We start from the raw sequence: 144,179 nt of genomic DNA on the forward strand, positions 1-144,179 counted from the left end.
AAACAGGTGGTAGAGGACCCGGCCAGAATGAGTGTGTGTATGTGTATGTGTCTGACTCTCTTCTTCCTTCTCTCTGGCTCACAAAGAGTTAACAAACTCCGAGCCTCTCTCCAGACCAGTGAGAGGCCCTTGAGCCAGAAAGAAAAAGCCCAGATAACTAAGCCCTTTTTCTTAATCTCCTGCTGCTATCAGCAGGAGTTAAATTGCCAGAAGCTGGCAGCTATTGGCCTTACAATCACCACTGACTCTGACTTCATACTCCCTTTTTCAATTCCTTCCTGAATGTTAGATAGCCCTTGGCACTCACCCTTCTGAACAGTGCTGGATGCCACTGACCAGGGGCAGCTGCCTTCAAGGACATGCACCTCTCAGAGGGTTCCACTGGACTCCACAGAGTAGAGAAAATGCTGCCAAGTGTGACAAAGCTCTCAAGATTCTCCAGTGACATTCCACCACCTCCAAAGGAGCCCAAGCATCTCCTACAAAGTCATCAGGAAGGACTGCAGAGACCAAGGGCTGAGGGTCAGCACCCACCTCCGAGATTCTGAAGAACAGTACTGCCAGACTTGCCCTTCTGGAATGAAGAAAAGTGTCCTCCAGATCAAAGAGTGGTGTATACGCCTCCACTACATGGTATCAGAAGTCTTCCCTGCTGAAATGGTTTGGTAAACCTGAATTCTTGGCCTGTAGGAATTGAACAGAGAAGACACAAATAGTCCATTAGTCACAGCTGATTCTTAAGAGCCTGTAAAGCAATTAATTCCTGAACAGGGGTAAGTACTCATTTTCTTCTGCTCTGGATAGACCCGAGAATTTACAAAGCATGAGCAGAGCCCTGCTCCGACATCACAGTCACAGATACGGGGAGGCCTTTCTCCTCTTGCTTTTTCTTCTTTTCCAGAGAAGCCTGGAGCCTGCTGAGTAGGAATCTGATGGTGATGCTACCATCTGCCAGGAGGGAGGAGCTGGTGCCTCTGAGGTCTGTGGCTCCAGACACTCTGGTTACCACTTCCCTCCTTCATGGCACGAAGCTCCAAAGGCTCCCCAAATATAGCCACTCCTGCATCCTCACTACCAACTTTCACTGAAACGGGAACAGATTAACTTCAGCCACTGTCTTTTATGGTTGTTGTTTTTCTATTCTATAATCTCACAGCTTTGCATATGTACTGTGGCAATTTATATTTTTCATATCTTTTGTAGAGATGGTCAATTTTTAAATGGTTTAGCATGTTCATCATAGTTGTTCATATTTATTTTAGAGAGTTGAAGTAAGTGTGAGTCAATTCTGGTGTTTAGCTGGTTATTACCTTTATTGGGCCTTATTACTTTGCGTCATGGTCATCTTTGCTAGTCATTGCTTCAGGAATATTATTTGTAGGAGCTCTGTGGAGATAAACACATCACTTCAGCGGAGCCTCTTCTTTGCTTCTGTGGGTATATGAAGGAACCAGCCATTGGGAAACCATATCATGACTGAAAGTTGCATAGGCCCTGCTAAATTTCTAATCTCGAATTGTGACACATAGACTATCAAATTGACATAAGATGAACTTCTTAAAACCCTGAAAGGGCCTAGTTTCCACATTATTTCCCTCTCCTTCAGGGTGTCTCACCTAGCACAGATGGTAGGCTGGGAAGAGACACCATGACCAAGGCAACTCTTATAAAGGAAAGCATTTCATTCAGTTCAGGTGTTTAGTCCATTATTGTCTTGGTGTGAAGCATGGTAGCATACAGGCAGACACAGTGCTGGACGAGCTGAGAGTTCTATATCTGCATCTGCAGGCATCAGGAAGAGAGAGTGACACAGGGCCTGGCTTTAGCTCCTCAAGCCCCAAAGCCCACTCCCAGTGACACACTTTGTCCAGCAAGGCCACACCTACTAATCAAGCCACTCCTGTGAGTCTATGGGGGCCATTTTCATTCAAATTCACAGGCACCAGCAAAGGCTTCCGGGAAAATGGACTCCGCTCTTCTCCCACTGCTCATACGTGTCAGTTCTCTAGGACACTAACAACACTTTGATGCGCTGGGGCAACTCTACCTGTGGGGCATATGCCTGTTACCTTTTCAACTACTTGTTATTGTTCCTTTGTCCTTTTCTTTTGTTTTGAGTGGATTTGTTAGGGATGGGGATTCAAAACTGCAAAACAAATTTCAGCTGATTAACACCACTGTAGATGCAGCTATGTAACTCTGAGCTGGAACAGTGAACCAGCATTCTCAGAGGAAAAGCAGTCAGTGCTCCAAAGAGATCCTCAGGCTCCTTATAACTTAAAGAGTTTTGTTTTTCCTCACTGGTCAGTTACTCTTCAAATTATTTGAAGCAGAGATGATGACCACATACATTTACACCTTTTAGCTTGCCCTACTTAATTTTTTCTTTTAATTAGCTGATTGTCTGTCTGCCTGCCTATCCATCTATCTGTCTGTCTGTCTGTCTGTCTATCTATCCATTTGTCCATCTTCTATTTATTTTTTGACCAGTGTGTTTGGTGTTACCCCAGGACTTTGCACTATATAGTCTCTGGTTCTTGTTTTCCCAAGAAGTGTCACATATGGGTTCCTTCTTATGGAGTGGGTGTCAAGGCAAATCAGACATTGGTTGGCTACTCACACAAGTTCTATGGCACCAACTGTCATTGTCCTGGCATATTTCACATACAGTACAGATTGTAGGTCAAAAGTTTTGTGGCTGAGTTATGTCCTCATTTCTTTTTCAATAGCCTACAGAGTACATTTCCATATGAAAGACACTAGAACTGTGTTCAATGAGTTGTATGGAAGTTGTCCCCCCCCCCCCCTCTGACTTAGCATCAGCCTGAGTTGTTTGAGGATTTCCATGGGACCCCCTTGGAATTCAATAACTAATTGAATGCAACTCAGAGCCACCACTGGAAGCCTTACTTGGCTACAAGAGCTGGCCGGTTGAGACTCTGTATCCTCTTTCACTGGGAGTCCTCCTTAGGATCCCTTTCCTATATTTTAGGATCTCCACTGCACTAGGTTTTGACACCACCCTCCAAATGTTTCCTAGTTCTGTCTCTCCTGAGTTGTCTCCCTCTATCCCATCTCTGTCCATAACTTGATCCTTTCTGCTCCCCTCCCCACACACCCCCCTCCATCCCTAAAATCTATTCTATTTCCCTTTCCCAGAAAGATCTATACATCCTCCCCATAGATCCCTGTTTACCTAGTCTTTCTGGGTCTATATACTGTAGCTTAATTATTATGTACTTATTGGCTAATATCCACTTATAAGTTAACACAAACCATATTTGTCTTTCTGAGTTTGAATTACCTAATTTGGCATGAATGTTTTTCTACTTCCATTCATTTGCCTGTACATTCATGATGCCAGTTTCTAAATAGCTGAGTAACAGTGTGTTGTGTAAGGGTACCACATTTTCTTTATCCATTCTTCTAATGAGAAACATCTAGGTTGTTTCCTAGATTAAAAAAAAAGGTCACAATGAGCATGGCTGAATGGCTGAGCAAGTACTCCACAGTAGGAAGCAGCTTTGGATATATGCCCAAGAGTGGAATAACTGGGTCTTGAAGTCCATTGATTCCCAATTTTCTGAGGAAACCTCATATTGATTTCCATTCTGGCTATACAAATTTGTACTCCCACCAGCAACGGAAGAGTATTCCCCTTGTGTAACATCTTCACCAGCATAAATTATCATTTGTTTTATTGATTTAAGTCATTCTGACAGGGTAGATCTCAGGGTTGTTTTGATTTCCTTGATGGCTGAGGACGTTAAACATTTCTTTAAATGTTTCTCAGCCCTTTGGGATTCCTCTATTGAGAATTCTGTTTAGATCTGCACCCCATGTAGCTTTGTTACATGACCTATTATGGAAATTATCCATTTCTTTTAGATTTTCCAATTTGGTGGAATATAGCTTTTTAAAATATGTCCTTATGATTATTTGGAATTCCTCAGTGTTTGTTATGCACCCCTTTTGTTTCTGATTTTGTTTATTTGGACATTCTCTCTTCCTCCTTTAGGTAGTTTGAATAAAGACTGCCAATCTTGTTGATTTTCTCAATGAACCAACTCTGTGTTTCATGGATTCTTTGTATTGTCCTCTTTGTTTTTCTTTTATCGATTTCAGCCCTCAGTTTCATTATTTCTTGCTATCTACCCCTCTTCAGTGTGTTTACTCCCCCCCCCCCAGCAGTGGTTCTCAGCCTTTCCAATGCTGTGACCCTTTAATACAGTTATGAAATTATTTTGTTGCTACTTTATACCTGTAATTGTGCTAGTGCCATGAGTGGCAATGTGCAGGACATCGGATGTGTGGTCCCTAAAGTGGTCTCAACCCATAAAGAAGTATTTTCTGTATTCACTGATGATGTTAACTCGGAAGCTGGAACCAAACCCAGCACACTCACTGAAGCAGGGGCATTGCTCTAGGGGAAAGTAAGTGGGTTTGCCAAGAATCTTCGGAATAGGGGCTAACAATTCACTTCTCAGGCTAAAAAGATATGCATTTCTTGGGGCTGGAGCAATGGCTCAGCAGTTAGGAGCACTGGCTGCTCTTCCAGAGGACAGCGGTTTGATTCTCACCACCCACTAGGGAGCTCTCCACTGTCTGTAACTTCATTCTTGGGCAATTTGGTGCTCAGTTTTGGAGTCTGAGGGCCTATGGTACACAGACATACATGCAAATAAAATACCCATACATATCAAAACTAAATTAGCAAATGGAGGGATAAATGAAAAATGATACCCACTTATTTACCTTTGCCCCAATTCTGTTTGGTATTGAAATGGCTGTGTGCATAGAAAAAAATACTTTATTACTGATGTAATGCAGTGCACCCATGAGGCAAATTCCAGTCAGGAACTTAGCTTCCTTTCTAAATCATTGGCATCTTCAATTCAGCTTCAAGGGAGGCCATTGATAGGAAGTTTAAGAGCCCTGACTTGGTGAGTCAGACACTTAACCTCTGACCTTACAGCTCAGTGAGCAGAGCTTGACTTCATCCATCTGATCTTCATGTTTCTGTGTCTGGTTTACTCAGTTGAATGCTGCTTTCGGTTTCTAAAGCCCATAGTTAGGAACTAGTAGCTGTGATCCTGAAATAAATACCATGGACCTGTACCTTCCGATCATCCAACTCATCCCTCAGGAAATGAGCCTGTCTTGTCCAGTTCTGTCTTAAGAGAATGGACTCCAGGTGCTTCTCCCCACTCTCCAACAACAGAACCCAGGCCCTTGGGCCCCCACAGCCCTCCCTTTACTTTCCCATATGGTAACATACTTAGCTGGGAATTCATTGGATCAAGGTAACTCCAGGGTGTTGGGCTGTAACTAAGAATACCAACTCTACTCTGACTGAATGGTGATAGCATAAGACAACAGAGTTTTAGCCCAACCTGTCAGAAACCACCAGCTGGAGCACTGACACTCTTTGGGAAATACGTTCTAAGGGTCTTCTCTTTGTGTACCCTCCGTGGATCCCTGAACCACCGAGGTTTTGTGCTTTCTGACTCATGAATCATGTCTGTGCAAGTTCTGTCTTTAAAACTGTAATGCTCTGGGGTCCATCTATTAACACATGTTAATAGGTTCTGGCTAATGAAGCTTGAGGTAAATGAGTCAGTGAACCACAGTCATTTTATGAGTATTTCCAGATACTAGATCACTCAATGCCTGAGGAATACAGAACCCACCCGCTCGTGTGCACGCACCCGTGCATTTACACACACATGCATACATGCACATATACACAATATATATATTCTTTTTGGGGAATAATGATACTTGATGCATATTGCTATCTTAGGGTTACCATTATTGATGTGAAGAAACACAATGACAGAAAGGCAACTTGTGGAGGATGACAGGGGGATTATATATCCTGAGTCACAGTCCACTGAGGGAAGCCAAGACAGAAACTCAAACAGGGAAGGAACTTGGAGGCAGGAGCTGATGCGGAGGCCTTGGGGGGATGCTGATTATTGGCTTGCTCCCCATGGCTTGCTCAGCCTGCTTTCTTATAGAACTCAGGTCCATAGCCCATGGGTGGCACCACCCACAATGGGCTGGACCCTCCCCATCAATCACTAATTAAGAAAATGCCCTACAGGGTTACCTTCAGCCTGATATCAGGAAGGTATTTTCCCAATCAAGGTCCTCTCCTCTCTGATGACTCTAGCACAGTTGCTAAGACTGATTAATGGCTTTCTGTTTGAGATGGCTGCAAAGGTCAGCATCCTACAGCCTTATCTCTTTGTCTTAAGGGGGACTTTTTTGAAAAAAAAAGAATTAAAGTAAAAGTGGTGTGATGATATTTTATTGAAAATTAGTTATATCATCAAAATGTATAACATTTATAGATACAGTTTGCCTATTTTTCCTTATTCCTTGGACCTTTTCTTCTGTGCGTCTGTGTCAAGATGGCTTGATGACAGAGCAGTATACACAGGCTTCCATTTGGGAACTAAGTGGGAGGTTGCTATTTATGGAACTTAAAAATTGTAGGCAGATTTTAGCTTTAAAACTGAAGAAAAATCATAGTGGTGATATCAAATGAATTTGAGCAGAAATGGAGCATTTTAAAAAGACATTTTGCATAGCTGACAAGAAGTACCAAGTTTTCCCTAGCCTTAGCCCCTTAGGGACTTCCAGAGAGTAGTTTTTCTAGACCTTCCTTACTGCCTATGGAGACCAGTAAGGAAATAATTAAAAATTGTAATGGGGGAGGGGGCAGGAAGATGGTTCAGTGGTTAAGAATGCACTTGTGGTACAATCATGAGAACCGGAGTTCAGATCCCAAGACAAGCACATATAGGTCAGGTAGGGGTGGCAACCTATCTATTAGTCTAGTCCAGAAAGGCAGAGACATGGGACTCCCAGGGCAAGCTGAGCTATTGAGACTAGGCATATCCATGAGTTCTGGGTTTGACTGACATACCCTGTCTCAGTGTGTAGGCTTTGATTTTTTAAAACCTAGTTTAATATGGGTTCTTAAATGCTTCTACCCCTGTTCTAGCCCACTGTCCAAAGGTAGGGGAGAAAAGATGGTAAATAGGACAAGGGGATGTGGACTTGTTTAGAAGTAGTTCCTTGGGTTGATTTCAATCTCTGTTTGTCAGGATACCAGTAGTCCAGTCAGAATTCCAACAGTCCAGTTCGAGAATCTCACCAAACATCAGCAACTGGGGGAGGGAGAGAGACGACGATCCAGCAGAAACTGCCAGGCCTCTGTCCAATCTGCAGGAGTCAGCAGGAGCAGGAATGACCAGGACCAGCTGGGATGGCAGGAGGAGTTCTCTGCCATGCCTCTCTCACTGAAGCAAAGATCAGCAAAGATGCAAGACCAGAAGAGCTGCACAGCTAGCTATGCAGGTACCCTGTCCATCGAGTCCTTGTTATCCTTTCTCCAAATATCATGTGTCTTCCCACAGGCCTTGACTCAGCAAAACACCATGTGAGTCTGCATCACATGACACAACCAGAAACTTCCACTTCCTTAGTGAAAAAGAGAGTCATTTAAAGATATTCTTGGCAGCAATTTTGGGTTTCCATACACTTGCACATGCAAACATGAGTACATATACACATACACATACACATCACACATATAAAAATAGGAAAAAATATACAGGATGTATTAAGGAAAACTTACAACTGCATTTTCTTAAGTAGCCTGCTGATTAAAATAAGTGGTATTTTTGACTATAAAGACCTTTTGGGGGGTCATTCACATCTATGTAAACACAGAAAATAAAAGAAATTGATTGTAAAACAGTAGCAGATTTTAACAGTAATTAAGTACGAGGCACTGCAGAGAGAAAGCAGTCTGTAAGCAATGGCTGGAGATAGAAATGGCCAGGAGCATGTGAATGAAAACGCCAACTGTTGTTTACTAAAAATGCCCCCAGCACTCAGGGCCAGAAAAATCACTCAGCAGTTGATAGTACTTGCTGTTCTTCCAGAGGTCCTGGGTTTAGTTCTCAGCACCCAACTTACCCAGCTTGCAACTGTCTGTCACTCCAGATTCAGGACATCTGATGCCTCTTCTAGCCTCTGCAGGTGCCAGGCACAAGAATGGCAAACACACACACACACACACACACACACACACACACACACACACACACACGCATACACTCATATACATAACGTAATATCTTAAGTAAGTGGGTTTAGCTTCAGATAGTCTGAAATTCTTAGCTTACTTATAAAAACTGTAGGTAAAATGTTTTATGACAATTTATGTACTTAGAACAATGTAGAACCTGGTTAGTCCTGTTAGAATCACCTCCCTGTCTCCTCAATTTCTACTTCCCTCATACAGAGCATTCAGCAGACCTGGGCCACCGTTGTAGGGTCTCTGTGATCTCTCTGTCAGCAGTGGTGACTGCTCCGTGGGAGGGGAGAAGGCGGTTCAGTCCAATATGCCCAGTAGCTGGGGTTGATTCAAACTTCTGAGTCTGACCCCGACTGGTTTATTTCAGCCCAGCAAATTTTGATCAAAAATTTTCTAGTGATAATGAATTCAATCCCATGTGCCGAATAAAGCATACATAAATCTCTTTGAGGGACAAAGTAAGCTAAATAAAGATCAGACATGACTACAAGGAAACGCTTCGTAAGGTACATGTGACAGCTTAAAGATAGGATCTGCAGATGGACTACATGTGGCAGCTTCCATAAAGATGGGTTCTATAGACTGAGAAAAACAAGCTTATGATGAGGTTCTGGTGAAGGCTCCGGTGTGGTCTTCCGAGCCACACAACACAAACCACTAGGGTAGAATGCATGTCCACTCCCAGCCCTCTGGTGGATGACAGATATAGAATTCCTTCCCTTGAAGGGACAAGTCTGTGTGCTAACACTCCAGGTTCCCCTAGTGCCTATCTGTGAGCTCAAGTACCTTCATACCTCCTATGGCCTGACATCAGTGAACAGGGGTAAAGGCATGGAAGATTGGACCCGCAGCGCCTCGTACAGGAACATAGCCCAGACAAAATTCCGGGCAGTCAATGGCATAGCCTAACAATGATTCTGTTGGGGGTTAGGGGGGCACGAATAGCCCTGTGTATTTGTCACTGAATCCGGTTAGGAGGCAAGGAGAGAAAAAAAGGACGAATGCCTATTGTACTGGCTTGTTCTATGTCAACTTCACATAGGCTAGAGCCGTCTGAGAGGAGGGAGCCTCAACTGAGAAAAAGCCTCTGTGATATTAGGCTGTAGGTCACCCTGCTGGGTATTTTCTTAATTAGCGATTGATGGCACCCAGCTCATTGTGAGTGGTGTCATATCTGGGCTGGGGATCCTGGGTTCTAACACGGACGCTCTCATAAGCAAGCTATGAGGAGCAAGCGAGCTAGTAAGCAACACCCCTCCATGGCTTCTGCATCAGCTCCTGCTTCCAGGATCCTGCCCTGACTTCCTTTGATGATGAACTGTCATATGGAAGCATAAGCCGAATAAGCCCTTTGCTCCCCAAATTCTTTGCTCATGGTGTTTCATCGCAGCAACAGGAAGCATATCTAAGACAGCCATGTGCAGCCAGCACAGGTGATGGGGCTGCCCTCCTTCAGGGAGGGTCTTCTACCTCAGCTGACCTAAGTGATCCCTCACACGTGTTTCCTAGGAGATCCAGATCCTGTCAGGTCGCCAATGGTAACATCACCCCATGTACTCATTCACAGCAGGAAAGCAATGGCAGACCTCAAGGAGCGGAAGAGGGGGATCCGAGTCGACTCTGCTGGTTGGATAGAGAGAACTGTCATTTTCACGGCTGCTACATCGTTTGCGGTAAGCACCAAACTGACAGGTAGTCTTCCAAGTTTTCTCATTAATGTTTGATGGATGATACAAGCATTGCCATGCCATTGATATTACCTGAAAACTGACGTAACACACATCACTTTAACAGGAACATTCATACTCATTTATCTTGTGTGTGCCTATGGAGGTCAGAGGGCAACCTGAGGGCGTCCACGTGTCAGGGTCCAGGGTACTGAACTAGTATCATTAGGCTTGGTGACAAGTGCCTTTACCTGCCGAGCCATCTCATTAAATATGATATTATTAGCAAAAGTTTTTATTATCTTAGGATTTTGCTTACCGTGTGTGTGTGTGTGTGTGTGTGTGTGTGTGTGTGTGTGTGTGTGTGTTTCCTGAGACAGCGTCCTTCCACATAGACCTGGCTGTCCTGGAACTCACAATATAGACAAGGCCGGTCTTGAGTTCACAGAAACACAAACTGCCTCCCAAATCCTGGGATAAATGGAATGACCCACACTTACTGTGTGCTGTGTACACGTTTTTGAGGTGTATAAACTCATCACATATTGTGATGATTAGTATAGACCAGCAGTTTTGATTTCTTAAGGTCTTTTACTAACAATTCCAAAATAATTTAACATAGTATTTTTCAAAATGCTAATTTAGTAAATATTCAGTAATTTGGTTGATTAAATTAGGGTTGACTAAATTACAGAATATTTTCAAGATATTTTTACTTAGCAGAAATGACAAGAAAAAGAACAAATGCTACAAGCATTTGGAACTGCAGTTCTTGGAGCTCTGCCACCTTAATCTGGTGTCTAAAGCCACTCCATGCACATGGTGCCCCCGGTCACACGCGGGTAACAGCGATACACATAAAATAAAAATATCTTTAAGAAAGGAATTAATGTAGACTCACAGGCGACAAAAGCAAATCTAGTTTAACTAACATGTAAATTATGTTAAAAACGTCCATCCATTGGCTGGAGAGTCGGCTCAAAAGTTAAGAGCACCTGTTGATCTCGCAGAGGACCCGGGTTTGATTTTTGGCACCCAAGTGGCAGCTCACAACCGTCTATAACTCCAGTTCCAGAGAATCCAGTGGCCCTTTCTGACTTCCTCAGGTACCTACATGCAGGCAAAATAGTCATAACACATGAAATAAAAACATCTAAAAAGTTTAAAAAGTTTATCCCCGTCAATGGTTTCAGCTACACCCATTATATTACAGTTACAATTCACATCACTTAATGATCAGTCCACTGCACTCTGTCTGTCTGTCTGTCTGTCTGCAGTGTTCATCAGTTCCCCAAACCCTTTCTTTCTAAGCAATTCACACAGTCAGGGGCCTGAAGGCCACAGAGGACACAGTGAAAAGATGCTTCAGACACACCCAGTGGCTCCAACCCAGTCATGCCATGGGGTAGGAGCCGTTGAGTTATCCAGAAGAACTGAACAGAATCAACCCCCTGCTTTTCTAATTTGATGTCTTTACTAATACACATTTCACTCCGCCCACTCAAATTATCACTATTTTTAACTAACAATACTTTCATGTGAATATATCAAAGCATTTTAATTCAAATATTTCAAATTGCTTTTCTTGACTATTCCCACAGGAGACCTAGTGATGGGAAAACACCTTCAGGGTTCGGAACACAAGGAAAGCCATGTCTTCTGCTCTGCGAAGGGTGCGCACGCCGAAACTGCCCGAGTATACCCATGAGGCTGCCCCGGGAAGGAATTTTTGCTTTTTGGCTGTGTTTGTTCAGTTCCTTTGTTTGTGTGCTTTAAAGGGAGTACGCTCTCACTATCATGTCTGTGTTTTCTTCCATCTCCATACAGGGTCAGTGAGATGGCTCAGTGGCTAAAGGCACTTGCTGCTAAGAGCCCAACGGCCTGAGTTCCATCTCAGGAATCTACGTTGTGGACAAAGAACCTACTCTCCTGTGCTAGTTCTTCATAACCTCTGTGTCTACACTACAGGCACATGCACACGCATACACACACTTACACATGTACACATCAGCTCCCATCTACACAAAAGGATACAGAAGTACCAGGACATTTAGTAGCGTGTTCAGGATTACATAGACATCAAGGGTGGGGCCAGGACCGAATAGTAACTAATTTAGCTCCAAATTATGGATTCTGTATCATTACGGTGGCCTTCATGAACTCTACTGTATTATTTAACCTACATTTTAAGTCACTATCAGGCCTGGGAGGTGGCTTGTTGGGGAAAGGGCTCACTGCATAAGCTTGATGACCTTAGCTCTTCATTCCTGGAACCTATGCTGGAGGGAGAGAACACAATTCTCCTCTGACCTCTGTACATGCACGCATGCACGCACAAACGCACGAGCACACTCACACATGCAGTTCTTAAAAGCTACTGTTCTAGTGTCCTATTTGGTTCCTGTTGCTTTAATAAAAACACTTACTAGAAGCCACTTGGGAAGAAAGGGTTTATTCCATCTCGGAGATTACACAGAGGTAAAACTCCACCACAAAGGGAAATCAAGGCAGAGGTAAAAGCAGTTCCTGGAGGCAGGAACTGAAGCCGAGGAAAGCTGTTTGCTCCCTATGGCTAACTCAACTTGCTTTTGTACACAATGCAGGACCATCGGCCCAATGGGGGTCCTGCCCACAGTATGCTGGGCCCTCCCACATCAGAAGTACAGTTTTCCTTAATCAAGAAAGTACTCCACAGACCTGCCTACAGACCAGTCTGATAGAAATATTTTACTGAGGTTCCCCCTTCCAAGGTGACTCTAGCTTTCGTAAAGTTGACCCAAACTAACCAGCACACCTAGTCAGCCATCATCGTGAAAAAGCCACTTTACTGGGTCTGGGAAGACAACAGCTCTGTGGTTAAGAGTGAGAATGGCTTACAAAGAACCCGAGTTTGGTTCCTGGGGACCCAGTGCAAAAGACTCCCAGCGGCCCCAGAATAATCAGATACCCTCTTCTGGCCTGTAAGGCCAACTGCACTCACACGTGCACACGCACAGACATCATGCATAAACATAGTTAAAAATAACAATGCCACCTCTTGGGGGTGGGAGAGATGGCACAGAGGTTTTGACACTTGTTGCTCTTGCAGAGGTCCTGGGTTCAGTTCCCAGCAACCAGATGGTGGCTCACAACCACCCACAACTCCAGTTCCAGGGGGGTGTCATGTCCTCTTTTGGCCTTAACGGGCTCCAAGCACACATTTACATAAAAAAAATCTACTACTTATAAAAATAGTAAATCTAAAGAAAAATCTTCAAAAGGTATTTATTTACATGTATATTTTATAAGCAACTGATTAAATAAATTAAAGAAAAATCATGGCAAAGGCGTACAGCTCTCCTCACAGGCTTGCTGCCCCTGCACACGATGGTTCAAGTTAATACGCTCATGGAGAAGCGTTTCCACTTTCCTGATCTCTAGCAGCATTGGCCCCCCAAAGCTATCACATGCATTTCAAGACAAATGATGGAAACGACACATTTAATGCAGAGAGAAAACAATGTGACGAACATCATTCAGGAGTCACTCTGCAGTCCTGAGACTCAAAAGTCAATACAGCGGCCTTTCCGTTCCCAGTCTCCATATCGTGTAGGCTCTGGGCCCCTGGGTCCACCTTTTTCTTTGGTAACTGGATTAACATCATCTGGAAACTCTGAGGAAGACAGAAATATGAAGAAGGCAGTCAGCAGAGACAGAAGGAAGTGATGTGGTCAGTTGTGAGGACACACAAGCTGTGTGTGGGTGGCTGGGTCATCAGTCTTTCCAGGAACCGTAATTTGGCTCCTCTCCTCCAGACCTCAGAACTCAGAAATGCAGTTTTCACATTCGGTCCTCGTCTGATCTGAACCTAATTATCTCCAAATACCCTCACACCGGGGCCAGGGCTTTAACACCACTGGGAGAAAGAAGAACAAGTTGAGCTGGGTTTACTGTGTGCTCGTAGCCCTAGCAATTCAGGAAATGAAGATGGGAAATTCCTAAGCCTAGTAATTCCAGGCTAGTCTAGACGATGAGACTCTTGCTACACACACATGTGCGCACGCACACACGCACACACGCACATGTTGTGATGCCTCTCCTCGTAGTTGACCTCTACCACCCACTCACCTGCCCAATGCTTGCCTCTAGTGTGTAACTCAGGCTTTCCTGTCAAGCTCCAAAGATGAATATTGGATTACAGCTGCACCCACCCCCACCCTTTATCATATCAACATTCAAACCAGGGGCCATCACACACTTAGGCAACGGAGGTCCCTAAACCTTCTAAGGACGTTAACATCACGTTGACTGCCACTGAACTTTCTTATCCCCTGAATGTTTCTTCTTCGAGTCTCCCATACTTGAGCTCTCTCCTCTGTGAGCACAACTCTCCCTTTTCTCATCTCTGCATTTGGTTAATTTCTGTGCTTGTTGTACCCAGAAGTTTCCTGAATTTTCCTTCTTCTACAACCACCTGCCTTAAACTCTTAAGGCTGCCGTAATTTGCTAATCCACCTGTTTTCTGCCTCCTACATCTCCAGCTGCACGCACAGAAGCTAAGTATCTTTCTAAAGCAGGCCCTCTTCCGCAGTAGACTGAAGGAGAGACACCAGACAGGAGAGCTTACATAGTCTCTCATTTATCTAAAATCCTACAAGGAGCAAAGTGGCAGGGGTTGGGGACAGATCAATGGGTGAATTAAAAAACACAAAAGATCACTCTGTCATGTTAACTTCATGCTGCTTACATGACTGCCGACATCTGTGAAAACTCACGGACCTGCATACTTAAACCCCACTTTAATAAACATGGTTAAACAATCCCCAGCCCAATGTATTTTTAAAACTGTGACCACACATGGTGGTGTACACCTTTAATCTAAACACTTGGGAGGTAGAGTCAGGAGGATCTCTGAGAGCTGAAGCCAGCCTGGTCTATACAGGGAGCTCCTGGCCAGCTAGCCAGGGCTACATATTGAGACTCTAACCAAAACAAACAAAAAATATTCACTAAAACATCTTTCTTTTCTCCCTGATGTAGGATGTCACTTAGCCCAGGCTGCTTGCCTTCATCTTCCACTTCTATCTTCCTTGTGTTTGTATCACAGGTCAGCACCACCATGTCATGTATGTGCTTGGAAGGAGGCCTGACTGTTCTCCTCTCACAGACTCTCTGACCCGGAGCCCCCAGATCTGTCCACCCGACTCCCTAAATTCCCATGGCAGGTCGCTGCATCCAAATTCACACGGCTAGCTGGTTTACACTTTTCACAAACCCAAGCTTTGCCACCGTGCCTTTCTCTCTCTAGAACCCAGCTGAGTCACCACATGAAGGAAAACCACACAAACTTAGTTTAGAACCAACAGGTAGCACAATCGCTGGGCGCAGCAACTAGCATCCTAATTTTGTAAGCCGTTCTAAGCTCCTCTGGTGCCGAATCCTGGCAGATGCGCCATCTAGACCAGGGGTATCTAGTTAGCTACACTTTTCCTCCAAACTCCCCCGTCCCCCTCCAAGCAAGTCCTCCTTTCCTGCCTCCAGTCTTCCACTCTCTGACCTGGCAGTCCCGCCTACTCCTCGCCCAGTGATTGGTCCCCTGAAAGCTTTATTCATTAGGGGAAGGTTCTGCCACAATACTCTGTGCTTTGGGGCTCTACCTGGAGGGCAAGAGGGAATGAGTCTAAGAGTTAAGGGATAATCAAAGGTACGTGGCTTATAACTGGCTACAGGAAACAGCAGGGCACTAATGAATTACCCTGGACATCAGGCTTCTATAAACTGGAGGATGGAGTCTACTGGAGAGAGAGCAGAAGGAAACAGGTTGATGGAGAAATAAAGGCGGGAGAAAGCAGAGGGCACAGGGTACGTCTAATTTTAGAAGCAGTCATTTTGAGATGTTTGGAACATGCACAGATTAGACAGGACAACTGAGAAGCATATATGAGATATTTAAAGTCATTCGAGGAAGATATGGGATCTGAGAAATGCTTAGGGCAGGTGTGGACAGAGGCCTCGGAAAAACCCACATTTAGCTGTTGGCTTGAGACAAAGGAGTTTGCAAACAGCCCCGGAAGAAATGGGAGAAGCAGTGGAGGAGAAGAAAGGGGAACAGAAGCTGAACTGGAAACTTCTAGAAGCGCTGGTTGGCACTGCTTAAGGTTATGTTGTTGGCTGTTCATGGACGGCTGAAAGGTTGTCTACGGGCACTGGGGGTTTGCCGTTTTCTAAGGAATGGTGGTTTGAATGTGAGCACCAGGCACTAATAAATGAAGGCGCAGACATGCGGATGCACACGGCAGTGTGTCTGCACAGGCCGTTCTGCCTCCCAACCCCTCTCTAACTGCTAAGACCCGAAGCCCGGAAGCCTGCGCTATGCTTTTAAGCATTTCAGCCCCCACAGTTGTACGACGAAAACGAACGTCTTTCCTGCTTTTCATTTGCTCGTATTTCTGTAAGCAGCCTAGTGGGATAGTTAATCTCTACTGTCAACTTGACAAGATGTAAAGTGGCCCAGGGGACAGACACAGTGCCTGGTGTTTCTACTGGGGAATGAGCTTTTGGATAGACGGAAAGATCGACCCCAGATTTGTACCCCATACCACGGCTGGAATCCGGAGGAGAGAACAAACCGAGCACCAGCATTTGCCTCTCTCTGCTTCCAGACAACAGACTCAATATGACTGTCAACTCAAGCTCCTGCCACCGAGTCTTCCATCAAGACTGGCTGCACCCCTTAAAGTGTGTGCCCAAACACAGCCTTACTTCCTTCAGCGGTTTTTGTCAAGAATTCTGTCCTATCGATAAGAGAAAGAAACCACCACACCCCTCTCCCATGCTTCTCCTGGTCATTCCAATCCATTCCTAGACTTGTCACTTAGACAGAAGCATTTCGTTCATCTACTGGTGCCCTATCTGAGGTGAACTGAGTTTTTAAAATGTCTCCCCATGAAAAGTCACCCAACGCAGTCAAAACAAGGACAACAGGGCTGGAGTGATGGCTGGGAGAACCAGAATTTGGTTTCTAGCATCAATGAAGGCGATTGATGACTGCTTTAACTCAAGCTCTGGAGAATCCCAAGGTTCTGGCTACATGCACAAACCCACACAGAAAGAGACATGCATGTACATATGTATAATTAAGATTATAGAATTAAAAAAATAAAAACAACAGTAAATTATGTTTAATATAGTACTACACTTAAAGCTCTATTTATTTATTATTTATTTATTTATTTATTTATTTATTTATTTAGTTGTTGTTGTTGCTTCTGGTTTCTTGTTTTGTTTTTTGATATAGGATTTTTCTGTGTAGCCCTGCCTAGCCTGGAACTTGATCTGTAGACGAGGTGGGCCTTGAATTTAAGAGATTCACCTGCTTCTGCCTCCCAAGTGCTGGGATTAAAGGTGTGCACAAACCCTGCTCAACAGTTATTTACTCTTAAAACTACCCTGCCTCTGTCCTTAGCTTCAGCCTTACAATGAGAACAATTGTGTTCAGGTTTCTTCCATCTGTCTTAGTTAGAGTTTACTGCTGTGAACAGACACCATGACCAAGGCAACTCTTATAAGGACCACATTTAATTGGGGGTGGCTTACCAGGTAGGCATGGAGCTAAGAGTTTTCTACATTTACATCCAAAGGAAGCCAGGAACAGACCAGGCATCCTCAGGCAGCTAGGAGCCTACCCCCACAGTGACACACTACCTCTAACAAGGCCACACTTTCTAAGAGTGTCACTTCCTGGCCAAGCATATGCAAACCATCACATCACCTAAATGGCCACTCTGAGGGTTTCTGCTGTGGATATCTGAGCTGAGCTTGCTTACAGGCTTATGAGCAGAAGTGAGAGTTGAGCCCCAGTGTGGCTATTCTGGACTGACAGAAGCTAAGAGATACTCTTTTCTGTCCAGTGGACATTTCTTCATTGTTCTCGACCTTAGACACTGAAGCAAGGTCTCTCATTTGAGTCCGGAGATCATCGGTTTAGCTAGTCTAGGTAACCATCTTGCCCCAGGGATGATCCCCTGTGTCTTCTGAGTGTGGAATTACAGTGGGCTGCCACAGCCACCAGCACAGAGGTGATGGGATCTGAACCCTGGCTCTCATGTTCTGTAAGTACTTCATGCACGGAGGCATCTCATCAACCCCAAACTTTCTTTTTTAAAGAAGTAACAACCTGTATACATATATATACAGTCACAAGTACACATGCAGATAGTCCATATGGTACTTTTATTCACTATATCCTTTAAAACCGTTAATGACAATTATGAGCGCATTTGACTTCTTTCACCCTTTTCAGTAATGAACATCGTTCTGCTGTGTTAAGCACTGACAGCAGTTTACCAACGACTACTCACTCTGCAGTGGGTCTCTCTCCTCGGGTGAGTCGTCTGGTGAGTCAAAACGACCGACAGGCAGCTTTGATTTCTTAAGGGCTTGCTTCACAGGCTCAGGCTTTCCTTCATGATAACTCATTTTCCTCAAAGAATGATTCAGAAGAGATGATCCTAATGGAGAAAGATGGACAAAGGCATACAGTGAAAATTCTCTGCACACCGACATTCTACATGGATAGGATATTTCCCTTCCTTGGAGATAACCAATGTTACAAGTTTCCAAGAAGAGCTATAAAGTAACAAGACAGGCAAGCATAGGGAATAGTTTAGTAACCTCGGACTCTACCTGGTTTGGACTATGCACATGGTTCTCTTCTAATAATGTACTTGGAAGCTTAGCTTCCTTAGTTGTATATACTATGCACACACAACTCTCTCCAAGAGATATACCAAACAACCTCTTAGCGACCTAAGACTTCCCAAAACACTAGAGGCATGTACATCCCTCTTTGAATAATGGGATTTCTCTCCTCTCTCAAAAACAAACCTAGACAGATTCTATTCTATTGTACTCTCCTCATGTTCCAATACAGGGCCAGAAAGGCCCATCTGGCCTACACTGGGTTTGGGGTGCATATTCAGTAAGGTAAACTGTGCTTTAAAAGTGTATTTTTTTTAAAAGAAAATCTTTTATTTACCATCTTATGCCTATTTTGGCAGGCGTATAATTGAAGTCAGATTTATTCAATCATTATGAAAAGGAACATACACCAAAAATGACAATGCTGCCTAAAATATTAATCAAAATGAAAATCACCCCAAGCTATGCGTTTTGCTGACCACCCCTCTCTTCCATAAAGACCCAAGGCAACGGGCCTTCTTCATTGTGGCCTTTTGACCTCCTGCAGTGCAAGGATTTAAATAAAGTGTCCTTGCTACTTTATAATCAGGGTGGGTTTTTATTTCAATTCCTTGAATAAGGAAGCACCTGGCTTGCCCCAACCCTGTCAGCAGTATCAATAAAACAGTGTCCATTAGGGACTCCTGTCGTATGCTGGGACCTGGGGAAACACACATCAGCAAGTGTAGTAGCCTATTCTGGTGTTTCTAGAACTGTCCAAGAATACATGAGAAGAATAAAAATGTATCAGACACAGGTGAAAGGTCAACAAATACAAACAGCATCAAATCATTACCATGAAGAAAACAGCATACAGATACTTAATGGAAATGGTCTATTACATTGGAAAATGGGTTCATTAAAGTTCCTGTTGTTTAAAAACAGTGGTATGATGGATAAACAGTAATAAGGACTTGGAACAAGCCTTTCAGTTTCTATAATTCTTAATGTACAGATTATTTAAGATTTTTAAGAAACAACAGAGAAACACCAAAAAGTAAAATAAAAATGGGGCCACTTGTTATGAAAGCAGTAATTCTGTCTTCAGTTTACGTAACTTTTCACTCACGATTGTCATCAATTAAACTTGCATTCTGCGTGCTCTTTGGGATGATAACTGAGGTATACATTGAGGAAGCATGCGATAGTTTTGAAAACGTTACTTTCTACAGAAAGCACAACGGCATCTCTTCTTAAAGTTCTTGGCTTTGTGCAATTTTCATTTTATGTTCTTTGCACTACCTTTGCACTTCCCTAACATTTGGACCAGGTTGACCTTGAACTCAGAGATCCTCATGCCTCTGCCAGCCTAGTGCTGGGTCTATAGGCATGCGCCCCCTGCCCCGGTACAAATTATTCTTGATGTAAACAAACAAGTAAACTAATCACAGTAATCGTTTTAGCCGCATCTAAGAGCGAGGTGCTTCTGCTTCTAGAAAACCAACTGCCTCCACACCAAGCACCGCGAATGCTTCCAGCAGCCACCGCGGGCCCGGTCTCTGCGCACTCGCATTTCGGAACTTGGGCTTTCCCCGCGGGCCCCCAACTCTCGGGATCCCGGGTGGATTGCCTTACTTGTTGCTCTCCAGACCAAAGCCATCTGTGATACGGAAAGGATCGTAGAGGCCATAGTGCCGGCTCCCACAGCGTCTGCGCACGCGCACCCGGGTGGGCGGGGTGAGCGCCGTTCCACTCAGGGAACCTGCGCCGTCTGCGCAGGCGTCAGCGAGGAAGGAGTAGGGCGGAGCTTCGCTGTGGCCCCAGCCAACCTCGACTGCCCTTAGGTAATCCTGTAATGCTCAGTCCTCAAACCTTGGTCCTCCATAGTACCTGGACAGCACTCTTACCCATTCCGATGGACTTGAAAGACAAAACCGGAAGTCTGCACGACAGTAATAAATTGTAGAGTTCACACCGCCCTCGTGTGTGGTGCTTGGAGGACTAAAGAAAGGAAGTTCAAAGTTCAATACGGAGATGGAAACTTGAATCACCCTAATTTGATCATTACGGACATGTATTAATACCGTGTGTAAGTTCACTAAATACTAGCGATTTTTAAAAGTTTGGCACATTTCATAGGTATGCCAAAGACTTGCTCCATAAATCTATTTAAAATATAAAACATAAAATATTTAGTTACATTGACGATTCACACATTTTGAAAACAAAGCTTTAGTAAGTTCAAAATATTGACTCATGTGAGTTGATTATTGAGACTGGTCCATAACAGGGTTCTTTCAGAAATTTAAAATAGCGAGGGGCTGGAGAGACGGCTTCTCTTTCAGAGGATCTGGATTCTATTCCCAGCACCCACATAGCAATTAAAAAGTTTCTTACTCCAGTTTCAGAACATCTGACACACTCTTCTGGACTTTGTTGGCACTAGGCATGCACATGACATCCAAGCATGCATACAAACATACAAAGATCATGCCATACATGATAAAACACTCATACAAAATAAAAATAAATCTTTTAAAAACATTGAGCTTAAAACCCCTCAAACATGACAAATAATAAAAAGCCCCCTCTCCCATTATAAGAAAGCAAAACAAACCCATAGCTGGTTAGACAAATAATCCATTAAATCCTCGTCTTGCAGTCAAAAGTGCTGACCACCAAGAACAGCCATCACTGCACTGTCCTCTTAGCAAGGTTGTGTTTCTCAGTGGACCCACTAATACAATAGCCATAGTGATAAGAACCAAGACACCTTTGTACATTTAACTGCCCTCCTCCCAGGACTGACTGGCTAGCACCACTACTTAGCAACCCTAATGACTGACTTGACCTATGCCTTTCTTTCGATAGAGTGGTTTTGTGTTGTGTTGTTTTGGATGCACTGAATGCTGTCTATATGTACACCTGCATGCCAGAAGAGGACATCACTCTTTTACAGATAGCCCCGAGCCTCCATGTGGTTACTAGGAATTGAACTCAGGTCCTCTGGAAGAGCAGACAGTATTTCTAACTCCAGAGCCATCTCACCAGCTCCCAATCTGCACATAGTATTAAGCAGCCTGGGAGACAGGTCTGATTTCAAGAGAATCAATTCTACCATCCAATGATGAAAAAGGTGGCAATTTGTTCTTTTTTTTTTTTTCTCAAACCAAACTATTTATTGTCAGCAAAAGTCTCCATAGCTGCAAACCAAGTGAGGGTAGGCAGGGAGTAGTGTGGGAACCAGCAGAGGGTTCCTTGCAGGGGTGCCGTCACCCTGGGGATGCTGTGAGCTCATGGCCATCACTGGCAAGCAGGGCATAAATAATACTGGTGGGGAAGGGAATCTCATAGGACAGCCACCATGGACAGCTATCAGAGACTAGGGGACACAGGGACACAGGGCCCATGGAGCTACGGAGGCCCGTAGACAGAAAGTAAACCATGGGCAACATAGGACATGTCAAGGTGACAAAGGGGGGCTGAAATTCTGGGACTGCCCAGGCTTCCTCCTCCACCACCGAGGTCCTGGAATTGCAGGCGAGACACACTGAGGCAGGGCTAGGCAACAGGTCACTTCCCCTCAGGGTTAAATAGGGGACCCTGAGGACAGCATCTGCAGGTCTAAGGCTGAACTGTGCCTTCCGGGTCCTTGTCGTAGATATAGCTGCCCACAGCACCAGTGTTTACTCCTTTGGGTCCAAAGAGTATCCCATAGCAAGGCTTGTGGCAGTAGGGCTGGCCATCGTGCTCAGCATGCCCGCCTGGGGTCAGTGTCTTGGAGCAGCGCTCACAGCGCAGGCAGGGCCGGTGCCAGTCCTTTCCCAGGGAGGTCACCTTCTCAGCGAAGTACACTCTCTTGTTACATCGAGGACACATGTTGGGCTCCCCAGTGAATGTCACACTAGAGGCTTTGCTGGGACCCTTGGGGGCCCGCTGGCCTTCCGCTCTTCAGTTCGCACCACAGGGGCCTCGATGGGGCCAGTGACCTGAGGGGTCTCCACCGGAGGCTTCTCATAGATGTAGGAACCAGCACCCCCAATATTCACACCTTTGGGTCCAAACAGTGTGGCATAACAGGGCTTGTGGCAGAAGGGCTTCCCATCATGCTCAGCGTGGCCGCCAGGGGTCAGTGTCTTGTTGCAACGCTCACACTTGAGGCAGAACTTGTGCCAGTCCTTGCCCAGGGAGCTCACCTTCTCGGCGAAGTACAGGGTCTTGTCACACTTGGGACACTTGGAGGCCATGGTCGGTGCGCTCGGTCGGTCTGCGCCCTCCACCCGCGCTCCGGCAATTTGTTCTTAAATAATCCTACCAGGCTTCTTCTCCACCTGCTGCTACCAGGTTCTAGTGGAATGTAAAAATGTAAAAGGACTATTTCCCCACCCCAGCTCTCTGTTCTCACATTACCTGCTGGTCTCTCCCCATTTCTGTTCTTCTCTGTGCCCCCTCCTCTTCTCTTCCCTGGCTCTGCTCCCACAGTCTGTCTGCCTGTCTACATGTCTGCCTCTACCCCGTCTCCAGGTCCTCACTCCCCTCCTTTCGCCCCAAATAAACCCCTTTAATAGGAGATGTTGCATGGTATACATTCTCAGGGGCACACCTTGGCATGTGCCCACCAAGTATCCCCTTACTGGATTATATTTCATAACAAACTTTTCCTGACTTATCTTTCCTCTCATACAATTCATCTGTGGCCTCACTGAATGCTTTGTACTACATAAAGTGTCCCACACAACACGGCTTATCAAAAAACCTTTTTCCTGTGGATGTAAGTCAGGATCCACCAATCTTACCAATTATCCCATCTTCCACATACGGGCCCAACAGGATGATGGACAGGTTGGGTTTTGGAACCAGGTCATGAAATACATTGATGTGCCATTTCTAAAAGATGTCATATACTCCGAAAGACAATCTTGAGATCACTTGTATTGACAAGAGTCCAGACAATAGAAGGGAAGCGCCTAGGTTACTTCTTAGACATTTTCAGTATTTTACTTCCCACCTGAGTTTACAATCTATCATAACCTGTCACTGCCTATCATGACTTACTGTACCGTGTTGCGGCATGCCTGTAATTCTGCCCCAGCTACTCACGACCTTGGGCAATGTTGGAAAACATGGGTAGAGTGATAGCTGGAGGGGAGGAGTCCATCAATGTAGCTATGGGAACATCAGCTATGGAGCTGTCTGAAGGTTACCTACCCATGCTCCTGGTTTCCAATCTAGACAAGAATGGAATCCTTCCTTCGGTCTGTCACTGATGTGTGTGTAATACCTGGCCAGAATTTGTATTTTTAAGTTTCTCATCAAAGAAGATGGCAAACCAGCATGTTTCCCATTTTCCCCACCCTATCTGTGGCATTTGAATGAGAACGCCCTCATAGGCTCCTACACCTGAGGCCCAGTACCAAGTTAATGGACTGATTTGGGAGGGATTAGGAAGTGAGGTTTATTTGAAGGAGGGTGTCACTGGGAGTGGCTTTTGAGGTATCAAAAGTCAGTGCCAGGCTCAGTCACACTTTCCGCCCGTGGAGCAGCATGTAAAGAGAAAAAAAGTTATTTTTGAGTCTGAGGAGCAACAAAGCACCAAGAAATGTCATGGTGGAGCCAAGCTCTGTGCTCATGCAGATAAAAGAGCTTAACGCCTTGATTCAAACTGGAATAGAAGAAACACCTTAGTACTCCACTTAGCAAGCAGCTAACTTGTGCAAAGGAAAAAAACCAAAGTTTAAGAAACAAAGAAAATAATCAATAAAAGTTTATGTAAATATAATTCAAGGAGGAGCCAGGTTCTAGTCCCAGAAAGCAGAACTTGGCAACTTGGGTCCGGTGGTTCTGGCTTTGGCATTCAGGATACAGAAGAGGGATTATGGTATCTTTCTCCACAATTAAAAGGCAAGGCTGTGGCAGGGGAGAGATGATATGGAGCTACCAGAGCTGTGGGATACCTCTCAAGAAAAGCTGTAGATCAGCCCAAGAGTTCATATTGCAGCCAGCAAGGATGGAGGGAAAGAAGAGTCATCTAATCCTTTGCCACAGGACACAGGATATGGAGTGTGCTCTGACTCTTCACACCCGTCTTGTCCACTGGAGAATGGGAATACTTTGTGCCACTGTATGCTGAAGAATGTGATTTGCTTTTTGCTTTTACATGGGGGTCAGTTAAGAGATTACCTTGAGACTCAAGAGACATGGACTGTGAAACAGTATTAAGACTTAAAGACTATGGAGACTTAAAGCTGGACAGTGCACATTTTGCATTATATAAGGATTGATTATATTATATTCAGGGAGTGAAATGTGGTGGTTTAAATGAGAACGGTGACAGCCACAGGCTTGTATGTCTTAATGTTTAGTTCCTAGGTGGAGGAGCTGTTTTTCGAAGGATTAGGATGTGTGGGCTTGCCGGAGAGGTTACTGGGGGTAGGCTCTGAGGTTTCAAAAGCCCATGCCAGATTCAGTACCATGCCCATCTGCTTTCTCCCATGATGATCACAGACTAACCCTCTAAAACTATTAAGCAAGTTCCCAAGTTAAAGCTTTATTTTTTGAGTGATGCTTTGGCCATGGTGTCTTGTCAAAGCAAAAGAACAGTAACTAAGACACTATCATTGTATGTAGAAGCGGTGGTTAAGATCCTAATATTTAAACTAACACTAAAGGAGCATATAATACCCACAGTGGTTGACAGAGATCAAGGGAGGACACACTTTACACGCTTAGTTGATGACAGTGAGTATCTGTCTCTTCCTGAGAGCAGCTGGCAAACTCACTAGCAAGGTCATATTTACAACTGAAAGACAAAAATCTGGGTTTGATGTACAATTGGTAAGAGATGAGGTTTAAAACTATTAAATCAGAAAATTTGTCAGAGATCCTACTGCTACAGAGAATTTTTCCTAGGACTCAGGATGAACCTGTTTTGAAAGCTTAAACATCTCGGCCACAGCACTCCTACAGGACATATAGAACCTTTGGGCGTTGAAAATTGAGACGAGAAGCATGCTTCTTTTTAGATTTGCCCACTTCCCACTTTGCAAACTCAGGGTCAGATACATGTCCTTCATGACCATAGCACATGCCTGGCACAACATGGCCCTGGTCAGCTGGGCATTCTCACTAGACTCTGAATCAGAGGAGTGTTTGAAAGCCAGGCTCCACAGGTTCTCTGCCAGCAAGCACATGCACCTTCCTTCACTCTTCTCAGGGTCAGATGACATTTGAATAGCATTTTCCTTTGGCTGCTGTCCTGTGGTCCTGTTCTCTAGCCTTTTCATCCACTCTTTGACAGACCCGCTATTCCTCCAATAAGTTCTTTTATTCTGTGTAAGACAATCACAACTATTTACTCTTTGCAACCAAGATTTGTTATTGTTATACACTGATGTGGTTCACTCTAAGAACAACTGTACCATGTAAGGTAATTATGTCCCCTCTCTTTCAGAGTGTCACTTTAAGGAGGTAACTGATACATGATGATTTTCCCGATAAATCAGAAATTAAGTATTAGATTTTAAACCACAACCACTTAAAACAAAACCCAACTAACTATGATTCTATGAACTTTCCTTTAAGTATGACTTATATGATTATGAATGAAGCCTCTGTCAAGTCCGAAGGTGTTTAAACTTAGAAGGTCAGCTATCCAACCTATCCAAACATAAAAAATATGTAGCAAAAATATGGTTGACAACGAATGCATTTATGTTTTCCAGCTACAATACCTTTGGGAAATTTATTGCTTAGTTCAGTTCATAAAAATCTTGAATAATTTTAAAAAAATGAGTAATTATCAAAAACCATCTATGAAAAATTTTCAGAACTTGGTATATATAGAAGATTACAGTATCTAGTTATGGATGAGGTCACAGGCATCCATTAATCACTTAATAATGGGAACACACTCTGAGCAGAGATCTGGGTGCTGTGTAGCATCAGGATGTGATCATATAAACTTAGAACACACTAGCCCACACACCCTGAGGACAGATAGATGTACCACTACAGCATGAATCCATCATTGACAGAATGTTATTCAGGCCACTGCTGCATCTCTAGGCATTCTAGGAGTAAGCAAGCATTACAAATGTTACAGCTATCCCTCCAGAAAGGCATTTGCTCATTTATTAACATCAGAGGCAATGAACATAATGCTAAAAATAAACATGCACCAATTATACACAACAGACTCAACAACCTTTTGTCCACAACTGGTGAACGGAAAGAGGCCTTACGCCCACCCTCAGTGCAGGACTGTTTTCACAAGTAGAACAGGAGAAAAAAATAGTGTATTTAATGCTAATCAGCACCTTTTGTAAAGACTCAACATCCCCATACGTCAAAAACATCTGCATCTGTTCCACCAAACATGTAAAGTTAATTGTCTCTCAATTTTAAACTGAATATTTGATTTACACGATTTTTTTAGCCTGATAAATTTTAATAGTATCTAAAAATTATCTAAATTCATAAAAGTATTTCACAAATTTCAATATTTAATTATTATATACAAGGAACTCTATGAAAAGGGTTACAGAGCTACTGTGAGAAAGTTCAAGCAACATTACTAAACTTAAAATTCCAACCAAATCAAGGCAGAGGACATTCAAAAATCTTTATAAGCTCCTAATGAACAAGAAAAGTTCCAGTAATAAAAGTCAATATGAGAATTAACGTTTAAATTACCAGTAAAAATATATTTTAATAAGCATGACACATGTTTAATAGCAACAATATGATTTTATAGAAAACCTTTAAAACATTGGCATGTATGAACCACTTGGTTTGACCAAATGTAAATTTAATATCTTAGGATTATAGAAGCTGATTTCAAAAATACATTTTAGCAGCCATTATTTTACTTCCAGTTAAAACAGAATAAAGTGTTAAAAGTAAAATTTTTTGTCCACTAAAAGCCCCAAACTGGAGAATTTAAAATACCATACTATTCTAGCAATAACAGCCTTTAATGTGATACAGTCTGAAGGATTGTGGAAGCCAATAGTAAATGATCAGACATACACATGGGCACAAGGTTCACTGAAATACTTAGGTAGCAAAATATATGAAAAATAGAAAAGTAAAAAGATAAAATTAAAAAAATATTGCACAGCCACATTACCTAGAAAGTAAAATTGATGTTTAAAAGTCTCTACACATGGATGATATAAATTATCTTCCATATAAAAAGGTATAAATATGTCATAAACTTAGCATCTACACAACTATAATACATTATTTAAACCATTGCTGAATGAGGTAATCGGTAAGTCTCTAATGATGCTTCCTCCTACTGAAAATACTTAAGGGCAGCAACCAGGAAAAACTTCTCTAAAAATATCTCAGAATCAAGAACAGCTATGTGAGCAGCTCTCCCAATGAGTGAATCAGCCGTGTTGGGCAAGGCATTAATGACATTGTATCGAACCAAATTACAGCTTTTGCTTTGGAGAACTGGGCGAAGTAAGTTGTGGATCATTTCAGAATAGATTTGTCCTATGAAATAAACAAAAAAAAAATTATTACTTAAAAAGTCTATGTCAACTTTTCTCTAATTTATAAAAGTTATATTATTCCCACACAAAGCAGAAAAGTATCATTAAATTTGTTTTTCAGCTATTGTCCTGAGAATGTCTAACAGGAGACATTTACAGAGACATCAGGAATAACACCTGGCCTGGCAGTTCAAATCATTATACACTGGTTTTGCCAATTTTGAAACTCAAAACAAATCATTCAACTTCTTTGAATTTAGTCAATTATAATTTGCTAAACAAAGAAAATAAGCCAACCACATAATATTTTCATTAGGTAAAATAAAATACTTTATAGTCTAGGAAGAACTTTTGGACAAAGAATAGCAACTTCCTCTCACCAGCATAAGAGCTGGGTTGCGGAGCTGGCTTTCCTGTGAGAGGTCACTTAGCTCTTTTCCTGCTCTCCACCACGTATTAAGTCTGATGTTTAATTTGAAGTCAGGTTCTTCCACCCATCATTAAAGGAAAGCAAGCAGTTTCTTTTTGAGCCAGGCTCATTTCATTCATACCTGACTGCTTGTCCTTCAGCGCTGTCTTACACATTTCGATGCGGGCAGAATGATAAGGAACATATCGATCCTGCAGAGATCCCACCAGCACAACATTCTTGAAATAATGAAGCCCTAAAAGTGGAAAATAATAAATTACAATACAAAATCTAACCAGGTTTAAAACTTACCAGTATCATAAAAATTAAATTTCCTCAGCAGTATTATGTTTCTGACTTTTAAAATAATTATGAATCTACTCCTCAAACTTCTATATGTTCCTTAGAAAAAGCCTGTGTCATTGTGTGCACTGTGTCCTGGGAGAAATCCGAGTTAGCAGTGACAGTGCAAAGACTCCGACGAGGTGCACTAAGAAACCAGATGTAGGCCTCTAGGGTCCTGCGCATTCTTACCTTCCAGAACACACTTCGAAACATTTATGGATAATCCTAAAGACCCAAAGTCACATGCTTCCATTAAAAACACACCACTCCACTTAAAATTACTTAAAGCTTCTTCTTCAGTTTTCCCTCATGACACTTGCCTATCACCACTCACATGTTCTGCTTATTTGACTTTGTGAAGAGGAAAGATTTTCTTAGTGATAATAGTAATGGATGCTGTGACCCAGTCACTTTTGTCAACACACACACACACACACACACACACACACACACACACACACACACACACTTTTGTTCAATAAGGATAGGTTACTTCATGACTGAATAAACTCATGTAGCACTTGACCTCTTAGCATCAGCAATATTCAAATTTGTTGTTTGCCTTGACTAATGAATAACAATTCTTGTGATTATTAAGTAAGATAGTGGAAATATATTAAAAGCGAAGTAAGTAGACATTGTGTTTTGTTCTAGAATGTTCCACAGTAAAAATTTGGTATTTTATGCTTGGGTCAGAATTTTAGAACAAGTTAATTGTGGGGGTGACTGTTGATTCTAAATGCAGGACTTTGGAGACATCTTTTTTTCTTTTGTAACTCAAGGAGAGTGACTCTTAAAAGGCTGGGCCTATGGAAAGACCAGTAACACTCATGGCCAATATCACACATGGAAAAAAATAAAGGCATTCTGTCCTTTTCCTCATGAAATGCTAACAACGGTTTTGAGCAATAGGCTGAAAACCACAATTCTCAAGCAGTAATAAAAACAATCAAAGATCTATAAAGGAATTAATCAACTGCACACATACATACAGAAACATTTCATAAAAACATGGGGAATAAATGACTGCTTCTCATCGTCACATCTGATGAATCTGAATTCCCCCTTGGGCATCCTATGATGGGGAAGGTACCAACACTCGGGTCTGCACACCAACTAGTCCCTTCTTGAATAACCCAGTCTCTGAGGACAGGGGCATGCAGAGTTCAGTCAACACTTACTTCTCAATGTTTTCTAACGATGATTTGTTGTTAACAAAAAGAATTTGTCCATTTTTATTTTCTCTATAATTCTGTATCTAAAAACTGCAAATAGATTCCGATCTATCATCTTGTGCAAAACTCAACTCTGAAGCTCAGACTTCAGTATAAGAGCAGATACTCTGAATCTAACAGAAGAGAAAGTATCAATAGGCTTGAACCCATTGGCACAGGACAGGATATTTTGAACAGAACACTGATCACAGGTCCTAAGACCAACAATTAATAAATGGGAATCTCATGAAATTGGGAAGCTGCTGTATGGCAAAGAATAATATCTGGACAAAACAGCAAGCTACAGAATAGGAAAAAGATCTTCATCAACTACACTTTGGTAGTATGCTAGTATCTAAAGTGTATTCAGCTCTTAATGAAATTCACAGGTAAATGGATAAAGCTAAAAAAAATAAAATAAAAAATCATCCTGAGTGAGGTAACACAGACCTAAAAAGACAAGTATTGTGTGTTTCCTCTTACATGTGAATCTTAGCATTTAAGCTTCAATGTGCTGTAATCCATATAAACAAGAGGTTAGGTACTTAGTAAGGTACCAGGCAAGAGAAGATCCCCCAAGGAAGTGTCAATAAAATACAGTGTTGTAGAGAGATAAAGGAGAAACTAGAATGCAGGACTAAGGAGAAAGGGGTTAAATGGGATAAATCTTGTTGAGTCATTCACATCACAAGCTGTTGCCTAGGCTACTGGATGCCCTCTATAACCTGATGGTAAGGCCCGATTGCTGGAGACAACACTTATATATGTTATCAAACACAGAGAAGTTGAGCTGGTGCCAACCTAGAAGCTTCACCTCCACTGACTAGCATTCATGGTATTTTAAGGTATTCTGAATGCTGTCAGAAAAAGAAAAGCATCAATATCTCCCAGCTACAAACCCTGCAACCCACAATCACAACCTGTTACAAGATATACTTGTGCAATAATGGCACAAATGTTACGGGAGTAACCACCACTTTCTGTTTGGAGTTAAGGCCCACACCTTGTTAGAACCTATACCTGCCATTGCTAAGGTGGCCAAGAATCTGAGATGAGGTAGGTCATGATACTAAGGGAAGCCCTACATTATTATTCTGCAGACATTTTGCTATATGCATTGATTGGTACCTCACTCAAACCACATCAAAAATCTTCTTGCAGTATAATTAACTTTTCTTCTAACACAGTGACCCACAACAAGACAATGTGCAGACATGTTTGACAGTCAAGAAACAAGAAGAAAAATATGGGAGTTTATAAAAAGGGCTGAAGGCTGTGGTGGGGACAGCCAGAAGGTCACAGAGATGGACAAGCAGAAATCGTGCTAGAAAATACTCAATAATAAATAGAGTCGGTGAGATAGCTGGTTAGGCACAAGTGCTTTCTAATCCAGCCAGAGCACATGAATTCAACCATGTTGTCCTCTGACTTTCAAATGAGTGTTGTGGCATGCATGTGTCCACTCCACCTACACACACCCACCCACCCCACGAAATTTAAAGTTCTATACAGTTTGTAAGAAACACAATCCTATCAAGAAATTAAAAACTACTATAATAGCTTAGAATTAGATGCTATTTCTTTCCAAAATTGTTTTAGAATGACATTATTTCCATCACCAGAAAGACACCTGACAATCTGTTCTTTAACAAGCCTGGCTTCTGAACTGTTGCCACATACTCACCTGCTTTATTACTGAGCTTATATAAAAATGTTTGACGAGGGTCTGAATGATCTCGACATGTCAGCTGTAAAAGAGAGCCTGATTTTTTCCATTTCTGCATAAACCAGAGACCTAGAAAATTGAATGTGATATGTGAGCATGTATGGGAAGGTAGTAATTCATAAAGTTATAAATGTTAATGTATACTCTTAATAATTAACATTTTGCTGGTTAATAAAATTTTATTTGCCAAGTACTTCTACTCTTTCATAAACATATTTACACATATAGTTTAATGGTGTTTCATGGAGGCTTCTGTAGTAACAAAATATATAATAATATACAAAGATCAACCTTGGGATGATTGTATCTTTAGACATCCTACTTGAAAGTATAAACAGAGACAGCACAACTTTAACCACATAGGTCCAAATGTCTATGCGCTGGACTATCAGTGTAAAGGTGGGTACAAGGAAGGCATAAAAGACTAATTTAAACAGAACTTGGAATAAATGACTTATCAATATCTTCTAGTGACAATCTGAAATCACTGGTTGGAGATGGGTACAAAAGAAACTAGAATGATTCATCAGTGAAATTTTAAGTGTATTTTTTTACAGTGTAGATCTGACAAAGCTATCATATTAAAAAAAATCAAAGGAAAAGCTTAAACCAAACCTATAGGCAAACTAAGGACCTGTCATATCTCAATAAACTTTTTATATCACTTTAGCACTATGACACATAACCTTTGATCCTAAAGTTAAGCTTCTTTCATTTTTTTCTGAGTATGAATATTTGCCTGCACATAGGAATGCACACCCCATGCATGTCTGTTGAGAGTCCCTAGACCTGGACTGAGAAACCATGCAGGTGCTGAGAATCACAATGGATTCTCTGCAAGATCAACAAGTACCCTGAAGTGCTGAGCCAACTCTCCAGTCCCTCCGTTATGCTTTTTAAATTAAAGCTCAGAAAAGTGGCCAGGTAAGAGTAAGAAAGACCTGTAAGTAACTGTTACAACAATATTTTTATTAAATTACTTTATACATACAACAAAAATAAAAAATGAACTTTATTTTCTATTTTATGAGACCAGGTACATGACAAATTTGCTCTAATAGCAAAAAATCCTAAAAATTATCTGCCCATGTCACAGTTTTTATACAGAACAATAAACTTTTTTTTACCTGTATTGACCAGAGCACTGCTGTTGTAGAGTGTACCAAGATGAGGTCCAGAAAGAGAGAGAAAGGTATGAAGTTTGCTGAGATAATATTTAAACCTTGGCCTCGTAAGCACTGAACGAATTATTAAATTGCCTAACGAATGCCCAATAAAGCTGTAAGAAAGAAACAGAAAAATTATTTACCACATAATATTCATTTTAAAGAGAGACAAACCAACAAACACCCCACAAAAATCCCTTGAACCTGATACACAAGAAATTATTTTGAAATATTAAGAATTTTGATATTTTTGTTTGTAAATTAGTTTAATACTTGAAATACTTTAAAGAAAAAAATAAAATAATTGGATCTCAATTATGATAAGAGATAGCATTTAATAACACCTTTCATACATAATTAGTAACGGTATAGAAATAAACAAATGTATTTAAAAACACTTGGAGGGGCTGGATAGATCACAGACGGATGGCTCAGCAGTGAAAACTACTTGTTCCTCCTGCAGAGGCCCCTGGTTCAGACCCTAGCAACTTCACTACAGCCTACAAGTGTCTGTACGTTAGTTCTTGGGGATCTGATGCTCTCTTTCAGCCGTTATAGCACACATATGACACACACATTCATGAAGATAAAACATGTATTTATGATGTAAATTATTAAAAATAGTCATAATAACTAGCTCATAATTTTTCCTCTTTAGGTACACATCCAAATTATTTATTTGTTAAGCCCGAGATATAACAATGAAATTGTACATATAAAAGACAAGATAACTTTTAAGAAATTATCTATTTATTCCTCTTATGCTGTTGACAGTTTAAAAGTAACAAAATGAGGAGATAGTGTAGCTGCTAAAATGCTTGCTTAGGAGATGTGAGGACCTGAGCTCAATCACATATCAACACACATTACCTAAATACCAACACTAGGAATATGATCCCTGGAAGCCACATGATGGAAAGGCAAAACTGAATCTGGCTAACTGTCCTGTACGCTATGGCATACCTCCACTCAAAACAAACAAATATCAACAGCAACAAAAAACCCACCACAGAGTAAATACATTTTATTAAAAATAAGAAAGAAAAAGAAAGATGTACACGTGGGTCCTTCCTTGCAATCCCAGCGCTGGAGAGGTAGGACAGACAGGTATGTTAGCCAGCTAACCACACTGGCCTGCTTGGTGAGGTCAAGGCTAGGAAGGAAGCCTGTCTCCAAAACAAGGTAGACAGTGCCTGAGGATTGACACCTGTGACTCTACTCTGGTCTCCATGTGTGTGTGAATATACATGCATGTGCAGGCCCACATACATCCCAAAAACTTTAAGGAAAAATAATCTAAAATGTTAACCAACATGTATTACAATTGTGTACCTGAAGGTTCAAAACAGGTATGTAATATATCATCAGTAAATCAGAGTAGCCAGCATTTGCACCTCCTCAAACAGACATCATTTCAATCTGCTGGAAATTTCTGGCTCTCTTGGTCATTGTATATGAAATTAGACTGTTTTCAAGGCACCGATTGAAACGGTTTTCCACTTTATTTCTTGAGACAGGGTCTTTCGACGAACCCAGATCTCACAAACCAATGAGACAGACTGGCCAGCAAGTTCCCGGATCCACTTACTTGTCTCTGGCCCCCAGCAGGAGACTGACAAATGTGTGCCATCATGCCTAGCCTTTATATGGGGTTGGGGATCTCAACTTAAGATTTTTACTCTTGCATAGCAAAAAACAAAGCAATTTACCAATTGAGCCAATTTTCCTAGATCTAAAATATAGTTAAAGGTTCTTATATTTCACTACACTAAAATAAATTGTGTGTGTGTGTGTGTGTGTGTGTGTGTGTGTGTGTGTGTGGACAACACATGGATGATAGTTCCCTCCACTGTACCACGTGGCTGTAGGTCTTATCAGCTGAGTTATCTTTCTAGCTCTGGTTTCTAGGCTGCAGATTAGGTGAACAGTACTACAGATTATTTTGTTCTTTAAGTCATAGAAATATAAAAATTTAAATATATATAAGTTACCTTATTTTTGAGACTGTTAAACTATATATCTGAATATACTGAATAATTTCATCCAAAAGGCGATCAGTCATGCAGTCAAAATCAGCAAAAGTATCGTTCTAAATGAGAGGAAAACATATTATATACTAAAATATGTATCATAACATGAAAAACTGGATACAATCATATATTTTTTAATTTAGGTGTTATCAATATAGTTGAGTTCATTTTAGGCAAGTGAGTGATCATTATATTAAAATGGACACAGTTGCAAGGAAAGGAGTCTCAGTATCTAACAGCACTTGCTGTTATGCTATGTCTTAGGCTAACAGTATTAAACAATACATGTTTATATTAAACAATATATTAAACAATACTCATACAATGGCGTAGTTAATAAAATTTTTGTATAGAAATGTGAGCTGGAAAATGTTTTATGCGCAAAGAGAACTCTTAAGAAGTGTAGGAACTGGCACAAGCATCTTTGCTGCAACTGAAAATCCTGCCTTACTGTACCTGGTTTCTCTCCGACATAAGAAAATCGACTCTTCCCCCAGGTAGTCCCAGCTCAATGTATGTTTTTACTAGGCGGAGATCTGCACTATTTCCTGAAAAAATGAAAAGCAACGTTTAAAGATGACGAGGATGGAAAGTTGTCATGTACACTATCATGCATTTTCAAGGTTTTTGGAAACAGGCCATTCATGTCTTAATCCACTTGCTGATAGACAATCTGTTGTGTAAAAGAGTTTCCAGCCAATATCCTTAACAGTTCAGTTCTTTTTAAAATTATTTCATTAAATATTCTTTGTATTTACATTTCAAGTGTCATCCCCTTCACCCCCAGTTCCCATCCCTCCTCCCCTTGTTTCCATAAAGGTGCTCCCTCTCCCAATCACCCTTTCCACCTCAGTGCCTTGGCCTTCTCCTACATGGAAAAATGTGCCTTCACTGGTCAAAGGCCTTTTCTCACATTGATGCCAGATAATGCCATCCTCTGCTGCATATGCAACTGGAGTCATGGGCCTCTCAATGTGTGCTCAATGGTTGGCATTTTAGACCATGGGAGTTGTAGAAGGTTTGGTTGGTTGATAATGTTCTTCCCATGAGGTTGCAGACCCTTTCAGCTCCATCAGTCCTTTCTCTAGCACCTTCACTTGGGACCCTGTGTTCAGTCTGATGGTTAGCTGCAATCATCCTCAACTGTATTGGTATGACTCTGGCAAAGCCTCTGAGGAGGCATCTATATCTGGTTCCTGCAAGTAAGCACTTCTTGGCATCAGCAATAGTGCTTGGGTTTGGTGGCTGCATATGTGGTGGTTCCCCAGGTGAAGCTTAAAGTTTTGGTTCACTCTCTTCTAAGCAGCACAGCCCTTAGACACCAACTGGACACAACAGCAGCCAACTTGCGCTCTATCACTGCCCTAGGCGAGCATGTAACAAATCTCAAATGCAATTTAGCTTTAGATTTAGCCTGTTGACTTTCCTGTCATGGCTATAGCTAAATAATTGTTAGCTAAAAATATATCAGTAGGTATATTTAAAGAGATAAAATATTTAGATATAAAATACAGAACATCTTTAAAACTAGTAGATTTTTCTGATTCTTTTGATTTGCTAGGAATATATACATGCTATTATCAGGTGTTCAACTTTATTTTACCCTTCTAATACTTACTGTTTGATATTTCATAATTAATGTATTGAGATGTTATAATTTTTTATTCCTATTTTTAAAATGAACATCTCTGATTTTCACAATAAGTCTTTATATAGCTTAGAAATATATCCAACTAATCACCACTCTGGGCCAGAGAGTAGTTCTACTTAATTCCTAACGCTTGGTTTACAGCTCATATTCTCTGGGAATGGTTCTTGTATCTCATCAATTATGCACATAAATTTATTAGTGTTCTGCACTTTAAATACATTTTTTTTATTTACTGCTCTATTCTGGACACAGAAACTTTGTTATAATAGTTTAATATTGATGCTACAAGCTAGAGTTTTATTTGTTATATCCAATAGTCTGTTTAGGGGAATGTTGGTATGATGTTGTTACCACATTTCGTACCATAGTTGGAATAACCAAAGAACGGGCTGCACTCCATCTTTTTTCTATTATTCTGAACCAATTTATGTGATTTAAGGACAATCTGTGTTGTGAAATTTTCAATTAAGGAAATCTGCCAGAAAATTCTATTGTCAATTATGTCTTGTTTTGCAGATAATTCTTTGACATCACATTATTTGAGGATAGAGTTAAAAGGTTGGTATTGAAGGTATTTTATTTCTTGAAGAGTCTAAAGACCTTTAATATTTTTTATATCCCACAAAATAGTTTGTTGGAGAATTACAGTAATATCCCATACTTATCTAGAAAATACTTTTTTTTCCCCCCTACAGCTCCTCAAACTAGAAAGGAAAGTCTGCTAAGTAAGCACAGCGGATGTGATGGAGATACAGCATGGTTTAAGTGGTGCCTGACATCAGTAAGGGTACCAATTTCCCCATTTGTAAGGTATAAGAAGCAAGGTAAAAGAGAATGGGAAACTATTAAGGGATAGTCCTGAGGTTGTAGTAAATAAAATCACTAAGAATACAAAAAAATTAAAACATTTACATGAGTATCAGATGATCATACAAATCTATATCTAAATATGATTTATAACATATATTTATCAATGGCAAATTTACTTTAAAAAGAACAAAAATCAAAATATAATATTACATTTAGTAAAGCACATTTCTGTTTCAAAATGTAACAATCTTAGCTAATCACATTTTTCAATTTCAAAGATTATAGAAAGCTGTATGTTCTGCTAGGAAAAGCTACTGAGCTGCCATGGCAGGTGTCAATGGCTGCCACGTACCATCCAGACCATGGACACAGACAATGAGATGCACGCCGTCCTCAGAACCGTCCTCTTCTTCCAAGCTGAAGTACGGCGCTGAGGACGCCAGCAGAGGAACGTCACTGTACATGAAACCAGGGAGCTTAAGTTGTTTCAGCTCTTCTTTTGCCTGCAGGAAGCTGAAGTGAAGTATTACAGAAAACAGTCTTTACTAAAGATTGCTCACTCTTTGTTTTCAGAAACAAAAAGAGAACATAATGAATTTAGAGAAGTGCAGAAAAAGAAGATCAGCAATATTTGTAAAGATCAGGAAACAACGTGGGGCCATCTAAATGATTTTATCAAAAGTTAACTGTTTTGGTACTTGTAGTACATATTCTAATTGAATGAAATGAACACTTGAAGCCTGAAGTAACTTTCAAGTAGTCTTTTAAACTTGAACTGACTAGGAAAATTAGAAGTTTATGGTTAGTGCTTTATACTTTCTCCAACATTTAGTAATACATGCACAGAATAACTAGAGTAGTAAAAATATGGCAACTGGTATTTGTCACGTGATCAAACTCTCTGTTCTCTTACAACTTAAAAAAAAGAAAGAAGCTATTCTATCAAGCACAGTTGTGAGCATGGTATTCAAGTAGGGTGGGCTATTAGAACTTTTCTCAACATCCCAATAAGGAGCAGCACCCAGAGAGGTACACAACTCTAACGGGCAGTATATAGTATTTGGCATGATAATAAATCTAATTTGAAGACTATAAACACTTCGACTGTTTATTTAACACGACATCCATTTGGCTGAAATCAAGTGGAATGGAAGAAGGGCGCGGACAGGAGGGGACGGATAGGAAGCTCTGCAGTCCACAATGGACAAAGACACAGAGACTGCTTTCCGATGCCTCAGAGAAACTGACAAGAACCCAAAGGTGCCATCAGTTTTTGTTTGTTCCTGAGACAGGGTCTATCAATGTGGCCATGGTTGTCCCTGGGAGGGCAGGCTGGCCTTGAAGTCATGAAGGTCTGCCTAACTCATTCCTAAGTGTGGGATTAAAGACATATGCTATCATGTCAAGCTACTATATATGTCTTCAAATCAATGACTGTTACTACATTATTGCTTTAGGTTTTATATATAATCCAGAGTAATCTGTTACTTAAAAAAAAAATCTATGGTATACCTGCCTGAGTCCTCACTTCACAGATGCTGATTTGGTCTAGGTTGAAACAGGAGACCTTAGAAACCCATGCACACACACTAATCTGCTCCTGGAAACAACTGACTTAAGCAAGGCGACTGACTAGGGTCCGGCAGGTTTAGGGTTCCTGTAGATGTGTCACTCATTTCCTTAATACTGCTCGTATGGCCCACCTGTACTCATCACAGCCTAGCTCATCTCTGAAGTTATAAGGGAGAAATGATGTGCTGAGAAAAGCAGAGTTTTAATCTTAGCTACTGTACACTTCTTACATAACACTGCTGAAAAAGATCGATACAACAGGACCATCTGGAAGGAGACTTCCAAAGATATTCTGTGTCCATTTTGCCATTTTTAACAATCAAGGAAGCACATTTTGTTAGAGGAAACACCACCAGATTCCACCTTCTGGAACTATATTTGATGTTCCAGATATATGCTCATCACATAATCCTGAGTTCCATTACTTACGCGTGTATTTGAGGTTTTGGTGAATTTTCATACCAGGAGGCTGAAGAAGTGAAGTTGTAAGAAATGCTACGTGGCTGCTTTGTAATGGCATCAACTTTACTTCTAGAATATTTAACACAAGGAGAGTCTCGCGGAGCAGATGGGAAGGACAAACAACCAGACGTACAAACAGCAGGAACAGTTACAGCAGCCCTCAGATAGTCGCTGCTTAGTTTTTCGGACAGTTCATGTCGTTCTTCTCCTAGCTCATCTCCACTTAGACAGTGAACATTTAGTGTTCCATCCATAGCTGAAAACTCTGTTTCTTCATGATACCCATTTTGAACCATTTGTTGATCCTCCTCCTCCTCTTTGCCCTGATCCAGCAGAAGATCACCAATCCCTTTGTCACAGGTTTCCTGAGAGCTAACTGAACTGTGGTAGGTAATAGCACATGCATCAGAAACCTCTCTATTGCTCTGAGATCCAAAATAATCTTCCACAAGCCCTTGCTTTACCACATCAGTACTACTGGGAAGAGAGTCACCTGCACTTAGAGGGTTACTTTCAACAGCAGGAGCCTCTGAACACATTTGTCTGTGATGTAATGGCTCACTGCTTTTTCCTTCCACAGTTCTATCTACACTGAGCTCTGCATCAGTGCAAACAGAACCTGAAAGCACACAAGGAGAACCTAAGCAAATCAGTTTTGAATTTAGTGTTGGCACTGTTTCCGCAGAGTTGTTACTAGATGTACCATGGCTCTGGGAGCCTATTAAGACAGTGTCCAAAAGAGGTTTGGAGCCCCAGCTAATTCTCACACCACTGGAAGCATCTTCCCCCAATAAAATGAGCTCTAAAGGGTCCTCACTGCTTAAATCTAAGGAATGTACTGCTGATGTGTCGTTGTCCAAATGCCCTGAAAAAACAACGCACTGTTGTTGCAAAATAATACTTGACTTCTTAGTATCATCACACTTTGGCAGACCCACTGTTCCTAGACTGAATACAGTTTTACCATCACTTAGATGACAGTCGGGAACAGCACATTTCTTACAGGTATCATCAGGTGACAGCTCATCATCAGAAGGAAGGGAGTTTATTGACGTCAAAGATGACTGTATCTCACTTAAAGCACTTGTGCTCTCAGTGCAATGACTTCCTAGTGAAAATTTTACGTTGTAATCAGGCTTCATCAAAAGCTGAGGAAATAATCTTTCATTAGTGCAAGGACCTGGTCCTTGGAGAGTTTCAAAGGCTACTTCTGGATTGGGATGTGTTGCAAAAGAACTAGGTTCGCTTTCAACACCTGAGTCTGAAAATCTAGAGGAGGCATACGTGGCATTAGTGTCTGGTAATTTAATTGTGTCACTACTCACGACAACATGATATTCTTTTGTAGGAGCAGGTAGATTACTTCTGAATTTAGTTAATGATTCTTCAGTAGAATGACATTTTTCTTCCTGTAAATCATCCTTTTCAAGTGGTGTATCTATAGATTTGGATTTATCATTAGAGTCTAAGGCCTCAAAATCAGGCAGTAAATTATTGACAAATAGTTCATCTTCTCGAAGCTCTGTCCAAGGTCCTATTTTAACAGTTACTTTTCCTTCACTGGAAGACTCTTTACTGCTGGACTCGACTTCAAGTGTCCTAACTTCCGAAGATGGGGTTGTCTGATAGTCATGGCAATCATGTGGTGAACTTCTAGATGCCAGATTGTGCTCCGTATCTGGGATATCACTATCATCTTGGGAAATAGCAAGTTTACCTGAAATGGACAAATTTGCACAAAGATTTAGGCTGTCAGAGTTCAAGAGATCGAACTGGTCTGGTTGCATATTTTCAGTATCTGGAGACTTGTGTTCAGTTCTGTCTGTATTAGTTGACAGAGAGCTAGCTTCCTTTTGACTTGGCTGTCTGATGTAGGTCTTTGGGTCAAAATTATCTCCACACACTGTGGGATCCATACCTTCCTTCTGACTATGTGAAGGATTGCCTTCAAAGTATTTATTGGGATCACTTGATGGCGTATTTTTCAAACATTTGTAGCTTACTAAAACCACAGAATCTTTAGAGTTCTGTTTTATTAACTTTTTTGTGTTTTCTGGTTTCATTGTTTTCATGAGCTTAGTGACCTTAACCTTGGATTTATTTGAGTCTTCATTCTTTCCTTTTAGAGATTTTGTTAGCTGTTTTTCACCTTCTGCATAGCAATTACTGGAGGCAACAGCAGGTCTGACCTTCAACTCTGGGCTAAAAAGTCCTGCTACAGAGCTTTCTTCAGTCTCACGCTTATCCGTTTTACTGGCCTCTGATATCTGACGACTCTGAATTCCCATCCAGGGCGCATCTAATTCTTTTATTCAAAGAAAAAAGATTCAAGTTTGTAAGTGAGAACTCAAAGGATCAAAACTACTTTTTCTAACTATAACTTTCTACTTTCCTCAAAAATAAATGAAACTAGAGGGGGAAAAGATTTACTATTAGGGGAAGGTTTTATGTATATTTAGAAAAATATACTGAAAGTGACATACAGAGCTTATGTATTTTAGTTAGATTATACTTACCTTCAATAACTGAATCTAAATACCTATCTTCAAAGATTATAGGTAATGAATTGAGATCTCCATCTAATTCACTACATTCAATAGGTAGGGGTGGAAGAGAACTGCAGAAGGAAGTATTTTTGATAGCGGTGCACATCTGTAGATGACTCTGAGCACTGAAAAATATTCTTAAGTCAGATGGTAGTGAAAAATAATTACACCCACCTCCACTTTAAACTCTATCCTGTTCTCTTCCCACCAGTTCTAGTCCCTTTCAAGATACTTGGGAACATTTTCTTGGTCAGAGATAAAAAACGATTAAATGAAAATTAGGGTTTATTGATACTAAGTTTATTGACATAAAATTGTAGTTTGTTGACGAACTAATTCCTTATCTACTGTATCATTCCCTATCTTATTTCAAGGTGAATGCTAATGTACACAGTTTCAACTGTCACATTCCCTGTAAATGGTACACAGAAGTAGTATCATAAGTTCAATGCTTACTAATTATACAAAGAGAACACAGGGAAAATGTGCGTTCCACATGGCTACTTTATTAATATATATTAATAAGTACATTAGACAGTTATTTAAAACAAGATATATATATTTCTAATACAAAATAGTGATCAGGAAAATGTTTTGGATGTCTCAGTGATTAAAACCACTTAGTGTTCTAGCAAAAGGCCTGGTTTGAATCCCAGCACCATGAGAGCACCCACATGGGTGGCTCACACCATCTGCAATTATAGTTCTAGGACAGTTGAATTCCCTCTCTGATTGCCAAGAGCACCAGGCAACACATGGCGAACACACACACATTCAGTAAAAAAAAAAAAAAAAAAAAAAAAATCAAACATAAAAAAATGCAAAAAAATTTTAGAGAAAATTCTAATAAAAAATTTAAAAAGTGTATTATACAAATCCCATTTAATTATTTCCCAGTCTGAACAATTAACACTTGCCCTACTTTATTCATCACTGACTACCTTTGATGCCCAGTTATTGTTTATAGGTATTTTTAGGAGGTAAGCTAAGCTACACACACACACACACACACACACACACACACACACTACAATATATCCTAAGATTTGACAAATGAATACACAACCCAGAATGTGTCCATTCACTCAGTGTCCTCCCTAATTTTCAAGCCATGTCAACCCCAAGAGGACCACTGTTTGGACTTTATTTTCCTTAAAGTTTTGCTTGTTCAAAACTTCATAAATATAAAACCATACGGAATTCACTACTTTATGTTTGCTTTCCCTTTTTCAAGTGAAATTACTTCAAACAACTCTTTAAAGACAAAGAAAATAAGATCTAACTGTAGGAAAGACGAAAGGCATTTATTTTGGATTTGTTTGGTTTTTCACGACATCGGTTCCCTATGTAGCCCTGGCTATCCTGGGACTCCTCTATAGACTAGGGTGGCCTCGTACACAGAGATCTACCTGCCTCTGCCCATCACTGCTGGGCTCTAAACCACTGTCCAGCTGCCTTGGCTATCTGAAGTGTGTCACTTATGCCATCCCCACTCGGACTGTGAAGAAACTACGGGAATATGGTGAATGTGAGCTCTTCTGACTGAGAGTAGAAGCAGAGATGGCGTAGGGAAGAGCAGAGGTACAGTGACACCAAAGGTGTGACATAGCTTACGTCAAGGGACATAGTGCAAGTCCATCATGCTTTCAAGAGAAAATTCCTAAGATTAACCCTAATGGGATTAGAGTTCAGAATTTGAAATTCCTTCATTTTCTTCTGCTTTAAACACTATGACACCTGTCATTAATTTTGTCTAAGATGCCGTATGTAAAAGGATATCTGCATTTTCAATTTGTGCTACTTACTGGAGTTCTTGGTATGCAATAGCAGCTTCTCTTGGATGTTCAAAACAAAAGAATGCCTCGGAAAATCTGCGAACCTAAAGAATTTAAGAAAAGGAACAATGATGACGTGGCGGCTCAAGTCAGACTAGCACGGCATAGCAGGCAGCGATGCCGACTCCAGCAGGCAATCACAGCCAGTCCTGGAAGAATTCAACTTCTTCCCTTCAGTGCTGATAAATCACCGCATTTCTAGGTTGTGTAGACTAAAGAAACAAAAAAACAAGTGAGAAAAGTACATTCTGTATCTCATGTCTCCTCCTTGAAGGTAAAGATGCTACTTGTCCTGTTTGCTGGTACTTGTCCTGTTTAGGGGATGATGTCTGCTATGATAGACATTAAAAGGTATGACCACGAACTGAATGACCTATTAGCCCTGGGACTTTGGATATCTGACCTAAACTTCAGGTGACGCACTTTCAAATTCAATACTTGTGCATATGGCATTGTGAAAAGAATACGTATCCCAGGAGTGTCAATATGGACAGTCTAAATAAACACATGTGTTTGTAGCTACTGTTCCAGCATTCACTGCATCCTGTCTTAACATAACTATGCCCAAATCACACTCTTTTCTAGTACTATGGTGTTCTTTAGACAGAACTATGTTTTATTTTACTTTTTAAGATTGGATCCAATTGTTTAGGTCTATTCAGCTTGGATCTTGCAATGTAGACCAGGCTGGCCCTGAATTCACTGAGATCTACTTACCTCTGCTTCTCCAGTGCCTGATTAAAGGTGTGGACCATGATGTCTGAAGAAACTGTGCTTTGATGACTTCTGTACCTGCTAATATATTTTGGCATACTAAAGAAGAATGTACTTGGTAAATATATATTGGATTTGCTATTTCCCCCACTGTGTTTGTACTTTGACATTTATCTTTAATCATAAAAATAGAGCTTTTTCTTTTCTTTTTTATTTTGGTACTAGAGTACTAGTAAGCCAATCAAGAGAGGAAAAGATATCTTCTCTGAGTATATAGAGGGAAGAGAAATATCTACATGTTCATATAATATTATGCTAAGGATTGTGTGTGTGTGTGTGTGTGTGTGTGTGTGTGTATGTGTGTGTGCATTTACTTGGTGACTATAAAGTATAAACATGTATTTTTGTTGTATTTAGTGCACAAAGACAGAAGTTTCATTGTATTTCTTTAATAATATCCACCCTGTCCCTTAACTCCTTTCTCTCTCCTTTGTTACCCAGATGACTCCTTTTTCATTTCGTGCAACCTTCCTTTCCTTTAGCTTCCACTGGCTTCCTAGAGTCGGTGACTGCGTCCTTTCTCTCCTTAGCTACCTGACTCCTACACTAAGCTCTGCTGATACTGGTTTAAACCTTAAATGTGCTATGGAGGAGGTATCTTCTTTAAGTAAGTAAGAAAACTACTGTAAAAGACGCCAAGGGAGTGATAAGCCTGGTGTTTCAAGTTCCCATTTGGGAAACTCAGGATCTTCTGTTTTAAAGGTCTAATCTTTGTGTCTGTCTACATCAAGGCTTTGTAATCAGAAATAATTCCTTGCTTTCTGTACTCAAATGAGGTTCTTTCCCACATTCTCTGAGTGATTAGCACACGGGGATAATATGCAATGAATGAGTCTACTGTGTCACCACAACTGTGGTATGACTGCCACCTGATGGCAACACGTAATATTAAAGTTGTTAGGTTTGCAAGTTTAAATTAAAGGGACACCCCCCCCCCCATCATTGCTTTGTTATAGCTGCTTATCAAAGTGAGTTTGATTGTATACTCTAATTTAAAAATGGTGTTTGGCAATATCACAACTATTCAAACTTGATCAAATAGAAAAAAGTTGAACTTTTGCTTTAAAGAGCTGAATGTTCTTTTCCTGGGCTCACTCTACTATTTTTGTTCCAATTGTTAAGAGTGTTTGTTATATTAATTTTATACGCCTAATGCTGAGTGTGCAGGGTTTCCATCGCATAGATTATAATGTTGATATTAATCTGAAAAATGTAGGCGCTTTACAAATATTCATTTGATTGCATGTTCTTTGCTCTTTGTGTTATAGGAAACCACAATGCCCTTATTTCACAAAACTATCTCACACTTAACATTACATATAACTCTAACTTATTTAAATGAATTATTTCTCTACTCACATCTCTTCCAAAAGAGCAAATTAACAAAGAAAACCTTTATTTTTTATACACATGACAGACCATTTTCTCTTATCTATCTTTATTAATAATTTCTTGGCTTTCTGTTCTTCCTGGTACTGAGATCTGAACCCAGCACACATGTGAGGCAGTGCCTAGCTTAATATTTTCTGCTTCTATGGAGGGACATCTGAGCTATGGCATTACATATTTCAAGTGCAACTTGGTGAATTTATCACTGTACTAACATCAGGAACATACCAGTCAAAGAGAACATGACGATTTGCAGAGACATAACTCTATGTCAGACGACACTGTGAGAACCAGGGCCTGCTTTCTCTTTTGAGACAGGCTCTTACTCTGTAACCTCTTACTCACTCTGTAGTTCATGTTGATCACAAGCTCCTGGCAATCCTGACTGTTATCCAGGTGCAGGAACTGCAGACATGAACTACCGTGCTATAATAAAACCAGCCATAATAACCTAATATAGAAACATCCGGCGTGGACATGGCAGCACACGCCTTTACTCCAGTACTTGGGAAGCAGAACTGGGTCCCTGTGAGTACAAGGTCAGCACGGTCTCCATGCTAAGTTCCAGGACAGCTAGAGAAGCATAGTAAGACTCTGCCTTTAAAAAACAGAAACAAAAAACAAAACAACTAACTGACTAACCTTACTAGTTAACACTTTAAAAAATAATCCCCTTCCAAAAATCCTTGTAAGTAACCAATAAAAAATAATTAAAAAAAACTTGGAACCTTTTAACATAGGACCTAATATTCCAATAATTTTGGTAGAATAGAATGCCTGCATGTTCAGTTTGAGAATAGTATCTAAACTTTGTAATAATTCCATCACTAGGAAGGAGCTCCACTAAAAAAAGGAGAAAACCACAAACCACACAAACTTTCCAACTAAAAGTTAAAATAATTCAAAAGAAAAAAATGGCTTGCAAAGTACATTATTGGCAAATAAAGTTTACTTTGGATAGATATATTGGGAAAATGCTATGTATGTTTTTGAATGCTTGCATATAAAAGTTATTTATAATGACAGCAAAAGTGAAAGTCTGTTCAAACCTTGTTAATAAAACAAAAAACTATTTTGAAATATTCCTTAGTAAATTAGCATTAATATTCAGTAGTTTTAAAAGAATATTAGTTTTAGAGATGAGTATGTATTTAAAAATGCTATGCAAACTTTTACACCACTGTAAACACATAAAAATGGCAACGTGGCTATTTTACACTCCTCCTAGAACACAGCACCTACACTATTAACAAGTTATTTATTTGTTGATTATCCATTCATTCACTTACTCATTCACTTATTCATTCATTCATTCATTCATTCATTCATTCACTTTTGGTGTCTTAGGTCAAGCTCAGACCCTTGTACAAGCTAGGCAAATGATTTACCTTGAGTTGTAACATCAAGCAGCCAATATTAAAAAAAAAAAAAAAAAAAAAAAAAAAACCCTTGAATCTTAGTTAAAGCGTCTCACGGTTGCCAGGCCCACTGATCTTACTGGAAAGCAGTTTCTACACGTAAGAACGAGGGTTGTCTTAAGTGCCAACGCAAAGCTGTGCTTTCTACCCACAGCCAGAACTGTACTTAAAGGGGACATGCCAAAGTTCAGCTTCCACTCTTTCTGCAAGGATGGTGCTAACTCAGACAGCAGTGTAAGTGATAATAACTTCATCAAGTTAAAAACATGAACTAAAAAACATGCCTGGACCTTAATCATTATTTCATGTTTTTTTTTTCCCATGTTTCTTAGCCAAGCTTGAAAAATTCTGTTTTAATTTCTACTTTAATTTCATTACTGAGAAACTAATTCAGAACCCACTATATAATTAAAAATAAACTATAAAACTGGACAAAATACATCAAACAGAATCAAGAATTGAAGACTTCATTAACATTCAAGGAAACAGGAAGATGTAAGGCACTATCAAGAAGTAAATGCAGTTCATAAAGATGATTTCATGATAACATAAATGCTATATAAGTAGCAGTTCTATTTTTAAAATCTTTTAGAGAAATTTTAGCTTTATGAGAGGAAACCATCAAGCAAACAAACCCTCACATACCAGGTCCTGGTTCCATCCCTGGTCAAACAGGCAAATGAACTAATCAGCTTCCACTGAACCACAATGACTACTGACATGGATAACTTATTTAGGTGGATAAAAACAATACAAATACTTCCAAAACAAACTTAATACTACACAAATAAATAGTAGCTACGGCCGCCATGCCCCCCCCCATGTTCATGCACACTGGATACACAAATACACACCCAACAGAGTACAGAGAACAACTGTTAGCAAGGATCTGCAGAAGTCATAGAATCCTGCTGCACTGCTAGTAGGAATTTAAAATTGTTCAAATGCCATGTAAAAGAGCCTGGAAGTTCCTCAGAAAGCTAAACAAGGGAACTGATGCCCTGATTCCATTCCTGGATACATAGGCAACAGAAATGGCAGCAGGTAGTCATCCAAATATTCTCAGATGTGTCATAGCACCCCTACTCAGAGTCGTCAGAGGCAAAAGAATTTTGTTACTTCTCATCAATGTGACAGAAGTAATATAAGGGGCGATGCTTACTTTAACTCACGATTTCAGAGGGTATTATCCAAAATGGCAGGCACAGCATTCTTGCTGCTATGCCTTGATTCAGAACCAGAAAATATGCTTTGAAGGCGTGACCCCATTTTGCCAACTAGGCCAGTCTCAAAGGCTGCATAACCCTCTAAAAGGATGTCACCTGGGGCTCCCACATCCAGGAGTCTGCGATGGGGAATCCCCATTTAAACTATAGTAGCAGTTTATCTGTGCAATGGGAAAGCACTAACATGTGCGATGACAGGACAGGGCTCTGTCCACTGATACCCAACATGCAGAATCTGCAACTGAGACCAGCGGCCACAGAGGAGGGAGGGAGGGAAGAAGGAATGACAGGTTCCCATCCTGGTAAAGGTCCTGGATGAAGGTAAAGGTGACAGTTGCATAACACTGTAAATACAACAAATGCTACATAGTTAGATATAATTTTTAACTTGTCTTATATGTTTTTCTGATTGCAAAAACAAACAAACAAACAAAAAAGGAAGAACAAAGTCTTAGGAAATAGCTACCTGTTACCTATTGTCCTGACTCTAGAAGTCTTATCAATACATATTTTGATTTCCTAGACATTAGGCTATCAGTGGGATGTTTAATGTTTTAGGTCATCAATTCCAGTAAATAAGTGCAAATGAAACATGTTCATATCTGTTCATATTTAAACAAAATGAAAATTCAAATCTATACCCTTTATTTGCACAGTAATCATAGAAAATGTAATTGAGATTGTATGCCACCTTGTGAAACAGATGGCACGGCACAGAGAACCAAAATGAAAGGTAAGCTCAGGCACACTGGACTGTGTTCCTATGTGAACATACTTCATGTGAGCACACCTCCTCTCATACCCTCTCTTCTCCCTCCTGTCAGTTCTCTAGACAGCGTTACTTCATCTTTCCTGTCATGTACACACTGATGATTTTATGTATTCATATCTAGCCCAGGAGTCACAAATGATAAAAACAAACTAACAACAAACACACAATGCTCTCCCACCAGCGGTGTCAGGGTTCCCTCTTATCCACATGAAGTCTGGTGGTGGTGTTGCTGTTAGTAAGACAAAGTCTTACTGTAGTTCAGGCTGCTCTTAAGTTTGTATGTTTCTCATAGCCTCCAGAATGCTGAGGTTAAACATGTTCCAGCGAGTTTAGCTGTTTTCTTACCCCCATCTCTACCCCCAGGTTCTACCGTTTCTCATTCCTTGAGAAAGTTTTGCTGTGATGACCAAACAACCCAGAGCCTGTGCACACTAGGCAATGGCTTTCCCACTGCTAAGTTTGAACAATGAAATCACCATATGACACTGCAGTGTCTTTGTTGGTGGTGAGAACTACAAAATTATAAGGCCAGTAAGACAAAGCATTTGCCTCAGACTCCATATAAAGAAAATGGACTCAAAATTACTTTTTTGAACCAAGGAATTATGTTTTCTGTAGCAGGCATACTTGATTTAAAGATACTAAAAAAAAAAAAAAGATAAGTTCTTTTTTCTTTGATGTTTTAGTATGCAATTACATAGGAATACATTAGAGATGCTTATTTCAATATGGATATTATACTATTATATGCTATTTATTTGAAATCTAAATATAACTAGGCATTCTGACATTACTGTATTGGCATAAATGTCATTATATATAACCTAAGACAATCTGAATTATTTATACAGGTTGGTGGATAATTCATCTCTATATGATTGTCAAAAACTTTGACCATCAGCCCTAAAAAGGGACTGTCCAGTTCCATCGAGGCTGACACAAATCAAAGAGACGGAAATAAGTCAACACTAGTAAGTATATGCAGAAAGTTAAGCATTTCAAGTCTTAGAACTACATGTAGTGATCTTTTTAATACTGAACTTATCCTAGGTACAAGCTAAAATTAACATTAAATATTAATAATTAAATTAAATAATTGATAGGTAACATTAAATATAGTCATCTCTGATCTTACAATATGAACACTGTAATACAAGAGACGTCATTAGGACTGTGGCTGAAAGTCTGAGAGAGAACACTTAGCAGTGCGCTCGAGGCTCTGGGCTCAATACCCAGAAGCAGAGTAAAGCATGAGAACAGGAGTAAGGGAGGGAGAGTGACAGCGAGTGGCCAGAGACGTATGAGAAGTTCACTTCTGTGACCTCGCACACTACTGCTACAATGACTGCATCGTAAAACCACACTTAACTATGCTGTCTCCCTGAACAACACTGCACAACTTTTGGGCTACTTTGGCCTTTCAGGATGTCAAGGTAGTTTAGTAAGTTCATGTTGAATCGAATAAATGGGAGTAGGAAGTGAATCAAAGCTATGAAGGCCACTGTTCTTGTGATACACTACAAAGCAAGGCACCTTTTTCCCCCTTTAGGAGTTAAAATATGTACTATTTTGGTATTAGAAATAGGGCATAGAAAGGGAAGCCTGAGTAAAATGTTAAAATTTATCTCTGTCATTTAATGTGCAAGTGTAAGAAGACAATCTATGTCTTCCTCTATTGGTCCCTTGAGAAATGGTCCCTCACTGAATGAGAAACTCACCATTTTAGCTAGGCTGCCTGACCAAGAAGCCTTCAGGTTCCATCTGATTTCACCCTCTATGGTGATTTGAATATGCTTGGCCCAGGGAGTGGCTCTATTGGGATGTGTGGCCTTGCTGAAGTAGGCATGGCATGGTGGGCGTGGGCTTTAAGACCTTCATTCTAGCTGCCTGCAAGATGTAGAACTCTCAGCTCCTCCTGCACCAGGCCTGCCTGGATGCTGCCATGTTCCTGTTTTGATGATAATGGACTGAACCTCTGAACCTGTAAGTCAGCCCCAGTTAAATGTTGTCTTTTATAAGACTCCCTAACTGAGACAGCCTCCATGCTGGACTGCAGGCGTGTATAGCCACGCCTGACATTTCACGGTGCTGTGCTCTTGAACACAGATCCTCACGCTTGCACAAATGCTCCTACCCATCTCTCTAGCTCCCAGCATTTAATTTTCCACAAATCTGATCTGTCTCCCTTTTTTGTCACTTCTCAAAGTATGCTCACCAGCTTATCTGAGTATCTACAGTGATGCTTTTTGTTTCTATTCAAGGCAGCTCTACCTCCATAGAATGTTATAAAGTTGTCTTCAATTTTTGCTAGTAATTTCTTTCCCCAAGCTACACTAGGGTTCAGAAGGTATTAGCAATAATCTGACAAAACTATAGAACTTTTCTCTATTAAAAAGTTTTGAATATATTTTCAAGAGTATCTTCTTTGTACTAAACTATTTATGAGCTTTATAAGAGTAACATTAAAGTAGACTTATTTCTACCCACTTGTATTAAGAATTACTTATCTTCCTAGCCTTGCCTAGGATTAGAGGACTTTGTCTTGTTTTTCCCCTTAAGTAATAAAATATTAAAGGGTGGCATCCAGAGCACTATCTTTACAGAGCTTTGATGCATGCATGCCACGCCACAGCATCTCCCTCTCCCCTTCTACTACAGTTCCAGCTTATGCTCTCCGTTACCCACACTTTTCCCACTGCTCCTTTTAAAATCTCTTCCCTCTCCTCCTCACCTCTTTCTCCCTGTATCCCCACTCCCATGACTGAAAATCTACATTTTGCATATGAAAGCATCTTCTCAGTCTACATCAACCAATTAATGAACAGCCTAGTGAAGTATATGAAAACAAAGTTCTCAGAGTTGATAGACAGTGTCCAACATCCTCAGTCCCTGGTGACTTTGTGGTTTCATTGCATTCCAGTCAGAATGGCTATCAAGAAAACCATGACAAGGATGCAGTGACTTCCCTAAGGAGGCAGGATGGTACTCAAGTCCTGATTTCCAAAGAGCACAAATTAAAAAAAAGACTTCAGTTCATCAATGTTAGCACCACCCCACCCCGCCCCACCCTACCCCACAAGGAGCTGGCTGCATTTCTACTGAAATTCATCACTGCTCAAAGTCTCAGTGGTGAAAAATGTTAATGAAAACTGCTGGAAAGAAACATACTACATTTGTTGAGCTATTCATTTTAAATTACTCTCCTCAGCTAAAGATCATTAGTAAGGTGACTACTGCAATTATGCTATTTTATCTGCTGTAAAATCTCATATTTGGCCTTTTAGAAGCGACTGATCTTTATTAAAGAACTTCTAAGGAAGAACTCTAAAAAGCTTCCAATATGACAATCCTACTTACTGAAATATAGTAACAAAACAAAACACATCAAAGAGAGAAGTAACAACATGAAAAAACAGTCCATTAAAAATACTAATAAAGGGCTGGAGAGATGGCTCTGCAGTTAAGAGCACGGACTGCCTTTCCAGAGGTCCTGAGTTTAAATCCCAGCAACCCCATGGTTGGCTCACAACCATCTGTAATGGGATCTGATGCCCTCTTCTGGTGTGTCTGAAGACAGCTCCAGTGTACTCATGTACATAAAAATGAATAAATAATTCTTTTAATAACACTAATAAAAGGAGAGACTTTCTGTTTAAGGTAATTCAGAAAAGGGCATAGGACTATGAGTCGTGGGCGGTGGGCAACACTACCGAGGGTGCAGACGCTAAACAGTGGGGCACAATTCTGTTACTCGTAATAGTAAATTTAAAAATACAGACGAAACAGAAAAACTCCTTAAAAAATCTGTCAAACTATAAAAAAAGAAATGAAATACATCCCTACTTACATTGTGTCTGTCATTTTACTCTATTTACTAGGAAGAATAAACCAAACTGAGGGTATTCTATGCAACCACTGGCCAATACTCTGCAAAGCACAATTAGTCACAAAAAGTAAAGACATAAGAATAATTATATACCAAATGAATTTAAAAGACTATTAATAATGAATGTGATGTGTGAATCTGAGTTTGATCCTGAAAATAGAAGCAGGGGTAAGGTTGTCAAGTAGGACATAACAATTGGTTGAAATTAATTTACATATGAACCATGTTGTGGCTTGAATGTGGAATGTCCCCTGTAGCTCATATGCTTGAATATATGGCCACTAGAGGGTGACACTGTTGGAAAGTTTCTGGTCTGGCCTCACTTACTGTTCTCTGTCTCTCTGCATCCAGATTGGCCTCCTGCTCCTGACGCCAGGCTTTCCCAGCCACGGTAGACTGTATCCTCTCTGGAACCCTAAGTCAAAATAAACCCTTTCTTTCCTATGTGGCTTCTCTCTGGATACTTATAATACCAACAAAAATTTAATTAAGACAGGCCATACACTAAACATTATAATGTATCAGTATAAAAATGTCAAAAGTTGGCTATTATGATGGAGTAAGTGTTCACAATCTTGGGAAATACATACTGCAGTATATGAAGAAGGAATAAAGGTCCTCTTCAGGGAATCTTAATGTCTATCAACAAAACAAATTGTGTCTCTGTGTGTCTGTGTATGTGTGTGTGTGTGTGTAAACATTCTGCATATATATGCATAAATGGCATATGCATATTACAAGAGAAAAACAAAGGGTAGCATACAAGAGAATATACACACAGTACATGATCTAATTTACACGAATTTAATAACAAGTATATGCTATAAAATAGTTTTATTAAGTTTCTGAATAAGGGCCACAGTAGATTATAGCAAATATATCTGTATTTTCTTTACTTTGCAAAATTCCTGATACATACTTTCATGAAAGGCTAGGGAAAGAAATATAAAACCAAAGTGAATATAAACAAAAGACCTTCAGAGATGAATTACTGATTTCTATCTCCTTCTTTTGGGTTCCAGGAGCTATCTCATATCACACTTATTCATGTGTGTGTGCGTTTTTTTAAGGTGGTTTTCTTAGTAGTAGAGTTTCTTAGTTGGCTCTAGTATCAAACAATAACATAATAAAGTCTTTCTTCTGAATGATCTACATAAGAAATTCCTAAGCATACTTAGATACTCACTATGAGTTTTGTTAACTTACCCTCAAAGTGTGGTGCTCCTGTGCCAACAGCACTCTTAATTCTTCATGCAATGTTAGAGCTTCCAGAAACTGTGCCCACAAAGCCATAAGAAGGGAGCAAAGCTGTGCAAGGTTCATGTTGATCAGTTCTGCCAGCTCGTCGGGGTTCTCTACTTTCTAAAATGACAAGGACCAACAGCTTCACTGCTTCCTGAGAACAGCACGACTGAGAACAACAGTGTGAAGGGTACGTGTGGGACAACAGCTCAGGGAGAACAGATGAATAATGATTTCTTAATTAACTCATGGATACTGAGGCAAGTTCAGTGAGCTAGCCTTACTGTAATATCATATACGTTAAAATTGTAAAAAGAAAGCACAGGCATTTCCACCATGGAAATGGAGGCTGCTCAGCCAGTATGGAGTGAGTGCAGAGGGAAGGAGACCTCCCAGGAGCCGACTGACAGGGACTGTATGCAGTACATAGGGAAACACAGATGCAGTCTCTGCACCCTGACTCTGCAATAGAGCTAGCTCTACTGCCTGAAGAAGGGACAGCTGTGACAGCACAGTAAAAATCTCACATGTCAGATTTACAGAGAAGTGGGATTTAAAAAGAGGTTCAGCACCACATCCTGCTAGTGCCTGACACTGCGAGGAGAGGTTGGGGAAGATAAGACAGACGGAGGGTCTTGAATGAGATGTGAGGGAAATATAAGGGCAGATATAATATGAATAAAAGTCAGCCAAAAGAATGGAATGTGAGATTTAGATACCAAAAGACCAAAACCTAATGAAACCAAACCCAAAGTAACCCTTCAATCTCTGAAAGACTACATTTTTTTTTAATATTGAGTGCATTTTCTTCCAATTATTTTTAAATAAATATTGTCCTTTGGGTAACTATTTAAGGACAACTGTTATGTATTTTTTGTAACCTAACCCTTTCTTTTATGCAGATGAGTGTTTTGCCTGAACATATATGTACACATGTTCAGTACCCATGGAGGTCAGAAGAGGATGTTGAATCCCCTAGGAATGGAGTCACAGATCAATGAGAAGTGCCATGTAGGTGCTGGAATTAGAACTTCCAGTCCTCGGCAAGAACAGACAGAGGTCTAAACTGCTCAGCTGTCTCTTCAGCCCTACACTGGTAATTTTTTAAAGAAAATGGTCATCTGAATTATAAAGAAACCTTGTGATAGTGTAGAAAATTACACCCTTTTACACCTTGCATAAAAGAGACCATTCTCAAAGAGAGTCTAGTTTTCACTGAAACATAAACATATACTCCAAATCAAACATAAAGTTTCACTTGACTCGTGGCCTTGATTTTTCCCACTGGCACCGCTGGTGAGGAGTGGATTTACAGTGAGCCTGACAGTCAGGGCCCTTAGGTTCCTGACCAAGAATGAAATGTATCCAGTGTAACTGTAAGAATGAGCTAGAAAAGCAGCATGAGGTGTAAGTAGTCTGCTATAGTAAAAGGTGTCATTTTAAAGAACTGCCAGGCAGGAGGGCTGGCAAGAGTGCCCAGATGCAGGGCAGATAGAGCAGTGTGGACGGAGGGCAGATGAGAACCAAGTATGACAACAGAGTTTAAGAGTGTCACAGGAAACCGATTTCTTTGCATACTAACCAAAAGTCATCAGATGGAAAAAATTGTTACAAAACTGTACAAGTATCTTTTTAAAACCTGTCCAGAAATTCCTTAAATAAAATCACAGAGGAAAACATGCATTCAATCAGTTATTTGTTCTTTATGTACAAAATCATAAACTTTCAAAGCAAAAGTTAGCATTACGTTAAGGCTAGATACTTTTTTACCATTTAATCTGTGGTTTTACCACGAATACCCAATTTATCTTTGCATCAAAAAAAAAAAAAAAAAAAAAAAAAAAAAAAGATAAGCAATTGGATTTTCTTAGACAAATATTTAAAATAGAAAATAGAAATCATTCAATGAATGAGTTTTTTAAAAAGCCATAAATACCTTAACTTCTTCACACATTTCAGTAAGACGAGCTTCTACATCCATTTCCTCTGAAAGGGGTAAACACTAATTAGAGGAAAGATCTCAATGTTAGCTCTGAAAACTATTTTTGATGTTATATAAAGGACAAAATCTTTTGTAATAGAAAGTTAATCTGCAATTTAACAGGATATTAGATACTATTACAAGTAAGGTGATTTTTGGTCATATAATTATGATTAACTTAAGTACACTCTAAACAAGTTAAGAAATTTATAATTAAAATGGCAATATTAACAGGAAATAATGAAACTAACCATGTGAAGATTAGTTATTTTTAAAGGAAGAGAATTACATTAAGGTCTCAAATATAAACTTTAAGTATTTTTAACTTTTAACCAGGAAAATATAACTAAAATAAACTTTTTAAAAAAGTCATTCTCACACAAAGGAAAGATACATCCTCTGACATTCTGCAATGAACTCATTAGCGCACTGATTTCACAAATAATTTCACTGTCAGAACATCAGTGGCTTCTAATGTTAAGTTAAGAGCAAAGGCCCAGCAGCAAAGCCTGCATATGCACTTCACATGCCAACATCCACTTCCATGGTGCTCATCATCTCTGCCTGTCACTCAAGAAAAACCACTAAAGTTAGATTTAGGTTATCAATCCCACTGCAGAAAATAAACCTTAACACCCATTACACTAGGAAGCTACTCCATTCTTGTGTAAGACAAAGGTCAATGCTGATGTTTTCCCGATCTTACTTGCCACATTATTCTTTGCAAGTGTCTTACTGAGTCAGAGCTCACTGTTTTAGGAAACTGGCAGCAAACCCAGGAGTTCAGTCTCCATACACACACTGCTCCGGTTAAAAGTACAAGCCGCTGCGCCTGGATTTTACTTCAGTGATGGGAATCTTAACTCGGCTTCTCATACTTTTGTAGCAAGCACGTTAACCACTGAGTCATCTCCTCTGCCCCAAAACTTCTTAAACAAGGACTAAAAGCAAAACTTAGCTGCTAATAAATCACTTACAGAGTTTTATCTCACTTTAAAAATCAGTTTTAATTGTATTTTTCTTTCTAAATGCTATATTATGATATAGCAATGAATAGAAATGTAAAATTATAATCCACTGTCTTATTCAGATATCATGATGACATCTGTTCCTCCTACTGTCCAATGTTACAATCTGGAAAATATTCTTCCACGTTTTTGAAATAATGAATACATGTATATATGAAGTTTAGAGTTAATGATTTATAACAGTAGAATTCTATTTCACAAAATTCTATGAATTTTGGGTTGCTTTTTCAACAGTTATTCAGTGAAATCTGCCACCTAGCTTAAGCACATTAAAGAAAGGTTTTTTTTCTTCATTGATGTAAATAGAACAAAAACGTATACAACAAAAATTTCCCTATTCCAGTCTTTTTCCAAATATTGGTGAAAATAATGTAATAAACTTACTTGTACATGTCTCTTTAAAAACAAAAACAACAACAACAACAACTGAAAAAAAGAACCACACTACCCCCTGCCCTCCCAAAACCCCAAAAGAACCCATGTTATTTTTGTAATCAGAACTTGGGCAATAAATAAAAAAATACATTCAGGTGACAGGTATTTTCTAGATCTGACCATTTATACACTCAAATGTTATTTACAATGGACTTTTAATGCTTTAGGGTTTTATGTTTGTTTCGACTGAGGCAGTGTTTTTCTGTGTATCACTGGCTGTCCTAGAACCTGCTTTCTAGACCAGGCTGGCCTGAAATTCAGAGGCCTGCCAGCCTCTGCCTTCTGAGGGCTGTAATTGAGGTGTGTGGCACCCGCCTCCCACATTCCCCAGTTTGTGCTTTAGTTTTAGATCAAGTCTTTCCCCAACAATAAAAATCCATTTCCTGCCTCCTTTTAAGAAAAACCTTAATTATATTAAGCAGCAATGTATAAAACTAGACTGCTCCCAAGCATACAGCAGGCTGGCTGTACAGTAGTTAAACCAGAATGCATTCTAAACACTGTGCAGCACTAACATGTACCGCAAGTGGCCAGGATTTCATGCTATAAATTGTGTAATTTTAAGTAACTTCATACGAGAATATAACACTATGAATAAAGTTGATTCTTTCCACTGTGATAAACAACTGAACTTCTGGAATAGTTTTAGTGACAATTAAGCATCTTAAATTAAGCCCCAGCCAGAACTCATCTGACAGACACTATCTCTTCATTTATCTGACAAGCTGAAAATACAATTGTATTTTGTATTTCATTCTGAAATCTCAACAGCTATCCATAATTCTAAAGGCTGTAAGCATATTCTAAAGTCAGTACATTAGGCATGACTGCTTCACTAGAACAAGTCTCAATGCCGCATGAAGGCTTACGTGGTGGCTCACACCTCGAATTCCAGCACCTAAAAAGTGAGGCACTTGGATTTCTGTGATGCAAAAACTATACATAAATAATATGAGAAGTACAAGCAAAAACAGATAACCAGACCTCTTCCTTTAGTACCATTTAGATAGCAGATATTTAATATCATTTTCTTATGTCTATGATGATGAAAAACATACAAATTGACTACAGCCATGAAACCAATCCTGAGAGTTTATTCCTCCAACTTACAAAACCTGCTTCAGTCTTTAAACCACATTTCACTAAGCATTAGGCCCATCCAAGATGAAATTACTTTAAGGACTTTAATGGCAATTTTTATTCAGTAAGCACATTCTGGCGACGGAGAGGGCCTTGAAAAAGCTAGATTATATGAGAAGCCAGAGATCTTCACACTATCATTTTCACTTCTAAATAAAAACATCAACATTAAAAGTCAATTAACTTAGTCCAAATTTATCTGCAAACCAAATTGATTATATACATTAACTCTTAAATAAAAGTGCTGGAAATACACTCTGCTGTTTACGAAGTTTGATCAAAAGGAATTATTTAATTAACCTATTTGTAAACATACCTAGACTCGTGTCGTTCTGAGTTCTTGGCTGTGTTCTTCTGAGGAGGCGCTCATATAGGACCTGCATGCTGGCCTTGGCTAGTCATAAGGGTTGCACACAGCACGAGTTACTATACTCCTTTTACAATAAAACTTACTTGAATTTTCCAACTTGTTAATAATAGACTTAGTATTGATAGGGCAATTAGTTATTTAGCTTATTAGAATTACAAATGATGTACATTCAAGTTTAAATTAATTTTTTTAGTGTTTATATTATGCTAACAAATATTGCTTGATTCCATTATTATCCTGATGTTTTAGTTTCATAGATTAAGAACTTTAGTGGGGGCAAGAGTCTCAGAGACCAGCCAGCTCAACTCCCACTTGTGCAAGGGTAGGAGTTAGGTTCACACAGGACACTGACTTGTCACAACCTAGACTCCAGAAGTCCTGACTCTTATTTTATGAGCTTCTTTAGAGTGGAGCTCTTTTAATCCAACCAAAATTTAATGCTACATCCTCACAACACAATGTACATCATTTAGGAGAGAAGAAGAAGACAAAAGAGCGGAAAGGAATCTCCAGTATTATTTTAAAAGAGGGAAGAATTTAAAATTAGTTTTTCAAAGCATGGTGCTTAAGAAATTTAACTCTATGCTTATCTGAAACATTAAAAAATATTAACTAGAAGGAAATATAATATATTCTCTAATCAGATTCTACTTTATATCCCCTTATTAAAACTAGTGATCATAACAATGTCTAATAAATAAATAGTACATTATACACCATAGAAAAATATTAGTGTCTACAATTTAATTTTATTAGAACAAAAACAGTGTTGATAAGCTCAGAATGATAAAACTTTTTTATTTTAATCAGTTCATAGTAATTTTAGATATTCTCGAGAGGATTACTAAAGAGTAAACTAATCTATAATCAAAGATAGTAAAGTTTGAAGCCACACAGACTTGCTAATCTATTAAAAATGAGCCAATTTTTAAAGTCCCTAGGAAACTATTAGAAGCTACGCTGACTGGCTGTGCTTCTCAAGCAACACAATAAAAACCATATTTTCCTATTTTATCAATTAAGTAACTCAAGTTTATTCTCAGTAAGTATAAGTAATATACTATAATCTTATTCTCTAATATTTTTATTTCTAAAACTGAAGTGTAGCTTACATTAGAATTTTGTTTTGTAACATTTTAAAGTAAGTAATTTGGAATAATGCTCATATTTCTTTAATAACTAACTCCCAAATTTAAGTAAGGGCTTTTTTAATGTAAAATTTTATAAAATGTAATTATAAGCCCAGAGTTATACAACACAAGTAAAAACTTTGAGATTATAAATAAATAAATTATTAAGCTAAGTTAGACTAATAAAATAAAAATAATGTTAGTACTGTCTAAACTATCTGACAAAAATTGTTTTTGTTTGAGTTACCATTTAAACACTTGGCCATCAAACATGTTTCTTGGCTTTTGAGAAAAGCTTCTCCTCACTGAAAATGTGGCTTGTGTGTCTTTTCTTTTGTGAATACTGTATGTTAGATCTAACACTGTATGCCTATGGGCATCTTCACGCTGATCCTTTAGATCACTCCACACTGATAAATGACTGTCATCTATCAAAACCAATCACTTAGCACTGCTGTGTGACTCTCCCCTGTCCACCCTAAAAAATGCTGGTGTGTGAGTGCTGCACTGGGAAAGTTCCGTGAGACCTGTCCTTGCTCCTGCACTAGCCTCACACAGAAGCTGCTTTAAAATCCATGGAATTATCCCAGGAACAGTCCGTGCTGCTGCGGCTTTACTCCCTTTTCATCAGAACAGTGACTTCCTTCAGTCTCCTTATCTGGAGAGTGCAAACAAAGTGTAAGATGTGCCTTCAGCTGGAGAGATGCTCAGGGGTTGGGAGCACTGGCTGCTCTTCCAGAGGTCCTGAGTTCACCTCCCAGAAACCACATGGTGGCTCACAGCCATCTGTAATGGGATCTGATGCCCTCTGCTGGTGTGTCTGAATCTTTTTTAAAAGACATGCAAATGTACACTCTAAAGCACAGAAAATGAAAAAAAGTCTTTCTTAATTCTAATACAGTATTTCACATGGACTCCACTTTTTTTCTCGTGAAATGCCATCATCAGACAAAGTTTACTTTTAATTTTATGCTGGTACTGTGGGCTCACACACAGCAGACAAGCACACTAGTGCTGAGTTTTGCACGCAGCCTACCTTTACATTTTGGGTCACTACTCTTCATGAATCCTCCCTTCAGGCACACAGTGCCCTTCAACAACACTGTGGTTTCAGACTTTTGTGGTCTAGTCCATAATTCTAACCAAATATCCTTGCAAACCCTTGCAAAAATATTTTGAGTATCAAGTTACACATTTAGGACATACTTCGTTTATTATCAGAGATAGGAGATGAGCTAAATTAGCTTTACTTTATAAAAGATGCTCTCATTCCTAACAGAAAGCTTCCTTTCTGTATGAGGCAATCTTATACAATCCTATACAATCTTCCTAAGGGAGACAGGTACTCTGCATACTTGAAACAGCTGGAACAAAACGGTGCTCCAGAGAACAATGACCAAAGGTCTTCCTTTCCATACCACCATATTTGCCTAAGGAGGAACGTGTAGCCAGTACAGCTCCCTACTAACTAAGAGAGCAGGCAATTGTGATTGTTATCCCCCGAGGTTCCAGACTCAAATCAACAGTTCCCCTTAGTGATGGCTGTATTCTGTCAGGTGAACAAGGGTGAACTCAACTGACACCCACCACATCCAGCCTTCTAAGGAGCAAACACTTAGTAGGGTTTTCTCAGAACTGGACTGAAGTGAGGTATCAAGGCTTTGAGATTTTTTGGAATGCTTTTAAAAATTTTCTTCCCTTATTTTTTATTTTGTGCACATGGGTGTTTTGCCTGCATGTATGTATTCACACCACATGTCTGCATTGCCTGAATAGGCCAGAAGAGATTGATAGACCTTGTGACTAGAGTTATAGTAGTGAACCACACCATGGGTGCTAGGAATAGAACGTGGAGCCTTAGGAAGAATAGCCAATACTCTTAATCAGCTAGAAATCTCCTGAGCCCCTCGTGCAATGTTTTATAACTTCAGGCACACAATTCAAACAAAAGAAATAAACAAAACTTCACATTGTATCAAATCCAAAAAATATTTAAGATAACAGCTACCATCTTAGAAAATGCATTGGTATTCTTAAAATACTTTCCTTGAGGTACAAAGAAACATATGAAGAATAATAATTAAGTAAAATTTCAAAAATTCTAAACTTAAATAAATAATAATAAAAACAACTCATTCTGTCAAGAATATTAAATGAGGTTTTTATGAGCTAGTATCTGAAAATTGAAGTTTATAAACTGGCCATGAAGTTGGGTGGTGGCAGAAACCTTTAATCCCAGCACTCAGGAGAGAGAGGCAAGGGTTTCAGTGGGCTTGAAGCCAGCCTGGTCTCAGAGTGAGTATCAGAACAACCAGAGCTACACAGAGAACCCTATCTCCAGAAACACAGGAACAATTAGATGAACAGAAGATAAATTAACCATCAAACATCTGAGAAAAACTGAAGCTTAAGTAACTTTTGAAATGTTAAAATACTGAACACTGCTTTTATTTCTTAAATTAATTTCAGAGAAGGAGAGCCCTGGGATCATTACAGCCAGCTATGCATGAAAGTGTCTGAGTGTCTGTACTGTGTAGGCTGCTGACTTGTGTGTTTCACTTACTTCCAAACACTGCAGATAATCATATTTGCTTTCTAGTATACTCTGCAATGAGCACATGACTTGTTATTTTCAAAATCTACTGACTCACTTCAATCTTAGCACCAAGAAATCATTTTCCCACATTCTAAGCAAAAGTTTCAAATTTCAAACAGTGATTATCCAAGGTAGAAAGGTCGGAGTTGAGAGAGAAAAGTGCAGTGTCTAATGCAGGAATGCCGTGGCAAAGCAGGTCATTAGCAAGAGCATGGAGAAAAGGACTAGGAGAGGTCTGGCCGCTTGTAACATACCCAGGTCTAGTTTCTGACAAGAGGGAACCTCTTCTGTTACCGTAAGGAAGTAGCTGTGCAATCCCTTGAAGGCCAGCAGCAAAGTAGCACAGAGTGTATGATGAAAATGATAGGCATGGTGGAGGAAGGGCTCCGCAATGAGGAAGGTACAGCCCTACACAGAACAGATTTGGAATACAACATGTTAGCAAGCAAACATCAAAATGAGTTAATTTGAAACCTTGACAAACTAAGAAAAAAACCAAAAAAACTCCCCAAAAAACAAAAACCCCAAAACAACCACAAGCAATCTATTGGCATTTAGTGAATCTAAAAAGTATAACAAACTCACCAGTGTCTTGCTGCTCCTGAAAATGATTTAAATGTATAAAATGTAATCCCAGCAATCTCAGTTGTGGGGTTGCTATAACCACTGATGAAGTTCTGACTTTGTTGAGATGAGGTTCCTTTGACAGCTGTTTTAGGAACTTTGCTTTTGGTCTTTAGTGGTGTCTCTCCCTTCCTATGCTAATGACTCTGACCTAACGCTCACAGCCAACATTCTTCTTCAAAGGTCTCGGTGTGTTCCTGGCAAGTCTGCTAAAGGAACATCAGGTGACCATAACATGTTTACAAAGGTCACTGGCTGTCAAAGAGCTCTCTAGTCACTAACATTTTCAAGTTAAAGGGTGATGTTCACAATACATAATTGACTAGCCAATTGGTTATGATCTTATTTAACTAGATCTTTAAGTTAGTGAACTCAAATAATTCAAAGAAATTACATTCACTCACAGATAAAATATTCAAAACATTTCTTTTAAAATAAGGGAAAAATAAAATATGACAAAAAAGTTTATACATATATTCAATGCTTACATCTGGTGATAACTGTTTTGTGTAGTTAATACCAAAGACTACACTTTCCAGAGTAGGAATCGCTGAGTCTTTGCTTTGTGCTGGTGCGTTTCTATTTAACCAAGTAGTCTTCACAGGGCGAGGAAAGCTGGGGGAACAGGCAGCACATCATTACTGTCTTATCGGTCTACTGTCATGTAGGATATTTAAAAAAATACTGCAAAGTGAAAAGCAAAGGTTTTACAACATTCTAAGTTCTACATATAGTATTCTTAAATTTTCTTTTAATAATTTGAATTTATGAAAAAACAGTACAAAGAACATTAAGAACTCTAAAGCTATATAGACACTTGAGATTGCTTCTCTCTGTGAGATACAGAGGAATAAGCCAAGGACCTCACACATACCAGGCAAGTGCACCAGCAAATTCTGAGGGCAACTCTACAGTTCACCTACTTAGCTGGTAAGTCAGATTTTTATAATTATGTATAGCCCTCATATATCACCCCTAACAGCTGTTACACCCAGATTTCTGTTAGAAATTATAGAGAGCACAGAAATAAAATCTATGGAGTTTTTTGGCTAAGTTACGATTTGAGAGTGCCAACTGCTGCCTACATTACCAAGGCTTTCTAGTTTACGAACTACAGAGCATGATGGTGTGTTACACTGATGAACATCATTCTCCCCACATGGAAGTATCAGAAAAAATAACTAACCAATGAATGTGTCATCTAAAATATTACATATTTTTAAAGTTTCATTTTCACTTATTGTACTTATGTGCACGTATAGGAAGAGGTACGTGCAAAAGAGTGCAGACACTCCCAGAGGGTCAAATCTCCCCGGTGCTGGAGTCACCTGGTAAAGGGACTGAGAATAAAACACGTGTCTTCTGAAAGGGTATTATGTACTCAAGTCCTGAGCCATCTCTGAACCCGATAGTACACAATTCCAAACTGAAATAGTATTATGGCATACTATAAAATATTAGTACAAATTCATAAAATTGTTCAAAACTTGAAAAAGCAGTAACTTTGGCATAAAATAGATGAACTGGGAAAATGAAAAAAAAAGCTAAGAATACATTCATATCCTTTACACAGAATAAGTACATTACACACATGTACAACCACACAAAACAAAATAAAAATTAAACCAAGGAGATACTAAACAATGTTGCATGATTATTTCTGTATTGCATTCTTTTCCTTAGCTAAGTAACTAAATTATAAAAATCACTCCTTAGTCCATATTTCTGTAATAAAAAATGTTATTGATAATAATGGTCCCATGTTCTTATGTTCTTTTATTATGTTAGCATAAAATGAAAGTATAACAATTATTTTACTACTTCAGTTACTTTTGTCAGAGTATGTTTTCAGCATAAAACAGAAAGCATTACATCAACAAGTAGCAGAATCTTAGCTGAACTCACCTTATTAGTGGCTGGTGTAGTGCAACCAATGATGCATGGACTGTAACGGACACCACAGAAAGGTGGAAGTAATCAAACATCACGTTGGCATGGTGATGAAGTCCTTTACAGATGCTATAGTGCAGCTTCAATGTCCGGCTGCTTATTAGTTGTAAGGCATTCAGATCGTCTGCCCTATAGAAAGCAACATATTTTCATGTAATTATGGGATATTTCACAAAGGCTAATATTTCTAAATCAGTTGTAACTATTCCTTAAAGGCTTTGTGACTTCGGCTTACAATGACAGGGAGTCTGCAAGCATCACTGTGACGCGGCAGCAGTGGGAGAACGGCCAGATCAACTCACAGCTTCCTCACAGTATACAATATGAGCTGCTTTAACTAACATGCCTTCATGTCCTTTTTTATAGCCCAATTATTAATATCAACCTTAAATTTTATTTGAAGAATACTGTTTTTTACAAAGTCAAATAAGTCCCCCAAAGTAAATCAAATTATTTTTACTGCACAAAATTTTCTTAAGTGCTGCTTAGACACTTTGAGCATTTATTAAATGCTTAGTGAGTATCTATCTCATAAGCAAACCTTCTCGTTTGGTAATGATATGGTTATTATGTAGTCTGTCATTACATTTATACACGCACACACACACAAACCCTGAAAAAAAGGTGATAAAGATTGTATCCAGATCACCTGAAAACCACACATCTATCCTAACTACCTACAGCCACTGATCAGCTACTCACGTCAGCTTACTCTACTTATGGAGTGTAAAGAGGAGCAACAGGCACTAAGTCAGGGCTGTCCTGCCATGGCTGTCAGGAGGACACCAAACATAACAGCCTTGTTTTAGATGGATACAAGCACAGTGTGACAAAGCTCAGGAAGTGGCAAGTTCAGGGTATCTGGTGCCTCAGAAATGAACAAACTAGAAACACCTGTTGAGTATCACCAGTCTTGAGCATTCCGAATATTAACAAAGTCCCACCTAAAAAACCTATAACTTATGCCATGAAAAATTCACCAATGACCAATGGAAGTCAGCTAGGTATGTTATGGTCATGTTACTATAGCAACCATACAATTTTAGAGTCTAAGAAACTATTTTATCATTTTTCACCTAATCTGATCTCACTACCCGGCATGTTCCTGGAAGAGTAGTCCCTACCTTCTCAACAGTCTTTCCCAGAAAAATAGACACATACTTTAGAATAGAAAAGAGGTTCTAAAGAGAATATGGGGTATACACAAACAGATGTTTACATGTCTGAACAGCTAGCCTACTTACGAATAGTCTCCATCTGTAAAATGTAGATCCAAGGATAACAAAAAACTTATTTCTTCAAGGGTTTCTTCAATCTAAAGAGAAATTTATAAGATGGTCGATATCTATAAAAACGTTATAAATATGTACTGAACTTTCACAGTAAGTAGATATGAAACGAAGAGATGTTTACCTTTCTTTCATCCAACAACATTTTAACTTTGAAGATCATGACATCATTTAAAACAACTTCTTCATTTTTATATAGGATCTGAAATGTTTTGCTGCAAACCAGAGCATCATGAACGGAAGCCGGAAAGGCTAATGTCATGCCTGTAGCAGATGAGAAATACAGCTGAGAGGTGAACGATGAACAGTACAAAATTTAAATACCATTTTAAAATACTATAATTTGATATCAATGCATTGTTGTTACCATTTTATATGTGTTAAAATATTTCTAAAAGCTTACTAATTTCTGATAAAAAGTGTCTAAGTACACCATAATCATCATGAAAATTTCTGTATAGACTTTTCTTTACTTGAAAGGCAAGTGAGGAAATTAAGTATTCTAGAGTGAAACTGATCTAAGACAGAAAAGGGGCAACTTGGATTTCCATTGCTGGAGTACAAAGAGATGTAGCTGGCTCTTTGCCTGTTACTGGGACAGAAGACTCCAAATCTGTGTACTTAGATTTCTTATGTTAGCTAAGGAGAACCAGACCGGGGCTACCGCTACATGAAGATAAATCATGTGATAAGAGAACTGGCTTTCACCACAAAAAATAAGGTTACTATCTAGAAAGGGGAAAAGACTAGGGATTTGAAATTATATTGAGGACAATCCAATCTTGGGGTGACCATCTCTGGCTTATAAGACTGCAAATTCCTATCTAGATGGCTGGACATGTGAATGATGGCAATGCACCCCAGTTTTATGGGAAGAAAACAACAGAAGCTTACACATGGGGCTTTACACATTCAGTTCTTCATACTTCCTACATTTTTTTCTCATTAAAGTTGTTTTAGTGAGTCTCAAAATTCTGGAACAGATACGTGGTCAAGATGTTTCTATTAAAAAGTACTGATTTTGAAAACTAGTAACTTTAAACTGCCAGCCCACCCCGAACTGGTCCACAAAACACTCTCCTTTTCTTCCGAAGGCTTTACAATGCATTGATCAATCTTTTACTATTAAACTTAAAAGGCCATTCTTCCACCACTGATTAGGACTAGGTAGGAGGTGTTAGGGATAATACTCATTTAGCCTTCTGGGCAGACTCGGTGATGACAGTCTGGGACATGTGAAGGGATGACCAATGATAAAATAAGGTATGAATCACAGGAACAAGATTTCTGCAAGACAAATTATGTGTGTACTCTGACAAGTTCCTCCCCATCGTAGGCTGGCACAGTAGTAATGCTTCATTAAGAAATGGTCATGGGACGGCAAGATGGCTCAGTGGTCAAAGCTTTTGCTTCAGAAGCCTGACCACTTGAGTTCCAATCTTGGGACCTAAGGTAGGAGAGGATTAACATCTGCAAGCTGTCCCCTAACTCCCACACATGTGCTGTGGCATGTGAGGGACTGCATGGAAACACATACTTGCAAATACCATATTATTAAAACTAGTTTTTATGATATATTTACAACTTTTCTTTAAGTTTGAAAAAGTTTAGAATATACAAAACTGAATAACTCAAAAATTCCATTCTGAATGTTTAAGAACTGAGATTTGAGAAGAACTTTCCCTTAATACAATACAGATTCTGTATAAAGCCCTCAGACAATGCAAATTAGAATGTGTTTCCTCACGAAGTAAAGGCTTTTCCTATTGCTCCTCTCATGAATTCTGTTTCTTTCACTAAAGGGCTCTTTCCCTTCCTACATGTTCCTTTGCATGTGTGTATTTGTGGTGACAGTGTGTGTACAAGGGTAAGGACCAGGTGTGTATAAGAGCTCAACTTGCTCAGAGGTGTCTTTCTTTTTTTTCATTTTTATTGGATATTCTCTGCATTTACACTTCAAATGTTATCTCCCCTCTTCCCTTCCTCTTGCTTCCATGAAGGTGCTCCCTCTTCCAACCACCCACTCCCACTTCAGTGTCTTGGCATTCCCCTACACTGGGAAAACGAGCCTTCACTGGACTAAAGGCCTCTTCTCCCATTGATGCCAGACACTGCCATCCTCTCCTGCATATGCACCTGGAGCCATGGGTCTCTCCGTGTGTTCAATGGTTAGGGTTTTAGTCCCTGGGAGCTCTGGAGGGTTTGGTTGATTGATATTGTTGTTCTTCCCCTGGGGTTACAAGCCCTTTCAGCTCCTTCAGTCCTTTCTCTAGCTCCTTCAGTGGGGTCCCTGTGTTCAGTCTGATGGTTAGCTACAAGCATCCTCAGCTGTATCTGTATGGCTCTGGCAGAGCCTGTGAGGAGACATCCATATCAGGCTCCTGTCAGCTAGTACTTCTGGCCTTCCTTCTTTTTGAATTTCATAAGGTCTATGAATTGTTTCTTGAGTGTTCCCAGATTTTTGGCCTAGTATATGCTTATCAGTGAGTGCAAACCATGTGTGTTCTTTTGTGACTGGGTTACCTCACTCAGAAGGATATTTTCTAGTTCCATCCATTTGCCTAAGATTTTCATGAAGTCACTGTTTTTTTTTTTTTTTTTTTTTTTTTTTTTTTTTTTTTTAAATAGCTGAGTAGTACTCCATTGTGTAAATGTACCACACTTTCTGTATCCATTCCTCTGTTGAAGGATATCTCGTAGGTGTCTTTCTCAGTTGCTTTTTACCTTGTTTAGGGACAGGGCCTTTCACTGAATCTAGGATTCAGCTAGACTGCTTGCCAGAAAGCCCTGGGAATTCTTTCTCCCTTGTGCTAAGTTTACAGCAAGGGCTGCCATGCCCACCCTTTTATGTGGATACTGAGATCCAAACTCAAGACTTCATGTTCGAAAGGTTGAGTACTTTTCAAAGTTAGGCCCTTCCTACACAGTGCCACCAGGACTGAGACATCCTTGCTTCTTAGCTTTCAGATAACATCTGCCTTTAAAATCACCACTGTTAATAATGTTGAGTTTCCTGTCAGACTGTATATCCCACTGACCATCTCATTCACTCTTGCAGTCATCAAGCCTCTAATTTCCTTTTTAAATTTAATTAATTTACTTTACATTCCAACTGCAGTTTCCCCTCCCCTTCCTTCTAGTCCTTCCCTCAAGATCCTGATTTCTTAAAGATTTTATTTCTTAATTCAGAATTATTCCTTCAAAACTACCTTCTATTTTTCTGCTGATGAATAGCATAATAAGTTAACCCTGGACCCCCAACTTTCTGGATGCTTTTCCTCTCTGGGTACCCGCCCCATTGCCTCCTTAGCTCCTCCTTCCTGTGGCCATTTCCTAGATTTTTACTTTTGATTGCAATTGCTCTGCACTGTAGGTTTAAAATGACTTCCTATTACAACTACACCTATTTTCCCAGCTTACCGCCTCAGGTAACATGGTGTAACAATCCTTTGGGCCCATACAGGCTCTAGCTCCTCTTCTGGTCTCCCATTTTCTTCCAAGTGCCCATTTTCCTTCTTAGCACATTTTAAATTCTGATTCATCACAATCATACCCTCTTATGTTCATACATCCAACTAAGAGAATCCAGGAACAATACAGGTACCAAGAACACCCATGTCTTTCAAGGCTGACATAAAAAACTGATCATTCCAGTCTAGCTTGGGCAACCCAATGAGATTCTTGTCTTAAAACACAGAAACAAACCAACCATCAAATACCCTATGATATATATATATATATATATATATATATATATATATATATATATATATAGAGAGAGAGAGAGAGAGAGAGAGAGAGAGTGTGTGTGTATGCTTATTATATGTTTGTGTGTTCATGTGTGAATATTTACTAGCTTTGTTTGGTATAATTGCTTGTCTATCTGAATTTTGCTACATTTAACTCTCTGCCTAACCCACATAAGCAAGATATGCCTGGGGAACAATACACAACTCTGGTTATGCTACACAGTGATGACCACGTACCTCAGGTGGGTCCTAAGTGCTGCCTGCCAATCACGCTGACTTCTGAACCCACTTCTAACTCACGTTTCTAGGTGACAATATCATAATGTATTGTCTGTCCCAAGCCTGGCCTTCTATGATAACCTTGGTTCTTACGTAATGACACAGTCATCATTATCTTTGTCGTCATCATCATCTGAGAATTTCTAGAGGCTCCTCTACTATATCTACCTACAGATGATCCTAGACAAAGTTATTGTTTGTTTACTTTCACAGCTCAAGTTCTTGGCGTTTAGTATGTTTATTTAATTCATATCCCTCCTTCTTCTCTCTCCAGTCTATTTTGTTATTGCCAGAATTTTAGATGGTCCATTTATTCTCACTTCCTGGTGTCAATACCTTTATATAATTTCTTCCTACAAAGTAATCAGGATTAATGTTTGTGAATAAAGCAAAAGTAATGGTATAGTATGTGTAAACACAGCCAAAGTAATTGACTTTAACTTGTGAGACTCTAAGCCAGAAGCATGGGGCTAAATTCCTGACACACAGAAACTGTGATAATGTGGTTTTTAAAACTAGGTTGGGTGACAAAGTTACACAGCAAGAATTAAGTCACATTCCATCTAGTCTCTGACCCATGCAAGTGTACATCAAGACCAATGAATTCTGCACCATTAAATCCAATGGGAACTTTTCAAATCTCAGTTACTCGTCAGCATCTGACACAGTTACGGTATGTCTCAGTTCTAGATAACACACTCTTGAGGTGTTCTTCTGAGAAAGTATTCCACTCACAGGCTAAGACAAATCTACTGCAGTTTCGTGGCTGCTCATAGAAGACACAAGACAAGAGAATTTGATTCCCAGCAGACAGTGGCTGCTTACCAGCTATCTCGCTTTCCTAAATCCCATGGAGTGACAGAAGGCAAGCTAAGTCACACATGATCTGAGTGTTTGGTTGCCTCAACCTTTTACCAATACTTATATGTAAACCTGTCCAATCTTGCATCAGCAGGAGACATTATTATATCAGTAAAAAAATTTACCCAGTGACTCAAATTAAGACTTTATAGCTTCCAAAGTTGTCAAAAGTTGTTTAAAGTCTATAATAGGCTTTTCTAGTATTTCTATATTTACTCAAAATATGTACAGAAACATGAAGAAGCATGAAAAGGAATTTTCAACAATACACAAAGTCAGATTATTAAGATTCTTCACAATTCATGACGTTGGGTCTCTGACTAATCCAATAACATACATCTCCAGGGAAGTAGGCAGACAGCCCACGGGCGATGTTTACTATGCAAGCATCCAGACAGCTTCGAATCCCTAGTTTCCACATAAAAGTCAGGCCTGGTAGTAGCTAGCTCTTTGTGGGACAGACAGAGGATACCCAGAACCTGCGGGTTAGCCAGGCGAGATGAATCAGAAAGCTTCTGGTTCACTGAGTGATGCTGTTCTGTTGTTTTTTGGCTTTTTTATTTTTTAAATAGAGGGAGGGAGAGAAAATGAGGAAAACATCCAGTGTCAATCTCTGTCCTACAAAATGTACATTACAGCTACAAATACTATCAAGAATTCCTTAGCACATAGTTTATCAACTTAAAACAAATCTCAAAACACTATTAGTGTTGTTCTTAGAAAAAGAAATGGATGGAACACAAACTTTTCCACCAGTAAAGAGAACATCAGTTAAAGTTTTCATAAACTTTTATTAGATTACAAAGTTCCCTACAATTTAGGGTGGAAAGATTTTTATGACAAATGGACACTAATTTGTTATGTATTTTTTCGTTTCTAAAATTAGATTTTTAAATTAGCATTTTAATCCTACATAGTTGTGGCGTACTGAGCAGCGGCATGTGAACAGTGTAAGCCGCGGTGGAGCCCAGACAGTGCGCGCTAGGAGCCTTCCCCGTCACCCAACCGTACGCCGGCGCCACTCTCTGCACACTACCACACTGCCATCTGCAAACTGGCTTAGGAACAGGTCAAAGCCTGCACATATTCCTTAAACTGTCGCATTTCTCACTCAGAAGGCAGGGACAGGCGGATCTCTGAGTCAGAGGCCAGCCTAGTCTACAGAGTAAGTTCCAGAACAGCCAGAGAAGCACTGTCTTGAAAAATCAAAAGCAAACAATTTTTACATGTAAATATTATATTGATATATAATGTATTAATATAATTATATACCATTGAACAATACATTAATATAAACAATATAGATATGTTATTTACATATATCATATACAATAATTATTCATATCTATTATTATGCTGTAATATTATATCTAATATTACCCTGATATTTTTAGATTACAGTAGTTTTTGAGATTACAAGAACTTTATTTATACCATTTTTATCCTATATACCCACTTTGTCCTGTGTTCTTCTAACTTCCTCTAAATTTCTTAATTTCTTCTTTAATTATTATTGTGATTGATACATTGCATACATACATACAGACAGACAGACAGACAGACACACACACACATACACACAAAATTTGGCCTTAGTTCTCTCCAAATTTCATTACTATAAAGTAACTATTCTATTTAAGAAATTCAATACTAAAAAGCAGTTAGCTTAGTTAGCCCTTTTGAATTTATATAAACTATACTGTCATCTGCAAAAGTATTTCATAAACCAAAGTTTGAGGTTTTTGCAATGGCAACCTTGAGTGGTAACAAACAGCAGAAATATCCACCTGTCAGATTTAGGGAAATTTGGAGAGGAGTACCAAGTCTGTTTTGAAATTGTTGGTGCTTTACTACCTGTTTCTTGACATTTTGGTTGTGAGCCTAGTCTTTAACAGCTGAACCGTCTCTCCAGCCCCCTCCCGTTTCTTGAGGGTGGGCTTACAGAAGGCTTTATCATGACGGCTGGTATATATGTGAGAGACATGCTAGGCAAGAAGTATTTTGTTTTCCCATTTTAAGTAACAAAAGCAATTTTCTATGTGTGTAATCATAATAGGTTCCCTGAATATTTTACTAGTGTTTGAAAGATAAACTCCTATAAAGTATAATTCATCCAATGTAACAGAAACACCATGTTAGTATCTACAGTGTGATTTAAAAGGATAACTCTAACAATTTTAATTTCCAGTAGCTTTTAAATATCAGAAAACGGCCTGTGCTCAGCCTAACGGTAGGTATGGTGTATTATTATTTTTATAATGCTTTGAAAACTATACTACCAGGTTTTTATGATGCTTTAGAATTTCTTACTAACCATCTCAATTCCTTATATTTTTGGTTATGAGCCTAGCTTTAACGGCTGAGCCATTTCTCCAAACCCCTCTCGCTTCCTAACTAATGGAATAAACACACAGACAAGTTGACTACCTTCTAGCTTATACATGGACATAATGATATACTGGGAATGAGACTCAAGACTAAAGGCAAAATTCTGTTTCTTATCCATAAGGATGGAGATCACTGTATACAGCGTTTCAGTGTACCTCTATAGCTCAGCATGGTGACACACAGCTGACATTCCAGTATGCAAGCGGTGGAGTCCCACGAATGCAGAATTCAAAACCACACTGTAAAATTTCATCATGTAGCAAACAGTCCATTAGCTTTAAGTCAAGTATGTGTGGACTTTTATTGCACACCCCTTTAAACCTCAACTTATATGACACATTTTTCATGTGTTTTTAAGAAACCAAGTTAAGCCTGTTCTATTGGTTTCTTAAAAGGGAAATCATTGCAATCCTATTTGCTAACTCATGCTTATAAGAGTCAAGTCTTTATAAAAATGTTATCACTGACCAATATGCTACTAAAAATTCGTAATTTTTACCTTGAAAATATTTCTTGACTTACCTGTTGCGTGTAACAAACTGGCTTCTACTCTGTGAGGAATTCTTGGTGGTATTTTCATTGATGCACGTATTTGGTAAAAACTAAAAACACAATAAATAAGTTATTTTAAAATATATGTTCTCATCTTTACATTTATATCTATTAAAATAAAATTCTGGCCCAATTCTACCTGTTTGTGTAGTTCTAACAGTTGTAACTTTTCCCATGCCCACGTATGAAATATTATCACAGCATGAAATCAAAAGAGAAATCTGGCGCTTGGAAGGATGAATAGAAAACAACACACAAACACAGCAGCAGTGACTGTGATCCTAACCTATGGAATTAGAAAGTCACCTAAGAACTTCATCATGTAATCTATTTTTCTTAAAAAGATAATGAAATTGGGCTGGCAAACTTGCTGCCACTCCTGATTTCAAAAGTTAAGTTCAAGTTACAACCTTCATGGAAGGATAGAACTGACTCACTCATATACAAGATACACACACACACACACACACACACACACACTCAAAGAAAATAAAATGTTCCTGACTGTGAATTTGAGAAAGGCATCAGATTAATTTAAAATATCTTCTTAAACTTGGCTCTACACATGCCTTCAGTTCTAGTGTGAGGAAACCTGGAAGCTGGGGCAGAGAGAGTTTAAGCTTGAGGCCAGCTGGGCTTTGTAAGGCCGTTTCAGAAAAACAAAACAATGGAAACCCTTCCTATGATAAGCTAGTACGGGTACTATGTATTCAGCTGGGGGAGAGAAATCAACAGTCTGATCCGGCTGTGAGCCCTGAAAGCATCGATGGTGACTTACAGACATCTCCTGTAAGTAGCCAGGATCCCATAGTGAACAGGAAGGCACTCGTGGAGATCCACCTCTTGCTAACAGTTACTGGCAACTGATGCTTGTGGAAGAGGGAGAGCATCAGTTTCCCCAGGGGAGGAAACCTGACAGGTTGCCCATGTTCTAATGGAATAGAAGCAAATATACAGTTTGGCCTTAGCAATACACTGCGGGCAAGGAGTGGACTAGTGGATTAAAAAAGCAGATGAAGCTGAGACAAAGTGGTAGTGGGAGAGGCAGAGGAGGAGTTAGAGAGAGAGGAGGGGGACTGATCAAGGCACACTGTTCACATTCATGAAATAAATCAATTTTAAAACTAATTAATTAAAATATGTATTTGTTTCATTGTTCAAGAATTCAACTGTTTTTAAGGTAGGAACTACTTTATACATTTTTACTTTTTTGTTTTAATATATTTTATCAGTCACTGTCATCATTTTAAATTAGATAAAAGCTATAAAATAAAAAAATGTGTACCAACCCAAGATTTCCCCAAGTGAGGCAAACATTACAGCATGAGGATAATCTTGGTATAGTGCCATATACCTTCAATCCCAGAACTCAGGAGGCAGAGAGGCAGAGGCAAGTCTAAGTTCCAGGCTTGGTCTATCTAGTGAGTTTCATGAAAGCCAAGGATGTAAAATGAAACCTTCCCTCTCCCTCCCCTCATAAAAAACAAACAAACAAACAAACAATCAGAAAAAAGAAAAGGGGGTAACACTGGGATCATGCTCTCAGTGACCACAGAAAACGAAAGCTTCGTTCACTTATGAATGTCCTTCTTAAGCAACAGAATCGTTATTGGTCTTTCAGTAGTATTTCAGATGCATTTCCTTATGTATATAAGTGACATGCAGAAGGGAGAGGGCATGTGTTCACATCACTGAGGCAGAATGAATCATAGAAAATGGAAGTGTAAAGCGCCCTGAATGGACACAGGGAAGTCCATGGAGCTAGAGTAGTAGGATTAGTAATATTATAAAGTCTGCAGGCAAGCAGAGGCAGCTGAGAACAAAACCAAACCAGAAGAAACCAAAAAGCAAAGTTTTCAGGAGCTCTTCAACCTCCCATGTAAAGAACATGGATAAATATTAAGTGAAATATTGTATATTTTAAGCATAAGTAAAAAAAGCGTATTAAGACTAAACAAATACTAGGTGGTATTTTATTTTAAACCACTGAAGCAGTACTATTTATTAAGTGTCTAACCATAATCTTGCATTTTACAATTTACACAAAAATGAGCATTTGCTATATTCTGGCTAGGAAACAAATACAAACAAACAAACAAACAAAACCCCACAAGTCTAAAATACATAATCACCCCACCCCCAATCACCACCACAAATGACAAGTATATAAAAAAAACAGGATTGGAAAGGCTGTGTAGCAAAAGGACAATGGCTGCTGGGAATACACACAAGTAGAGCCATCATGAAGAACAAAACAGCAACTACACAAAAACTAGAACAACATGATCATATGATCCAGTGACTGAGATTCCTGTGTGAGCCCATACTGTAGTATTACAACAGTCAAGAAGTAAGCTAGCTGTGTATCCATGAGGGACACAGGAAATTAGAGTGCATAAATGAACTGTATACAGTTTTAAAAGGGAAATGCTGTCTGTCATCTGAAGTAACATAAATGAACCACAAAGGTATTTTGCTATGTGAAATAATCCATGCACAGCAACTTTTACCTCAACTTAGTTACGTGTGAAATCTAAAACCTATGAAAGTGGTGTGTAGAATGCTAGTGAGACCTGAGATGTAGAGAGAGAGTGTGTGTGTGTGTGTGTGTGTGTGTGTGTGTGTGTGTGTGTGTGTGTAGGGGTGATGGGTCAGGGAGGGTTTGGGAAGATGAAGTGTGTTGGTCAAAGAATACAAAACTTCAATTATAAAAGAAAATTAAGTCTCCATGAGATTGTATAGGATGGGAACTACATTTAATAATGTATTGCATATTTCAAAATTTCAAAGGAATCTTAAATATTGTTACCACAGAACTGTATGGTGTAAAATTGTTTAAAACAAGGAGCAGGAGGCAGTAATGACTCAGTGGCTTAAGCTGGCTTGCTATTAAGCCTGATGGCCTGACTTCAAAGCTGGAGACCACAGGAGGGAAGGGAGAACTGAGCCCTGCAGGCTGTCCTCAGGTCTCTGTGTGCACGCTCTAACACGTGTCCCACAGGCAGGCAGATACCACATCATAAAAATACCACCAAATAAAATGACACTAAATAAAGTGTATGTGCCATTAAAAAATGTTAGTACATTTATTTGTGTGTGTGTGTGTGTGTGTGTGTGTGTGTGTGTGTGTGTGAGTTCACGCTCCTGTACACCTCTGGCCAATTCTAAGTGCCAAGAGGTCTCTTTGAATGGCTTCTTTCTCTCTTGGATTCTTGCCTACTCCGTGACAACAACACGTAGGATGAAAATCTGTAAAGAAAGCTGTGTCTGCCAAATTGAGGCCATTCCACATCAGATAGTACTCAGCCCAGCTGTCAGGTGACTGCACTGATGAATGAACCCAGCAAACATTAGTCAAGCTAAAAGAGCTTAACAGATTATTTAGCTAATGCAGCTTTAGGAGCAGAGACACATGTTTGATGCAGTGCTACTGTAAGCTCTGTGCTTGTTATTAGCTGTTTATAGATATATTACCATAACAATAAAAAATACACAAATCAATACCTAGGATCGGTACCCGCTATAACAAAATTTTAAAACACATGACTTTATGAACAATTTAAATGTCAATTATAAGAATTAGAAAAATAATGAAGAAACTACAGATTAGAAAAATTATAACTCTTGTTAATGGGATGCTAAAATATGTTGTTTATAAGAACTTAGAAAGAAATTAGACAATGCCCTTAGAAACTTTTGGAGATGAAAAAGCAATCCTAAATGGTTTCTACTAGCTAAGCACTGTAAGATGGAACAGGAGAGAAAGAGCTGAAGAAAGAATTAGTCACTTTACATCAAGATCCAGGGACTACAGAGGGACTAAGACTTGGGTTTGGAAAATAAAAATGTTTTGTTTCTGATCTCCTAAAAGATATTCAATATAAGATGACTCAAAGATTATATCAAGAATATAATATACATTTTCCTTCAAAATTCACTGAAAGATTTAAGGTAGGCTGCAAGTAGGCATTCTTAGATTGACAAAATGCTTTTTAGGAAGTTTTGAGGCATGACCCCACAGAACTCTGATGCCCAAGTGGTGTAGTGATTACACACAGAGCAAGCTTGTTTCAAAAACAACTACAGCTATGGGCTTTCAAAGTATGGACTAGGCCATGGCTGCATCAGACACAAATGTCTGGCCCATACGGTGAGTCCAAAAGGCCAGCAGCAGCCTGGAGTCCTGGCTATGTTGTGAAACTTTCTTGACCAGAAAACTACAGTGGAAGAAACGGCATGCCAACTCAAGGGGCCTTGTACGGTGGGTAAGTTCTTTTTGGCTTCTGTTGTAAAACCAAGTCAGACTAGCCTGCCGATGCGAGAGGCCACACAGCACACTGGAGAAGTAAAGCATGGCAGCTACTTTCATTAAAAACACAACATGGCGAAATCAAGCCAAATCCTCTGAAAAACAAACTCCTTAAAGCTCGACAATCTCTTTATACTTAGCTAGTTATCAAACACCCACCACTGTGAGGATAGGTGAGACCTAGACTCGGTGCAGAGGATCTAAATTCTATACAAAGACTTGTAGCCTTGACTTCGGTCATGAACCATTCAATACAACTCTGCCACCTTAATTTCACCATCCCTTTGCCCTTGCAAGCAGGCTGATCTTAAATCAAATTTCCAAAGAAAAGATATGAAAGACTTCCTGCCCTATATCCATCCAAAGGGACATAAAAACAAACAACTCTATAACCCTGAAAAAGTGTGGATCTTAAACCTACATTCCACAAAATACAACAGTTCTTCAAAAAATGAGAATCTTTTAAAACATGTGACTTTTTCCTTAAGTCTGAACTTCAATAAAAAATGAACTCCTAAGGAAGTGAAGAAAATCAGAAACCTGCGGCCCAGTATCGTCTTCCCAGGAAAGGATCCACTGGTCAAACTGCCTGACAACTGATCTACACATCTTCTATAAATGGTTAAGCTGCCACAGGAACAGTCTTTTTTCCCTTACTGTTGGGCTAGTTCCTTTTACCTGCTTTGGTTCCTTACTGGTTTTGGAATACAGGAAGTAGGTCAGCAGGTTACGGACCCAGCACTGGACAGCACAGCATCTGTAGATGCCCTGGAAGTGTTTGCTATGCTAATTTCTTTTTGCCTTCTTTTTCCTTTGAGAAGTATTTCCTGTGTAGTGCAGGCTAGCCTGAAACAGTCACATAACCCAGACTAGCCTTTTGTGCTCGCTTCCCAAGTGCTAGGAATTACATATGTGAACACTATTCTAGGCACACTTCTATTTCTTCCACGCAACCATCACTTTTAACTATGTGGTGGTTTGCCTGAGGACAGCCTCCATAGCATCATATTTTTAAAAATCTCAGTCCTCAGTGGTGAACCATTTAGAAAGACTTAGGAGGTATGTTGCTGGGACAGGCTTTGAGGCTTCAAAAGGCAGGGACCAATTTCTACCCTCTCTTTGCTTCAACCCGAGGATCAAGATGTGTGCTCAGCAATTTCCGCTGCCATGCCTTTGCTCTGTCACCACAGACTCTGGGTCTCTGAAACTATAAGACCCAAATTAAATGGTCGCTTTTCTAAGTAGCCAACACACCACATTAACAAGTGCTTGTAGTAATAGTAATAACAGTTCTATTCGCACTGGGCAATGACTCACTGAATCCTAAACCCACACTATCAACTCATCTCCAGACACTAAAGGCTATCAGAAAAAGCTCTGCTTTTCCATGACTTTTCTTCTAGAATTCTAAATACCCTTCAAAATAACACATTCATGTGGTGGTACAGACCCTTAAAAATCCCAGCACTCGGGAGACTGATGAAACAAGAACTGTTATGAATTTAAGGCCAGCCAGGACTACGTAGCAAGATCCTATCTCAAAAATTACAAAATAAATTAACTGAATAAATAATATCTTCATATTTCTAAGACTTGGCTCTTTCATTGTACCCTTTGCCTATTCAAGTCTTATCTGAATTTTAATTCAGTCTCTCACATAGAATAAACAGACAGGAAAAAAGGAAGGGACACAAACAGAGGAAGAAGTCCCTCACCCACCCTCTGCTCTAGTTGGCTTTTCCTGTTCAAAGTCAATAAACTTCAGTATAAAGCCAAAATTGCCATAGAGATAATGCCAGTTTTCCTAAGACCGTTCCAAAAAAAAAAAAAAAAAAAAACCACCAAGCAGGCTAGAGAGACGGCTCCATAGTTGAGGGTGGTAGCGCTCTTGCAGGGAACCCAAATTCAGTGTCAGGCGGCCACAACTACCTGTAACTTCAGTTCCAGGGAATCTGAAGCCATCTTGTGGCCTCTATGGGCCCTGAATGTACATGCACAAACTTACAGACAGACAGCCAGACACACACACACACACACACACACACACACACACACACACACACACACACACACACACCCCTTAAACAACAAAACACCCGTGATTACTCAGGGCAAGGGCAAGGAAACACTGAAGCCTTCCGTCTTAGCACTTCTCTCATACCACTGACCCTAAGCATGGTCCTTGAAAACCACCTGAAATTTTCATTTACAAAAGGAAATTCCTTAAGACAACAAAAACTGAATGAGCTCATATAGTGCTTAAGCTAAATCTGAAGCCTTACTTAGTCTTTAACCATGCTGTCGTTATGTGCTTCCACATGTAACTGAGACAGACGCGGGAACAGCACTGAAATGAGGCCCTGGAGAAGCTCACATCAGGTCTTGGATACGGACTGTGATGCTCCTTAACAGTATATTCTCCCTTGCCTTAGTAAACTTTACCCTGGCTCACCATGACATACTTTTCTGCAAAGCATCAAGGAGCTGGCTTACCCTGAAGGAGCTCTTTAAGTGGGGAAGAAAATTTCTCAGGCTGCACGGTAGTGTTGGGCTGTTTTCCTATTGCTGTTAATATCACTGTAATGACTTTACTAACAGAAAAATGTCCTGCTTGGTTCCTACTGAATCTTTGTTATATGCTTTGTATTTCTACTTAGCTGTTGCTTTGTGCATAACTCTCCTCCACTATATGACACTCCTTTCAACAGTAAAAAAGAGATAACACATTCTCATTAAAGCACCCCCTCAGTGATCAATACAAAGTCTCAAATACATATTAAATATATTCAGCATTATCACTAAATCCATGTGCATAATCTACAAATATCTAGTTATATGAAATTACTTAGACTATAATCACCCGAATATAACTCACTATATATATATATATATATATATATATATATATATATATATATATATATATATATATATATATATATATATGCTGGAATAAAGCCTGTAATTAAATTCTTACTATAAAATGCATACCCTCTTTGGAATAAATCCACATTGTAGAACTTGTTTAGCTCCACGGAAAACTCTACCATTGCTTGAACTTCAGTCATTTTTAATTTATACCCAGAGGACAAATCTGGTAACAGCACCTTTAAGAAGGGGAGAGGTCATGAGAAGCACAACAGAAATGCCAATTTATAAGCCTAGCTTAGCTTAATCCAACTAAACAGGACCAGATGCAGAGATTGCAAAGTAGCAGTGCTGCTTTTACCAAAGACGTGTTGGTCATCAAGCTTTTCTAACATTTGTTTCCCCCATGACATCCATATAACCCATGAGTGGATATTTTTGGTAAAAGAAGAAAATATTTCTTAAAGAACAGGCACTGTAGGTTGATGCCAAGGCGATACATGATTGGACAGTAGAGAGTGAGGCGGGACTTCCATATTTTCTAATCTACTTATTTCAGATCAGCTTCTGAAGAACATTTAAGCCAGTAAGTGTAAATGACATTTTAAATGTAACTATTATCCGGTGGGCATGTTGCAGTTTAAAAAGCCACCCAGTTAGTGGATTGGTGTTTCAGTGGTTTCTATCTTCACTATTCAGAGAGGTAACAAATATCCATACCAAAAGCACTTATTTTGAAGTGCAAGTTAGAGAAGATAAATGTTTGGAGATAATCCTCCACTGATTTGTTACTAAGGCAGGGATACTAATAGGTTTTGTTCCAGGCTATCAATTCATGGACATCTTAAAAGCCAGCAACAGTGTCTCCTTATTCTATACAATAAAGCCTTCCAAAGCAGAAAACAGGTGGGTTGACTGTGCATTATCAAGGTTTCAGGATCCTTTGATGGAGGATTCCTCTTCTATACTATACTTGGTTTCTATGCGATGTTCCATGGCACTCTAGAGGACTGTTGTGAGTATAACCCATCTTTGTGTCTGATTGTTCAGTCCAGTGTCTTCTGCCAACATTATGGCACCATAGCAAGCAAACCCATTAGCAAGCATAGTAAAATCCCCAAGCAGCCACAGCTCTTACTTCCCTTAACCTCAGCAAGTATTCTAACCTATGATGAAGTAGGTGCAAAAGAAATGACACATGCTTACCTCTGCTGATCAAATCTTCATTTTACATTATTAAATAATGAACCTTGTATTTCCAGTTACTGATTCCTGTTGTTAAAAATATGTTGTGCCCCCTATAAGAAAGAAACAATAAAATCTCAAATAAAACCACAGATACAAAATCTATCTTTAAAATACTTATGTTTCATTACTTAACGTTCACAATTTACATGCTCCTCGAGGCTTGGGGATATATTATACCTTCATCATTAACTATTCGGTATTTCTATTAAGGATTCACATATGTAGACTACACAATACAATATAGAGTACTTTCTTAGTTCAGAGGTTCAGAAACACTTCTCAGTGAACACCTAAAACCCTGGAGACCTATCATTAGTTTTAAGAGAGAATTCTTCATTTAAAATAAGTGAGTATCGAAATTTCATGTATCTCATACAGACATGTATGCATAAAATACACTATTTAAAATAATAATAAAACATTACCCAAGTTGCTGTAGTTTTTCTTACAGTTCAAATATTTAGATGAAAAAAAATCTTCTGACTTGAATGTAACTGTGTTAGGTTTCAATGAGGACCATGTTTGTTCTTCACTGTTTTTCTTCTGTCATGATGTAGACTGTGCCAAGTCCTAAGGTTACTACTTTAGTCACCTCATCAATTATAGTAAGGATTAATATAGATAAATCAATGTATCTTTAGATAAGAGACTCCCCTTCTATAGAAATGAGGTCAGTTCTGGGTACCACTGGGCTCAGTAATCACAAGAAAAGCAGGAAACACATACAGTACAGTACAGTACAAAGATACCGTAAGTCTTTAGGACTTCAGTCCCAAAAAGTTGTCTTCCTTTACTCTTCCTCTCCTTCAAGCATAGACAGAACCCATTTCACAGAAAACAGGAATAGGCCTACTACAGGGATAAGAGATAAACTCTGATATCCTTTAAGCTCTTTTCATTTTGGGATCCCTGTTATAGTAAGTGGGCTTTTCTTATGTCAAGAATTGGGAAGTAGGTACAGTTTTAATAGAACCTTAAAACATATCAATCAATAGTTACCAGAAGTAGGGTATATTTGCAACAAAATCTTAAGATACATGACATTACCAGGCAACAAGGACACATACTACAAAATACTGATAAAGTCTCTTACATAGAGCCAACAACTGATAAAAATGTCTATCTCCAGAACTAGTATCCCTTTAAATGCAGAGCCCTAGAAAGGTAGCTGAGAAGATTCACAACACCGGTTCTGTTGGTATCTCTCTTTGGCTGCTTTGCAAGCAAAGATGGAAGGAAACAGAACGGCAGAAACTGGGGACTTGCACTCCAATATACAAAATCAGGATTAGTACCTTTCTCGAGGGAATTCTAAAGATTCTTGACAAAACAAGTTAATATCAGTTAAGGGTGTAGCCATCCTACAAATTGCCTGTTATTGCATATGGTTTAAATACAATGGCCACTTAAATGAGAGATAAAGTTGAATCTCACTAAAATAAGGTTATTAAAATGAAGAAAGTGTATAGAAAGGGCAAGCATATGAGCCACATCCACAAAAGTTTAGTGAGTCACTCTAACAGTAAATAAAATAGAAGCCCCCCCCCCCCCCCACGAAATCCTATTTAAAGAAATAGCCTGTAAAAGCCTGCGACTTTGTAACCTGGAAGCTATAGAATCTGCTATAGTAGGAAGTTATACGCAGTATGATAGCTGTATCTTTCAAGGCAGGCAAACTTTCAGTGTGAGCGTTAATGTGGCTGTAAGGAGGTTAACACAAGGAAGGAGTATCCAGGCAGCAATGGGCGGGCTCCTAATTTGATGAACATAGGTGTTCCCATATGAAGTCAGAACTGCAGCATTCCTGCACTGCCAGGACATGGTAACCCCACCATTCCTGTCCAGCCCAGCACTGCTGCAGCTACAAAGTGTTTCCCACTGTTTGTTTTTCCACTGGGAGTCAGCTTACTATTCTATTGCTGATTTCACTGGAGAGTGTAGGAGGGACAGGGTGGAGCAGGCAGGTGTTTTATTCTAGGCATCTGGACTTGCAGAGCTCTCAGTGACCTAGGATTAATGCAACACACAGACGGTTCTTTCTTCTTGGTTTTTGGTTTTACTTTATAGGAAGGCAGGTCATGTTTTTGATAGGTGATGTCATACTTAATTCCTTTCTATTCTCAAGCACAGTTGATGGCCCTGAAGTCCTTGTGTTCTTTTTTCTCTGGAGCTTTCTTCCATTCAGTTATGGACATGACCATGCCTTTACGTTCTCTTGGGTTAGACTCAACTAGGCCTGCCCTGGTCACATGTGCTTCAGCCACACCCTATTGTCCCTAAGCACTTATGTCCCTTTAAAATATTGACAACTTTACCCACTACCTTTTGAAAACTAGGTTGCTGCATAGCCCAGGTTGGTCCTGAATTCTCAATCTTTACTTCTTCCTCTAAATAATGTGATTATAAACATGAGCTATCAAACCAGCCTTATTACCCTTTCTTACATCTTAAATATAAACTTCTGTAAAAGTGGGATGTTCTGGTTACTTTATTTACTGCTTCATACTCATATGGCCGGACACATGGAAGAAACTCAAATTTTAATTTTAGAGACTATTTGAGATATTAACATTAAATATTTCATAAACAGAAATCACTATTTTCTCCTATCTAATGTAATCCAATCTGGAGGAAGGCACTGTGGTGTGGATGTGTTTAAAGCAGGCACTGATGAGAGTGCTCCTTGATTAGTGTTTGTTCTCACAACTCCCCCCTGCTCCGGTTCCTGTACCTATGGTGCTTTTCCTCATATTGTTGCTGTCTCCTTGTCTTAAATCCTTTCCTTTTCATTGAGCAATCTTAAAGGGAAATATATATGTACTAACATAAATGAGGCTTATAAAGTCACTGTGACTGTGACTGCCACTCTCAAAAGCACAGGTGCTCTTACTTTTATGAATTGTTTAGAGAAAAAAAAATAACAAAAGACCTAAGGAAAATGTAAAGGGCTTAAAGAAGAAAGAAAAATGAGGACTCTCAGGGTTAGTGACACAGACTAGTCTTTTCCCATCTATGAAAAGCTGTCTGCCCCATCGATCTTGCTGGTTCTCTGCAAAAGGAATCAGACACTGTCCATGATTGCTCAAAATACTCAAGAGGAAGCTGGAAGACTTTTTCCCCTAAAGGTGAAATCTTACCTTTAAAAATCTTACTTTTAAATGCTGTTAACTCATTAAAAATCAAGATAAAAAACTTGTGCACTGTAAACCAAATTCAAAATACGCAAATTCTTTCAATGGACTAACATTGATTTCTAATTCATACAGATTTTTACACCACTCACACACACACAAAAATTCTGGTTTGTCCTTTCTCAAGAACTAACCAAACTGTGAGAAAAGACTCTTCCCTTGTACCACACTTACACACAGGGCATTCTCCAGTGCAAGTACATTTCTGCAGTCATAAGCCATGAGTCTCTCAGCCTTTTCAAGAGTCTAGGACTGGCTCAGAGCCCATAGGTTTAACCTTGGCCTCTGACATTATCAGAACCAACTTACTTATCTGAGACTAAATGGTTTACTATGGTAACCCTAGCAAAACAATATAAAACTCAATAATCTGGAGGCCAATCAAACAGAAATCCGTTCTGCACCGTTTCCTAAATCACCAGCAGATTAATTCAGCTAAGCAATCTACAGAGCCCAACCTAGACATGCAGATGACTCTGATGCCAATGAGAAACCCATGCTGAAAAGCCCATCCCCACCAAGCAAAGCTCATAATAGGAGAGGAAAAAAATAACCTCATGATACCTCAGGAAAAGTTAGTTTTCTCTCAAAGAAAAAAATTGAATGATGGATCTGAAAGTCATTCTTGTTCTTTCTGAAATGCTGTGTCCAACATGGAGAGCACAAGAAAACCGTCTTTGTGTCCTGAGGAACTGAGTTCTAATTTCAGTCTAACACAGAAGCCTTGTAAAATATTCCCCTACGCACGTTACTGTGCTGACAGAAGTACTATTTTAGACACTCTATGCAGAGTACTAAGCACTAGGCCTGGGTATGGTGGTGTGCACCTTTAATCCTAACACTCAGGAGACAGATCTCTCAATTCAACTCAAACAGGAGTTAGTACAGCAACCATGGAAGGGCGCTGGCTTGCTTCCCATGCATTACTCAGCCTTCTTCCTGTTTCTTACAGGAAGGTTGTTACAACCTGTAACAACCAGCCTGGGCTGGCCACACCCACAGTGGGCTGGGTCCTCCTCCATGAATCCCTAATTAAGAAATACAGCTTGATCTTATGGAGGTACTTTCTTAGTTAAGGTAACTCTAGCTGTGTCAAGGTGACATTAAACTATCAAGCATAGCATGTCTTTTAAAAGTATTGAAAACGTTTGATTTATATGGATGTATGAATACTTGTGTAGGGGTGGCCACAGGGGCTAGATTTCCTAGTGGTTGTGAGCTTCCTGATATAGGTGCTGACAACCCATCACTAGTCCTCTGCAAGAGTAGCAAGTATTCTTAACCACCAAGTCATCTCTCCAGAACTTATATACTGAATTATCTTAATTTTGGATTAAAACTTTCCGTTTCCCCACTCTTTTCAGAATCTTTATTTATTTAATGTGCAGGGGCACACAGTGGCAGTATGCTTGTGGAGGTCTGAGCACAACTTGCATAGGTAGGTCTTTCCTTTTACTATGTGGGTTTCAGGTCAACAGACTGGGAACAAGTAGCTTCATCTTCTGAACCATCTCACCAGCTCTCAAAACTAATGTCACTTGTGTTTAGGATGCATGATTACTACAATATTTTAAATTACACACCCTCACAAACTTCTACAGCAGTCCACCCATACTAGCTGTCTCTTTAAGTGGCTAGTGTGCTCTCACTAACTGCCCAGAAGTAGTGTTGAAGTAGTACACAGGATTGCCATGCATAGCTCTGAAGACTACCAAGATACCAACTCTCCATCGAAGCAACCGAGACAGCTATTAGCACTAAATAACTGCCAGGGGATGGACCTGAGAAAATGCAAGAAATGCTCCTCCATCATCCACACTGATCCTAAAACACTCCCTCAACTCAAAACTGTTTTAGAGTATCATATACGTGGAAGCACCTGAAACTGCAAGGCAAAGCTCAGAGGTCCCCCAAGATGAACTGGAGGCCACAGAACGAACTGCTCTCACAGAAACTGAAAAGCAGCCTGAACTCTTCCTCTATAGGATCACAGATACCCTTGGGATGCTGTTTACTGAGGCAGATGGAAACGGAGTTGGAGAGAGATGCCATACTCCTTGTCAGCCCCAGGAAGACAGAGGTCACCTTCCACTAAAGGAGGAAGCAACAGCAAGTTTCTGAATTCTATTTGTAATTTAGGAAGTACAAGACAAATGGGAACAGAACCCACAATATGACAGTCCAAACAATAACACCCAAACAATGACCAATATGACCTACAGAAAACAAACAACTTCTTGAAAGGCTCTTTGTTAGCATGTAGTATAACATTTTCTCATAAAACAAGAAATACTTTTCCTCTAGTACTGCCTAAATTTCATTTTCCCCCAGCTAAATGCTGTCTAACATAGTTAAACTTCCTTTTAAGGATCCATACTGTTATTAGATCTTCATACTCACTATAGTAAGAGGCTCACATTGTGACAGACATGGAAATTGATATCAAAGGAAGAAACAGCAGATTCATTCATGGTAATAGATAATTGGGAACTGAGATTAACATTTAGGAATTGCAACCAATAACAGAAGAATATCTAAAATGCAGTTAAATTTAAGTATGTCAATTAGAAATATTACAGAGATATTTTTAATGAGGTTAGATGGGGTTACCTCAATGCATCTAATAGCAGTGAATATAACATCCATGTCAATTTCCTTGGGTTTCTCTAAAGAAATAAATAGGAGGCCTTAAATAGGAGGAAGCCAATAATACTTCAGAATGCTGCTTTCTTGTGAGTAACAAAGTTCTTTTTAACAATCCTGTTTGTATCCCACTAAGCAGTAGAAAGATGGTCCCTCCTGGTGGAAGGAATGCTTAGCTTTCCTCAATTTCGATCTAAATTTAGAACTCTAAATTTACATAGCTTTGAGCTAATCTTGATCAAGACATAAACTACAGCATACATACTAAAAACAACCAGCTGGTGACATCTGGATTCGCAGGGTTTGTATCAAGTCTACTATCGGGTGTAAATTCTAGTCTTGGGATTAAGTATGCACTGGCTGGCTGACTGTGAATATCTGAGCAAGTCTGATTTCTTAGGTTTATATGCAGTTCCTTTACTGGCTGGCCAAGGCCATCTTGCTGGGCAAACCATGCTCAGTACTGGACCATAGCCTGCTCCAAATGGCCCAGCCACCTAGCAAGCACCAGCCTCTGAGGATCACCACCACTCAGAAAGCTTTTAACCATTTACTCAGAATCATTTGCATGGTCATCCCCTGAAGAGTCCTGCCACTCACCGAAAGGGGCGACTCACAGCAAAGCTGAGCTAGAGAGTTAGAGAACAAGCTAAGCACCGCAAAGTGTCGATCTAGAACTTTTTGCTGGCATTCCTCACTTCTCAAAGTAAACTCTGAATTTAGCATTTTACCAGCCACTTGGACACTGCATAAATTACACAAAATTAAAAATAGAGAATTAGACTCTCTTCTTTGGGGAAGAGAGAGAGGACAGACCTTTGAGAGGAAGGGGAAGAGTTATTTGACAGACATGTTTCTGGAAAGCTTTGTTCTCCGCTGGTGATACCAAACAGAGAGCAAACAGCAGAGTGAAATAAAAGCAAATGCAGGCACGTGTGACTTGTGCAGCAACTCCTACGCGAACAGCTTTAGTTATGCTACTAAGTAAGTTCTTCTACAAGTCTGCAAATTAATGTTTCTAGGTACACAAAATGTTCCAGTAACTATTCCAAGGTCGCAGAGAAGGGAATTAATGAAAAAGACAATGTGTTCAGCTCCATTGCTGGAATTTGCTCTTACAATACTCTAAACTCCACACCTGTGAATAACAATTAATGATCACGAAGCTGTAGATTAATGTGCCCACCAGAGGAAAAACGAGGAAGAAACATTGATGGGAAAAACTACACTTACTAAATTAACTACATTCAGTCTCCATTGTAATCAACAGTGTTTCCTATGAAATCCTTAAAGTTCTCACAGCCACAGCCACAAACACACGCATACTGTGAAGAGACTGTCTTCTGGTTTCTTTAAAGCTTGTGTTTATACAACTGACTAGTAAAAAGAAAAAGCAGTATTACTAATATTAGAACTGACATTTATATAGGTAGGCACTCTTTTTAAAAATCAACAAAAGGAACAAAAAGTACAAATTAAAAAAAAAAACCCAGTTAGTTATCCTGAGAGTTTGTCATGTTCCCTTCCTTCTGTACATGGGAATGGACTGAACAATGAACTTTTCATATGACAATGGAAAACTCTACCTCCATTATTAGTTGGACAATAGGAACATGGGAGTTATTAAAACCAGTTCATACAAACTTTTTACGAATATATTTAAGTAGAGAAATTCTAATCCAGCAATGTGGCTGCTGGCAAGGGATCCCATCTAAAGATATGATCTGGCAGATTACAGTCTGATCTGGCTGTAATACAACGGACCTTAGTAAACACCTTCAGTCCCTAATAGTGAAGGAAAGGTTAGTTTCTAGAAGGAAACAGCCATGTTTGAAAGTGACATCTAATGGAGGGGAAAGTGAGGCATCAGAGTTGACAGGACAGGACATGCTTAGTTCACACGGAAACTGAGGAAGGACAGGCTACTGAAGAGAGTGAGGGAAGGAATGACCACTAACAGAACAGGACAGATGCCTTTGAATATGTCACTCTACCACAAACCTTTAAGACTTCGGATGGGCCTAAGTTACAAAAGCCTATGGAACCACAATGATCATCTAGTGTCTAGTACAAGGACCTGCTCAATAGTGCTTGAAAAAAGAAATACACACATATATATGCATTATATATACACATATATGTATATCTTATACATATATATGTATGTATAAGAATGACAACTTTCTAGAAAACTGCTGTAAGAAATGCTGTTTGTCTTCTTGACATCCTATGCTTCCCTGTACTTATTATTCCATGACCAACTTTGATATCAGACCTGGATTCTAATTCAGACTTAAATCTGCTTTCTCAAATGGAAATAATTTTACAATGCCTATCTGAGAAACTAATGCTCACAATATACACAAACATGGTATCTGATGCATGATGTTCATTAAACAGCTAACAGTGTGACTTCTATCATAATTTTTAAATATTCTGTTTGAGACATATCTACTCCAAATACTATAGATCAAGTAAAACTAGTTACATTTTCAAGTGTATGGCCTGACAATATCTTCATGTATAGGACAGATGACTTTAAATGGAAATGGTAAACTCCAATTAAATCCAATGAAGATCTTTGTAAAGGCTGGGGAAATAAACAACTGAAGATTTCAATTAGAAACTTAATTTTTTTTTTTTTTTTTACTGACTTCACTTCGAACACTTTCCCCTGCTCACCTGTATGAGGGTTACTCCAAAATTATTCTACCAGCACTGTATCACCATATGGCAACGCAGTCATGAATTTTAAATAAAGGAGCTGGGGAAAGCCTGCATTCTAACTCTGTCCACCTGAACTGAGAACTCCTTTTAAGTCTTAAAGCTAAGTAAAGATGTGGACAGAGTCCACAGGCTTCCGGGGTCTTACACTGATGTTACTTATACACAAAGAGGGAGCAACTTCCAAGTCCATACCTTCCTGGCACCTTGTACACATCAATGGTCACATGTGACAGTCACCACTGTTCTAACAATAATTAAGAATGATGTCCTTGTCAACTACAGCACAGCCCAGAGAGGACTCAAAAGGGAACACCAACTCTAGGACAGACTAAACCACCTGTTGCTAAAGGGCGTGAGTAAAACTTAACAGAAATAATGTAACTGCCTACTGAGAACCCACTGCACCTGGTCCAACTCAGGCTTCTATATTCACAGGACACTTTAGAAATACTTTCTGTATTATGATTGGTGTGACAGAAAGCTATAAAAGGAAATATATGTTATAATTTTCTTAGAGCTGTTTCTTGGTTGAGAGATAATTCACAAAGTTGGTTTCATTAAAAACAAGAACTGTGTAGGAGTTTTATTTAAATATGAGATACCTTTAATGACAAAGTATACCTGGCACCTTTGTATTTCTGTATTTCTATTACAGAGGTTAATTTTTGTATTTAGCACACCCTTGATAACTGAACAGGTAGGTACATGTTAAAAACTGAAAATCTTTAAAATATGCAACCACTGTAGAGGTGCCTAACTAAGCTCTTGAAAACTTTTGTAAGAATGCCTGGATCCAGTAAGAATGCTCTCTATCACAGCCCTGCATCTGGTTCCTACTCATTCCTTAACCCTCTTCCTGACACTCAGAACAAACTGACCTCCTCACTTTAAAGCTGTGCTTTATCTCCCCTCACTTAAACAAACACATGCACAGATCACAAAGTTCACGAAGGAGTTTCTTCCTCGATACCTCAATTCAAAAACAAAGGAAATCCTCGCCTTTTATATCTCCTAAACAATCTCTCCTGCCCCATAAGACCCAAGGGACTCTAGTTTATAGAAACTAAAGTGAACTAAAGTCACTAAAGATAGAAGTCTCACAGTTCCTTTCGGGATCGACTCCTGGCAAACAAAGTGTTGGTCTCTTTTACATATTAGATGATCCAATGCCTGCTCATTGTGTCTGAACATTAACTAATCTAAGCTCTTTCATAGTCCACTACCATTCTAATAGATATAGTGGATAGAAACATGAAATTAAAGACATCAAACTGTTTAGCTTGATCTTAAGGGATTTAAGTACTAGTAACTTTATTGTTGCTACTCTATAATTAAACAAATAAAAATTATGCATTTACGTGGCGATTTTTGTCTGAGGTGGCCCTGAGCATGTTTAAACGAGGGGTGATTACAGATAGATTACTGGGTTGCCCACATTACTGCACTTTACAGGGAGAAACTCCGAGGAAGAGGGTAAATGATTTCTTCAGCTACTACTGATTTATGCTCTGGGTTCAAGCCTTTCACACTTAACTCTTCTGCCTGCTGTATAACAAAGATCCCTCATTTCATTTCAAGAAAATAAAAGTAGCTCAGTATAATATTAAGAATTTGTAGAAGGTGACTTTCTAATGGATATTTCCCTATAAGTAAAGAGACTGGCTTTTAAAGGAGAGCACACATCTTTGAGAAATAGCATCATTATTTGCATTTGAAAAAGCACTTAAGATGTAAACTGTAAGAAAAGCTCTCCACTTCATCCATGCTACCCCCTTTAAGAGAAGAGTTTAGTATGTAAGAGTAATGTAGTTTAATAACACCAGGTTCTACATTTTACGTGTAAGTCACTCTGAACAAGAAACTACTCCTTTCCCCCCTTGCCTTGGTATTTTTCTTATTAAACAGAAATAAAAAAAATGTAAGTCCTACCTGGCACAGATAGCATACGGAAGAACTTATTGTTTGTAGGCTGCTTTGAGATTCCAGAATGAAATACATAATCCAGTTGTTCTTCAGCCCTAAAATAAAGGCAAACTTCACTGAAAATAATTGCCCCAGCAGATACCTCTAGAATAGGAAACTACACCATTATTCACAGAAACTGAAGTTTCATTTGAATTAAATCTGAATCTAAATGGAGGGAAGAAAAGCTCCCAAATGTATTAAGTTCTATTGCCCAAATCAAAAAGACTAATACTTCTTTCCTGTTCCTCCTTGAGGAGCAGGTATCTTATTCTTGTTAGCAGAAACTGTATCCAGTTATTAAATAGAATAGGCTCAAAATGATGTAACCAACCATAATCGAGAGAGTAAACTACCAAATCAGTGGTTTTTTTATAGCAATTTTTTGTTAAGTTTCATTTCAGATTTGTTCCTGGACAACTGTTATTTACCGGAGCATCGACCTCTGGCAAATCTTAACTCTATATAAATGGCCAGATTGTCTCTCATAACATGACTGGTACATGTAATTCTTCAAGATCCAATAAAGTGAGCAGTCATTCTTTAGATAATTTCTGGAAAAGAAAGATGAAGAAACGGATTGCTCTGGGCATATCCCTAGCTTATGTAGAAAGCAGAAGAGACAAGGGATGTAATAAAAAGTAAAACAAATGGACCGAATAAAGAGGCTCCATCCATACAAATAGGAAAAAGTAGTTTTATGGATTACAAAACAAAACAGCCACATTAAAGAACTGAAATCGGTTCGGCATGAAGGTTAGGAGCTACTGGACAGAAAACAACCAGGCAGGGTACCAAAAGAGGTAAGAGTGAGGGCCTCTGAAAGGCAAGGCTGAACACAGAAAGGGCACTAAACTAAGGGATGCTTAACGCACAACAAAATGAGCAAAAAGCCCACCCTCCCACAAGTCAGTAACTAACAAAAGAGCTAGAACGAAGTGCCAAAGGAGGAAAATAGTGCCAACAGCGAAGAGCACTAGACGGCGACGGCCGAGAGATTATCGACTGGGGATGTAGAGTCGAGGGAAGCAACCCTCGCAGAGCTGGACCGTCATCGAGGGGCCACCGGGGCCAAAGGGCACGCGGGCGCGGGTGGAAGCGAATGGGGGTCATGGGGCCAGGCGGAGAGCGGGCAGGACACCGGGCGCGCCGCGCGGCCGGGAGTACCCGCCTGCGCGCCGCGCCCCTCGCGTCCCCGCCGACCTTCAGCGGGCCCAGGACCCGGCTCCGACTGAGGCCAGGGCGCCGGAGCCGGACGAGGCGAGGAGGCCGCTTCCTGTCCGGCTCCGCAGGGGAGATGGACCTGGCCCGGGTCGCGGGGCCGGGAGTCGCACGGGCAGCGAGGGGGGCTCACCTCTCAACCCGCGCGGCCTCGGCTGGCGCCTGTGCGACGGAGGAGCTCTGCGTCCGGCTGGAAGGCGTCCTTACCCAGGTCCGCACCATCCCGCCCCGGGCCCGCTTCACATCGCCATCGCTGCACCCGCAACCACCGCAAAGCCAAGAGCCGGATCGTCACTGGCGCTCGGCTCCCGGCCCCGAGCCGCCGGCGAGCATGCGCAATCGCCTCGGTCCCAAGGGAGCCCGGCCAGGGAGCGATACCTGCGTTCAACAGGTCCCGACCCGCGGCCCCGCCCCTGGTGCTCTCCCCTCCCCCTCCCGCTACGTCCCGCCCTCTCGGAGACGAGGACCCGCCCCCTTGGGCTCCAAGTCCCGCCCCCCCCAGGAGCCACAGTTGCTGCGGCCGCGCCGGCGCTAACCGAGATTCAAGATTTGTTCTCCCTTCCCGGCTCGCGCTCCCGAGTTCCCGCGAGAACGGGAGGCTTGCGTCAACAAAAAGCGCGAGCCCAGCCTGGGTGGGAGCTGGGGGATAGTGTGGACCCCTGGTTTAGGGTTAAAAGGGTCTGAAGAAGCACGAACGGACAGTCGAAGACTGAGATTTCTCTTGAAGTCATCCTTTCTCCTCCACGTCTTCTCCTTGTTGCTATGGCAAGGGCCGACCCCTGCGTCTCTTGTTGGGGTAGTGGGGCCGGTGCTGCCCCCAGCAGACGCTAATGGGGGGCCCATTCATGGTGTGGCTGTGTGTGCATGCTGATCCATTAGCTTCTTGATTGATGACATCTTAAGCTTTCGGGGTCTTAAGTTCCATTAACAGAAGACCATGTAAAATAGTCCTTCATTGATTAACTTCATTTTCTTCTTTCCCACTGTCCAACAGATTTTTTTTTTTTTTAATTATTTACACCCTGCTTACTGCCCCCCTCCAAATCACCCCTTCCCACAATCCTTCCCTCATCACCCCTCTCCTCCTCTGAGCGGTTGGGAGCTCCCTTGGGTATCCCTCCACTCTAAACCATCAAGTCTCTGTGACTCTAGGCACTTTCTCTCCCACTGAGGAGGGACAAGGCAGCTAGGGAGTAGAACATACCCCACATGCAGGCAACAGCTTTTGGATACCCCTCCCCCTCCAGTTATTCGAGCCCAGCATGAAGACCACGCTGCACATAAGCTGTGCATGTTGGAGGAAGGGGGGTTAAGTCCATCCTCTATGCTATTTGGGTAATGGTTCAGTTCCAGAGCTCCAAGGGTCCAGGTTAGTTGGTCTTCCAGTAGAGTTCCTATCCCCTTCGGGGTTGCGATCTTTCCTCCTGCTCTTCCATAAAAGTTCCCAAGCTCCATCCACTGTTTGACTGTGGGTGTCTGCTTCTGTTTGCGTCATCTGCTGAGTGGAGTCTCTCAGAGGACAGCCATGCTGGACTCCTGTCTGTAAGCAGAACCGAGTACCCTTAATAGTGTCAGAGATTGGTGCTTACCCATGGGTGGGTCTCAGGTTGGGCCACCAATTTTATAGCCCGTTAAAGGTTCTTCTGTATGTGACTACAGCAAAGTTGGGAATTTCAGCAACAGCTGAAAATTACCCTCAGAGCCACAACATTTCACACAACTCAAGATAAAATGCCCGGGGAAGGCAGAACACAGCTTGTGATAAATTAATTGGGAGAACAGAGAGTGGTGTCTCTTAGATATAATGTGAGGGAACATGATGCAATGATAACATGCCTTAAAATAGTTGAAAATGGCTAACATCGTGTATAATTTACTAGAACAAACATGAATGAATCCTTTCTGTCCACTTGGCAGTGATGATGTTGCCTTGTATCTTAGGCCTTTTGAAACCAAGTGTTAAATGTGATTTAACCATTAGTGTTTCTTCAGTTTCGGGACAAAATTTAAACAGGATTGGAATGCCTGTGTTACCCTGGTATAACATTTGCATAAATGACCCTTCTGGTACAGTCACTCTTGTCTTTTATAGACAGTGCCATACCTACTAAGACGGGTGCTCAACAGTGTGCAATGGTAATATGGGAAGTTATATTTGACAGCAAATATGAGACCAAGGAAAGCAAAGTTTAAGAACAACACTCTCGAAGCTTTGCTACAGGTTCAAAGGACAGAAGTATTAACCTCATAATGTTGTGATGTTACTTCATGACTTAATGGCTGTGGTCTGTCTAGGAAAAGAATGGTATAAGACAGTGACCATGCCAGTCCCCCAGTTAAAAAGAAAGAGCTCAACTGTGTTCGAGGTTCTCACCTGTAATTGCTGCACTAGTCAGGCTACAGCCAGCCTGGGCTACAGTGTGATACCTTGTCTCAATAAGTATATAAATTAATTTCTTTTTAAGCTAATAATGCTACTTGCATTTGGTTTTTTAAATGGAGATAGGTGAAGAGTGAGAAGGCTTTACTAATTAATCTTAGTGGACATATTAAGTCTATAGAAAACAAATGCAGTTTTATAATGCTTGTGCCTTAGTCTTCAGTAATATATTACCAAGAAAACCTTTATTTTTTTTTCTGCAAAGTGCTTTAATCAAGTGTAAAAAGCACTTGATTAAACTGCAAAGTGCTTTTTACAATGCAGTATGAAAAGGTTCAAACAGTTACTTCTGGATCGCAACTCAGATTATTTGGGTTTTCTAAGTGACAAAGCATCTGCTTGGATCAGGAGCTGTCAGACAGGAGACGCCCCTCCCACTACCACACTTCTGAATCACTCCAGTAGCGTGTAATTATAGAGTATCGAGTGACAGCAATGGCATGACTTCACGACTTACTCTCCTCTTCCTGTGCCTAGAGCTTGCAGTGGCTTTCTGTAATGTGGTATTTATGCTAATTACCACCAGCCTTGCAATGGCAAACACACCAGAGCAACCATCCCTTACTGCCTATGGTTCAAGCCTTATCTCAAAAATCTAGCCAGTTCCAGCCTAGGATCTGTGGCTACATCAGACTGCTTTTCTTAGGCTGCATGATGAACCGTCTTCTTCAGGATAGCTGCAAACAGACCTCTGCCCACTTCCCCTTTCCCTTAGTGCAGTGATTTGTCTCTCACCATCTAGGTTCTGGCCTCTCCTCTGGATGGATTTTCCAAGCCTAGAACCCCCAGTCTTACTGGCTGCTTTCCTGTGTCTCCTGTCTATGTCATTTCCTTTCGCTGTTTGTGTTTCCAAATACTTCTCTATTTCAAAGTGATTTTCAACTCCAAGGAAAAGCCAGACTTGGAAAAAAAGGAACATTACTTCTAGTGAGACTAGAGAAAGGGATTCAGAACAAACTATCAATGGAAATAAAGGAGGATTGTCAACTTTAAATTATTTGATGCATGACAGTATTTGCGAATATTATCTAAAACAGTCATGCAACAAATAATTTCAAATTAATATTTAAACATTAATTTATTATAAATTAAAATCTGCATAAAAGAAAACATTCTTACCTATATCAAGTAAAACTACTACCATTTTATGTGTATCACTTTTCATATTTGTTTAACATCAAAATTCAGTGTTCTTGCCTTTTTTCAGTTGTATTTTTTAAAGTTGTATGCTTCTTTTCAGTTACTTCATGAATTCATTACTTAATTCAAAAAGTTGAAATGTTTTAGAAGATCTGTGACCTTATTAAATGTTTACAGCTATCTGACTTATAAACTGAATAGACTGTATCATGGGTGTTTTGGAAAACTTCTTCTTAAAAAGACCCTTTTACAAAAGAAAAGGCCCATGCTTCTGAGTATTTATTTCCCTAAATAGCTTAATTGAGTTTCTAGGGCAATATTTATGATTATTGCTTGCAGTCCCTTGAAAATGCTTACAACTCTAATCTCGAGCGTCCATATAGAACACAAATTAAACACTTAAAATTATTTTCTATAGAAAAGTTCCTTACCGTATTAGGTTTGACGTTGGAACCACCATTATGAACACAGTAGCTGGAAGAGCCACAGCAATGAAATTATACTGTGATACACCAGTTATCATTAGGCTTAATTTTCCTTATTGCCAACCACAAGTGTGTTCATTCTTACATTCTTTTTGAAACGTATCAACTTACATTTGATGAATTTATTATCTAGGGTGCAGAGAAAGAAAAACATACAGTATCATGAAAAACAATAATCTGGTTCTTAAATTTTTCCAGCCAAATTCTCAAAGGCCCCAGCCTTGATTAGCTTCCAGGGTAGTCAAGTTCAAGGTAGCATGACTGTTGACTAAAATGCAGTTACATCTTGAAAGACTATTTAAATTACTTGTTTAGTTAATTCAGTCAAAAATGCAATTTCAACTAATCCTGGTCAGGAGCAAATTGTTGGCTTCTGGATGAGTCTATTTGTAAAAACATGAAGAATAAATTTGCCACATGCTTGCTTTTGCAGGTTAAGGGAAAATACTCGATGTGATAGGCTTTCTTTTTTTGTATCATCACCAGAGAATATAAGACTAGCAACTAGAGGTATGTGAGTGCATGTGAGTGTGTGTGTGCGCACACATGCTATAGCATTCACCTTTAATCACAGCACTTGGGAGTCAGAAGCAAGCTTGTGAGCTCAGGGCCAGCCTGGTCTACATAGTAGGTTCCAGACCAACCAGGCCACATAGAGACCCTGTATTTAAAGGGGTGGGGGAGAGAATTAATTGTAATGAATTTGCTATTCATTTAAAAGTATTTTCCACTCATTATTATCTTGTCTTTAGATGATTCTATGAAGACTGTTGTGATTTTCATGTATAGATAGGACATTTTACAGGTGTCCTGTAACCATATTTCTCCATTTTACTTTTACTGAGTAAGTCCCAGAGCTCCAGTGATCCATGGTGACTACAGGTAATAATAATTAATATGCTAAAACCTTTCTGAGATCACATCTATGTTTTGATCATATACAACAATATTCTGTGTGAAATGCTGGATATGTTGATTAACATAGCTGTAGTCTTTCACTATATGTTAAAATATCACATTGTATACTGTGTATATGACTTTTGTATGTCAATTATAAAGCTCCCTGCTTTTTTCTTGCTTTTATTCTTCTCCCAACATTTCTGTGCCCTCTCCTTTTCTTTCCTAGTAGTATCAGATTTATATCAACTTTGTCAAATAAGTGGGGAGGTTTTCTTAGTTATATCACATAGTGAGAATATAAGATAATTTACTGCTTTACCCATATAACTCTAGTCATCTTTTATTTCCCATGCTATCATAATTGTTCTTCTTATGTCTTCTTGTATTTGTTAATTCAGTCATAGAGCATATGTTTATTAAGAGAATAGTCAGAATAAAGATTATGACAAAAAGATCCATAGATGATAATGGATTCATAGATTTAATGGATATATTTATATAGTGTATATATACACATGTATCTGTACATATGTGTTTGTATGTGTATCTGCACATTGAAAGCCCTCCAACCATCTGTGTCCAATGTGAAAACATTATTTTTCCTTATCATGACTTTTAACAACATCACCCACTACTCTGCCACTGAATCTTGATACTGCTTAGATTATAAATTTTACTGACTTTTGGTGAAATTCTATATTTCTTGTTGTTTTAAAATGTTGCTTTTGAAAATTTTGTATCATTTTGTTTCAAGAATAGTAAACAACTGTGTCAAACAACTGTTGATGTCAGTATGTTTTTTTCTATATGTACAAACCAAACCAGTCATAAATTTACTGTGCAGAGTACATGCTAGTAGTACTAATTTTCTTCAAAAAATATTATAGGGGGCTGGAGAGATGGGGTTATGAGTATTTGTTGCTCTTAGGGGGTCCTGGGTTCAATTTCCAGCACCCACATGGGTTCCAACACCCTAGCCACCCATAACTCCAATTTCAAGGGACCTGATGCCCTCTTCTGACCTCTAAAGGCATCAGGCACATTCTTGATGCATATACAAGCATGCAGGCAAATACCCATACACATAAAAAATAAATCTTAAAAGAATTACTGTATATCCAACATAATATACTTACCAGTAGTTTTGTCTCTCATGACAAATGCAACATAATAATTCTTCAGAACAAATGACTCCCTAGGTTTTGGCTCAGCCCTGGGAGAAAAAAAAATCACAGTCTAAAAGTTCAGCTATAAAATGAAATATTGGCAACATTATAGAAATTTTGTGAGCATCATCATACACAGAACATACAAGTTGTCTTTGGCTTAACATGTATCATGCTAAAAGAATTCAATAGAAAATTAACTATCATTTGATTTTAGAACCTTTTTTTCCTAAAATAAATTTTCTTTTGTCTTGACCTTTAGGATATTCAGCTGTGTTTGTGTTTTTATAATTTAGCAGAGTCCTTACTTCTCAAGCAGATGAGAATCTGTTATGGGTACTTCCGGTCTAATTGCGGAGGTCCCTAACCTGCTGTTCCTCCCCACCCCCACCCCACCACATCCTCCACCCAACTTTCAGGTTCTTCTCCATATGCATGTTTGGTGGGAGAAGAGGATGGAGAGTCTACCACTTGGCATGCTTGCACAACCAGCTTCCAGAAAGAAACCGAGCCAGTGAGTCAAGCTTTTTAGAAAGAGAGCCGCATAGTCACGGTGCTCACGTCACAGCACTCACGACTTGTCTACCAGGAGCAAAGGAACAGCTCATTTTTCAGTCCTGTTTCATGACAACCTGTCACTTTGGCTTTCTCACTTCCAGACTCTCAAAGTCAGAAGGCGGCTTTGTGCTGTCAAGCCTTCAGGGCTTCAGCAAGACTGAGGTAAGCCAACCTGACCTTTTATAACAATTGTGGCAATGTGGCACAAAAGGGAAGGATACAAACAATGGAGCCGTAGCAAACACTGTATCTTTCTGTGTGGGAGGCACTCAGCCTTTGAAGTTGGAAACCCTAAGACAGATTTTTCAGGATGTTCAGCCTGTAGCTGCGGCACCCAGGGCAGATTGCTGGTTGCTAAAATATGAACACAAAAACACCTGACTCACCAAATTATTTCCTAGAATAGTTAGCTGGGTGGAGGCTCAGCAAGTTAATAACTAAACCCAACCCTCAAGTCTGTTGGCCAAGGGCATATTTAAGCTTAATGATGCTGTATCCACCCAGAAAGATAAACGAGCCTTTGATATCCTGCTCTGGAGACTAGGAAGAGGAAAATGACTCATTAGACACCTGGGACATAGTGGCCTGCACTGGAGATATTTTGAAAGGTGAGCTGAGGAGCTAAAGCAGTCTTCCAGAGACAGCTCTAAGTAAAGCCTGAAGCAGATGATGATTCAAAAAATGAGACTGTCAAACATTGTGCAAGAGAATCCTGAGAGTGAGCCAGTTAGCATTTCCACTGTGAATGTGTGAACCGAGTGGTATGCGGGCTTGGGAAAGGAAAAACTAGTTAAACACGTCCACAGCCCTCAGATGTTTGCTGTCTGAATGCTCTTATATTAAATCACCTAAAGTATGTGAAGTGTCTGCCTCAGTCTCTGGCAAGGACACACCATACGAATTTCTCGATTTGCCTATTGTCTTACTTGCTTTGGAGTACTCTAAGATAGTATTTTGATAGAATCTCACACAAGTTTATAGTTCTGGGTGAGCCACATCCAAGTCTCTGTGTTGGTTTTTGCTATTAATAATTAACAAGCATGACAGCAAGTTCAGCCATCTGTACCACTTTCTGCCATATGGTTGAGAATTATTTGGGGGCATGAAGCACTTTAGAGTAAATACTCTTAGCTTACTTCGACAGAGTCACTATAATATTGCTAAAGCAAAAGCTGCTTGTATAGAGACAGAATACACTGTTTTAAGACATCACTGGCAATTGTTTGTAGCTATAATATGTACTTTTGAATATTAAACTGACCGTATTAACATTTTAAATTTGGAGCAGAAGTTGGGCATGGTGGCATATGCCTGCAGTCTCACCCAGCACTCAAAGCAGGAGGAGCAGGAATTCAAAGTCATCATTGGCTAAACTGTGAGTTTGAGGCTAGTTTGGGAAACATGACACTTTATCTCAAAAGAAAAAAATTGAGAGAATCTTTCTGGTCCTATTACTGAGAAAATAAATGATACACGATATTAATAAACCAGAATAAATTTCTCGCCCTTCCATAAAATTGTTCCCTAGTTCAGAAGAAATAAGCCCACAAGTATTATTAAAAGTAATTCTTTCAGAATCAGGGTAGCATACACGCTATATATATATATATATATAAAATTCTTGCATCTCTGGGATCTCTGGGGTCTCTGTATGGGATCATTTACACTTCACTAGATACCACCAATATTTTGTCAGAAGCATTAGATTATGCATCACTCTCTCATGCTTTCCTGAAAAGGTCCTCATTTCTAGAACAAGCTAGAATCTCGTCGATCAAGCTGTGGGTAAAACCTCTAAAGTTTTATTCAGCTGAGTGTGTGTGCCACTTGGATAGGTCACAGTCTTACACTTCTGAGACTTTTTTGAGTCGTACACTTTTGTAGTTTTCATTTACCCCCTCTTCTCCAACAAACACCTTTTTGGGCAAGTTTATCACAACAGATATAACCCAGTAGTTGGGCCAGTTTGGTTACAGACAGGATGCAACTTGTAGGGAGAGACTGGCGCCAACTGAGGGGCACATCTGCCTCTTTCCTTGGCTCCTCTATGCATGGCTGCAGAAACAGGCCAGTGTAATGCAGGACCTCCAGAAGCTGTGGCTGACACCAGCATCTCTGTAAGAAAGAGATCCAGGTACCCAGTAAGGGACAGGGCGTAGGATAATAGGAAGAATGCTCCCAATAAACTGGAGAAAGGTAGCCAAAAGAACTCAAGGACCTGGAAACTTTTCTTATGCAGAGACAGTGTGAGGATGTGAATGCCTACAGAGGAAGGAACTGCATTGTTAAATAAGCCAAGTCTGCTTGTCATTCTGTGGAAGACAACTAAAACCAGAACAAAAAAAACCACCTATGTTAAATAACTCAATAACAGGAAACAACACAATAGAAACTAGAGAATTCTAATGTGGAAAAAAAAAATCTAAGAAGCTAGAACAAAAGTGTCCAAAATATTAATTAAAATCATGTGTAATTCAAATTGAGAATAAACACAAGGGGAGTTTTAGCCATTTAGGAAATAGAAGAATCAACCACTTGCTAGATTTTTCAAAAAAATGTCTATAGATTTTTAGTATTTTCATCTTCGACTATATCTAATCTTTATATTGCAACTTTTAATTTTTTAAGGTTTTTTTGTATTTGTTTGCTGTTTTTTGTTGTTGTTTTGTTTGAGACATGGTCTCTAGGCCTCTTGGCCTCTTACAGCCTTGCTCTTCCATCCCTACCCCTCCTCTTCCCCTTCCCGTCCCCCCTCTCCTTCCTCGTGCTCATGGCCGGCCTCTACTCCTCTCTTCCTCCCTCTCCCTCTCTCTCTCTCTCTCTCTCTCTCTCTCTCCCTCTCTCTCTCTCTCTTCCTCTACCACCCTCTTAACTCTCCCATGACCTGAATAAACTCTATTCTATACTATACCGTGTGTGGCTGGTCCCTCAGGGGGAAGGGATTCCCAACATGGACCCCCAGAGGCATCTTCCTTGCCCTGAGGTCTCGCCGCACCTCCATGGGCCATATGCCCCCCACTCTCTTCACCCTTCCCCTAACATTGGTGCTGAAACCCCGGACGTCATCTTTTCACAACATTGGTGCCCTGTGACTTTTCCTTTCAGTGACTTTTCCTTTCAATGGTGCCCCATCATCTTTTCCTTTCAGTCTCTCTATGTAACATTGGCTGTACTGGAATTTACTATGTAGTCCAGGCCAGCTTCAGAGAAACCCACCCACCTCTGCCTCCTGAGTGCCTGGCTGTATTGAAACTTTCTTTAACATAGATAATAGCAGCAAGGTTTCAAAGAATCAAAAGTGTTACTGTTAAAAAAAATCTGAAGAGAACCAGTGAGCTGTGCCTCAGGATAAGGGGTATATGTGTCCTCTTTTACTTTAGACAAGTCAGAATTTGGGTTTATTACTATTGTGATGTAGAGATGGCATGTATATGATGTGGTATTAGAAAGCCATTTTGATGTAATATTTAGTAAGAACACTTCTGAATGTCATTTGTACCTGCATCTGACCTAGGTAAAGACAGGCAAGAGGTCTACTGAAGTGATCGTTTGTCACACAAGGTGAGCACTGATGGAAAGTGTTAAGAATAAGGTTCTTTGCCACAGAATCTAATTGATCACAGCAATCTGAAGATACAAAATGCATAGAGCACATTTTCTTTTTCTTTTTTCTTTAGATACAAAACAGTTCTAAAACAGTTTGTGGTGTTATCATGAGCTCACTCTTTCTCTTTTTCTCTCTGTCTTTCTCTCCTTCATTCCTTTTAGCTGTTGAAAGAGAGGTGTTTACTGGGGGCAAAGAAACGCCTGCAGCAGACACACAGAGCAAGACTCTCTGCAAGTCAAATGGTTCCTTTTTCTCTCGCAGAGTGAGCCCATCTCCCATCAAGTCCAAGTCCCCGTGGGATCTGAATGTCTCACAAATTAAATGTAGATCTTTACACCTTTTTTTGAAAACAGACACTTTACTTGATTAGCATGCATAAAACAGGAAGCAGTTTTATGGCTTTAGCAGGGAGGCCTTGTGCTGGCTGGTTGTGTCAACTGGACACAAGCTAGAATCATCACAGAGCACAGAGAAAGGGGCCTCAGTTGAGGAAATGCCTCCGTGAGCTCCAGCTAAGAACAAAACCTTCAGCTATTTACTAGCTTTGTCTGCTAGAGGCCTGCTGGTCTCCATTTGCTCCTAATCAGCCTCCCTTCCATGGTTAGGGAGAGAAAGCCCCAGAGCAGCCTTTCATAGACCTCCCATTAAGGATTTGTTTATTCCAAAGAATTTGTCTCCAAATTTTTATTTATAAATTCCACCTTAGAATTTTAACTTTAATTCTTCTCATTCCCCTTTTCTTCTTCCCTACTTACTTTGATGCTCCAAGTTCAGTGTCTTGCCACCCATACATTAACCATTTATTGAAACTCTTTTGTTGTATTGGACATTGAATCTAGGGCCTTATACTAAGAAAGAACTTTGCAACCGAGTGACAAACCCCTACTCTTAAACCCTACAATGTTTGATGAATAGCCATTCAAGTATCTAATAAACTGTGTTTTTTAAATGGTCCCTGAAGAGATTACTTGTTTATATGTAAAACAGTTTACAACCAAGTGTTTATTGTCAGAGTTTATTGAAAAGAACTGTGTCTCTTTGTATAAAGTTGTCCTGGGATGCCTTACAGTGTCCTTTATGTTAGCAGCAGCGAGTGTAAGAGCTTCAGGTCACAGTCTAGTCTCACAGGCCTTTATACTAAGTGTAAAGGCTCAGGTGGCAGACTGACTTTTCGGCCTGGTACTTTCTATAGCTTTGTTATGTAACTGGTTATCTAATCTTTCAGAGTAGCCAGAAGAAAGGTTGTTAAAACAATGATCTTTCAACCTTGCTTTCTTTTTCCAAAAACAAACTTACAGGTTAATCAGCATACCCAAAGTTTCCTTCTCATTAATTGTTTTTAAATTCTAGGAAATGGGACTTAGTACGCGCTGATTGAGGTTTTAGTTTAGGAGTAAATTCTTTCTTTCCCACCTTCTGATACTCATCCATTTAAACATACTTTCTTTGAGATTGTCCTACAACATGACAGGTTTTGCTCTTCTCCATCCAGTTCCCCCCTCCCCTCTTCAACTCTCTTTCAAATGCATGGCTTCTTCTTTAAACACTGTTACATATATACACATAAATGCAACATACCATGTCTGTTTAGTGGTTTCCCTGTATATTTAGGGCTGTTTGGGTTTGGATAATTTGTAGGGAGCTCATCCCTAGAGCAAGCTGACTGGGCTTCTCTCAGAAGCTAGGAATTGCCTATAGCTCTTTATCTAGGACAGTGGTTTGGTTCTCAACCTGTGGATCTTAACCCCTTTAGGGGTTCCCTAGGATCATTGGAAAAGACAGGTATTTACATTAGGATTCATAACAGTAGCAAGATTACGGTTATGAAGTAGCAACAAAATAATTTATGGTTGGGGGTCACCACAACATAAGTAACTATATTAAAGGGTCACAGCATTAAGAAGGTTGAGAAGCACTGATCTAGGAACAGGGTCTTGTGAGAGGACTCAGTGGCGTGTCATTCAGTGATCTGTGGGTTTTAAGCAACCAGATTTCATGAGGTACAGCGTTCCTGACACAGAAGACTCCAGTTCACTGGAGATGTCCTATCTTTGGCTCCTACAATATTTCTGTTCCCTCTTCCTTGGTAGTCTATGAACCTTAGAGGTTAGAATTGTGTCATTAGAGGTATCTGTTGGGATTCTGTAAACCCCACCCCTCAGTTACCTGGCAACAGCCAGGTATGCTCCTCCCCAGTGACCTGACACTATAAAAGGTGCTGCTTGACCCCTCCTCTCTTGCCTCTTGCTCTTGCTCTCTTGCAGCCCATCTCTCTCACCCCATCCCTCCTCTTCCCCTCCCCCCCTCCACGTGCTCATGACTGGCCTCTACTCCTCTATTTCTCTCTTCTCTCCCTCTCTCCCTCTACTACCCTCTTAACTCTCCCATGACTTGAATAAACTCTATTCTATACTATACTGTCGTGTGGCTGGTCCCTCAGGGGGAAGGGATTCCCAACATGGGCCCCTCAGAGGCATCCCCCTTGCTCCCAGGCCTTGCCGCACCTCCATGGGCCATATCCCCCACTCCCACTCTCTTCATCCTTTCACTAACAGTTATCAGTTAGTCTAGGTTGATATCAAGGTGATAAATGACTGGACAGTAGAGAGTGGGGAGGGGACAAAGTTTTTGTAAGGTGAGAGAGAAGAAGAAGGGGAGGAAACAAGATGGAGCTGGAGGGGGAGGTTCTAGAACCAGGTGGTTTTAATTGGTGATAGGTAGATATGATTATTTCAAAGGGCTTCTATGGGTCAACTTGTTTTATCTAGGTGGGCAGTTTACAGTTTTGTCAACTGGTTGCAAGCTTATTGTGTGGATGGATTGTTGATTAAGAATTTAACATATAAATCTATTTGATAATTATTAATTGTTGAGTCATGATTTTACTGGGCTGTGGAGGACAGTGTGTGAGAGCAATGGCTGAGAGGCATCTGGAACATGTAGATCTGGCTCTGTTGTTGAGAGCACACATGGGGCCAGCAAAATTAGATGTGTTTGTGTGCCAAGCATGGTAACTATCCTCCTAGAGAACCATGAAGAGAGGATGGCTAAAAAGAAGCAGCTGGGAGAGGGCAGTTTGCAGACCTTGTGGGTCAACTAGTACTTGGGGGCAGTGTGGAGCCGCTGAGATGAAGATACCCTGCAGTGCCATGTGGCCCTAATGGTACCAACACTAGAGCAAGATAAAAGGTTACCATTTTTATTTTTATCGCAGCAAGTTAGGGTTGTGCAGACCATGGTCAGTTGTCCCATGCAGCTGGACCAATTGTGGATTTTGTGATGGTTTCTATCTGCTACAGAGAGAAACTTCTTTGGTGAGGTTTGAAAGCTATATGTATCTATAAATATAGGATAATTATTTGAATGCAACAAGATATTATACCAGTTAGAAAAGGGGGTAATAATAGTAGGTTCTCATGTAGGTCTATGACTTTACCAGCCATGGATAATTGGCTAGGTTTATAGCACCAGGAATAAATTCCCTCCTACTGAGTAGGCCTTACACCCAATTGGATGGCTATTGGCTACTCCTATGATACAGCATCCTTGGGTATATCTTGCCATACTGCTTAGTTTGTGTTTGATAAGCTTTACAAATGGGGAGGACTGTTGATTATTCTTCTTGTTTGGTACCTGTTAGAGCATCTTTTGGACACTATGAGAAGTATTTTTCAGAGAGAAGGCTCTGAGGTCAGATCCAGCTTTATTCCTCTATGTGCTGGTTCTGCAGACCAGAGATTCAGCAACAGGGTCATACCTTCAAATTTTGAGAGGCACCCAAGAAAAATGGCAATAATCTGTTTTATTTGGGGGAGTCTTTGATTCTCTTAGCAACTTGAAAGAAGGTTCCTGATAGTTTTGTTTGTTTGTTTGTTTTTAGATAACCTATGGGTTCTGTGAGGATTATTATCATCCCAAGTGACATAGCTTCATTCAAAATATATTACATACTTTAAGTAAACAAAAGATAAGCTCCTCTGTGCACTTTTGAATGTTCTTCATGTTTTTTATCCCTCTTCCTTCTCCTCCCCAGTAATGTCCCTCACACCCATTGTCCCCTTCCTAGCCTTCTATCTTATTAGAGTGCCACTGCCCCTTTCCTGGCTTTTGCAGTGACTCTGGTACAGCTGAAGATCCACACCTCCAATCCATAAACAAGGAGAGCATGCAGCATTTGCCTTTCTGGGACCTGGGATAGTCAAAGCAATGGGTTTGACTAAGCAGTTTATACTTGTTACACGATACAGCTCCTAAACATTTCTCCAAAGGAAATGAAGTTAAGCATATGAAAAGATTTATGGTGACCATTTTTACATGGCATTATGCATAATAGCTGATGTATCCAATTAGGTGTTCCCAACGAATGAATGAGTAGAAAAAATTTAATATATACACAAATAAAGTTTCAGTCTTCCAGGAAGGAGAACGGTGCAGCATCATGTGTGGTCTTCTTAAGCAGAAAGGGCTCAATGGTTTTTGCTACATTCACATTCTTAAGCTATGAGGCAAATTAGTAGGTGTATGATTATGCTGCTGATGTTGATGATATATGCAAGTGGTATGTGTGTGTGTGTATTTGTACGTATATGTGCATGTATGTACATGTGTTGAAGCCATAGTACAACCTCGGGTACCATTCTCAGAAATGTCATCCACTTGTTTTGAGACATGTAATCCCATAAGCTTGGAGTTTACCCCTTAGGGTAGACCATCAGGCCTATGAGTCTAAGGGAGTCTCCTGAGTTCAGCCTCTCCATTGCTAGAATTCCAAGCACATTACAGGGGCTTTGGCTTGCAAATTCTTTGCTGAGTAAGTCAACTCTCCTGTCTGTTTGTTATTATTACTGTTGCTGCTGCTGTTGTTATAAAAATTTCTATAAATTATGCTCTCATTAAGGTTAATTCAATTATTCAGTCTAAACACAGCACCTTGTGTTAAGTTCCTATTCTTGGGTCAGAAATCAGCCACAGGAAGTGGGAAGCATGTAGAGAACTCATTGTCTCCAACTCTGATACCAATTAGAAAACCTTTAAGACCATGGTGGCACACGCCTTTAATCCCAGCACCCTGGAGGCAGAGGCAGGCTGATCTCTGAATTTGATACTAGCTTGGTCTACAAAGCATGTTTCAGGATGGCCGGCCCGGGATACATAGAGAAACCCTGTCTCAAAAAAAAAAAAAAAAAAAACCAAACAGACAGTGAAACCAAAGCAACTGCGGGGGTGGCGAGGTGGCTCAGTAGTTAATAAGCACTTACAGTCTTCCAGAAAATCCACGTTCAGTTCCCAGCACCCACATGGCAGCTCACAGCTACCTGTAACTAGTTCTAGGGCGCACGACACCTTCACATGGATGTGTGTGCAGCCAAAACACCAGGGCACAGATTTTTTAAAAAAGAAGTATATTTTTAAAGACTATGTATAGACAAAATATAAATAAAAAACCTTTAGGTTCATGATGGTTCTATTACTTTGTTGGTGTTGCACACACACACACACACACACACACACACACACACACATCCAGCATTCAGGAATTTCTCTTGGTGTCAAAGGATCACTAGTTCAGTTCCAATAATGGATGATTAATCAATGGTTGTTTTCATATATTAATACTTTGGTTGATATTTTAATTTGGTCTCTGGATCAAGCACAAATAATCAGAGACTGAGATATTCTCCCAGTGACAAATGAGAGTCTTTACCCCTGTGGAAAAAAATCAGAAAATAACATCTCTCCTCTTTCAGGAAATATATTATTGCTCTATCTGTGATTAGGAAACCATGGAAACAGTATCTGGAAACATTGCTGGAACTAGAAAACTCAAACTATTTTGGGACTGATGATTTCAACTCCAACCAGAGCTGAACCCATCAGTCATCTGGAACCAGAGTGATGATATATTTAGCGCTGAATGGATCTCGGCAACTTGTGACCAAATGACTCCCAATTAAACTTCACAACAGCCCCGGGGTGTGAGTCCTCTGAGCCAGGACAAGGGTAAATATTTACACAGCCTCAACACACAGCTGCATTCTATTAGTTTACTAGTGCATGTGAAGAGACCGAGCTCATGTCTAAATTAGGAATGCCTGATAGCTTCGGATTTGATAAACTAAATTTATCTTTTAAAGACATCTTGAAGATTTATTGTCCTTAAATTATGCCTTTGAGTGTATATCTGTGTGTGGATACGTGCGCATCACTCCTGTGCCCATAGAGATCTGAAGCACTGAATCCTCCGGAGATGGAGTTACAGACAGTTGTGAACTCTCTCCTGTGGATATTTAATCCACACTCGGATCCTCTGGAAGAACAGTATGTTCCCTTAATCACTGAGCCATCTCTAGAGCCCTCAATACACATCAAGGTCTTTACTGTGAAATATAGCATGTACGTTGAGATCCAAAACGATGGACCAAATATTTTATTTTTATATTTATATTTAATCTGAAATGTTGAGGTGAGAAACGTAACTTTCACCCAGATCCAGGGGCACAACGTGCCCAGCACCCTAGTGGGGGCTGCTTGCTCCTCATGGCAGTCCCTTCTCAGAGGGAACCGCCAGCCCAGGAGTTTTGCCCATTCGTTTCTAATTTTATAGTCATCTGTGAGCGCCTCTTGGTGTTCAGTTTTAATGTTCCATTAGTGCTTGCACAGGTGCGAACCTCAAATGCAGAAAGACAAATGGACCAGCCTGTCCTCTGCTCCCCAAACACTGTCATTCTCTTTCTGGTGTGTGGTGCACAAAGAATACCGTCTTCGAGCTTCCTTCTCATAGTCCCCGGATGTACCAGACTTATAGGGATCCAGGAGGACCGGCTGAAGGTGTGAGTGAAAAAAACGTGATATAAGGGTTCTGATTGGTAATTTTCAATCGGAAGTTTAAAGAGCATCCTTTGTCCGTATTTAAAATGCAAAATCCTAAGCCTCTTTGGATTCACCGAGCCTGGGAGCTTACATGTTTATCAAGCTCCTATGTATTGAAACCAGGAGACAGGTGATAACTTAAATCCCCTTCATGGGATGAAGTTGGGATTTTTAGAACTTAAACATCTTTTATCACAGCTAAGTGATATCTTTGTTTCAAGGTCCTATAAATTTACCAATAAAAGCAAATGTATTAGGTATTGTAATTCAATATTCTAAATATACGTTGGTTACTATTACTATGAGTAGGCAGTGACAAAGGTCTAAGGAGCCAGTTATCAACATAGCTTGAGATTATTCCATGTGCAGAAACAGAATTCAAAATATTGTCCCCAGTGAAACTGTATTCACATCATTAAAAAACTGTTAACACAGGATAACAGCACAAAGGGGCCTAGCTTTTCTGCAGGACCCAGCACTGTTAGTGGGTAACAGCAGACAAGTAACAGATAGAAAGCGATGTAGTCTTATTAGGAAAGCTAAGTAGTTGTCTATACACCCAAAGCAACCTTAGCACTCAGCTCATTTAATTATAAAATATGCTAAATATAACACCCAACAGATTGGAGACAGTCTGCTGCCTGGTTTATTTTTACTTTGGTACTGCATTCCTTTTTATATTTTTTCTGAATTCTTTTGTGACTACTGAGGGGGCTGGTGACCACAGAGCTCCTTAGAATGTTCAATACCTCCCCAGAGGATTGTTTTCCTCCTTTTGAAAGCATTGTTTTTTTTCCTCTCTTTTAAGTTAATAAAAAAAGTAATGGCTTCATCTATAAGGCATTTTCATACATATGTGACATACTATTTTGTTGTTATTCACCCCATTTAACCCCCTGTTTTTACATTCCTCTTTCCACCCAAAGTTGCCCCTTTTGCAAAGTAACATGCATTCCAATCTTCCTGGCTTCAGGATGTAATACGAACATCTCATTGTGGCAATCAGAGAATGGGCTAACTCCAGCTGACTTCCCTTAATATATCTCACAATATTGATCAAGTAGTTGGCTTCTCCATGTACACGAGAAGACCATGCTTCCCTATCTGACTTTGGTCATGCATTTCTGTGGTGGTTTGCATGAAAATGATCCCCGTAGGCTCATAGGTGACAACACTGGGCTCTCAGTTGATAGGGGTTTTGGGAAGGATTGGAGGGTGTGGTGGGCTTGTTGGAGGAGATGTGTCCATCATTGTGGGTGGGTTTGAGGTTTTATGACATTCCCTGGTGTGCCTCTCTCTGACTCTTACTTGTGGAACAAGACATGGGCTCTCAACTGTTCCTGTCTCTATGCCTTTCTCTGCCATCATGAACTCTAACACTGTAATTGCAGGCTTTCTTTTATAAGCTGCCCCGATGCCAGGAGTGGTGGCAGATGCTTTTGATTCCAACACTCTTGAGGCAGAGGCGAGCAGATCTCTGAGTTCAAAGACAGCCTGATCTACAGAGTGAGTTCCAGGACAGCCAGGGATACCCAGGGAAACCCTGTTTCAACAAACAAAGAAACAGTTGCTTTGATCATGATGTTTTGTAACAGAAATAAAAAAGTAACTATGACAGCTTCTTGTTTCTTCTGTCTTACCCCTGAACTCTTTAGTTAAAGAACTACCATTTTTCCCCCTTTAAGTCACAAACATTTTCTGAGAATTCAGGTTGAAAAGGATCGATACACATCAATTGGACTCACAGCATCACAGTAATTGTGACTGACCCAGTGCATTAATTTACAGTGAAAGCTTTTAATGTGGTGACTAAATTTTTGATAGTAAAATCTCCAGGGAAAGTTAATTATATGCAAATTATTAATTGAACAAGGAGTCTAAATTAGTTGGCCTCCATGGTTAGAGAGGGAAACAGGGAAGGATGTATGCATCTAGGAGAGAGGGGATTGGGGTTACTGAGAGAAGCAGAAATAGGGAGAACTGTGGTCGGAATGTAATGTATGTAAATAATAAAAATGAAAATTAAAAAATAAAAGTAACATCAGGACATATATCAATCTTTTTGTTAGGAGGAGATTTACTTTGTTGACCATTTTTTTGTATCTACATTAAAGCATTCCTTCACAAGCCAAGGAACAGAGAAGAGCCCCAATTTGAGTTTTTGGACTGGAAACAAAATTTCTTCTTTTTCTGGTGGACTGCTCAGTCTTTTCTCAGATCTTCAGCTATTAAGGAGGAAAGATGGCATGCTCAACTCTAGGCTTACTGTAAGGCCTAAGCTTTAAGCCGTCATAACTTAAAAATACCCTGTAAGAGTCCTTTCGACTGAGTCTTGGGTATTGTCTTATAGTGATTTGTCAATAATTTAGCCATCAAATTCCCTTCCTCATGGTTAGTCTGGCTTTTCCACTCATCTGAGACCTACTTGAAGATACCCATTGTTCATGGAGTGGAGCATTGCTGGGAGTTTAAGTTGAGAAGTTTTGCTTGCTTTCATTTTTTCATAATCAGCACATACAGGAACTAGTGATTAGCTTCCTTATCACTCATGAACTTATTTCCTTTCCCAACTTAATCCCTTATCACCATTATTTGGTTCATTATGGTCTTCATAGCAATTAATTTTTAACTTGCAAGATTTTATGAAACGTTTTTGCTATAGATTAACTTCCAAATGATTTAAAAAATATCCTTAGGGAAAAGTTAGTATTTAAAAGAACTTTCAAAAGTATTTCACCAATAAGTATTGGAAGCTTAAAACAATAATACCGTTACTTTAAATTTGATTCAAGACTAGGCATTGATTTCCTATTCTATTATTTTCTGTATAAGTTTCCAATGATATACATTTAGTTCTCAACTCATTGCTATTCTTCAACATTATTTTTATTTGAGGAAATATTGGTTGATTCTTAAACTCTGTTGTTGTAGCTTAGCGGAGGCCAAGGTCATGTGTTCAGTTCACATGTAGTTCAATTAGCTCCACTTGCCTAGGGGCCTGTGGCACCACTTCCAACTGTCTCTAGCCATTGTGCAAATGGATGTTATTGGACCCATGAGGCACAGTCTAGGAGAATAGATGTGTGCACAGCTGTAGTTATTAATGGAAAATCAATCAGCAGTCCATCCACTCTGTTAGCAGTCACTCAGGAATGTACAAAAAAGCACACGGAGACAAAGAATGCTTGCTCTTTAGACTGACATATTTAATTATTTATCTGTGTTTTCCCTTTAAAAATAGAAGAGGTAATTCCTCGGGATTATTATTCCCTTCATGACTTTCCTCATAAATAATCTGAAGTATTTTTTTTTCTAATAATTCACGTTTTTCAGAATGAACGGCCTTTTGATTTCATTGCCGTACTTTAGCACTCTCAAATTTTTCCTCTGGTTCCCTGTCCTGTCTGATGATCATCTTCTCTCGCTTGTTGCTGGTTATGTCTGAGACAGGATGACAAGTGTTTGACCAGGTTTGACCATATTGGGCGCCTGGCCACCGAAGCTGCTTTCAGCCCTGGCAAAGTTGAGCTATCAATGTCGATGACACTGTTGTTGATTGCAGCTGTGTGGTTTACATTTAAACCAGTGTGACTCAACTCATGGGTACTTCAGTGGCACAGTGAAGCCTGAGGATGGGAAGTCTGTCATCAAAGGAAAGTCCAACTCTGTCTTCCAGGATCAAGATCCCATCAGTATCTAGTAGGTTGATGCTGGTCCTGCAGCATTATGGGGTCCACTGGTGTCAGACTCACAATGGGGGAAAGCTAGGGATCACTTGAAGCTACAAGAGACATCTTTGCTCCTTTTCTTAACGTCTCCATGTTTTTGATGTATGGCAGAAATTCAATAAATTCTACCAGATCATCTGTAATGTCTTCAGTAACATTAGCCACTTTGTCCTCCAGACCAAGTCACTCATGGTGACAAGTTAGGCACCGTGGAAAGATTCATGACCACAACCCATTGTATCACTGTCACCCAGAAGACTGCAGATGGCCCCTGTTGGAAAACGAGAGCATGCTGGCTAATATGTTACCAAGAAAATTATCCATGTACCCACCAGTGTTTCCATGGCCGAGGGCCAGGGCATTGCTGAGCTGAATGGGAAACTCCATGGCTTGGCCTTTTATGTATCCATCCCTAGTGCATCAGTGGTTGGTCTGGCTTGCTGTTTGGGAGAAAAGCACAAAACATCATGACTTCACGGAATAGTGAGGTGGGCTTTGGAGGGGTTCTAAAGAACATCTTGAACTTCGCTGAGAACCAGGCTGCCCAACATGACATTGATAGTAACATCCAACTCATCTGCCTTTCATGACAACCAGGCTGTCTCCCATGACATCGAGGGTAACATCCAACTCCTTCGCCTTTCATACTGGAACATGAATTGCCCACAATGACCACTTTGTCAACTTTTATTTCTTGATTGGTGACGAGTTTGGCTACTTCATAGCTCAAATGGCTTTCTAAGAACAAGAGCAACTTGGGCTGGTGGCCTCAACAAGAACATAAGATGAGAGGACCTTATGCCTGAGAGTCTCTTGTTTCAGCTGAGTCTTCTCACCACACTGAGACTCTGGAGAGGAGGAAGAACTTGAGACCTGCTATTTCTTGTACCGTCAGTAAGTTCTATTGTTCTTAGCACATACCCCATTTTTCACCCCACTAGAGTACCTTTCATTAGGTTTTTGTAAGTCACACGGAAACAAATATAATCTTATCTTTTGCCTTTGGAACATTTTAGATTAGGTCACAATTTGGAAAGCTTTGAGAGACTTGGCACATAAACAAGTGACTTTCTCATTATTCTTTTCCCTGCCTTATCTTACCTCTCAAAATGTTTGAAAATGTGATTAGAATGGGAAAAAATTTTTAGTGTGGCATTAGAAATTAGTGAGGAATATCTCAAGGGTTAGGGTTAAGGTTAAGGTTAGGATTAGGATTTAAGTGAAGTAATTAAGAAACAAGATGGAAAGTATTTAATTTATTTTTTAATTAAAATCTCTCTCTCTCTCTCTCTCTCTCTGTGTGTGTGTGTGTGTGTGTGTGTTTGTGAATAATGGCACGGGGACATTTTATTTATTATGAAAGCTTGGCCTTAGCCCAACTAGCTAGTCTGACTTAAATTAACCCATTTGTACTAATCTATGTTCTGCCACGTGCCTAGTTAACTCTCCTCAATACTGGAACCTGTTTCTTCCTCTGCGTGGGTATGGTGAATCACCACCGCTGACTCTGACCAGAGTTTCTAGTTCTGCCAGATGTCCCGCCTATCCTCTCCTGTCTATCCATTGGCTGCTCGGCTCTTTGTTAAACCAATCAGAAGGTGCCATAGGCAGGTGAGGAAGAACAATAACACATCTTCACACAGTGTGTAAATAAGTAGATTCTTCCAACGTGTGTGTACGTCCATGGGTGTAATGTCAGGGCTGTGGAGGTCAGAATAAGGGGGATCCCTGAAGCTCGAATCACAGGGCATTATGAACCTCCTAGAGATCCAGGTGCTGAGAACTTGGCTCCTCTGGGAGAGTAGCACCTGCCTTTGTGCATGGAGCCATCTCTTTAGCACTGAAGATGTTTGGGTATTTTAATTTGAGGCTGTGGTTTAACGGGCTGTCTGTCATTTGTTGTTTCGTGTTTGTTCACAGAGAATTTATTTCATTTGCTTTACCCGAGACCCGAAGTCCACAAACAAGAATACTGTACCATTATTTTAGTTTCCATCTGCTCTCTCATCGGCGTTCGGACAGAAACGTCTTTTCAGGTTTTATCAATGTTGGAGGGGAAATCTTAGGGTATTTCAGGTTTTGTTTGTTTGTTTGCTTGTTTTGTGGCTGAGAATTGAATTCGAAAGAAATCCCAACTTCAGTTAGATATGTCTTATAGCTTCTCATCTTAATGCACCACTGGTATTAGGGACTTAGAAAAGCACTGTGTCAGAACTGGGTGGTAAACATTTCCAAGCCTTAACCCATTCCTTCTGTACTTCTCAAGCTGGCTAAAAGAATACATTGTATCGTTGCTTTCCCCAGATTATTGTACTTTCAAGTTTATTATTAATGCTTTTTTTCTACATAATTAACAAGCATTTTAGTTATGTCTTAGTCTAAGATTGTTTCTACAACTGAGTATGACAGACTGTACATTTTGTAAAGAAACTGAAGTCTACAAAGCTAGTGGTTCTAGGGGCTGGGAAGTCTGAGGATATGGCATTGGCTGAGGGCCTTTTTCTTGCATCATAACGTGGAGGAGGTTGTGGCATGATGGTACAGAGCAAAGAAACCAGAAGAAACCGTGTTCTCTAACAAAGGTGCTCTCAGGAGGACTCATTAACCCACGGATGGCTTAGTCCGTTCCCCAGGGCTTTGCCCCAGTGATGTAATCACTTCCCAAAGGTCTGGGCTCTCAAATACCAGTGACTTTGATAACCAACTTTCTGACGTATGAACTGGGGGAATACTTTCAATTCATAGTAATTGTGTAACTTATTCATGAATAGATTCCTGCTGTTAAAGAAAAAAAACATCAGCCATTTAAAATAAAGCCCGAGTTTTCTCTGACCAATTCCGTCCTCCCGTGGCCTCTCTAGAGGCAAGCAGCTGTTAGTAACATGGCTTTTAACAGCCCTGTCTGTACACTCCTGGTGAGTGTGTGACATGCACATATTGCAGTTGAATGTGAGCATGCAGCTTAGCATGCATCGCCGTACCCTTATTTATATTGTAAATATGTCCTCACTCCGAATATCTATTAGTTGAGTTCTGCCTCATTCAGTTAAATTTCTCTGTGGATTTGGTTTTGCTCCAGTTTCCCTTTCGTTTAGCAGGTTCAAATGCATTTCTGGTGATAGCTCTTTCTATCTCCTTTTTATTTTGGATCCACAGTCTGGCACAATGTGTTAACACACAGAACCCTAACTCACTTCTTGTCGAAGAACATATTCTAGTGTCAGCTAGGAAATTAGTGATGAGTCAGATAAGTTGTCCAGGGAAATTGTCTTTTCTTTGAATTTTCATCCTCAGTTTGGTGAACATCATTCACATTTCAAGTGTCAAAGGTTTTGTTGTTTCTTAAAAAACAATATAAGTTGTAATAATTTAACTTTCTTACCTTTTATTGGTTCTTTATTTTAGAAAGTTTATGGATTACTTTTGTTTATGTGTATTTCTGGCCTTTGGCAAAAGCAGCAAGCCCTCTCAACTGCTGAACCATCTATCAAAGCTCTTTCTTCCCTTTCTTAAAGTTACAGAGGGCTGAGAGAGAGAGAGAGAGAGAGAGAGAGAGAGAGAGAGAGAGAGAGAGAGAGAGAGAGAGAGAGAGAAGGCTTTGGGTTAAAATGCTATTTTCTCATAAAAGTAAAAGTGGCAGTGAAGAATGAAAAATAAAACTATATATTTAAAGGTTTATTTTAAAATATATAAGCTGATGTATACACACACGTATCTATATACATATATCTGCATGTGTGTGTGCACACACACACATTTTGAGACAGGGTTCTAGCTGGCTTGGAACTTGCTATGTAGACATGTCTGGTCTAGATCTACTTACTTCTGCTCCCTGAATTCTGGGACTGAGGGCATGTACCACCACAACAAGCTAATTAATATTTCTGCGTGTTTTTTGGTGTGTGTATACTTGCATTAATGTATTGCACATGTGTGCTCAGGTACATGCATCTGTATATTTGTGGAGGCCAGAAAAGTGTATCAGGTCCCTCAGGGCTGGAGTCACAGGCATTTTCAGGATTCTTGGCTTGTTATGTGGATGCTGAGATCCGAAAACAAACCAACAACAATAACAACATCCAAACACACAAAAAGTAATGAAAAGATATTCCATAGAACAAGAAAAATATTTGTAAATCATGTACTGGCCAGACACATATAAAATATATAGAGGACTACATAATGAGGCAATGCAACAATGAGCAGAGGCATTGAAGCACAGAAAACAGACAGTGCACATAAAAAGAGGATCAGCATCATCTGCCATTAAGGTCATGCAGAATAAAGGCTTAGTGTCATATAGTCACACGCCAGTGATCATGTGGTGTCTATGTGGTGGATGAGGAGGAACTTGTTATGAGCTAATTTTGTTGCACAAACATCACAGTGTGTTTATATAAACATAGAGAGTAAGGGTTAGCCACCCAACATGGCTTCTTGACACAACCAAGAGACTCGGGAAACCAGACTGGTATGAAGTTACTGCTATTATTATACTGTTGAGGTTTGGTCTTTGCTATGCTAAAGACTGGTTGCTCCCAGTGACCCAGGTGATGCTATGTGATCTTGGCCCCAAGTTATCCCTGATTGGTGAATAAAGATGCTGACAGCCAATAGCTGAGCAGAGGAATAGGTGAAGCTTAGAGTTCCCCCGGGATCAGGGAAGAACCAGAGGATGAAAAAGGAAGGTGGAAAGAGGAGAAGCCACCATGGGGTAAGAATCTTAAAATAATAGCTATGTGGGCTGGCTAAGAGCAGCTAAAATGAAACATCACAAATTATATAGTGGGATTGATTATTGACTGGGAAATAGACATAATAGCACAGAGGGTAGGTATCTGCCCAGTTCTTGTGCTGTTTAAGGCTTATTATAAATATAAAGGTTATGTGCGTGTTTTATCTGGGGAATAAATGTTAAGCGGCAGGGTAGAAATCTCAGATTGAGACTAAATATTTTTACAACATTATACAGCATATTTCTCCCCCCCCCCCCAGTAACTAAAATAGAAGGAATGTGCTCTTCACTAATATGGAAAGAAGAGCATACTAAACACATAAACCAGCAACAAAATTGTTTGTTAGCAATGTCAGGTATATTGTGTGTGATTGTACACACTTTTACAGATGGGTAGCACAGAAGGTTAATTCACACGAGTAATGCATTGCCCTGAGCTGTTAAAAATCTCTAAGACACAACTAAGTGATAGTTTTTAGCGTTGTTCTAATTTTACAGGGCCACCAACGCATGTGGTGTCTATTGTTAGCCTAAATGTTATTATTCTTCAGTGTGGGACTGCATTTCACACCATTGATGCTGGCTATAAAGAAACAAACACACGCTGAGTGTAGTGGGACACGATTTTAATCCTCACACTCAGGGGTAGCTGCAGGTTGACTTGTGAGTTCACATCTTGGTCTACATAGTGAGTTCCAGGCCAGCTAACACTGCAGAGTGAGATCCTTTCTCAAAACAGACAAATAAACACCCCCCAAACTCCAGAAACAAACAAACCACACTCCACCTCAGAAAACTGTTGGCAAGCAAAAGGTAGGTGTGTTTCCACTGGTGAAAACATGGCATTATGGGATGCCTACAGAGACCCACAAAGTCCCTTATGACTTAGACACAGAATTCCCAAGAATCCGTGGATTCTGCTTGTAGGCATATATTCCAAAAGTGGAAACTGAGACCCAAGCAGGTCCCGAGTCCAGCACAGCCTAGCTGGGGACAGGATGACATGTTCCCACCAAGCTAAACAACATTTAGCCTAACAATAGACACCACACACATTGGTGGCCCTGTAAAAATTATAACAGGGCTAAAAACTATCATCCAGTCATGCCTTAGCCATGCTAATAACTCGGGGAAATGCATTACGCACATGCTTGAGGTATTACTCACATGAATAAACCCACGGTGTTGCTCATCTGTAAAACTATATACAATGTCCTTTTGGGACAGGGCCAGCAGATATGGGCTTCCAGGAGTGTTGATGGCTGCCAGCCATGGACATAAGGCTTGTTTATATAATAATGTAAATACATAATGTATTTCTTTAAGGAATGTCTTCCCTGTTAACTTTATTGACTCTAATAATTTTCTAATGAAAATTAGACAGCACGAATCCAGGAGGTGATGGGCGACTAATGTCTTAGCAAAATAGTAAACTTCAGGACAGCTCTTAAGGCTGAGGAAAAGAACTCTAAAAACGTTAAGTTCGAAAATATGTAATTTCTCAACTATGTAAAATATAAGGATAAAATATGAATTATGAGGGGCTTCATGATTCTCAAGGAACAAAAGCAGCTGCATTAATGAGCCAGCCTGTCAGAAAGATACAAAAGCAGGCAGATTTCCGGGTTCAAAGTCAGCCTGGGACACAGCTAGTCCAGGCCCAGAAGGAAAAGTGGTAATTTCAGGATGGCGTTCCTACAGCTAGTTTATCCTCCATGCTTAATAGAAGTGAGGAGATCTGTAAATCATTTTACAGTGTTAAAAGGATATGTGTACTTGCTGTCTCCTAAGAATTATAGGACTGAGGCCATTGGATGCTGATTCTTAGGATCATCAAATGAAACCGGAAGTAAATGACTGGATTGATATGTAAATAAAAAGCTGGGGCTTTAGGTTTGTATGAGATGAGCTAGCAGAACACTATAGCAGCTCTTTAGAATTTTTCTCTACCAAGAGTGGAGCTGTCTAGAAATCTCTAGAGAGCAAAAACAGCTCTTCAAGAATTTTTTTTCTTAACAGGATTTCTGACTTGGTTGGAAGACCCAAGAATTTTTCCTAGCAGCTTTTCTGACTTTATTCAGACAATCCATGAGTTATCCAGAGAGCTTTGAGAATTTTTACCAGCAGAGAGAGCTGTCTCAGCCAGAGGGTTTTTAGAATATCAAGAAAAAGCTGTCTAGAGCAGAGCAGAACACACAGAGAGAGCACAACCGGAAAACCCATCTCACCAGAACCTAGGCTTCCAACTTAGACTTGGTTTGACTTCAAGTCCTTTCTTTTAGCTGCTCTCAAATAACTCTTCTCCCAGGAATCCCTCTCCAAGCCAAGGCTGGTCCTTGGCAAACAGGTAACTGAATGCCAACATTCGTGCCAGCATTATTCACGATACCAAAAAGGTAGAAGCAGCCTAAAGGCCATTAGCTGTTAAATGCACCAAACAGGTGTTCTGCAGTATTTTCACCTATGACACAGTGTGAAGTTGTCACATGATACAACGTAAGTAAACCCTGAGAGTATGCTAAGTGAAGGAAAGCAGTCACAAAAGACATGCTTTCACTTATGTGAGATCTCCATAATAGAAAAAAAGAAAATTGATTTGCGATGTAAGTGAATGGCTGTTTCAAGGGTGTGTTTGTATGTGTGCACATGTGTGTGTGTGTGTGTGTGTGTGTGTGTGTGTGTGTGTGTGAAAATGAAAGAATACAGACTTCTTTTAAGGGTATTATAAATACTCTAAAATTAAATGTGGCCACAGGCTTACAACATACTCTATGATAGAAAACTCTACCTTATGCAGTTTCAGTGGTGGAATAATACCTACTTTTTTTCCTTAATAAAGCTTTTTCTATATTTGCAGTGAAAATTAGCATGCGATTTATACTTAACTTACTAAATTTAAATGCTAAATTTAATTGTTTAACTGATGACCATATGTTTTCTTCCTTTTTTAGTTTTCTTTTTTTTTAACAGAGAGAAGAATATTCCTTTGATGTCAACAATGACATACTTACCAGCCCAGGGAAGACCTAATGAGTGCAGAGGGAAGATGGCTGAGCTTTCTTTCCCTAACCAGCCTAGACCTGAACAACAGAACCCTGAGAGTGTGGGAGTCTCTTAACAAGCGTGGGAGAGGAAGGCCTGGATACCAAGGCTTCAAAGGTGAGGATGACAGATTGCGAGAGGCCTGGTAGTGAGGGGGCATTGAGGGCTGAGGAGCCAAAACGTAGTTCTTCAGCCCTGAACTTGTCCTTGGTTCTGCGCAGGATGGAGTCGTCGGGATGCTGAGTCATAAGGATGCTCGTTGGACAGGATCCTGTAGACAGATGGGATGACGTGCTGCTGGGTATCAAGGGCACGCCGAACCCCCTCTGTGATGTGCTCAGTTGAGGAGAATCATGCCGATGTCGTTCTGCTTAAAAACTGTCTGAAAATGTCTTCGATCTCACTGACGGTCGGATCCTTCTCACCACCCTTGGCCAGGCAGAGCGCTCCCTAAGCACCTCGTTTACGTGTTTCTGATTTATACCTAACTAACCTGTAGATGAATTCTCCATAGTTGCCTGCATTTGAAATCTATGCACGCGTGCACACACACACACACACACACACACACACACAATATATATATATATATATATGTGTATATATATATATATATATATATATATATATATGTGTGTATATATATATATATATAAATAAACTTCTAAAGGGTGCTATGGATTTTAGTATTTATGGTTCTTCCTATTCTGTTGTAACATTTATTATACACTATACTACACATTATATATTATATACTATACATTACAGTAAAAATAGATAAATTTAAGAGAAAACATTGTATGTTTACCAGGGATTTTCTTCCTTATTCCCATATATGCTAAATTATAAAATTCTACTATCCTAAATTTTCTTGTGGGAAAGCTAAATCTAGGATAAAGAAAAATTTCTTATCCTTTTTATTTTTTTGACTCAAGATATTATACGTTTTAAAATTTTAATCCCACAGGATTTTCTGTCTTGATTAACATTACATTTTTAAAAATTCTTTTAGTTTTAAGTATAATAAAATTAAATCACCCCCTTCCTTTCCTCCTTTCAAACCTTCCCATATACCTCTCCTTGCCCTCTTTCAAATTCATTGTCTCTTTGAATATTTCTACGTGCATGTATATTTATATACATAGGTGTTCCTACATGAATAGATATTGCTCATTCTATATAACGTTGCTTGTACATGTTTTTCAGGGCTGACTATTTGGTATTGGATAACCACTCAGTGTGTTCTTCCCTGGGGAAGGGACAATTTCTCCTCTCTCGGTGTTCACAAGTTGCCTGTAGGTCTTTATACAGGGTTGAGGCCTCCTGAGCTGCAACATTTAACACACATTTAGGTTGGTAAGTCTCCAAGTCTATGCCACCTAGTGGTAACACTGGTGTATTCCCAGTTCCTCAAAGAGAATTGATACACTGAGGCTCCTAGATTTATAAGAGATGCTAAGAACCATCAATAAATTAATGATTAAACTTTATGCACCATGTGCTAAAATAGAACCTTTATGAGTTTCTCAGCAATTTTTTAAATGTTGGCTGACAGAAATACAAAATGGGGCCATGCTAGACACACTGATTTATTACTAGTTCCAGACACCTTATCATTGAGACAGATTTCTAAATAATATTCATGTTTCTATTGTAGACAGAAGGCAACTCAAGAATCTGATTATTTTTTTCAGTAATAATACCAATATTCAATTTTAAGTTACTACATACACATATGAAATGATGGTTATAGTCACTATTTTAAATTAAGCTTTAATGAGTTGAAGACAGTTTTGAAGAGTGATGTGTCTCTGTACCATGTTTTTGCTTATGTGATGGATGAAATTCTGTCTGTCACATTCAGAGTTGAGAAGGGCCTGTCTCCTTCCTTAGGATATATAAAACCCAATGTTGTCAATGTCTTTACTGCCAACGTCCTAATGGTGCTATTTTAAAATTCTGCTAAAGTAAGAATGGCATATTTCACAGTAAGCTACATTTACTTCAGCACAATCTACTTTGATAAAATTGACGACATAAAATCCCATGCAATCAGCTAGCTTAAATCAGTGACAGAAAAAAAAATCTGCTTTATTAAAAGTGGAAATTAATATAATTTACATTTCCTCCCTCCGGTAGCACTGATGTAAATGCTGGTGGGAGGAATCAATTGGCTCTGAGCTTATTGTGTGGATGTTTTGTGGAGTGAGAACTTACTGATATAAATCTGATTGATAAATTATAAGCTTCTAGAGTTTTGATGTTGTCCGGTTACAGGGAATTGGGACAATAATCACAGGGGGCAGATGCTGGGGATGTGAGCAGAGTCTGCAGCAAAGAGTCGCAGGAGGGCGGCCACCCCTGGAGACAGTGAGAATCAGGGTATAGTATGGCATGACGCCTGGTACCATTCGCCATTTTCTAATATTTACCGCTACATATCAAAAACTGCCTTGTCATTTTGACGATAGCTTCAGACTCTCCCTTACCCCTTCCCATGTACTTTCTGCTGGTATATGAATAGATTAAAATGATACTAAACAAAGTTCTAAAAGTTTTTATTCTAACACCAAAACCAAAACTAAAGGCAAGTAGGCATATGGAAAAATAATGAATGTCATTTAATATTGCTGGATGAACTTTAAAATAAGAGTGGAATATCATTTTCCAAAAAAGTGGGAAATGGTCAGATTGCAGGGTAAAACTAGATACAAGTATTTAAGTATGTGTGGGGAAACCAGACACAAGTGTTTAAGGGGGGTTGCTTTCTTTTCTGGTGGACTCATTTTATCTCACTTCTCAGTAGAAGCTAATTTACCTTCGGAAACATTTGAGCAATGGGGACAGCCTCTTCAGAAGTCACTCAGGGGAGGATTTTAATAAACTAACTCCTGGATACCCAGTTGCTAGATTTGTATTCAAATGAACCCAAAATGTTATTGTTAGAGATGAATTTACAAAGGATAGGCTTAAATTAATCCCGAGTAGATCATCGGGATGGGACAGGGAAGTGGTCACCTGTAGAGAGCTTCTGCACTGTAGAAAACAAACAGACGGCTATGTGCGTGTTCACAGCCAGTAGGGCGTTTATTCTTAGTAGGGCTCTAAGGTGATGGAGGATGAAATGGGGTCAAATTCTACCAAGTTTACCAAAGAAAGTGAATGAGTTTGTCCCCTTTATTTCTGGGACAGTTGATTCCTGGGCATTCTGAAGGAAAGGATTCTCCTCTGTCTGTTTTTCTTAGAAAATTAATACTCGTGGTCATATGATTTAGGGTGAAGGCTACTATTGAAACTCCCTGCCAATGTCCTTACCCAGACTCTATGTCTTCTCCACTATTACCTCCGTTTGTGTGCATATGTGTGTGTATGTGGTATGTATGTGTGTGTGTATGTATGTGTGTGTGTGTGTATGTGTGTGTGTGTGTGTGTGTGTGTGTGTGTAGATATGGGATAAATGCTACATTCTATACTGTGAATCTACAGCTTTCTTGGAGACTTGGGAAAAAAGGAAGTGTATGGTTGTCTGCTAAGAATTAGTCTAAACAGAAAGGAAACATATTTCTAAAGTTGTCTGAGTATGTTCATTATTCATGAGATGAAAAATGAGATTCAGAACAATTCCCAAGTGCTGACTAAGAAGTTATGAGGAAATCCAAGAGAGCACATTATTTCTGGTTAAATCCAAAGCACTCAGCGGGAAGAGATGTCCACATTTCAGAGAAATTCTCAGGCTGGAAGAGAAAGAACCAAGTCATGTCATATTTTTTTTTTTTGGGGGGGGGAGTTTATTTCACCTTATACTTTCAGGTAACAATCCATCTCTGATGGAAGCCAGGGCAGGAGTTCACACAGGGCAGAAACCTGTAGGATAGAACTGAAGCAGAAGGCATGGAGGCGTGCTGCTTAAGCTTACTAGCTTGCTCACTCCTCACTGCTTTCTTAGACGACTCTAAACCATTTGCCTAGGATTGACACAACCCACAATAAGGTGGGTCCTCTCACATAAATCACTAATCACAAAAAGTGCCCTGCAGTCTTGCACACAGACCACTCTGGTGGGAGCGTTTTCTTAGTTAAAATTCTTTCTTCTTAACTGACTCTAGCTTGTGACAACTTTACAAAACAAACAAGCACCCTCACCAGGGCATGCCCCCCTACCCTACCCTTAGCTAACTCTCTTGAAAAACCCTCACAGACATACCTAAAAATATACTTGACAAATCAGTGAAGTATTTGTGATGGCTTATACTGATTATCAAGTTGACAAAAATCTAGAATCACTTAAAACAGGTTTGTTGGATACACCTGTTGTTAGCCTCTGAGCAATCCCGGGAGGAACTGATTAGGTAATTGAGATGGGAAGACCTGCCCACTGTAGGCGGTACCATTCCATAGGCTAGAATCTTAGAGTAAATAGAAAGAAAAGGCCAGGCTGAGAATGAAAGCATTCATCTCCTGTTACTTCCTGATGGTAGATGAAGGATCCCCTCAACAATGATAGAGAACTTCAGACCAATCTCCCTTATGAACATCAATGCCAAAATACTCAATGAAATTTTTGAAAATCACCTGAAGAAATGTTCTACATCCCGAGTCATCAGGGAAATGCAAACCAAAATAACCCTGAGATTCCACTTCACACCAGTCAGAATGGCTAAGTTCAAAAACTCAGGTGACAGCAGATGTTGGTGAGGATGTGGAGAAAGAGAAACACCCCTTTACTGCTGGTAGAACTGTAAACTTGTACAACCACTCTGGATACCAGTCTGGCAGTTCCTCAGAAAATTGGACATAGTATTACCTGAGGATCCAGCTGTACCACTCTAGGGCATATATCCAAAAGAAGCGCCAACATCTAACAAGGACACATGCACAACCATGTTCATAGCAGCCTTATTTATAATAGTGAGAAGCTGGAAAGAATCCAGTTGTCCTTCAACAGGTGAATGGATACAAAAATTGTGGTACATTTACACAGTGGAGTACTACTCAGCTATTAGAAACAGTGACTTCATGAAATTTTTAGGCAAATGGATGGAACTAGAAAATATTATCCTGAGTGAGGTAACCCAGTCACAAAAGAACACACATGGTATGCACTCACTTATAAGCAGATATTAGTTCAAAAAGCTTGGAATACCCAAGAAACAATTCACAGACAATATGAAGTTCAAAATGAAGGAAGGCCAGAAAGTGGCTGCCTCAGTCGTTCTTAGAAGGGAGAGCAAAACATTCACAGGAGAAAATACAGGGACAAATAGAGGAGCATGGATTGAAGCAAAGATTATTTAGAGACCGCCTCACCTGGGGATCCACCCCATATGTGGCTACCAAACCCAATTGCTTCTTGGCCACAATTGCTGAGGCCAAGTAGTGCTTATTGGCAGGAGCCTAATATGGATGCCTCCTCAGAGGCTCTGCCAGAGCTATACTGATACAGAGGAAGATGCTTTCAGCTAACCATTGGACTGAACATGGGGACCCCAATGAAGGAGCTAGAAAAAGGACTGATGAAGCTGAAAGGGTTTGTAACCCCATGTAAGAACAACACTATCAACCAACCAAACTTCCAGAGCTCCCAGGGACTAAAACACCAACCAATGAGTTTGCATGGAGAGAATCATGGCTCCAGTTGCATATGTAGCAGAGGATACCATTGTCTGGCATCAATGGAAGGAGAGGCCTTTGGTCCAATGAAGGCTTGTTTTCTTTTGTAGAGAAACCCCAAGGTGCTGAGGTAGGAGTAGATGGTTGGGAGAGGGAGCACCTTCATGGAAGCAGGGGGAGGGGGAGGGAGAATGGAATTAGGGGGAAAAGGGGATAACATTTGAAATATAAATAGAGAGACTATCCAATAAAAATGAAAAGACCCCAGAAATTAAATCCAAGGACATATCAAAATGCTCATCCATCATGATCAAGTAGACTTCATCCTAGGGATGCAGGGATGGTCCAATATACAGAAATCCACCAATGTAATCCACCATATAAACAAACGCAAAGAAAAAAATCACATGATCATTTCATTTGATCCTGAGAAAGCATTCGACAGAATTTAACACCCCTTCATGGTAAAAGTCTTAGAAAGTTCAAGAATTCAAGGTCCATACCGAAACATAGTAAAAGCAATATATAGCAAACAAGTAGCCAGCACCAAACTAAATGGAGAGAAACTTGAAGCAATTTCCCTAAAATCAGGGACTAGACAAGGCTGCCCACTCTTTCCTTACCTATTCAATATAGTACTGGAAGTCCTAGCCAGAGCAATTAGACAACAAAAGGAAGTCAAAGGGATACAAATTGGAAAGTAAGAAGTCAAAATACCACTATTTGCAGACAATAAGATAATATACTTAAGTGACCCCAATAATACTACTAGAGAACTTTTACAGCTGATAAACAACTTTAGCAAAGTGGCTGGATATAAAATTAACACAAACAAATCAGTAACCTTCCTGTATCAAAGGATAAACAGGCTGAGAAAGAAATTAGAGAACTGACACCCTTCACAATCATCACAAACAATATAAAATATCTTGGTGTGACTCTAACCAAGCAAGTGAAAGATCTGTATGACAAGAACTTCAAGTCTCGGAAGAAGGACATCGAAGAAAATCTTAGAAGATGGAAAGATCTCCCGTGCTCATGGATTGGCAGGATTAACATAGTAAGAATGGCCATTTTGCTGAAATTGATGTACTGATTCAACGCAATCCCCATCAAAATTCCAACTCAATTCTTCATCGAGGTAGAAAGAGCAATTTGTATGTATTGGGTTTTGAGCAAGACTTTCACACTAACCCAGGATTCCCTGCCCAAAAGACACACTTGCTAGGATAGTTACAGGCTGGTAACAGAAGGGGGCAGCAGAGAGCTGCTGGTGTGCATGGTTGAGAAAGGTCAAGTTAGAAGATTAAAAATACAGAGGAGAGGCTGTCAGGAGAGTCAGAAAGCCTCCCAGTGAAGGTAATGAAGGTGCAGAGAGGCTAAGTAAGTAACTTTGACCTTCAGGAAACATGACTAGACTAGAGTTCTTGTCCTGAAAGATCATCCAAAGCAGTATTAGTGTGGCTGGGCAGTGAACAGCTCAGGTCCTAGGAGACACACCAGGAGTTTCATTTTTCCCTATTATACTTTTATACCTATTCGACAACAAGAAGGCTGCACTAGTCTCAGTTATGTGTGCAGTGATGTGCAATCCTCTGCCTTTCCTCCTGTTGCATGTCTTTCAACATTGTCCATGTGTAGGTGTCGTCTTGTGACTGCTTTTGGACTTCCCTTTGCTATAAATACAGCTCCAGGAGAACACTGGGCAATCTGAGTACTCCAGTTGAAACATTCCCATTGCTTTTGGCTAACGCTTTTATCACCCTTGTTCCAGGATGGTAATGGGCAAGAAATTCACAGACCAAGAACAGGTCCAAGCTAGCGGGCTAAGGCAGAGCTAGCTAAGAAGTAAACAGTGCTATGGTGCTAGGAAGAAAGGACTTGTCGACTTTAGTACTTATTAGCTAGGGAGATCCGTGGCTCTGCCGGAAGTTTGCTTGAAATCAAAGGAGAGTCAAATCCATGTAGGCGGAAGCTGATTGGTTGTTGAATGCTCTTGTTGTTTGTCCAAGTCTACTAACAGTGATGCTCTTGGGCCGGTTACTACTGACTCCACTGTTGATTGTAAGCATCTTTATTCCTTTACATTGGTGGCTTCAAATAGGACGTGAAGGAAATATAACACAGAAAACTGGTCCTAAAAATAACTAAGTTGTGTACATTTTCTTTACCTTTGAGTGATGGCTGCTGAATATTTGTCAACACATCACTGACAACACACATCACTGACAAGCACAAGAGCGTGCACACACACGCATGCACATACACACACATGCACATACACACACATACACACATGCACACACATACACACATATGTATACATACATATACATACACACATTTTTATACACACACACACACACACACACACACACAAATGAACACAGCTCCTATAGCTTGACTCCTATGCTGATGTAAATGTTAGGTGATAACTCCCTCAATCATTGAGGTGTCTTCTCTCACTGTAGTTCTTAAAAGAGTATCCAAGGTTGTTAACTGTTATAAATTATTAAAAGTGGAAACTTAAATTTTTTTCTTATCTCCCCTTTGACTTGCTGGGTGTTTCTTCCCCTACAGGTGGAGTTCCCAGAGAAGCTGAATGTGCTCGATCAGAGATCTCAGAGCTGTCTGTGTTACACAGAGGTCTTGGTCAGGACTGGTGATATCTAAGCAAAGCGAGCAAGCCAGGAAGAGCAACCGACTAAGCATCGTCCATTCTGTGGTCTCTACTTCCAATCCTGCCTCCAAGTTCATGCTGATGTCTCTCAGGGATGGACTGTGTCCTGGAGTTGTAAGATTAAATAGATCATTTTCTCTACAAGTCGTGTTTGGTCATAGTGCTTGTCACAGCAATAGGTACCTAACTAAGGCAGTGTGCCAGGTCCCTTTATTGTGGCTCAAGGTCCTGGCTTCTGTATCCTACTAGAGTAGCTGGAGGTTACACAGAGAAGAATCTTGTCCTACTTCTGACCACTCCAGAGACTTTCCAGGCTCCATCCCTTGTCCATTTTCTTAAGTCTATTTGGCCTATCTATCTTGGTTGAACTTTAAAGTTTAAGGCTGCTTGCTTTTCAAGCACATTTCCTACCACTCTCTTTGGAATCTGATGAATCAGAAGCCTCCTTAGGGAGTTGTCACTTGTGATTGTTGTTTTTGATGGCCAATGTCCATTTCTCCTATCCTATCCAAATACTTTTCTTCAGTTCCCTAATTTTCAAACCTGGCCACAGACCCAACTTCCGATCTGCCAGAAGAATATTATCTGTTTTGATGAGCACCTACAGCAACTGTTCTCAGTTTGTGAGTCAGGACCCCTTTGGGGGAGTTCACATATCAGACATCACATATCAAATATCCTATATATCACATATTTATATAATGGTTCATAACAGTAGCAAAATTACAGTTGTGAAGCAGCAGCCAAAATAATTTTATGGTTGGGGGGGAGTCACCACAACATGAGAGACTGTTAAAGGGTTACAGCATGAGGAAGGTTGAGAACCACTGAGTTAGGAATTTCCTAGTGAGGAGATTGTCCCTTTATTTATGCGCCCTTCATGCTTATGATAATGTGTGGAACACAGAAGGTGTTTAGCAAGTGTTTGTGGAAAAAAGGAAAGAGGGAAGGAAGAAAGGGAGGGAGGGAGGAAGAAAGGAAGGGATGAAAGAAGGGAGGGAGGGAGGAAAGAAAGAAAGAAAGAAAGAAAGAAAGAAAGAAAGAAAGAAAGATGGAGTAGAACTGGAGGAGCTCATTCTCCTGAAGACCTGGCTTAGAGGCCATGAATAAAATGTCACTTCGTGTGTGTGTGTGTGTGTGTGTGTGTGTGTACATGTGTGTGCAAGTGTGTAAAAACTAGAGGTCAACACCAGGTGTCTTCCTCTATTGCTTTCCACCTGATTTACTGAGACAGGGTTTCTCATTGAACATGAGGCTCTATGACAGTCAGTGGGCACCTAGGACGGGTGCATCTGTCCCCAGTGCTGGGGTCACAGGTGCACACCACTTCCTCCACATCTGCATAGTTTCTGAGTATCCAGACCCAGGCCCTCCTGCTTGTACGACAATTTATTGAGATGTTTCTCTAGTTTTAGCCCTTTGATTCCACCTCACCTCATGGCCAATGTCTATCTGCAGGTGAAGGAAGGCAAGGCCTGTGATTGGACAGTGAAAAATAAGGTGGGCACAGAGTTTTTAAAAATCCTGAGATATAGGAGAAGACAGGGAAGAAGAGAAGATGGAGGAGAAAAAGGATGACCCACACTCATGTGGCTTTAAATAGCCACAGGTAGCTATGCCTCTCTTATAAGGGATAAATTGTTAGAGGACAGTTTGTCTTATCTAGGTGGGCAGTTTGTATCAATATCAATAGGTTCTGAGGTTATTATGTGAATGTTTCATGGAGTGAGAATTTACTGATATAAATCTGATGGATAAATCACAAGCCTCTAGAGTTTTGATTTTACTGGGTTTCTGGGAGTGTAAGCAGAGTCCACAGCAGAGAGCCACAGGAGGGCAGCCAATGCTAGGGCCAGAGAATAGTCGGTGTCAAAGTGGGTCTAGCCATGGAGGTGGAGAGACCGCCAGAGACAGAGAGTAGCAGGGGGTAGCATGGCACGGTGCCTGGTACTGTTTGCCATTTTCTAATATTTACCACAGCATCACCCCACCCACATCTCCACCGCCTCTGGAACTCACTATGAACCTGGACCTCACCAGGATAGCCTTGAATCCAGGGATCCACCTACCTCTGCCTTCCAGGTCGTGGGATTAAAGGTGTACCCCACTACTTCACCTCTCGAGTGCCGGTCATTGAGTTTTGATTTTACCTGATTTTACATGAGTGCAGTTCTTTTTAGAGTTTCAAGGAGGATTTGAAAAGTGGATATTGTTACCAAAAAAAAAAAATGTGTAAAATTTGAAAGATTGCCCAGAATTTTAGTGTCTTTTGAAATGGTCTTGCAGCCTTTCATGTACATATATGCTTGCAGTCTATATATACACAGCCTGTGCTATTCATAATGGTGAGGCACTGAAACGTTTTAAGGTTTTAAACTTGGAGTTAACATGATGAAGATAGTCCCTGAAGGAGTCTGGAGCTACCAGATCTAACAGTGAGGCAGTGAGAAACCTGATTAGAGTGTGATGCGTTATGAATCAAGAGGCGGGTGGATATAAACACATTTTAAGGGGAAACAGAAGGGTTTAATTAGTTACCAAATGCTTGGAGAAACAACTGACTATTATTTGGGATTATTTATTGATTTTACATCCTGATGATTGAACTCTCTCCTCCTGGTCCTCCCAACAGTTCCTCTCCCATCTCCTTCCCCTTATCCCTGATATTCAGAGTTCTTAAAACAACTCTTGAAGTCTAGCCAGTCGATGGGTCAAACGATTCCAGAGAGCTGCCTCTTTTTAAAGACACACACACACACATATTAAATTGATATTTATAAGTCTGTACATTGAGCTTGCATGTCTACACATCTTCTAATTTAGTAATTACAGTCTAAAAATTTGGTAAGATGAAAAAGAAACAGGAGGGAATAGATCTTAACATCTTGCCAAAATTCTGGAGCTGCTGCATTTCTGAGTATTCCATTTGTCCATTTCCCAGTTTCTTTTTTTTTTCTCATTTCCCAGTTTCTATTTACCCAATGCAAAGCAAAGAGCACACTTTTCTATAAGCTGCATCTTTCCAACTATTTGTTTTTCAAATTCTTTATGTTTTCCCTCCCTTTCATTTGATCCTTGGCTCAAAGAAATAACCTTTTCAGAAAACCTGTGAATAATGCTGCTGGATTTCTATTCATTTTAGGTTGGGGAGCTCTCTCAATCTTCAATAGTTCCCAGTCTGAGTTTGCAATATTGCTAGTGCGTATGGAGCATGAAGAATTTTGCCTAAGATTGCATTAAAAGCATGTAAGATTTAGAATGTATCAGGCTAACCATAAATTAAGAACAGGTATTATGTGTGCTCTGTGGGGGATAAAGCTGAATAAATTTAAGTGGGTGAGAGAAGATTAATAGAAACTCAGTCACTTGGAAATTCTTTTGATTAGACCTTTGTTAGGAAGCAGGCAAAAACTGTTCCATGGTTCTTAATTTAATAGATTTCCTGCAACTTTTCATAAGTTCTCTAATTATCCTCTTGGGTTTTATCATATGCTCTTGTCTCTGAGCAAGGGTTCCTTCAAAAACATGTTTTTTTTTTTTTCATTTCCATAACTAATCTTAACCTTTCATCTCTACATGGAAACAGATCCATTTTCTCCCAATATTTCCATTGCCAAGTCTCTTTCCTGGTTCCTTCTCACCCATTTACATGGTCGTCCATATGAGGTCATTATGCGTTCATACCATCAGTCCATCCTCCTCCTGTTCTCTGGCCAGACGTTTCCAGTGTAGCTTGGTTTTCTTCTTCTCTGCCTCATCTCCTAGACTAATTGCACAAACCATGACGGAGTAGATTAGACTTGGATGGTAAATGAACGTTACTCTCCTAGTGGTCTAGCAGGTGCCTCTATGTGTTTATGTCACTGCTGTGTTAGGTGGCCTGGTGGCTTTCTTGCACTGTTCATGGGAGATTCCAGGACTGCATGCTCAGTACTCCAGTGAAGAGGAGCATTCTGTTTCCAGCCTGGTAATGAGTGTGTAAGTTCGAAGCTACATTTGATTTTATCTGACAGACCAGAGCAGACCAGACAACTTGATTCTGCTCACAATATTTTGCTGAGGACTAGTTGTCTTTCTCCTCCAAGGTCTATGGAGTTCTTGAAAATGCATATACTTCGTAACTTCAGTAGAACCCGTTCTCATAGCTTTAGAGGAACGAAAGAGGAGCCAGTCTGTCACGGGCACACTCTGTGCCCTTCGGCCTGTGTATGGCTAGTATTTTGCAAGATGAGTATTTGAGTACTGAGTTGAATACAGGATCTAAGGTGACAAACTGGCTTAGGCCCGCATTTTTAAAATAGTCAAAGGAACCCAGAGAGCTATGAGACATTCCTGGGATGAATAGGAAGGAAAATTTAGCAAAATGTTCAAAAGATGGAGAAAAAACATAAAGCCATTTCCTTTTTCTCCTCTATTGTGTTCAAAAGTATCCAAGAAAGCCTTGTTATTTTTATATCATTGGATATAAATAAAAGTATATAACATTCAGTAGTTTTGAAATTTGAGCTTCTCAGAGAGACAAGAATAACGAAAGTCATTTTTAAAATAAACTTAAAATTTCTTTATTTGTTTATAAAGTGGGAGAGGCAAAAATAAGAAAAAGAAAAAGGAAAAAAGAAAAGAGGGAAAAAATAAAATCAATAAGACAAAAAAAAAAGAATCCAAACAAAACAAACTGAGAGACCTTGGGAAGATATTAAGATCAAAACACACTGTATGCAAAAATTCAAATATAAGTTTTAAAAATGGGAAAGGGAATTTTACCATAAATTCAATTTGAAGGCAGAACTTCTGAAAATAATTGAGGCATGGTAAATGTCTGCTAGGAGTTCTGCGGACATCGTAATTAGGTTAATATGTTTATTCTTTTGGAGCATTGCACTGAGCAAGAATCAGCCTCGTAATAAAGTGTACCACATCTAAAGACAGCAGCCTTTAATGTGTCCTCAACAACCTCCCAAGTGAAAGTCTCAAATTCTTACAAGTTCTTCTCTGTACTTTCAACTTCTAGGGGCTGGAGTATGAATTATGGTTCAAAGATAGAGTTTGCTGAATAATATATGCCAATGGATAATTAAAAAGAGCTCTTCCTTATGGAAGAAACACTTTTGACACGAAGAACAAGTTTCAGATACAATGTAGCAATCTGGACTTTGTCTCAGGTACAAGGTAGCAGTCTGAAATGTGTTTGAGATTTCACCTTAGGGCTCATCTTCTTTCAGTCATCTCCTGCCCTTGGGAAGCGGCTTTGTTTTAATAGAACCTCTGGAGAAAACCATTTCGACATTTCACAGCTTAACCATCCTCCTCACCACAACCAAACCTGGGCAGCGTTAATCACATCGAACACTCTTCAGCTGATTATTACTCTATTTTCTTGCTGTCTCCCCTTATACAGAAAAGCATCAATGTTATAGCATTAACTTGTACCCCGTGTAATGCTTTAACACATGTTTACATGTGTTACACACACACAGCATTGGGGTTAAACTAGGTTAAGTGTATCTATTGCTCGTAATTTCTTTGTGATACAAACATTCAAAACTCTGCTTTGCTTTTTTTCTTCCTTAAAGATAACACTGTGCTATACCTATTATTGCTTGTAATGGCTTGGATATAATATGTCACCCATAGCTTCATGTGCTTGAAAGTCTTATTCCCAGCTGGCGACACAGTTTTGGAAGGCTGTGGAATCTTTTGAAATGGGGTCTACCCGGTGAACACAGGGTTATGGGTGTGGGGCTTGGGAGTGTCAGTCTGGCTTGGCTCTGGTCTCACTCTTTGCTTTCTGGTGGTCATCACGGTCATAATCAACCGCCTGACAAGACATCCATTGTTGTCCAAACTTATGTAGCAGCGATCCCTTCACCACCACTTAGAACTGGGAACCAAAAATTAACATTTGCTGTCAGGTATTCTTCCGAAGTCAAGAGGCAGGTACTTGATATAGAAACTTGGTGCCACGACATTGGGTCTTGTGTGTGTGTGTGTGTGTGTGTGTGTGTGAAAAATCTGACCTTGTGGTTTTTAACTACTGGATTGTAGGAGGAAGGTGGGAGGGTTTGGGCTGCAAGCTGAATGCTATCACAAGCCACTTTGATGGAAATGAAGGCATCCGGAAGTCCCAGGGAAAGGTGATCAATCAAGGCAGCCTCACCACGGGCTTTGCAGGGAAAGAAGCACACTCCCAGGGCTTCAGGGAGGGGCTGCTTGTGCCAATTTTTTTGTTTTGGGAAAGAATGTGTCTGTGTCCTACCCATGTCTTGAAAGTTCAAGGGAGGCTGAATTTTAAGATAATGGACTCGTTTATTTGGTGTAAGAAAGTTCAAGACAATATAGCTGCATTTAGACGGTGGCACAATTATTGTTCATTGATTGCCACCACACTTTGTGCGAGAATTCTGGGTAAAAGGTTGGATGCAAAGATGTGGAAAAGAACATGGGTGGGTTTAATGTTGCAGACAAGGTGAGTGTAGACAAGGTTGCTGAAACTGCTAAGCAGATTAGCAACATTAAAGAGAAACTGGGCATTTTGTGTTGTATCATAAGGAAGGTACCCTGAGGACCATATTCTATTCTTCAAAGTATTCAGTGTATGAAAATGCAGATCTATTTGAAGAATTTTGTTCATTGAAAAGAGTGCTTGAGAAAGGAGTGTCCAACTAAAGAGTGGCCCCGTAGAATACCCTGCCCCAGAAGGCTACCCAAAGAAGGACTTTCTGAGTGGCTCAGCCTTGTAGACACTTGGAAGCCGTTATCCAGTGAGACAGGCTACATCTTGAGTTGACAGAAGAATCAATAATTGTCCATTTGGTTATGGATTTGAATATATAAAGATATGCAACTGTTGGGGGGGGGCTATAGTGGCCTGCACCAAGGTTCTGAAGAAGAGCTATAAGCCGAGGAACTTTCTATATTTTACCAAATGTAGCCGGTAAAATTCTACTGAAGGGCTGTGAATATCCTATGTGTGAAGCTGTGAAGATGAAATCTAAGTTACAAAGGCAATAGCAGGATACTGAAAACTATGGGGATGGGAAGAGTCTGTTGTGCAGGGAGTATAAATAGGACTCAATGGACAGCGATGGGGCTCTGCAATGCTTCTTGGTCTTGAGTCTTCATTGATCTTCTGGTATATTGGACTGCTGGGATATTCATGAAGTGTTTGCGAGTGGATCAAGCCATGCTGCTGATTTCTGTGAACTGAACGGCTGATTTCCTGACAGCGTAGATTGGATGAGCTACAAAGAACCACTTCTAAACAGGTTCACTTCCTTCATATCCTAATAACCTTTCATTTCCACTACCTGTGTTGGGTAGTGGGCTAGGAGGGAGGTAAAAGCATTTAAGAACCATTATTAAAAGCAGGGTTTGAGGATCAAAGCCTACAGAAAAGTGTCAAGGAATAAATGGAGCTACCCTAGCAGGGAACCTACATGTATTTTTAGCTAGCAGAGGGGTAGAGGAAGGGATACCCAAGCCCGTGGGGATCCAGATAATGCCATCGTGAGTCCCAGATGCTGGACATGGAGCTTCGAGGGTTGGTGTTTGCCCTGCCAGCTTCTGTTCTGTTTTCAGTGTTGTCTTCCCTTGCTGTCCGCAGTCCCTCGTTTCACAGTGGGGATGCTGTGATGAGGAAATTGAGCTACAGCTCTCAGCCCTCCTGCCATGCTGGTTCAGACCAGGCTACTTCCGCTCTAGCGCACTGTATCACCGAGTTGCCGGATGGGATTAGAGATATTAAGTAAATGCCAATGTACTATACAGTATTTCAGCTCTCTTTTTTTTTCTCTGTACTGGAATCTGGGCCTTGTATGTGCTGAGCAAGCATCATGCCGCTGACCTCAGGTCCCAGTCTTCCTTTGACTGCATCTCATGTTGCCCAGGCAACTTGATTAATAGTCCAGGCAGTTCCATAAAGTTGTGACTCTCCTAGATCCTCCCAAGTAGCTGGGCTTTCCGGCCTGTACTACCCACCCCAACTCAACATCAAATCCCGTGCATCTATTTACTTCAAGAATTTCTTTGCTCTCTTCGTCTCTTCCTGCAGAGAACTCCGTCATAAGCAAATCTGCCCACCAATGTCATTAGTTCTGCTGATAGTTTATCTAAGGAAGTGATGTAGCTACCCCATCCGGTAGCATCCACACTCTAATCAGTCAGCAGCCAACACTGCGGCAAGCCATCAGTAGAGCATATGTGGTAAAGGCTCAGAGTGTGGTTACCATTTTTTTAGCAATAAAGACTTTAGAAAGATGTCACACGCTTCGCCAGATGTGTCATCTGCCATCCCATGATCATTAGGGTTGATTCAGCTGCTCTGAATGACTGATAAGGGAATTTCCCTCTTTGTGTGGTAGTTTAAATTAGCAGTATTTGGCAGTGTGTGTGTGTGTGTGTGTGTGTGTTTGTGTGTGTATGTGTGCATGTGTCACACAAACCTACACACATTTGGAGAAAGATCAGATAAAACTTCAACAATTTTCTCAAATTGTACATACAAAACTTATAAGATGTATCAGGGGTTCACTACATTTACCTGAAACACTACGTACCTTTCGAAAAGTCACATCATTAACTTTGTAAAAACATGGAGCTGCACACTTTCAAAACTGCTTCTATGGAGCTAAGTTGAAATTACTTGTTTTTTTGTTTTGTTTTGGTTTATTGAGAGAGAGAGGGAGGGAGAGGGAGGGGGGAGAGAGAGAGAGAAGAGAGGGGAGAGAAAGAGAGAGAGGGAGGGAGGGGGGGAGAGAGAGAGAGAGAGAGAGAGAGAGAGAGAGAGAGAGAGAGAGAGAGAGAGAGAGAGAGAGAGGATGTCCTGGAACACGCTATGGAGAACACATCAGCACCAACCTCGCAGAGCTCTGCCTTCCAGGATGAGGAGTGCAGCAGCATCCCATAAACAGCATTGTCTGACTCAGTCTTAGCCATTGGGAACGGTTATTATGGGATGTACATAAACTGTGGACTTTCATTGCCTGGCCATTCATTTCTTTTATAATCAGATCTTAGCCAGATCTGAAAGCTACCTGTCGGGCATTTTTCTTCATAAAATAGTTACAGTTCACTGAAGGTTAGTCTACTTTTAATGTCATCTGCTATTCTGGATTCCTCCACATGGGGGCAGTGGCGAAGCTCTACAGCCATTGGGAAAGCTGGGCTGTGGGGCGGAGCTGCTGCAACCTCCAGAACTCCTCTCTGGGTCTCTCTCCAGTGTCTTATCCTGCAGTGATTTCCCGCTGGCAAACTTTCAGAACAAGGTGTAGACCTCAGTGATGCCCAGGTGCACAGAACTGAAGGAGCAAAACAAACAAAAACCATGAAACATCTTAAAGAGGAGTAAAGGGAGAACTGCAGTTCATGGTGACAAGGGGAACAGGCTGTTCATGAGCTCCAGCACTGCCCCTCTAGGGCTCCTTGTGAAGTCCAGACACATCAGTCACTGGCTTGATAATCACCGTGAATGAGGTGTGGCCGTGGGATGAAAGAAAAGGACTTGGAGGAGAGACCACACATAGAAAAATCAACCAGTGAGCAAAAAATAGGAATGAACGGGACACAGGGATGGAGACAAGGATAGAGAGGAGGTTTGCTGCCAAGTAACACAGATAGTTACATAGAACGAATGATGTTGGACTTTCACTCTGTTGCTATGACAAGCACCATGACCTTTTGGAAAGGCACAGGTTCCTTGTAGGCTATGATCATAGCTCATCGCTGGAGAGAGTCAGGACAAGGACTCAAACAGGAACTCCGAAGCAGAAACAACGGAGGACAAATCAGTTCTGAAGCAGCGTTGGGGGCCAGCTTCCATCTTGAAAGCTGGTGGGTGTGGTTGAGGAAGCAGTTTACAGAGGGCTGCAACCCTCTGGGCTCGAGCTCTAAAATGATGATGAGGGTTGGAAACTGGTTCTGAGAAAGACAATGCCCATGCAAGAACATTGACAGTGGTAGGTAGTGACAGAGAGCCCAAAGTCCACCAGAAAGTTCTGCTATTGGAACCAGATGTGACATCAGCAGTCCAGCCAGCACGCCTGCAAGCAGCTGTGGAACCTGTCTCACCATGTCAGCCGACACAACAGCCTTTTCACACATCTCACCCTTGCTCCACCTCCTTAGAGAATGACCCTGCCACTCCGTATCCCTTATGGCGTCTCTCTTACATTTGCTCCCCAGACAGTACCAGTCTGATGTCCTGACAGAGCCATTCCCTGGATATAATACAACAGCTTTACCTGCCCCACAGCCAGCCTTCACCTCCCCCTGAGAAACAGCCTTTATACACTGGTGGTTCTTTTTATGTTGTGTTTAGTTTAAGTATTTGTTTTAATAAATTCTTAGTGTTCCCTTTTCATTGGTTAATTGTGGTTTATGATGTCTACTCCGCATGCTTGTATGGGCATAGCAGTCTACCAAGAAGACCACACTGCTTCAGTGAGATACTTCATGGAGACAGGCCACCCTGGAGTATGGAAAGTAAAAGTGACTGCTTTCACAGAGATCAGGTCTATGTTGAGAATTGTGCTAGAAATACAGATAGTTGAGGGTGACTGCAATTCTCTGGTGTCCTAATAGCTAAGGTTATGTATTTTGAGGTCGAACTGACCAGGTATCTTTGAAAGGGGTTTCTGATTTAGTTTCTGCCCCCTAACACTGGGTAGCAGTACCATGTCAGGGTCTGAGGAGGACAAATGCAATGTCCTGAGATTCCTGCTTCCCATGAGAACAAGTCTTTGAGCACACACTCTATTGTCCGCGTTCTGCATACAATTTGAAGGGAAGAGTGGTCAGAGCTTCAGAGTTGTTTCATGCTATAGACAATGTTTAAACCATCCTGATTTTCTTGAAGAAATAGTTACTTCCATGTTGGTGGACAATGGAGGCTTATAGTTTTTATTAAAACCTACTTTAATAATAAGTCTACTTAAATGTTTTACCTCCTTTCTAGTCCATCACCCATCAGAGGCAATGGAAAGAAAAGGTTAAGAGGGGAAAAAGGATGTGGATTTGGTTAGATATAATTCCCTGGGCAGAATCCAATCTATGTTGTCAGAATTTCAGTTCACATGAAGCAGAAATGGTAGCTCAGTCCTCTCACAAACACCAGTCAGTAATCAACAATGGCAGTTTTGTCCAGAAGAAATCAAGAGGCTCTTCCAACTGGCAAGAGAACAAGGAAGTAGCAAGAGGCTGCCAGAACAGTACCTGAAGTTCTTTGGTGCATTCTATGAAGTCACAACAAATGATGATTCATCATGTAGGTAAGGCAATTCTTTTTTTTTTTTTTTTTTTTTTTTTTTTTACATAGAGAACTGTTTGGTCCAAAAGCTATAAAAAGCTGAAAGTGATAAAATTTGTAGTCATCTTCTGTTTCATCCAGTGTGTGTGTATTCTGTGTGACTCCTCCTCTCTTTTCTGGTTTACAGAGTGTTAACCACCTAAGTCAGTAAGGGGCTCCTGGCTACCTGGCTAGGTAAGAGAGCATAATAAATCCTTTACCTAATCCCCCCCCCCCACCCTCTTTTATAGACAAGTGTCAATAGGCCCAGAGGCCTGTAGCTTCTGGCTTTAGTAACCCAGAGTCAAGATAGGTAAATATTGTAGAAAACCAGCCTAATCTCCCACAAGACCAAGTCTTACCCCTGCTGATGTGTTTCTTCTTCAGCTACCTTCCAGATAGAACCAGAGCTCTGAGTAGGCCTCCAGCACTAATGAAACCAAAGGTTTTTCACTTGAGGACAATAGTGAGTGAAATTTATTTATATTTCATCCTGTGTTTCTGGATATGACCCGGAAACCACCTAACTGCATGCAGCATATTCTTGTTTCTCCTCAAGACAATGGCATTGATGACTGCCACCAATTGGTGTCCAACATATGTAATGATGGGCAGCTAAGGTGCTGGTCTATACAGTAGGGCTAGTCAGGTTGTGCAGGACCTGTTAGTGGTCAACAATCTGTTCACTATAGCTTTTTTAGGAATGAGGGGACTTCACTCATCAGTCTCCATGAGGTTATTTTTGGTTAAAGGTCATACAAGTCTCAGGGCCCTAGAAGCAAGACTCTGTACTTCAAGAGTTTACATCATGACATGGGAGTGTAGTTTTCATAAGGGATGTAAAGGTTGAGGCCTGATGAAGTAGCCCCGTTGTGCAGGAAGTCAGCTGAAAGACCCCCATCCTCACTCAGAATCTGAGGCTTCCTGGTGATACAGGAAGTCAGCACGTGTTGGTCCAATGCAGCAGGAGCTGGAGGTAGAAATA

General features: G+C 40.1%; 2 protein-coding genes and 1 pseudogene across 12 annotated transcripts; all 3 read right to left on the minus strand.

Annotated features, from left to right (window-relative positions):
• Positions 1 to 12,222: 12,222 nt before the first annotated feature.
• Positions 12,223 to 20,151, minus strand: SDHAF4 (succinate dehydrogenase complex assembly factor 4). The gene is made up of 3 exons (XM_080917307.1): positions 20,074 to 20,151; positions 18,120 to 18,269; positions 12,223 to 13,432 (listed from the first exon to the last, which is right to left on the minus strand). The coding sequence occupies exons 1-3, from the start codon at positions 20,126 to 20,128 to the stop codon at positions 13,323 to 13,325; spliced, it is 315 nt and encodes a 104-aa protein (XP_080773433.1). The 5' UTR covers positions 20,129 to 20,151; the 3' UTR covers positions 12,223 to 13,322.
• A 1,461-nt stretch (positions 20,152 to 21,612) lies between these two features.
• On the minus strand, positions 21,613 to 22,708 carry LOC308420616 (cysteine-rich protein 2-like; annotated as a pseudogene). Its single transcript has one exon. The product of its transcript is annotated as a cysteine-rich protein 2-like (transcript).
• A 3,834-nt stretch (positions 22,709 to 26,542) lies between these two features.
• On the minus strand, positions 26,543 to 95,297 carry FAM135A (family with sequence similarity 135 member A). 10 transcript variants are annotated; one of them, XM_080916956.1, is made up of 21 exons: positions 83,167 to 83,260; positions 82,084 to 82,199; positions 74,754 to 74,833; positions 67,079 to 67,218; positions 66,910 to 66,980; positions 65,621 to 65,794; positions 64,204 to 64,330; positions 63,346 to 63,499; positions 59,312 to 59,389; positions 56,348 to 56,397; positions 54,376 to 54,531; positions 43,675 to 43,748; positions 41,840 to 41,994; positions 39,291 to 41,040; positions 37,642 to 37,802; positions 35,285 to 35,376; positions 34,790 to 34,887; positions 32,760 to 32,911; positions 31,591 to 31,701; positions 28,490 to 28,603; positions 26,543 to 27,939 (listed from the first exon to the last, which is right to left on the minus strand). In XM_080916956.1, exons 2-21 carry the CDS (start codon positions 82,158 to 82,160, stop codon positions 27,734 to 27,736), a joined length of 4,020 nt encoding a protein of 1,339 aa, XP_080773082.1. In that variant the 5' UTR covers positions 82,161 to 82,199; positions 83,167 to 83,260; the 3' UTR covers positions 26,543 to 27,733. The 10 variants fall into 10 exon arrangements, with proteins under 10 accessions (XP_080773082.1, XP_080773079.1, XP_080773080.1 ...); XM_080916953.1 differs by having other exon boundaries at positions 39,291 to 41,628; XM_080916954.1 differs by lacking the exons at positions 82,084 to 82,199; positions 83,167 to 83,260 and adding an exon at positions 95,086 to 95,297.
• Between the last annotated feature and the right edge of the window lie 48,882 nt (positions 95,298 to 144,179).

The sequence above is a fragment of the Micromys minutus genome (assembly GCF_963924665.1).
Source record: "Micromys minutus genome assembly, chromosome: 5".
NCBI lineage: Eukaryota > Metazoa > Chordata > Mammalia > Rodentia > Muridae > Micromys > Micromys minutus.

Coding starts and splice junctions, on each gene's coding strand:
- FAM135A (XM_080916962.1), bottom strand. CDS start 95,174: ATGGTGCGGACCTGGGTAAGGACGCCTTCCAGCCGGACGCAGAGCTCC. Junction 59,390..63,345: donor TTGTCAGAAACTAGACCTGG/GTATGTTACAAG, acceptor CCTTATGACTAG/CCAAGGCCAGCATGCAGGTC. Junction 31,702..32,759: donor CAGTGCTCTGGTCAATACAG/GTAAAAAAAAGT, acceptor TCAATTTTCTAG/GTCTCTGGTTTATGCAGAAA.
- SDHAF4 (XM_080917307.1), bottom strand. CDS start 20,128: ATGGCCTCTACGATCCTTTCCGTATCACAGATGGCTTTGGTCTGGAGA. Junction 18,270..20,073: donor TTTGGTCTGGAGAGCAACAA/GTAAGGCAATCC, acceptor TTTCTCCATTAG/GATCATCTCTTCTGAATCAT. Junction 13,433..18,119: donor GGAGAGAGACCCACTGCAGA/GTGAGTAGTCGT, acceptor TGTCTTCCTCAG/AGTTTCCAGATGATGTTAAT.